Source organism: Dipodomys spectabilis, unplaced genomic scaffold, assembly GCF_019054845.1.
Source record: "Dipodomys spectabilis isolate Male_0828 unplaced genomic scaffold, ASM1905484v1 ptg000478l, whole genome shotgun sequence".
In the NCBI taxonomy this organism is placed as follows: Eukaryota; Metazoa; Chordata; class Mammalia; order Rodentia; family Heteromyidae; genus Dipodomys; species Dipodomys spectabilis.
The window spans coordinates 302,893-441,164 of NW_024871155.1; the positions used below are offsets into that span (position 1 = coordinate 302,893).

Below are 138,272 nucleotides of genomic sequence, written 5' to 3' on the forward strand. Positions count from 1 at the left end.
GGACTTTTCTGCCTGAGCTGGCTTTGAACTATGATCCTTAGATCTCAACCTCCTGAGTAGCATGAGCTACCAGCACCTTACTCCATGAGACTTTTTGGTCGGTCGTGGGTCTGGGCACTGTCCCTCAGTTCTTCAGCTCAAGGCTAGCACTCTACCACTTGAGCCACTGCGCCACTTCTGGTTTTGAGTGGTTTATTGGAGATGAGAGTCACAGACTTTCCTGCCTGGGCTGGCTTTGAACTGCCATCCTCAGATCTCAGCCTCGTGAGTAGCTAGGATTACAGGCCTGAGCCATCGGCACCCAGCTTCCATAAAACTCTTTATCTCCACTGAAGTACTAAAACTAGCAGTGGAGCTGTGGCTCAAGTGGTACAGTACTAGCCTTTAGCAAAAAAAGCCAAGGGACAGCATCTAAGCCCTGAGTTGAACTCCCAAGATTGGCACCCAAAAAAAGGAAAAAAGAAAAAATACTCAACTCCCCTCCCAAGCTAGAATGGACCGCCAAGCTCTTTCTTGTTGGCTGCAGAGTTGATTCCACCCCAAATTACACCAAGAAGTGGAGCAATGGGCAAAGGATGAGAGGTAGAAAGGAGGAGGGGCAGGGAGGGGGGCGAGGGGGTGACTGATGGAAGTTGCCTTTGTCTCCACTGCTCTAGCAGTCCCTCTGGTCAAACAGCATCATGAGCTAACTTACCTAGGGAAGATGGCTGACCAATACTACTTCATCAGGCCCTGGGCACAGTGCCTTTTGAGGACCTGGAGGTGGGCTTAATGGAGGTCAGCCTCTGTCATGGTCCTTGTCCACACCTACCCAGGGTGGGCTGAAGCTTAACCTCACATGCATAGACAAGGTTTGAGAAGTAGTGAAGGACCTCTTGAGAGAAGATACCCCCAGATAGGGTCTTCTCCTTTCCATCGGATCAGAGAGCCAACAGGCTTTCATAGCTGAAATAGTCCAGGGCTTAGCCAAAAATTTCAGAAATAAAATGGCAACTCCATAGGGCATACAGGCCTCAAAGCTCAAGGAAAGTGGAGCTCATGAATAGGACTCTCAAAACCATTTTAGCCAAGCTCTGCCAGGAGCTTGGGTCCCCTTGGGTGCTAATAGTGCTGCCATTGGCCCTGCTCAGAGCATGCTGTACCCCAAGACCTGGTTTCTCAGCCTTTGAGATTCTCTGTGGAAGACCCCTGCCCACAGTGGACAGGCTCAAGGGAGACCTCAGGCAGATCAAGGACTTAGAAAGATTCCATCACTACCAAGCTGTGGGAAATGTTGGAAAGGATCCCGTCTCTGTGGGTAACTGTGCTCACCCCACCAGCCAGGAGACACAGTAGGAGTAAAGAATTGGAAGAAGGAACTACACTGACCCATGTGGATGGGCCCAACGTGCTCATCTGGGCGGCTCCCTGCAGCTGGAGTTACAGGTGTCACTCCCTGGCTTACCACTGCTGAATAGAGAGGGTGACAGTTCCCGGAGGTGCTGATGATTGGCTGACAGCCTGGGACCCAGCAGCCCCCCAGGCACAGGAAAAGACTCCAGCCTTGCTCCAGCCACACCCCAGAAGCTGGTTGGTCAACACAGGGCAGAAGTTTGAGGATTCACCTACCAAGATGTGAACAAAGCCCCTCTGTCGCCCCCTCCTCCTGCCTGCTAATCACAACTATTGCTATATAGAGGAGACGGGAAGGCACTGTACCCCAAGATTAGAACATAGGCCAGAGGTTGCTGTTAGCATTCTTGTACCTCTTCATGGTATGAAGTTGAGCTGCTGTGAGTTGAGTGCTGTTGAGCGCCCCGGCTCCTCTTAGTTTTAAGATAAAACTCCAGACTCTGAGAACTACTGTGTGTTATACAGGGGGGCACCAGGTGCCCACGAGCCTCCTGCACTTGATGGTGTTTGGCTTCCCCACGTGGGGCACCCAGCTTGATAAGTATTCAAAGCCCTCCTGTTTATTTGAGGGGCGGAGCTACATAACTTTGCCACCACCAGAATGCTACAGTTGTAGCCCTGTCTCTCCTACCCTGACTCTAGGTCCCCCCCACCCTGATAACCAGAATCCTGGTCACCATGTTTGTATACCGATGCTATGATGGGAAAGAACCTTCACCATTACACAGATGGAGGAAAGCACCTGACTAGAAACACACAAACTAAATGCCCCAGCTGCCTCAGGAGACAGGTGATGCCTGCTGGATCCTGAACCCAGACTGGCCCCCATTGAGACTTCCTCTCCTGGCACAGCCTTCAGTGTAAATGAGTCAGAATCCCTAGCTCCCCAGACATGTGTCCCAAACAGCTCCTCACCTTGTCCAGGTGCCCAGCACAGAAGAGTGTGGGAAAGAGTTGCAAGGCCATTAAACCCCGGTGTTCCCGGAGCCCAGGTACTGCCTTTGTATGCAGAACCAAGGCTTGCCTGTGCTTGCTAGCCACTTGCACAGGCATTAGCACACTGTTCTATTTTAGTTTTTGTCAGTTGTGGGGCCTGAACTCTGGGCCTAGGCACTGTCCCTGAGCGCTTTAGCTCAAGGCTAGCGCTCTACCACTTAAGCCACAGTGCCACTTCCAGCTTTTTCTGCTCATGTAGTACTGAGGAATCGAACCCAGGGCCTCATGCATGCAAGGCAAGCACTCTACCACTGAGCCACCTTCCCAGCCCCTAGCATACAATTCTTTCTCACCCCTCTGATGGCCATACTAGCTAATGCCCAAACCTCCTCACACCATTGGCAGCCCACCTACATCATTCCACCACCCAGTGGGTTGGGCATGGTGGCCAGAGGAGGTGCAGGAATCGGAGGGATTGCCTCATCATCTTTCAGCAGTTGTCTGCAGATGTCACAGAAGATAGGAGCTGGGTGGCTGAGTCTATAACCACCCTACAAAACCAGATGGACTCCTTAGCGGCAGTGCTCCTATAGAACCTGAGGGGCCTGGACCTGCTCACTGCTGAGAAATAGGGTCCAACAACTAAAAGATTGAGTTGAGTGGGGAGAGACAGGAAATTAGCAAGCTCCTGGCTCCCCCCATTGGCCACCCTTCTCCTTGTGACTTCTAGCACTGCCCTTGGGTCCTTACATCTTCAGTGTCCTCACCGGCTCTGTCAGTTCACAGAGTCAGTCAAGCTAGAATGATCAGTAACTCAGTAGAGGCTCCTGGGCCAGGAGAAACTAATGTGAATAAGGTCAATGCTTAATCAATCACTGCAAAAGCATCAAAAGGAGAGAATGAACCCAAAAACTGCTCATAGCAGGCCTAGGCTGGTGGGACCCCCAAAATGAAAATTAGTTTGCACCAGAGGTAAGCTCAGGATTTGTACTGAAAACCCTGCCTGTACAAGAGAAAGCCAGCCACTTCTGAAAACATGCCCTAAGAGTTCACTGCCGCAACACTTCCCTCTTAGACCCCACCCCCCAATTTAAACTCACCTATCAGCAGCCAGCACAGCCCTTGTAACCTGACCTCCTGCACTGCCCTATAAACAACCTGTAACCCTGCAGTCTGTGGCTCAGAATTTTCAGTGTAAGCTCCTCTGGCTCCACCGGTATAAAAATAAACCTGTAGATTTTTATTTATTTGTCTGTCGTGGGGTTTGGACTCTGAGTCTGGGTGCTGTCCCTCAGCTCTTCAGCTCAAGGCTAGCACTCTACCACTTGAGCCACAGCGCCACTTCTGGTTTTCTGGTGGTTAATTGGACCTAAGAGTCTCATATCCATTCCTGCCCAGGCTGGCTTTGAAACACAATCCTCGCTCTCAATATTCTGAGTAACTAGGATTCAGGCATAAGCCACCAGTGCCTGGCTGGCCTTGTGCTCTTAACTTACCTTTTTAAATCAAGGCTGGTGCTCTACCGCTTGGGCCACACCCCACTTCCAGCTTTTTGCTAGTTAATTGGAGCTCAAATTTGGGATTTTTCTTCTGCCCAGGCTGGCTTTGAACCTTGATCCTCAGCTCTCAGCCTCCTGAGTAGCTGGAATTACAGGTGTGAGTCACCAGGACCCAACCACTGGCAGATCGTTTTTTCAAGTGGTCAGTCCCTGTTCACTTAAGAGCATGAGGTGAGGATCCCATGCTGTCTTCAACAGCACTTAAGCACTCACTCAATTTCCATCATTCTGGCTGGTATCCAACAGCAACTCCCTGTAGTTTCTGCTTGCATCTCCGGATGACCACAGGTCTACAGACATCTCTTTGGTGGAGTAGTTGTCTTTTTTCCTTAATCGTTCATTTTTTTTTCATGTGGACTCATGATATTATAGTGTGGTTAGGTTGTGTTTCTAAGGGTGACCCTCCGCTGTAGGTGGCATAGCTTTGTCCCAAACGCACAGACCCTCCTGGGTCTTGCTACAAGCTACCCAATACATCATGTCCTGTGTCCTACACAAATGTGTGTGCCTTCTTGGTAAGGGGACAGTTGGTGGCTGCATACATGGTAAATATAGTCTCCTCTGTGGCTTTGCCTTTTTGCTCTCTTAATGAAGAGTTCTTTTGATAAACAGTAGTTCATTTTAATAAAGTCAAATTATTGTTAAAATTACCAGTCTTACACTAGGAGCCCGTGGCTCACACCTGTAATCCTAGCTACTCAAGAGGCTGAGAGCTGAAGACTGTGGTTCAAAATCAGTCTGGGCAGGAAAGTCCTTAAGACTCTTAGCTCTAATAAACCACTCAGAAAAAGCTGCAAGTGGAGCTGCGGTTCAAGTGGTAGAGTGCCAGCTCTAAGCAAAAGAGACAGGAACAGCACCTAGACCCTGAGGTCAAGCCCCAAGACTGGCACCAAAAAAAAAAGCTAGAAGTGGAGGTATGGCTCAAGCAGTGGAGTGCCAGGTTTGAGCCAAAAGCTAAGGGAGTTCACATCCCAGTACCAGGTACAAAAACAATAAAATTAAGTCTGGCCTCTAATTTGGCCTTGTGAGTAGCTTAAAGGTACCTGTTGTTAAGCTAGTTCCCAAACAATGAACATTTAACTTGTTACTAATTTTTCCCATTGTCTTGTGTTTAAGTTCTTTCTGTTGTACTCTGCGGTCACAAGGGCCAATGTGCTCAATGATCCATGTTCCACAGGGTCATGTTCTAGTCATGAAGTTAGGGCTTGCCTGCATTTGTGGCCAAATTACAAAGCTAACACGCACCCATTATGGCCCTGTGGTTCACTACTGTAAAATATACATTGAAAAATAAACTCAAGTGGTGGCAGTCAAATATTTACACTGGTATGAGTAAAGCAGAGTGAGCTCACAGCATGAATGACAGCATCGCTGCGTCAGACCCCAGCTCTATCATCTCTAGCATAAATGAAACTTAAGCCAGTTTTCACTCACTTGAAAAGTAGGAATCATTGTGAAAATTTAAATGGTAACTAGGGGTTCATCATGTGAGACTATCCACTTAAAAAATACTGAGATGGGGGCTGGGAAGGTGGCTCAGTGGTAGAGCGCTTGCCTTGCATGCCTGAGGCCCTGGGTTCGATTCCTCAGCACCACATAAGCAAAAAGAAAAAAAAAAGCCGGAAGTGGCGCTGTGGCTCAAGTGATAGAGTGCTAGCATTGAGCTGAAGAGCTGAGGGACAGCGCCCAGGCCCAGAGTTCAGGCCCCATGACCGGACACAAAAACAAACAAACAAAAATACTGAGATGTAGTTTTCCCCTTAATTTGTTAAAAATATTTCCATAGCTGTACTGGGGCTTGAACTCAGGGCCTGAGTGCTGTCCTTTACTTTTTTTGCTCAAGTCTGGTGTTCTGCTACTTGAGCCACACCTCTATTTCTGGCTTTTTGTGTGTTAACTGGAAATAAGATTCTGATGGATTTTCCACCCTCGACGGGCCTCATACCATGATCCTCTTGGTCTCAGCCCCCAGAGTAGCTAGGATTACAGGCATGATTCACCGGCACCCAGCTGAAGCCCCAGATTATTATTATTATTATTGTTTTTTCCAGTCCTGGGGCTTGAACTCAGAGCCCAGGCACTGTCCCTGAGCCTCTCTGTGCTCAAGGCTAGCACTCTACCACTTGAGCCACAGCACCACTTCAGCTTTTTTTTTTTTTTTTTTCTGTGTATATGGTACTGAGGAATCAAACCCAGGGCTTCATGCATGCTTAAGCAAGCACGCTACACTGAGCCACATTTCCAGCCCTGAAGTCCCAAAGGTAAGGTTTCTGAATCAGATTCCCAAATGGGAGCTTGCATGGTGGCATACACCTGTAATCCCAGCCCCTCAGCTCTAGGCATCAATGACCAGGCACTGGCCTTTCACCAATGTTGGGTGGTTGCCTGACCACAGAAACCAAAAATGCCCTGTGGCCCTTAACTCCATCTCCCCTTCCCTCAACTTTCCCAGTGCAGGCATTAAAGAGGCTGACTACCATGCCCAACACCACCCCATTTGTCTGAATTTAAATCCAGACAGTTAGGTGAAGAGGGGATCCAGCAGGCAGATCCGTAGGATACCCCCTTGCAACAGGAAGATCAGTAAGGTAACAGATAACATTTCAAGGGTGTCCCCACCCCCCACCCCCACCCCATCACACAGGCCTCCCAAGGAACATGTTAACTTGACACACCTCCTTCAGCACAAGGTTCCTATTTTATACCAGTTACTCAGCAGAGGATTTACACGTGCAGATATAGACGCTCTGAGAATACCCCTGTAACTCAGGACAAGAAGAAACCCATGGGCTGGGAATGGGGATTAGGGGTGGAGTGCTTGCCTAGCATGCATGGAGCCCTGGGTTTGGTTCCTCAGTACCACATAAATAGAAAAGGCCAGTAGCAGCACTGTGGCTCAAATGGTAGAGTCCTCAGGGACGGTGCCCAGGCCCTGAGTTCAAGCCCCAGGACTGGCAAAAAAATGTAAAAGAAGAAGAAGCCCACACCATTGCTGGCTCAGAAGCTAATGCCTGCAATCCCAGCAACTCAGAGATAGAGACAGGGTGGACTGCGATTCAAGGCTAGCTCAGACAGAAAGTGAGCCCTCCCTCCATCTCAACAAACAAGCCAGCATGGTGGTACTGTCTGCAACTCCAGTTACTGGAATTGCAAGAGGTAGGTAGATTATAGATCCCAGCTGACAGTAGGAGAGAAAAAAAAGAAAACATTAAAGATCTCCTTATCTAAAAAAATAACCCCCAAAAAAGGCTGAAAGTGTGGTATATATGATAGAGTACCTGTCTTCCAAGCATGAAGCCCTGAGTTCAAACCCTAGTATCATCAAAAAGAAAGAAATTTAATGGGAGACCTTACAGTAACGTAATAAAACAAAGGCCAACTACATAAAGATAAATAATGAAGTCTTCCTTCTTCAGCAGCTCTGAGTATGAAATCAAAACCATCCCAGTGAATGAAAAGAAAAAAATCCCTGTATACTAGTTTTCTTCTTTTTTGTCAGTCCTGGGGCTTGAACTCTGGGCCTGGGTGCTGTCCCTCAGCTCTTCAGCTCAAAGCTAGCGCTTTACCACTTGAGCCTCAGCACCATTTCCTGTGTTGTGAGTGGTTCATTGGAGATGAGGCTCACAGACTTTTGTGCCCGGGCTGGCTTTGAACCTCGATCCTCAGATCTCAGCTTCCTGAGTAGCTAGGATTACAGGTGAGAGCCACCAGCGCTTGGCACCAGTTTTCTTTTATTGTAAAGAAGACCACTGGGTGCTGGTGGCTCACACCTATAATCCTAGCTACTCAGGAGACTGAGGCCTGAGGATTGTGGTTCAAAGCCAGCCCTGGCAGAAAAATCTGTGAGACTCTTATCTCCAATAAAGCACCAGAAAACCCAGAAGTGGCACTGTGGTTCAAGTGGTACAGAGCTCACCTTGAGCTTTCGTGCTGAGGGACAGCAGCCAGGCCCAGAGTTCCAGCCCCGCAACCAACAAAAAAAGAAAAGAAAACCATCTCAAAACTTACTGATGCTGAGTGTGGTTATTACACACTTGGAATCCTAGCACTCAGAGGAGATTGGAGGAGGCAGATAAGGAGTTTGCTCTTAATCTGAGCTATCTAGCAAGACCCTATCAACAACAAAGCACCCCTGCATGGCAATTCACACCTGTAATCCCTGCTACTCAGGAGCAGAGATCAGAAGGATTGTGGTTCAGGCAAAAAGTTAATAATACCCTTTCTCAACCAACAAGCCAGGCATGGTGGTGCACACTTGTCATTCTAGCTATGTAGGAGGCTTAGGTAAGAGAACTGAAGACTGAAGCTTGCCTCAGGATAAAGTACCAGACCTTATTTGAAAAATTAAAAAAAGGGCTGGAGGAATGGTTCAAGTGGTACAGCATCTGCCTAGCAACCACAAGGCCATGAACTTAAACCCCATTACCGCCTCAAAAAAAAAAAAAAAGGAAAGCACATACAAACAACGATAAGCCAAACATTTTTCATCATTTAGTGGGTTTGCAGGGGAGCTATAGTGTCAGCTCAGTAGAAATTGGATATTCTAGAAGGGTCTGATTCATATCTGATGACTGACAGGTTAATTGGTCTAAAAAGATCATACTCGTAATGCCTGGCAATTAGCTAGATGTCAAATGGCATAATGACCAAGCTAAAAACAAAAAAAGCAGCTTCAAACATTGGCAGGGGGGCTGGGAAGGTGGCTCAGTGGTAGAGCGCTTGCCTTGCATGCCAGAGACCCTGGGTTCGATTCCTCAGCACCACATAAGCAAAAAGAAAAAAGCCAGAAGTGGCGCTGTGGCTGAAGTGGTAGAGCGCTAGCCTTGAGCTGAAGAGCTAAGGGACAGCGCCCAGGCCCAGAGTTCAGGCCCCATGACCGGACCCAAAAAAAAAAAACATTGGCAGGAAGCATGGCTCAAACAGTAGGTTAGGGCACCTACTTAGCAAATACAAGATCTTAAATTCAAGTGCCAGTATCAGCAAGAAAAAGGGAGCTTTTTTTTTTTTTTGGTCAGTTGTGGTGCCTGAACTCTGGGCCTGGGCGCTGTCCCTCAGCTCTCTTCAGCTCAATGCTACCACTCTACAACTTGAGTCACAGCACCACTTCTGACTTTTTCTGCTTATATGGTGCTGAGGAATCGAACCCAGGGCCTCATGTATACAAGGCAAGCATTCTACTACTGAGCCACCTTCCCAGCCCTGGAAGGGCGATTTTATACAGTAAGATGGCTTAGCATTATAGCTGTTAGCCACCAGCACCCTGCTTCAAAGTTACTTTTTTTTTTTAAACTTTGGTCGGCTGTGGGGCTTGAACTCTGGGCCTGGGCGCTGTCCCTGAGCTCTTCAGCTCAAGGCAAGAATCTACCACTTGAGCCACAGCGCCACTTCCAGTTTTCTGGAGATAAAGAATCTCAGGGAGGGCTGGGAAGGTGGCTCAGTGGTAGAGCGCTTGCCTTGCATGCCTGAGGCCCTGGGTTCAATTCCTCAGCACCACATAAACAAAAAGAAAAAAGCCGGAAGTGGCGCTGTGGCTCAGGTGGTAGAGCGCTAACCTTGAGCTGAAGAGCTGAGGGACAGCGCCCAGGCCCAGAGTTCAGACCCCACGACCGGACCCAAAAAATAAAATAAAATAAAAATTAAAAAATAAGCATCTCAGGGACTTTCCTGCCCGGGCTGGCTTTGAATCATGATCCTCAGATCAGCCTCCTGAGTGGCTAGGATACAGGCGTGAGCCACAGGCTCCCATCAAAGCTACTCTTCTCTAAAATAAATTCTCTATAGTAAACAGAGGTTTTGGTGGTGATTGGCATCGTTGTTTCCCCTAAGGTCCCACATGCTTGGCCCCTTGGTACTGCTCCAATCTCATCTTCCAGCCCTATCCCATATACTCTGTGTTAACCGTAGGGATCTCCTTTCCATTCCTGCCTTGGGGAATTTAAATTTGGTCTCCTCAACGGAGACACTTTCTACTATCAAGTCATTCCCAGCCTCTGTTTGAAAGCTCCTTCCTTATCACAGAGTTCTCTAACATCTAAAAATATCTGCTACCCCATGCCTCAGGTCAATCCCCTCAATCCCCACCCTCCTTTGTTCTTCATGGGCATCCCTTACACTCATTTGTTTTCCTGTACCCCAAACTAGTAAAGATCCTTGAGGGCACTGGGTGCTGTCCCTCAGCTTTTCCATTCAAGGCTGATGTGCTAACATTTGACCCACACTTCCATTTCCACCCTTTTGCTGGTTAAGGGAGAAATCCTTTGCGCTTGCTTGCTTCAGCGGCCTACAAACCTGTGATCCTCAGATCTCAGCCTCCAGAATGGCTAAGATTACCACCAGGAGTCCCCACACCCAGCCTGCCCCAGTGAGTGCTGGGATTGCAGGCAGGTACTGTCAGGCCTGACTACAGGATCATTTTCTATGACAAGGTGCAAGTATGGAGAGATCTGTTGGTCCTTGTAGGGTTGGGGGGCTTAGTTAGAGACAAGGGGAGCGTTAGGGCATGAGTCCAAGTGGGATTATAATCAGAATTATGTATCCTTAAATGAGTGGGGGAGGTTAACAGAGAAAGTAGGGGCTCTGGCAGATTAGAGGTTCCGATAAGGTTGAAAGAATATTTACGGCCGCGTGCCGGTGGCCCAGGAGGCTGAGACCTGAGGATCAAGGTTCAAAGCCAGCCCGGGCAGAAATGTTCCCGTGAGACTCTAATCTCCAACCTCAAAGATGGGGGAGTGGTGCTGTGGCTCCAGCGCTAGCTAGAGCGTTAGCTCTGAGCACAAAGAGGATCAGGGACGGCGCCCAGGCTGAGCTCAAGCCTCGCAACCGATCAAAGAAAAGAGAAGTCGGCAGCGAAGCCCAGAGGATCTGCAGGCTGTGCGTGGCCGTACGAACCGATTCACGACGAGCCCGAGGTTCAGGTGACCAGGCCCGGGGTTTGGTCAGAGGCGAGGCCCGCCGTGGAATGGCTTCTCCACCCGAGCTCCGACACGGCCGGCACGGGCGGCAGGTGCACAGCCGCCAGCGGCCCTCACGTCTGCCAGGGGGCGCTGGGGACCCGATGGTCGGGACACAGATCCCGGGGGGGCCTGGGGTGAGGAGGGCGCGGCCTCCGAGGGGACGATCCGGGCTCGGCCCTAGACGCGCAGGCGTCCCGGGAAAAGCCGCCACGCCGGAGAAAGGTCGGCCTCCCCCGGGGAGGATCGCCAGCCCCGTCGGCGACCGCAAGTCCCCAGGACGCGCGACCGCGCGCGCGCACCCCGCCGAGCGCCTCCCGACTCCCCGCGCAGGAGCCCCCCCCCCGCCCCCGGAAGTCCTTTCTGTTCCGCCTCCCTACTGGCTGAGCCTTCCGCCCGCCTCAAGCCACTTCCGCTCTCCACTGGGTGGGCGGGGCCGTTCCTGGGCGGAGCTTCCGTCTCGCCCCGCCCCCCGCTCCATTTTTAGCGTCTTCCGGTACCGGGCCACACCCCTTCCTGGAGCCCCGCCCCGGGCCGGCGGCCCCTCAGGCCCCGCGGCGCCGCTTCCGGTGAGGGCCCCGCCCCGGCTGTGGCTCCCGGCTGCCGAGGAGTCGGCGACGTCGCTGAGGCGCCGGGGCCTGGGCGGCCGCCTCCTCCCCGCTAGCTGACCGGGCCCGGGGCGCCCCGCGCAGGTAAGCCGCGCGGAAACACCCTCCGCGCCGCCGGCGGGCACCGAGACGCGGCAGGTGGCGGGGACCGGGGAGGGCGGAGAGGGCAGGTGTGTCCCGGAGGCGCCGGTACCGCTGAGGAAAAGTGAGGCTGGCGAGGGGCGGGGGGGGGGGGAGGGCCCGGGGCGCGGGGAGGGACGGGGGAGGGTGGGAAAGGTGAGGGCCGCCGGGGCCGAGGAGTGGGGTGAGGGGAGGAGGGGGTGGGGGGCGTGAGGGACCCCCCCCCAAACCGAGGACAGGGTGGGAATGGGCCCTGGAGTAGGGGAGGGGGGGCTGGAGGATGGGAAGGGGGTCCTAGGAGAGGGGACTGGGGGATACGAAAGGGTCCTGGATGTTGGGAAGGGGGTCCTGGAGCATGAAAAGGGGGACTAGAGGATGAGAAGGGGGTCCTGGAGGGTGGGAAGGGGAGACCTGGAGGGTGGGGAGATGTGGCGGGACCCGGGAACCGAGGCTGGGAGGGGCCCCGGGCCTGAAGAGCTACCAAACTGCAAGCAGTAGAAAGCCCGGGGTTTACAGGTCCAGGAACTTGAGGAGGAATGAGGGGTGAAGTGGTTCAGATTTCCGAGAATTGCTGCAAAGGTAGTCAGGTGGTATTCTTGGGAACCCCCCCCCCCCCCCTTCCTGCCTGCTGCAGTACTTAGGCACTGAGTTGTAGGCTTGGGTCGTCCCGGCTTCACTGAAGCGGCCCTGGCCCATCTCCCCTCCGCGGGGGACAGCATGCTGAGCCGATGGTGTCACTGGAAAAGAAGCAGTTGTTCAGTGTGATTGGCAGGAATTCGTTGAAAAATTATTGCGATTGTGATTGATCAGCTGTAATCATTATAATTGACCACTGAATTGTTGGTATTGTTCTAATTTTCTTAGCCCCGTATCGTTTTGTTTTTTTTTTTCTTCCCTTTAAATGACCACTTTCACCAACTAGGTTTAATGTCAGTATGATTCTTTTTAGGCCTTGTTAAGCTCATACTTTCTAAACTGCGGGAATTGAAATTTGAATATTTAGCAGAATACAAAGGCACAACCAGGGCTGCTAAGATAAACAGAAAATGAGAATATACTTCCTCTCTACTTTTTTCTTTTTTTGCCTAGTGCTAGAAATTGAACTTTTTTAACACTAGAAAAAATTAATAAATCCAAGCTGTTTTTGTTGCTAGAGTAATGATTACTTCCCCCCCATGAAATTGTGAAAGGTGCTAAACACACTCACACACATACACACACACACACACACACACACTTCCAACCCATTCCTAAAACATTGGAATGATACAGTTATCAAGTCCGAACCTGTGAAATGCAGCTTCTTCTTTCATGTGATGACAAAAATTGCATACCAGGTTGCTAGCCTGTTCACCCTAAAATTTGCTTTGCATGGTAATCTATTCACTTGTGGAAAACTTGCAGAGAAAACAACTAAAGTTGGGGGGTGAGGGGGAGTGGCTAGAGAGGTGGTAGGAGGTGGAGAGGGTGTGAAAGGGGTAGGTGTTTGGAGACTGATGGGTAAGAATGCAGATAAACCTGCCCCCAGATTATTTTTGACCTGAAAAGCCGTTTTTGTATTCCTGGAAGAATATAAAGAAGTGAATCCTCAAGAAATGGGATGTGGGGAGATGTACTTAGTCATTTCTGTTTAAAAAGAAAAGAAGCATTAACTTGTTTAGACAGTGTTGATACCTGTTTCAAATTAATTAACTTTAAAATCTCTAGAGGAATTCCCCCCCTCTACCCCCATTTGTTTTTGAGCAAGGATTGCAATTTGAAACTCTGGCCTCCTTAAGTGTTTCTTTCATGTTGTTGAAATTGGATGCTTTTTTTTTTTTTGAGGCTATAATGTCCAGTTAGCCTGGTTCAGTCCACTCAGCAAACAGGCTGGCAATTTGATCTGGGAAATTTACAGAGTTTAAACCCAGGAGTCATTCACTCCATTTTGCTTTTCCTGTAAGAAGTCATTCTGGCCTCCGGTGGCTGTAGGTCTAGCTTGGGTGGTAAAATCTTTCTAATGGTCCTGGGAATAGAAACATTTTCCAGGCAGGCCCTTTTTTTCCTTTGTTAATGTGGTTTTCATAGGTACAATTCCTGTTGCAACACATAGTGCAGTCCCAGTTAACTTTTCAGTAACAAGCTTATGAATATTTGATAATGTAAAGGGAGAAAAAGAGATCGGCACATATGTCAGCAGAGTATCTAGATTTGCTTCTTCAAAAGGCATCCATAGTCTAGGCATCCATAGTCTACCGCTACTGAGGTTCTCCCTATTTTCCCCTCTTCAATCCTGTGCCTCTTCTTTGCATCTTTCCTTACTCACTTCCAACCCCTGCCAGCTCAGGATTAGAAGAGGTGTTCAGAATCCATAATCTTTACTGGAGAAAAGAAAGCTTTTTGTAACTGTTTTACCTAGTTGTGTATTTTCTTTTTAATTCCTCCTTCCTCCTTTGTAGTTGACTGATTGCTTCAATTAAGACCCAGTGTGCCTGCTAAGCTGTGCCCAGGTTCAGAGCCATGCCAGTCTGTGGGTGAAGCTTAAGGTAGTAATGGAGCCACTGCATCAGCAGCAGAAGCCACAGAAGCTGCCACACTCGGCTCCTTTGCAGATGGATGCCAGAGAGAAGCAGGGAACACAGATGAGAGAGGCCCCATTCCTGTATGCCCAAAAGCTAGCCACACAGCCACCTGTCCTTTCTGCCATGCCTGGAAGACCTCCTGGCAGTCCTGCCCTGGGTCCTTTAGCCAGAGTTCCACCAGTCACACCAGTGGCCCGAGGTTTTGAACAGAGCAGTGTGAACTCAGAGCCTGAGGAAGAAGAAGGTGGCTTGGAGGATGAGGATGGGGATGATGATGTGGCAGAGACGGCTGAAAAAGAGGCCCAGGCTGCTGCCAAGTATTTCCACGTGCAGAAAGCAACTCGCCAAGATCCCCGAGCACCCCCTGTGCTCAGTCTGCTTCCAGCGCCAGGGCTCCCAACACCGGTACCCCCAAGCTAAAGAAGACCCTACCAAAGATGCGTCCACGGCACCACCTTCCATCTCCACAGGTGGGCAGCCACGCTGGAGCCTGGATGAGCAGCTTAAGCAGGTCAGTCTGTGCGCTGTGGGAGGCTATCCTTTCTGAAGCATGTGCTATTCTGAGTCTTCTCACCCGACTTCACTCATCCACAGCCAAGATTTTCCTCAATATTTGTTTGCTTGGGCTAGAGGTGTGTATAGCTCAGTGGTGGTGATGCTCACTAGTAAGCATAGTATGCACAAGGCCTGGGTTCAGTCCTCAGCACCAAAAAGAATTTTTATCATTACAATCTTTTTTTTTTTTTTTGTGCCTGTACTAAGGAGTGAACTCAGGGCCTGGGCACTGTCCCTGAGCTTCTTTTGCTCAAGTCTAGTGCTCTGCCACTAGACTTTGTTTCTGGCTTTTTGCTGGTTCATTGGAGATAAGAGTCTCACACACTTTCCTGCCTGGGCTGGCTTCAAATCACAATCCTCAGATCTCAGCCTCCTTAGTAGCTAGGATTACAGGCATGAACCACAAGCTCTCAGCTCAAGATCATACTTTTAATGACAATTTGTTGTTTTGTAGCTGAGCATAACTGATCAGAAATACTCTTGTATTTCCTAAGAAAGTCTTGTAGACATGGGTCCATTTCACACTTACAGATACTGCTTAGAAAGAGGGAAGGACAGACCTAAAGATTCCCTTTTAAAAGCCAAGGAAAGCTGAGTGACTTTAAATATGGCATAGCGTTAGCATCAGCATTGGAGTTTTCTTTTGTCGTTTTGTGGTGCTAAGGGTCCAACCTCTCATGTATTCTAGAAGGGAATGCTATGGGGGAGATACTGGGGCTTGAACTCAGGGCTTTCTTTGCTCAAGGTTAGCTCTCTATCACTTGAGCCACAGCTCTACTTCTGGCTTTTTGCTGGTTAATTGGAGATAAGAGTCTCAAGAAATTTCCTGCCTGGGCTGGCTTCAAGCCATCATCCTCAGATCTCAGCCTCCTGAATAGATAGAATTACAGGTGTGAGCTACCAGTGCCCAGCTACTAGAGAGCTTTAACTACAAAGGCAGACTGTAGCCAGTCATGGTAGTACACACAGTGGTACTCGGGAGGTAGAATCTAAAGGATTATTGAGTTGGAAGTCAGTCTGAACTACATAGTGAGATCCTGTCTCAGAACAAAAAGACAGGCTGGGATGTAGTTCAGTGGCAAAGTACTTGCCTAGCAAGTGCAGCATCTTAGATCTAGTCCCAGTACCAAAAAAGACAACAACAACAACAAAAGTTTAAAAGGAAAAAAAAGAGGGGGCTGGGAAGGTGGCTCAGTGGTAGAGCGCTTGCCTTGCATGCCTGAGGCCCTGGGTTCAATTCCTCAGCACCACATAAGCAGAAAAAGCCAGAAGTGGTGCTGTGGCTCAAGTGGTAGAGCACTAGCCTTGAGCTGAAGAGCTCAGAAATAGCACCCAGGCCCAGAGTTCAGGCCCACGATCGACAAAAGAATAAAAAAGAGCCGGACGCCAGTGTCTCACGCCTGTAATCCTAGCTACTCAGGAGGCTGAGATCTGAGGATCGAGGTTCAAAGCCAGCCTGGGCAGGAAAGTCCATGAGACTCTTATCTCCAATAAACCACTAGAAAACCGGAGCCACCGGCGGTGTGGCTCAAGCGGTAGAGTGCTGGCCTTGAGCTGAAGAGCTGAGGGACAGTGGCCAAGCCCAGAGTTCAAGCCCCATGACCAACAACAACAACAAAAAAGAATAAAAAAGAAAGCAGACTGCAGAGCTGAAGAGTCCTAATGAATTATTTGGAGGAAGGAAGCCTAGGAAGCTGTTCTCAGCCAAGCCTTTGGCTCTTTTCTTTTCTCTCTCTTTCTCCCTTCCTTCCTTCCTTCCTTCCTTCCTTCTTTCTTCCTTTCTTCCTTTCTTCCTTTCTTCCTTTCTTTCTTTCTTTCTTTCTTTCTTTCTTTCTTTCTTTCTTTCTTTCTTTCTTTCTTTCTTTCTTTTCTCTCTTTCTTTGTCATGGGGCTTGAACGCAGGGTCTCAGTGCTGTCCCTGAGCTTTTTCACTCACCACTAGCATGTTACCACTTTGAGCCACAGTACCACTTCTGGTTTTCTGGTGGTTCATTGGAGATAAGAGTCTTACGGTCTTTCCTGCCCTGGCTGGCTTTGAACTACAATCTTCAGATCTGTCTCCTGAATAGCTAGGATTACAGATGTGAGCCACCAGTGCCAGGCTTGACTTCTCTTTTTTTAGTGACCTACAGTACAGTTTTTCCTTAGTGTGAGGACAGTAAGTTGACTTGTTATGGGTCAGTTGGTATTTCCAGCAGGGAATCCAAGGCAAGCCGTTCATGTGTGGGTACTCTGAATAACACACTCCCTGTGTGTGGTCCAATGATACGTAGAAACAAACCATTTGTGAAGAGCTATAGCCTTCACAGGCGACTGAGAAGCCATGAGATCTGAAGGTCGTGGTTTGAAGCTTGCTAGGGCGGGAGAGACCATCAGACTATTATATCCAGTTAACTACCGAAAAAACCTGAAGTAGAGCTGTGGCTCAAGTGGTAGAGCACTAGCCTTGAGCAGAAAAAGCTCAGTGACAGAGCCTAGGACCGGAGTTCAAGTTCCAGGTCCAACACCTTTTAGAACCTGAAAAGTGGAACATGTCTGCTGTTGGCTTAGTTTTCAACAGCAGAGTTTGTTGTAGGTGCTTCAGTGAGTGAACAATAGGGTTCAAACCCCACCCCTATGTGTCTTTCCTTTATGATCTTTTGGTAGCATTATGAATTGCCCTGAGCCCCTGCCTTCACTGCAGAACAAAATTTATGAAAGTTCCTCCCAGGACACGAGGGTTAAGAGCTAGTCTTGGGGCAGGAGCTGCCTGTGCCCACAGTATCATCCTTTGCTGCCTCTTCCTCTGAAGCAGGGCAAGTACTGAGATGGATGCTCAGAGGGTTCCCTGCCCTCGGTCACCAAGGGAGACTGTGGTGGAGGGAGGCCTGGAATAAGAATCTAGCTTCCAGGACCACAGCTCCTTGGCTGTCAGCCTGAACCCCACCTCCTGGCTGATTTCTTTGGTTTAGCAAAACATCTGTGAGCTGCTGGCAGCCCCCACCACGGCTGTGCAGCTGGCACAGTGCCACGTTGGTGGCTGAGTCAGCTCATAGCGGGATCCCGCCCTGCCGCCACTGGGAAAGTTCAGGCCTGAGGCAGCTGGGCTGCCCCCGCCTTGGCAGCTAGCCAGCCTCTGTGTGTGCATGTGCACACATGCGGTTGTTCCTAGAAAGTACAGCAGCACGCCCCAGAGCCCGTCTGTCTTCCGGAAGTGCAGCAGGTGTTGAGGTCAAGCCTTTAGAGATTTGAAAAAAAGACTTTGCAGAACTGGCGTGTGCGCTGTGGCAGGGCGCCCAGCCCCGACTGGCCTCCCTGCACTCTGTCCTCCGTGCTGTTGCTGGGCACTGTCTGTTGGCACCTGAAACCCTTTGAGTTCATTTAAGTTTTTGAGGTGTACTTGCTAATTATAGACTGCCTGGCAGAGCACCTGCCAGAATGTGTTCATAAATGTTAGAGTAACTGAGGCCTAATTCCTCACCCTGAATGTACCTTCCCCCCTCAATTTGGTGATCAAGAACCAGGCCAGGGAGGCAGTGCAAGACTTAAATCCTTCTCTGGGCATCCCCTGTTTCCTTGTGGATTTAAATTTTCAAAATAAATTTGATCTCTGTTTTTTCTCTTGCTTTGAAGGAGTAAATAATGTGGGGATTAAAGCTGTTTCATGTTTTTGTTTTATGTGTTGGTCCTGGGGCTTGAACTCAGGGCCTGAGGGCTGTCCCTGAGTGTTTTCACTCAAGGCTAGTATTCTACCACTTGAGCCACAGCTCCATTTCTACCTTTCTGGTGGTTAGTTGGAGATAAGAATTTCACAGACTTTCCTGACTGGGCTGGATTTGAACCCCAATTCTCAGATCTCAGCCTTTTGAGTAACTAGGATTTCAGGAATGATCCAGCTGGTGCCTAATAAAATGGTTTTTAGTTATGCTAAAACGAATCTTCCAGGAGAGCCTAGAAACCATCTAAACCATGAGATTTACTATTCAGTCCTTTGTTTCTTTATGGAACTGCCAGTGGGGGGTAGAAAGAATAGCCCTTGCTTCAAAGACTTCTACAGTTGACACAGACCCTACATACTTGGCTGGAGTCCTCTTTGTGCCAGGATTGTACTCAGTAGACTGGCTTCTCTCCCTCAAGGAGTGCAGGGCCCTGCAGAGGTACTATGGGAATCTCAAGGTGGGCTGGAGTTGGGAGTGCAATAACTAGGTTTGCTGATGCCCAGGCCCCAGTCTGCACTATGGTGCAGCTGTTTTAAAACATGGTTTATACCTGTAAGATCGGCCTATAGACATTATTATTGTTGTTGTTGTTGTTATTATTTCCTGCAATATAGTATAGCTTGGCAAGCCAACAAGAAAGTTGTTTTCAAGATTTGGTGTGGGGGCAGGGAGTAGGCGAACATCCACAAACTAAAAAGCAAAAGTGGGACTGCCTAAGGGCACCACAGATTAGACTTACGCGTCTGAAATCCCTTTCTTAGAACAAGTAATGTTGAAATTGTCTCATGGGTTTTCTCTGGAGAACTTCTTAGAAAATACTTGCTTCTCAAAGTGGAGACAATTGGAGTGTCATGTCACCTGCCTCTCTGGGGAAGGGAGTTAGTCCAGCACTGTAAAACCAATCCATGTGCAGGGGCACAGTAAACCATGATGAAGCTTAACAAAAGACCTGATGTCCTTTCTCTCAAAGGATATCACACAGCCAGCTTGGGCGGAGGGTTGCTGGCCTTTTAGGGTGGTCTTGGATAGAGGGTTGTTAAGCAATACAGGCTTTGTCTGTCTGGAGCCCATTAATGGAGCTAAGTCCCCCTGCATAGAAGAGGAAGATGAGTGATGGTGGATCGGCCCTTGGGGCCAGAGCGTGTGTGACTGGTCTTCTGCATACTTTACTGATCACTTTGGTTACTGTGTGTGGCTTTGCATAGCCAGCTCCCTGAAAAGCACTAGAGACATTGCTCAATAAATGTTGCTCCCCCCCCTCCCTCCCCCTCTTTTTCAACCCCTTTTCCCAGCAAGCTCTACGATTGCCTTCCAGCATGGAGGAGTCTTATTTCAGAAAACTTGTAATTAAAGAATTCCTAACATTTCCTAAAGCTAGCCAGCCACACGTGTTAATGAAGACAGGGTACTACCGATTGAGAACAGCTGGAAGCTGTTAGGCGCGCCCTCAGCTTCTGCCCACTGTGTGGCCTCTTTCTAAATTTGGGGTTCGGCACCTCTGCAGGATGAGAGCAGAGACTGCCTAGGCAGACAGGAAGAATCATCTATAGTTAGATGTGCACTAAGAGTCAAGGAACAAGATTTAACAAGAGGAAGTGCTTGTGTCTCCCCCCCCCCCCCCAAATGATTGTAATTAGTGAAGTTCCTATTAGCTGCATACAGAATAAAAATCATTCTCATCTTACTATGCAAAAATAATTGGGCAATTAACTGGGCAATTATCTAACTAAGAGGCTTGAACTCAGGGCCTCATGCTCTCACTTGGCCTTTTCCATCAAGGCTGGTGCTCTACCACTTAAGCGACACCTTGCACTTCTGCCTTTTTTTCTGGTTAATTAAAGATACGAGTCCCACAGATTTGTCTGCTTTGGTTTGTTTGGAACCTATATCTCAGCCTCCTGAGTAGCTGGGATTATAGGTGCTAGCCACCATCACCCTGTCCCCCCACTTTCTTTTTATGTCTGTCTTCCTGCAATCACAGGGGAGCCTGCCTTGATAAGTGGTTCTCAGTTGGAGGCCACCCTCCTCTCCTCTCCTTAGGGGTACGGTTGCCAATCAGGAGGCATTTTGAGTTGTGCCTGGGGCAGATGTTTTCTCCCAGCCCTTCGTGCTTCCCAGTGTCCTCCAGCATTCAGCGACCGTCTCCTCCCCCAACAAGGAATCCTCCAAAGTACCAACGTTGAGAAACCCCACTCTAGATGGTGTTTGGAGAGAGAACATATGCTGTGCTTTGTGTAGATGTGCACGTGTTCTAGGCTAGACACTGCCCAAACCTGTCCTCTGCAACCCTGAATTCTCTTCACTTGCTTTGTGTTTTTGCTTTGTTTTACTTTGTTGTATTGAGACAAGGTTCTCTCTATAAAGCGGGTCTCAAACTTGAGATTCTTCTGCCTTAGCTTTCTAAGTGCTGGAATTTCAGGCATGCACACCCAGGCCTGGCTTTCTGTTCTGTTTTCAGTGTCCATGTGGAGTTTGTAAGCCTCCATTTGTAATGATCTCAGTGGACACTCACCTAGGAGATGACTGGCACCTAGAACTTTGAGGTCTCTTAAATGGTCCATTATACAGATAGCTATGTGTGACCCAAGGTGGCCGTCCTTCTGGACACTTAACTCCAAAAGATGAAAAGACAGATACTTGGCAGCCTTGTTACTTAGTAACAGACTTAATCTGAACCAGCCTTGGATTGGGAGCTACCAGTGGGATTAGGTCCCAGCTCTACTACTGTTTTTCTGTAGTATTTTGCTGTGTCCTAACCGCCTCTCAACCCACACATATAGTAGTTCCAGAGCATGCAAATTCTCTTCCCCAACCTGAGGATAATGCAAAAGTGGAGGAAATATAGGAGGGTGGAAGGGGGAGATCATTGTAAAATGTGTACACTGTACAAATACTGTTTTTGAGGTGGGATCCTGGGGCTTGAACTCAGGGCCTGGGTGCTGTCCTTGAGCTTCTATGCTCAAGGCTCCACAGTGGCTCTTTGGTGGTTAATTGGAGATGAAAAGTCTCACAAACTTTTCTGCTGAGATTCTTAGATTTCAGCCTCCTGAGTAAGCTAGGATTACAGGTGTGAGCCACTGCCACCAAGTTCCCTAAACACTTCCTTTTTGTGTATGCTGATTCTGGGGCCTGGACTTGGGGCTGCATCGCTGTTCTTAAGCTTTTTTTTTTTTTCCTTAGGGCTGGTGCTTTACCACTTGGACTACAGCCACACTTTTGGCTTTTTTGGTGTAGTTGGAGATACAAGTCACACGGACTTTTGTGCCTGGGCTGGCTTCATTCCTCGATCCTCAGGTCTCAGCCTCCTGAGTAGCTAGGATGATAGGCATGAACCACCAGCATCCAGCTGCTACTTTTTTAAAACTCTGATTTTCCAATCTTCACTACTTTGTAGGAAGATGCTCCATAAATGCTAGACATGACCACAGAGCAGCTTCTCTTCAGTTTTCTAGAGCTGTACTCCAGAGTCCTCAGAAACTTTTCAGGATTTGTGGGAACAGAATCATGGCAATTTGGTAGCTTTCTATGTTAGCATAGAGTTATAAGCATGTTTTCTGTTCAGGTAGAAGTGAGCTTTATCAGTAGTCAGTCCTTATAGATGAGTGATCACTGACCTAGCTTGGTTTTATCTCTTTCACCAGACTAATCCCTCCACGAGATCCCACCCCCTCCTAGACCTTCAGGAACTTGCCCCACTCGTGAGCCTTTTCCTGATTCTTTGGTCTTACATTCTTCTAAAGCCCTCTCTATATTCACTCATCTTCCAGCTCACACACACACACAAAACAAACAAACACCTTTAGTCTTAAAATCTACCTTATTTGGTTGTTAAGAAGAAGAAGAGCTGTAGCTGGGCGCTGGTGGCTCACGCCTGTAATCCTAGCTGCTCCGGAGGCTGAGCTTTGAGGATTATGGTTCAAAGCCAGCCTGGGCAGGAAAGTCCCTGAGACTCTCATCTCCAATTAACCACCAGAAAACTGGAAGTAGTGCTGTGGCTCAAGTGGTAGAGCACTTGCCTTGATCTGAGTCCAGGCCCAGAGTTCAAGCCCCATGACCGACCAAAAAAACAAACTACAACAACAACAAAACAGAAGAGGAGCTGGGTACTAGTGGATCACTCTTGTAATCCCAGCAATTTGGGAGCCTGAGATGAATATCTTGATTTGAAGCCAGCCAGGCAGTAAAGTCCATGAGACTCATATCTCCAATTTACCACCAAAAAGCCAGAAATGGAGATGTAGCTTAAGTGGTAGAACCCAGCCTTGGGCACAAAAGTTCAGGGACACATCCAGGCCCTAAGTTCAAACCCCAGGATAGGCACAAAAGCCAAAAAAGAAGAAAAAGAGAAGTCATTTTAAAGAATTTTTCCTGGGTTATGCATTCCTTCCAGCTTTTCTTGTATTTCTAGCTGCTCCCCTCCCCCTAACAAGTGTCTTAGAATTGCTTATACTCATTACGTCCATTCTGTCACCTCCTGGGCTATCCTCCACATGCTCCATTCTGAACCCTGATCCTTTATGTTCTTGGTTTCCTCCTCCCCCGCTCCCCTCCCCCTGCTTTCCCCTCTCCCTCTCCCTTTCCCTCTCTTGGCTAGAGGAGTCTCATAGACTTCCTGCCCAGACTAGCTTTAAGCCTTGATCCTCAGATCTCAGGCTCCTGAGTAGCTAGGATGACAGGCATGAGCCACTGATGCTTGGCTTGGTAGGTTGTCTAATGACCACCGTGTTGTTGAGCCCAGGCTGGCCTGACCATTCCCTGTTTGAAACTTGCTCTTCTTACTTTTTATTTACCTTAATCTCTGTAACACTCTCTGCCAGCAGCCCCAAACACTTCTACTTTAGGTGCAGTCCTGAGCCTAGCACTACTGTCAAAGCTTTCTTTGCATAATCTCTACCTTCATATTTCATTTTATGATTTATTTTATTGCCAGTCCTGTGGCTTGAACTCAGGGCCCAGGCACTGTCCCTGAGCTGCTTTTTGCTCAAGGCTAGCACTCTACCACTTGAGCTGCACTTCTGGCTTTTCCTGTTTATGTGGTATTGAGGAATCGAACCCAGGGCCTCATGCATGCAAGGCAAGCACTCTACCACTGAGCCACCTTCCCAACCCCCTTGTATTTTAAATAAATAGTGTCTATAGGCCAGGGACTCATAGATACTATTTGAGCACATTTTTCTAGTGTGACCTCAGGGCTTTAATCCTCAACCACCTGCTGAGCATTTCCATTTAGACATCCCTCGTGACAAGTTTAATACATGCAAAACTGAACTTTTGATTTCTATCCAAGTCACATTTCCTCGTTCACTTTCCTTCTCAACTAATGGCATTTTCCTTCCCTTTAGAATCTTGGGGTTGGCTCATTACTACCTGTGTCCTTCCTCTGTTCTTCTCTCTCTTCTGCTGTACCATGTCTAGCCCTCACTAGGTCTTATCAATCCTTTCCTTTTTAGCCTCTCCTCTTGGCCATTACCCCCATTACCCCAGCAGCTTTCCAGCTCTAACAGGTTTCTGTGCTCCTCCCCTTGTAATCCATTTCTGCACAGCAGCTAGAATGATCTAAACACAAATCAGATGATGTCACTCCTGTAATGCCCTCTAAGTGTGATGCCAGTTACTGTAATTATAAAATACAAATCTGGGTGATCTGACACCCTGCCTGTTTCTCAAGCCTTACCCCTCTTCTAGGACCTGGACTCAGGGCTGCCCAGTCACTTGGTTTATTTGCTCATAGTTGGCACTCTACCACTTGAGCCATGCCTCCGGACTGCCTTTCTGATGGTTAATTGGGGATGAATTCTCCCAGATTTTTCTGCCCTGATTGGCTTCTAGCCATGATCCCTTAGATCTTACCCAAGTAGCTTGGGTTACAGGCCTGAGCCACTGCTGCATAGCTTAGCCTTACCTCTGACAGTTTCCTGGCCTTTGTATATTCTGGTCACTCAGTGCCCAACCATTATGTTTCCTGGTATCTGGAATACCGGCAAATGCCCATTCATGGATTCAGAAGTCTCATAACTTTTTATGCCTGGTTACCTTTGAACTCGAGCCACCATTCCTGGCTTGATCAGGCTGTGACCTTCAGTTCCTGTCTTACCTTAACCATCACTGCCTCAGAAACCTTGTCCTCATCCTCAGTGTGGATGAAGCTCTTGATTCTTTTTTTTTTTTGAGGGACACCTGTCCCTCAGCTCTTCAGCTCAAGGCTAGCGCTCTACCACTTGAACCACAGCACCACTTCTGGCTTATTTCTTTTTGCTTATGTGGTGCTGAGGAATTGAACCCAGGGCCTCAGGCATGCAAGGCAAGCGCTCTACCACTGAGCCACCTTCCCAGCCCCAGCTCTTGATTCTTTTTTGTGTGTGTGTGCTAATCATGGGACTTGAACTCAGGGCTTGGGCACTGTCCCTGAACTTCATGTGCTCAAGGCTAATGCTCTACCACTTGAGCCACTGCTCCACTTCTGGATTTTTGGTAGTTAATTGGAGATGAATCTCATAGACTTTTCCTGCCTGGGTTGGCTTTAAACCCCAATCCTTAGACCTCAGCCTCCTGAGTAGCTAGGATGACACTTGTGAGCCACCAGCCAAGTTCTGATTTCTTATGTGCTACCAGGCATTGTAACTTTTACAGTGTGAAAACTGGGATCCCATTCTTTCTTGTCCTGTTCTCCAGCCAACAGTACAGTGTTGTATGGGAGGCACTCCGTATTCTGTTTTCCCCATTTTCTCATGTACTCTGCCCCCTCTTTTTATGTGATAGCTCCATTTCTTTTATTATTATTGTTCCTTACCTGGATGGTGGCAGTGTAAGGCTAAAAGCCCAATTCCCAGATCCTGGCAGGAAAGACAGAAAATTCACTCTGGCCCTTCCCCCTAGTTTTAACTGATTCCAGGAGGTGATGAGGCATCCACAAGGGGGGAATGGGCAGGATTACGGAGAATCCTAAAGGGAGAGGAGAGCCCCAGGAAGTAAAACAGAGACTGTTAGGAGCCACACAGTTGGAACTACAAAAAAAAAACGTTCTGATAAGATCAGGATTACGGCTTTTAATCACTTAGGCCTCGGATGGACACACTGGAGTTATAATGATCAGATGCACACCTTCCGCTGTGGGGCCACTTTAGCAAGAACCAAAAAGAGTCTTCCTACCTCCCACCAGCCACAGAGATCAATTCAAACTCGCTGGCTTGGAAAAAGAGCTAAGGACACTTTTGTGAAGAAGCAGTAGAAAGGGGCCAGGCCAGGGAGGGGGAGAGGAAAGACCTTCCCACCTGGGTATAGGAAGACTTAGTGCAATCAAGAAGATGAGCCATAAAAGGGGTGTTCCTACTGAAGGAGGTAAAGAGACTAAAATGCAGTGTGGTGGTGAGGACACACAGGACACCATGGGATGAAATAGCAAGCTGGATCCAGTCAGAGCCAAGGAGGAAAGGCCCCAGGAGGAACCAGGATCTGGGCCTTGAACTCAGGGCCTGGGTGCTTTCCTGAGCTTGTCCTCAAGGGAAAGCACTGTACCACTCTACCACTTGAGCCACAGCACCACTTCTGGCTTTTAAGGATAGTTTTTAGTGAAGAAAAGAGTCTCACAGACTTTTATGCCTGGGTTGGCATGTAACTGTAATCTTTAGAACTCCACTTTCTGGGTAGCTAGGATTATAGTTATGAGCTATCAGTACCTGACTAATTTTATTTTTTATTTTTATTTTTTTATTTTCTCGGTCATGAGGCTTAAACTCAGGGCTCTGTCCTTGAGCTCTTTTGCTGAAGACTAACACTTACCACTATGAACCACAGTTCTATTTTCAATTTTCTGGTGGCTCATTGAAGATAAGAGTCTCACACACTTTCCTGCCCAGGCTGGCTCTGAACCACAATCCTTAGATCTCAGCCTCCTGAGTAACTAGGATTCCAGGCATGGCATGAGCCACTGGTAACCATGAGCCACTGGTATCCATATATATATATATATATATATATATTTTTTTTTTTTTTTTTTTTTTTAAGTAGTTTAAGGATTCTGGGAATTGGGCCTTTAGCAATACACGACCACCATCCAGATCCACTGTTGAGCAGTCAAATAATTGTTACATATGAAAATAGGAGGAGAGTGGTGGATCTGGCCAAAGATAAGGTAGATTATGTATTGTGTGGTTTTGGTTTTTGTTGGTTGTAGGGCCTGAACTCTGGGCCTGGGCGCTGTCCCTACCACTTGAGCCACAGCACCACTTCCGGCTTTTTCTGTTTATGTGGTGCTGAGGAATTAAACCTAGGGCCTCATGCATGTGAGGCAAGCTCTCTTACCACTGAGCTACCTTCCTAGCCCAGTGTTTTTTTTTTTAAGACAAGAAGCCCTGAGAGGGCTGGGAAGGTGGCTCAGTGGTAGAGCGCTTGCCTTTAATGCCTGAGGCCCTGGGTTCGATTCCTCAGCACCACATAAGCAAAAAGAAAAAAAGCCAGAAGTGGCGCTGTAGCTCAGGTGGTAGAGCGCTAGCCTTGAGCTGAAGAGCTGAGGGATAGTGCCCAGGCCCAGAGTTCAGGCTCCATGACCGGACCCAAAAAAAAAAAAAAAAAGAAGTACTGAGAACAAAAGCTGTTCTCAGCCTAAATACTTTTGTCAGGCTCCATATTGCAGAGCAATAAATTGATATCCAGGAGCCTGAGGATCAGCCCCTTTGAAGCCTAGTGATTTGGCTAATGACTACTTTGAGGTTCAGGTCCTAGGAATTTGCCTAGATCCTTGCCCTTGGGGCTCATATCTATTCGATTACAGAGAGCAAACGCAGGAAGAACGTTACCATCTGTGTCTTTGAAAATACTCCCTGTTTCCCTGAGAGCTTTCAGTTTCCTTAGTGGTATTTTAGGGCAGGACCATTTCTTGTAGGTGTCAGAGTGTGGGGAACCCCAGTGAAGTTGGTAGCTTCACCCCTAGGAAAGGGTTAACTTGAGTGTGGCATTGGGGGGGAGGTGAGAAATGGGAACTAAAATTGCTTTGGACATCTGAGCTGGGCTTTAATAAGATATTCCAGGTGGTCAAGAAGTAATCCTAAAATAGCCTAGATACTTAATTGCTTTTAAAGTCAGTCTCCTTCTCTGGGGAGGTACAGCCCTAAGGAATGCAGTGCTGGCTCCTAAGCTCTTAGAAGGGTGGTCTGGTCGGGTTGTTTCCCCCCTCCCCACCACCCAGTAAACAGAAAGGCCCAAGTAGCCTTCTTGGGTCAGGTGACATTTGCTAAATTTTCCCCTTCACAATAGAAGATTGGCCCTAAGCCTTTGGCTCCTGCCAGCTGCCATAACCTGGCTGGCTTTCTTCGTGCTGCATTATTGGTCTTGTCACCCTGTCCCCTCAACAGTAGCTTATTTTCATTAGTGCTCCCAGATTTCCTGCTTGACTCCCTCCCAGCTTCTGTTTGCACAGGAGCAGATTTTTCTCACTGTAGGAATTCAAAGCCATCCTTCTTTCTCTCTTTTACCCACAGTCCTGGTCCAGCTGACTTTCAATTTGGCTGCCTCTTCCAAAAGCCATTTCTCCCCAGCTCAGCTCCCCTCTCTCCCTAAACCTAGATTCTCTGCTACATAGTCAGCTACCCTGGCCAGGGCTGCCTTGCCCTATAAGACTTCAGAGCCTCTTACAAAAGCAGTAATGCAAATCTCCAGTGAGAGGTATCATGAAAGTATATTAAATAAAGAGGGTGACCAGTGTCTTATTTGAAAGATTAAATAAGCTGGACACATTTGGTTCATGCCTGTCATCTAATTACTTAAGAGACTGAAATCTGGGGGCTGGGAAGTTGGCTCAGTGGTAGAGCGCTTGCCTTGCATGCCTGAGGCCCTGGGTTCGATTCCTCAGCACCACGTAAGCAAAAAGAAAAAAGCCGGAAGTGGCACTGTGGATCAAGTTGTAGAGCGCTAGCCTTGAGCTGAAGAGCTGAGGGACAGCGCCCAGGCCCAGAGTTCAGGCCCCATGACCGGACCCCAAAAAAAAAAAAAACAAAATAAAAAAAAAAAAAAAAGAGACTGGAATCTGAGGATCGTAGTTCAAAGCCAACCCAGGCAGGAAAGTCTAAGACTCTGTCTCCAATGAACCACCAGAAAACAGAAGTGGAGCTGTGGCTCAAAGTGGTAGAGCCCTAGCTTTGAGCAAAAAAGCACAGGGACAGCATCCAGGTCCCTAGTTCAAACCCCACAACTGACCAAAAAAAAAAAAAGCTGAAAGTGGAGCTGTGAGTGGTAGAGCACCAGCCTTGAGCAAAAAAGCCGAGGGAGAGCATGATGAGGTCAAGCCCTCGTATTTGCACACACGTTAAAAAAAAAATCTAGAAAAAAATCTCAGCAATTAAAAAAAATTTAATGGACTAAATACAATTGTATTGGTGTTGTTTGCTTCTCCCCTATGGTACTGGATTTGAACCCAGATCCTTGAATGTCCTCCACTGAGCTACAACCCAGCCCCAGTAATTAGTTATGTGCATTCCATGAAGCTCTTCTCTGCCCTTTCCCCTTAGAACCTTCTGTAGTGTCTGATAGATCTCAGAATACATGCATTGTTATACATGCATGAACAAAAAACATTGAAATAGGAAACCTACCCATAGTGCCAACCCTGGTAGGTATCTACATACATTTACGTAAGTATATTTTTTCAACAAAAATGGGTTGTCAAAATCCAGAATGGTGCTGTAATCATTTGTTTTTCTGTTCATAAAACATCCACTCCTCCCCCCGTTCACAGTTCAGAGTTTAAATTTCCTCCTGGCATTCAAGGCATTTCACAGCCCGTTTCCCTCCCTGCTAAACCTCCCTGCCAAAACATGTCTTGTTTATCCCCCACTCAGTGCTCATTTAAACTGTAAATCTCCCCTAGCCCAGCCTGTGCATCTACCTTGGGGCACTTTTAGCCTGGTACTGTTAAATGTGTATGTGTGTGCTCAGCTTACTTTCCAACTGGGAAGTGAAGCATGTGGGAGAGCTGCTTGAACAGCGCGCCCTTTCTACCTGTGATGGCTTCTCTGGAAATCTATGCTTCTCAGGAGAGAATGGGCCCCTCGAGTCCCTGTGGTCCAACCTTTTCTCCTGTGGAATTCCCTATCCCTTACAGATGATCTTCCAAAGACAGAAAGCTGCCTAACCCCAGAGAAGGCTCACTCGATTATGAGTATTAAGACTGAACCCGAAGTCTTCCTCCTGACCAGTTCTTTCCAGTATCCTCAGTTTTTTGCCCACTTTAAAGAGAAGGGCTGCCCTGCTCCTCTTCCACAGGTACCCTTTCAGGGTTTCCATCATAGTGAACCTCTTCACTTCCCTTCCGCCTTGTTGCTCTTCCAGGGCTGTTAGATGTTAGTTTCTTTAGAGACGTTCTATGTACATGGCACGGTGCTAGATGCCAAGTTCCTTTGATTCCTCAGAGATATAATCCTCCTCTCTTTCTACCTCCATTTCCATCTCACTCTCCTGGTCCACTGTCCCTTGGGGGCTAACAATAGGGGCTCATCTAGTGTGGATGGCCTTGGAGACAGGAATGAAGGTTGCCCCTATCAGTAACCCCAGATAACTCTCCAGGGCAAATGTTTTCTGAGGGCTAGTTTGTGTGTGGCTCAGGGACCCAAATGAAGTTCATGAGATGAATCAAGGAATAAAAGAATCTTCCTGCTGGCTCACACTTGTTATCCTAGCTATTCAAGAGGCTGAGATCTGAGAATCAAAGTTCAAAGCCGGCCAAGTTAGGAAGACTCTTACCTCCAGTTAGTCACAGAGAGCTGTGGCTCAAGTGGTAGAGTTCTGGGTTTGAGTAAAAAAAAAAGTTAAGGGACAGTGCACAGGCCCAGAGTTCAGTTCTAGTTCTCTCTCTCTCTCTCTCTCTCTCTCTCTCTCTCTCTCCCCCATTGGTGGGAGCCACCCAAGGCCATAATGTGCATGTTCTGTGGACAGATTATTCTTGGCCTTTCTTTTTCCCTTCATAATCTCCCCACTGTGCTTTCAACCTTCAAGGAAGCATGGTGTCACAAAGCATGCTGGACAGTCCTGGGCTTGAGCTCTGGTGCAGGTTGCTTGAGTTTCCTGAGCCATCATTTCCCCAACTCCAAAATAACCACTTCTGCATTGTCGAATTAGTTGAGAGAGTTCTCTAAGGCTCCTGGCCCAGCCCTTGACATAAGGCAAACAGCAGCTTCCTTTCCTGCCCCCCTTTTTCCTCCCTACCCTCTCACTGCCATTTTGGAGGGATTTAAAGACAAAACACTTTAGCTTCCATGGTGAAAACTGGAGCTGGATGCGAGCATAGTTGCCAAAGCTCATCTTGGGTGGGTATTTGGGAACAAACTGTTGGTTTCCTGTGAGCTCCTGGTGAGATCAAAGGTTTAGAGAAGGCTGAGGAGGTGGTTAATGGCTATGTGAACCAGCTTTCCACACATCTCTGGGCTGTTTAATACTGTTGTCTTGTGCCTAGTAAGTGATCCTTTTGCATTAAAAGAAAAAAAAAAATAGGGCTGGAGGGCTGGGAATGTGGCTTAGTGGTAGAGTGCTTGCCTACATGCATGAAACCAGGGTTTAATTCCTCAGTATCACATAAACAGAAAAAGCCAGAAGTGGCACTGTGGCTCAAATGGTAGAGCACTTGCCTTGAGCAAAAGAAGCTCAGGGACAGTGCTCAGGCCCTAAGTTCAAGTCCCAGGACTGCCTCCCCCACCAAAAAAAAAAAAACATGTTAAGAGAAAGGTACTGCTGCTGCTCATAGGGTTACAAAGCTGGTCCCAGTAGGGGGCACTTTCCATACCACCATGCTTTCCTCATGGACCCCTCTTGATCCTGAAAGGCTGTATGTGTTTTGCCCCTGTTTACAATCTCTACCACTGTAGCCTCTTATTTGTTAGTCATACTCTGTGTGTGTGTGTGTGTGTGTGTGTGTGTGTGTGTGTACGCACATATGCGCTGTTACTAGGGCTGAGACTCAGGGTCTGAGTACTGTCTTTTAGTGTTTTTGCTTAAGCCTGGGGCTCCTGGGGCTCTACCACTTAGGCCACACCTCTACTTCTGTCTTTTTGCTGGTTTCCAATCAGATCTTTGGATCTCATCCTCCTGTGTAGCTAGGATTACAGGCCTGAGTCACCAGGACCCAACTGGGCCTGCTAAGTGTTGATAGGCAGAGACACCTGCTGAACTGCATAAGTGACATATGTTTGATTTTATTTGATTAGAGTTGAGAACCAACTAAATAACTTCTTAATCCTGTGAAAGAGAGAAGAGAGGCAGTGGATATAGAGGGTCCTGGGAGACATCCCTGTCTCTTGGCAGGTGTGTCTGAGCTGGGGTGTGTCAGTGCAGGAGCACAAATCATCAGAATATGACCAGGCGGCTGCATGAAGGAGCTAGTATTACAGATTGGCTCAGAAGGACTGGTGGGTTCAGGAATTCTAGTTTAACTGCCTCAGGCAAAGTAATGAGTCTTAGACATTTGCCCATCATCCCCACTGAATATTTTAAGTTAAATAATGCACAAAAAGAGCCAGGTAAGCCGAGCACCTGTAATCTTAGCTTAGGCCTGTAATCCTAGCTACTCAGGAGACTGAGATCTGAGAATCAAGGTTCAAAGCCATCTTGGGCAGGAAATGTCCGTGAGACTCTTTATCTCCAGTAAACCACTAGATAACTGGAAGTGGCACTGTGGCTCAAGTGGTAGAGTACTTGCCTTGAGCTGAAGAGCGCAAGGACAGCGCCCAAGCCCGGAGTTCAAGCCCCACCACTGGCAAAAAGAAAAAAAAAGAGCCAGGCACTGTTGGCTCAAACCTATAATCCTAGCTATTCAAGGGGCTGAGATCTGAAAATTGTGATTCTTTGTTTGTTTGTTTTTTTGGGTCCGGTCATGGGGCCTGAACTCTGGGCCTGGGCGCTGTCCCTCAGCTCTTCAGCTCAAGGCTAGCCCTCTACCACTTGAGCCACAGTGCCACTTCCGGCTTTTTTCTTTTTTCTTATGTAGTGCTGAGGAATCGAACCCAGGGCCTCTGGCATGCAAGGCATGCGCTCTACCACTGAGCCACCTTCCCAGCCCTGAAGATTGTGATTCTAAGCCAGCCCAGGCAGATAAGTTTGTGACATTCTTATTTCCGTTTGTGACACTCTTATTTCCAATGAACATCTGAAAAGTTGAAAGTGGAACTGTGGATCAAGTTAGTGCCAGCCTTTGAGCACAGAAGCTCAAGGACAGTGCCCAGGCCCTGAGTTCAAGCTCCAGGACCAGCACAAAAAGAAAGAGAGAGAGAGAGAGAAGATAGATGCTGGGACAACTTATTTTCTTTACATTTTCTTTGTTCTTTTCAAATTTCTTGTATGCCAGTACTAGAGCTTGAACTCAGAGCCTGGGTGCTGTCCTTGAGCTTTTTCACTCAAGGCTGGTGCTCTACCACTTGAGCCACAGCCTCACTTCCGGCTTTTGGGTGTTGAATTGGATAATTGGATATAAGAGTTTCATGGGGCTGGAAAGGTGGCTCAGTGGTAGAGCACTTGCCTTGCATGCTTGAGGCCCTGGGTTCGATTCCTCAGCACCACATAAGCAAAAAGAAAAAAGCCAGAAGTGGTGCTGTGGCTCAGGTGGTAGAGCACTAGCCTTGAGCTGAAGAGCTGAGGGACAGTGCCCAGGTCCAGAGTTCAGGCCCACTACCGGACCCCCCCCCCCAAAAAAAAAAAAAAAAAAAAGAGTTTCATGGACTTTTTTTCTTAGGCTGGCTTCAAACTGCAATCCTCAGAGCTCAGCCTCCTGAGTATCTAGGATTACAGGAATGAACTACTGGCACTCAGCTTCCAATTTTTTTTTTTTTTAAGCTGACAGTTCCTTTCTGTGGAATGGCTGAAATAGTGCAGTTTGTAGAACTCAGTGTTGTATTTCCATCATCTTCTAGCTGGCACCCTGACCTCTGTGGGAAACTGAGTCTGAGTTGTTAGGTTGTTAGTGATTAAAATCTGGTCCACAAGCAGATAGATTTCTAAGCCGAGTGCTTCTCAATTCCTGGCAACAACTGTGCTCTGAGCCTCCCCCAGCCCCCAGGCATTCTCTCCCTGGAGCCCAGCTCACACTTGGGTGTTTATTTTCACATACAGTCCCGTGGCTATACTGGCATTGGTGGCTTGTTCTCATCCCCTCCCCCTTGCTGGAAGAACCCTGGCCTGGCTGATTGGAGCTTGTGGATTTGTTTTCTCCACCTGAGTGTTGCATAGTTTCCAAGTGAGATTTCAGAATGCCTGCAAACCACTGTAATTAGTAAAACACACACACTTATACACACACATACACCTTGTTTTCATCTCTGAATGACAGAGAAAGGACCTTCTTGTGACCGGCATTGAGCTGCCACAGTAAAGAGCTGACAAAACAGAAGCTGTAGCACTGATCGCCCATTAAACAGGGCTCCAGGGTAATCGACTGTCCAGCAGGAATTACTGGCTCAAACAAAACCCCTGGGCATTAGGACCTACTGCAGTCTTTGTTGGGGGGAAGGGCAGGAGAATGGAACTCTGTCTGGTTTTGCTGACCCGACAGACATCATTCATCTTGATTATTCATTGTGCTACTTGCTGCCAGATGACACTAGATTTCTGGTGACTATAATTACATTGTAGGGTTGAACTGAACAAAACCCCACGCCCTTCCTCCTGCTTGGTTGTTTATTTCCCCGGGCTGATGGTTCCATAAGACAGGACATAAGGAGAGCCTGGTGTAGGCACTGTCAGATGGCATTTACAGAACAGAGTGCTTCCTTACACACTCGCTTCCTTACACACTCGCCTTGTACTAGATAAGCAGGGAAAACATTTGGTGGAGCTGTTTTATTTCAATTGACAGGACATCACTTCTCCCTCAGCCCTGCCTCGCTGTTGTGACTTGGTGCTGTGAGGAGGAGGGCCTGCCTCTCAGAGCCCGCTTTGAGTAATGGAAGCCAACTGTGGGTCCCCAACATAGCTGAATAATGTTGCAGTTGGGTGCTGGTGGCTCATGCCTATAATCCCAGCTACTGAGGAGGCTAAGATCTGAGAATTATGGTTCAAAGCCACAGTAGTCTGAGAAAGTCTGTGAGATTCTTACCTCAAATTAATAACCAGAATATCAGGAAATGGAGGTATAGCTCAAGTGGTAGAGCACTAGCCTTAAGTGAACAAACCAAGGAACAGCACCCAGGCCCTCACTGTAAGCTCTATGACTGGCACAAAATAAAAAAGAACAGAAGTATAGGCCTGTTTTTGCCCTCACCTTAGTCCATTGGACAGTTTTAATTAGACCTAACCAATTAAATAAAATCTAGGATTATATTATGATGAAAATGAACTCTTGGCTTAGGGGCCCCTAGTCTGTACCCCAGAAACAGTCTCAGGCTGTGGCAGCTCTTATAGCACTGAAGTGTTCATCGTGAAGCTTAGGGCTTCTGGTTGAGGCTTGGCTGAGACAGACCATGGCTTTGGAATCCTTGTCCCCTCTGTCCTCACTCAGTGTCACATGGGGAACCAGGTTTGCATCTTCATACCTGTTGCACAGTGCTCTTATTTTGTGATGGCTCTTGGAAAGTCAGCACCATGAGGGTCTTAGAACCCTGGGTTTTGGTGTCCTATGACCACAGCGTTATTAAGCAGGAGGGGTATCCTTACATTTCCTCAACAAAAGGACCCCCTGTTGTTTTGGAAACATTACTGACAGCAGCAATGTCTCTGGAATTAGAGGTAGTCAGCTGATGCCCAGGTATAGCACAAATGCTGAAGTCATTGCCTCCCCCGACGTGGAGCCCTGGCCTTCTACTCATTCTCTTCCCATGCCCCTCTCAGCATTGTGTTCTGTTCCCTTCAGAATGGTGGTTTGGCCTGGAGTGATGATGCTGACGGAGGCCGGGGAAGAGAGATCTCACGAGATTTTGCCAAGGTCTGTAACGAGCATCTTGTGGGGTAAAGATGGGGAGCATTTGTGCAGCGGGTTCTGTCTGGCACCCAGGGAGAGGACGTGAGTGGCCAGTGAGTCACATTCATAACTATTTGAATGGTTGTACAATCTCTGGTCTGAGCCTTTGTGCTGCAAGATGTAATGTTCACTGTGGTTTTGTTGTTGTTTTTATTTTTATCCCTGCTTGGGGTCTTGATTGCAGCTATATGAACTGGACAGTGATCCTGAAAGGAAAGAGTTCCTGGATGACCTCTTCATCTTCATGCAGAAGAGGGGTGAGTGTGCACTTTCCTCATGGTTCAGTTCCCTGGGTGTTTGAGTGCCTACTGCATGAGCTCCCCACCCACCCTGGTCCACCATGGCATGACTGCTGATTATCCAGATACTCGAGCACCAGACTGAAGAGGGCAGAGAGAATCTAGGCAAAACATAGATTTGGTCTTGCCTTATTTTTGCCTCTCTTCAAATTAATTGGCCTGTGGAGCCACTTCAATTTGAATACACTTATTAAATCTTAGCCATACAACTGCTTTGCGAATGACAGGACACAGGCCCTCAGGTAGTTTTGGAAAGTCTGAAATCCATAGAAAAGAAGGGAGTACTGGTGCTTAAACTCAGGACCTGGGCACTATTCCTGAGGTTTTGTGCTCAAGGCTGGTGCTCTACCACTTAACTCACACTTAAGTCGTCCACTTCTCACTTTTTGCTAGCTAATTGGAGATAAAGAGTCTCAAATCCCTGCCCAGGGATGGCTTCAAACCATGAACCTCAGTTCTCAGCCTCCTGAGTAGCTAGGATAACAGATGTGAGCCACCAGTGCCCAGCTCCAACTTTGTTTTCTTATCCACTAGCTCTTTGACTGTTGCATTCACTGACTTGTTTGGAACATTCTTGTAGTTTAAGTGTACGGTACTGGCCATCTGCTTTATCATGAACCTTCCCAGTTCTCCTCTTTTCCCCCACTTGACCCCCAATAGCCATCTCCATCCTAGACCATAGCATGACCAAAGTGAGCCCAGCAGCTCAGCTCCGTGGCCTTGGATACCGCTTAGCAGTGGGTCAGCCCTCAGGAAGCTTGGCCAGGTCCCCAGGCTCCCTACAAGGTCCAGTCCACATGGCTTCGCCTTCATTACCCCATGACACAGAGAGCTGTTCCCCCAGCTTTCTCCCCAATATGGAATTGAGTTTCAATAACTTGATTGAGAGACCTGGGAATGAAGTTCTCTTTCTTTCAGGCTCAGCTATATATGGCAGCTAAATATTTGGAGATCCCTCACTCTCTACATATTCTCACCCACCCCTACCCCCCCGCAGTGTCTTCTCCGCCCTCTCCCCCTTCCTTTTCTCCTACCCCCTACCCCTTTACCTTCCAAAGCCTTCTTGGTGGTGGGGCTATTACTGCCAGCTTGTGTTCCCCCTTATATCCCTCCCAGCCTCCAAGCCTGTCAAAACAGTTTAACTGGCCCTAATTAGTTTACTCCAATGGCTATCTGGAGCTGCATGTGTTAGTATAAAAGAAAACAAGAATAGAATCCTGAAAGATAATGTGACTGGCAGCAGAGAAACTCCCTGGTTGTCGGAGAGAGAGAAATCCACTTAATACCTTGGTCTCCCCTTCCAATTACCTTTTAATTATTTACAAGCTTCACCAGCCCAGCTGGTGCAAACTCAGGCGCTGATCCCTCTCAAAGGGACTTCCATAGCAATATAGATTTTAATCAGCAGTGGAGCTCCATTGCTTTACTTTCTGCTTTATTGTTTTCCTCCCTTCCCAGAAGGAGTTTTAAAGGAAAGTAGAAGTTAGATCAGCCTGGCCAGCAGTGAAGATCAGTAATTGTTTACTACTGCACGCCTGCTCTGAACCAGGAGCTCCTGGAGGAAAGCTGCTTGGTCCCCCACTGCTAGCACCTCCCCAGGCAGGGAGGTGCTCTGGTTGGTGTTCCTGACACTGTTTGCCAGGCAAGGAGGCCGAGCTGCTTTGAGCTTTGGGTACATCTGCCTCATTGCTCCAGTTCAAAGACCGGTGGCTCTGTTGAAAGACAGCCACCCTGGGCTTGGGAGTCAGCAGCAGAGAGCCTTCGTTGCATCCTGACCAGAATCCTGGAGCTTCCAGGTTGCCATCTAGTGTGTGCTCCCACACCCACACCAGTGCTGGGGCCTGAACTCAGTGCCTGGGCGCTACTTTATCTTTTTCTGCTTAAGGCTCATGCTCTACCACTTGAGCCACACCTCCACTTCCAGAGTTTTGCTGGTTAATTGGAGATCAGCGTCTCTTGGACTTTGCTGCAGGGACTGGCTTCTCACCATGATCCTCAGATCTCGTCTCCTTAGTAGCTAGGCTTATAGGTGTGAACACCAGCATCTGACTTTGTAGCATAGTGCTGAGTAAACCCAGAGCAGCAATAAGTGACTCCCTTGGGTTAAGTCAACTTACAGCACTCAAATCAGATATTTCACTGTTTGCTGGCATTGCCGAGGAGAGGGAGAGGTCATCTGCCGCCTCCTCCACTGCAAAGCTTCCTGCTCTTAGCACTCTGCTCGGCCCTTCCCTACAAGGTTTCCTGCTGTCAGCAGTCTGCTAGATACTCTGCTGTGTCCTCCCCTACAAGGCTTCCAGTTCTCAGCACTGTCAACATTGGGACTAGATGATCCTTTGTTCCGGCTGCACTCCTGTGCAAGGATGTTAGTGGTATCTTTGGCTTTCTCCACTAATTGTCAATAGTGATGCTCAGAAATACATAATGTAAACGGCCCCCGAGGGCCAAAATGCTGTCTGGGGAGAGGGTTAGAAAGGGGAACAAGAAACAAACTTTTGTCCTGAGGGGGAAAGAAAAATGCAAATCATTCTACCTCAGTTTAGAGTGGGCTTGTATGGAGAGAGGCGGTGGCTTCTGGCTCCCTCACTGGGACATGGGACTAAGTGCTAGGGGAGTTGGGGCTGGGCCCTGTGTGTCCGAGGCCTGAGATCACCTTCCTGGAACACTCTTACCTGCTAGTCTAAATTGGAGTGGTGGTTCAGGCCAACTGGGAGCAGATTATACTTTTAATTATGTGACTGTGCTCTCCTCACAGAATGATGAGGCCAGGGGCCCTCAGACAAGTGTGATTTGCCATTCCCAAAGTAGAGTGTCTGGACCCTTATTTTTGTGCCAGTACAGGGCATTGAACTCAGGGCCTAAGCACTGTCCCTTAGCCTTTTCACTCAAGGCTAGTACTCTGACTTCTGGCTTTTTGGCAGAGATAAGAATTTCCTGGACTTTCCTGCCCAGGCTGGCTTGGGATTACAAACCTCAGATCTCAGCCTCCTGGGTAGCCAGAATTACAGGTGTGAGTTTCAGCCAGCACATTGGTAAGATGAGCACCCAGCTTGTGGAAGATCTTGTTAGCAGAGACCAAGGAAAAGCCTCATAGACCTCAGAAGTAGATTGGGATTCTCAGTTCGAAAGGCCTGGTAATGCTGGCCTGGGCCGTGAGTGAGGCGAGGCAGGGCAGCTGTGACACTGAGATCAAGGAAGGCAGCACACAGCAGGCTGCCGGGATGACTGCAGCTGCAGGCGATAAAACAGCTGTGTGGTGGAGCCGGGCATAGGCAGTAACTGCTGCTTTGTGCATGCCTCTGGCTTGTTAACACATTTGGGTGAATTGAACAGATGGGCCTTTCAGCCTCTGCCCTGCTTTCCAGGCCTCCAGGGTGACCCTAGCCCAGCCCACAGTGCCGCCTACCAGCAGGGAAGCCTGAGAAGAATGAAGTGGGTGGAGGCAATGCCCGTTCTACCCGTCTCCTGCTGCCCTGGGGCTCAGGCTGCGGTAGGCTGGGTGTAGAGGCTTGTGTTAGACAGGGCTCTGAGCTGAAGGCAGACAGGCCCTTCTCCACAGTCTGTCTTTTCTTTTTTGCCAGTCCAGGGGCTTGAACTCAGGCCTAGTCACTGTTCCTGACCTTCTTTTGCTCAAAGCTAGCACTCTATCACTTGAGCCACAGCACCACTTCCGGCTTTTTGTATTTATGTGGTGCTGAGGAATCTAACCCAGGGCTTCAGGCATGCTAGGCAAACACGCTACCACTAAGCCACATTCCTAGCTCCCTCTCAACAATCTCAAGCATATCCTCCCATTCTGATGACTATACTCTCCTTGTCTACAAAAAGAGAAGGTAGCTGGGTATACCAGTGGCTCAAGCCTGTATCTGTATCCTCACTACTCAGGATGCTTGAGATCTGAGGATCATGGTTCAAAGCCAGTCTGGGCAGGGAAGTCCTTGGGACTCTTTATCTCCAATTAACTACCAAAAAGCTGGAAATGGAAAAAGCTAAGGGACAATGCGCCCGGCCCCCAGTTCCAGCCCCAGTAGCAGGAGAGAGAGAGAGAAGGCTCATCACTTAGAGCCAACTTGGAAGCTTTTGTGTTCTCTCGCATGCTCCTGATTGCCCTGTTCACGCAAACCACCCTAGAGGAGCAAGAAACAGAAGAAATGCTTCTTTACCAGCGCTCTATCAAAATAATCATGCGGAAATACCCCAAGACTCTAAAAGAAAATATTTCTTTTCTTACTTTGCCGAATAATGAATTTCCTCCTTCTGACTGAAGCCACATGGAGTCACATGGTGCCCCAGAGTCTCATTTCCCCCAGAGCCATGGGGGGCACTGGTAGATCCCAGTTTTCCTTCTCTCTCTGCTTACCTTTTGATGCTGCACTGTGGGTGGCTCCTAAGACCTCATTCCTTCTTAAATTTTCCATTTAGTTTTCCAGGGCCCAAAGGGGAGGGACTGCTCTCTTAAGTCTGATCAGCAAAGGCTATATATATAAACAGTGGCATTTTTCCTTCCTGGGTGAGAAAACAAAGTGAATCTCCCTGATACAGAAGAGTGATGATGGTGACTTTGTAGCTGTTTTTCACTTGCCAGTACTGGGGCTTGAAACCTCGTGCTCTCATTTGGCCTCTTTGCTCAAGGCTGCCACTCTATCCCTTGAGCCAAAGCTCCACTTCCAGCTTTTATGCTGGTTGGTTGGAGATAAAGAGTCTCCTGGACTTTGCTACCTAGCTAGCTTCGAAATGTGATCCTCTGTTCTCAGCTACCTGAGTAGTTGGGATGACAGGCAATGAGCCATCAGCTACTTGTAGTTATTTTTATCATTAACCCATACACTTTACAGGATAGAGCAAAGGTTATCACTGGCCATGAAGAGTCAGCCCTGAGGTTAAGGGACTTCCTAAAACCAGAGATTGGACTTAGCACAGGGGTCTCCTGACTCCCTCCCTGCTCTGTGCCTTGGAGAAGTCCCTGTGAAGCTCCCTTACTTCCTCTTGAGCAGTGCACAAGACCCTCCCGTCCCGTAACATTTCCTGCCCCTCCTGCAGCTTCTTTTGCCAGTTGTGGGGCCTGAACTCTGGGCCTGGGCACTGTCCCTCAGCTCTTCAACTTAAGGCTAACGCTCTACCACTTGAGCTACAGCGCCACTTCTGGCTTTTTCTGCTTATGTGGTGCTGAGGAATCAAACCCAGGACCTCATGCATGCACAGCAAGCACTCTACCACTCAGCCACCTTCCCAGACTGCCTTCTGCAGCTTCTGAGCCACGATGGTCTGGTTAAACTGCATCTAACTGATCAACTCAGGGTAGATCTACCTTGTCTGCAAGAGGAGTCCTCCCCTCAGAATCAGGATTATTTCATGAGAAGGGAGATGCGACAACTTACTGGGACAAGGAGACTGCCACCTGTCAAGGCAGGATGGCAAAGGGGACAAACTCAGAATTCCACAGCAAGGCTGTTTTCCTGCCTTTACCCCCACCTGGGACTAAGGAACTGAGGACAAGTTTTGTCAAGATGTGGATGGTAGTTCTTCCCTCCCACCCCCACCCCCACCCCCCACAGTTCTGGTCAAGGCTACACATGACCTTGGATTTCCCCAGTGGATTGTTGGATCTGTTTTTGATGTGTATATACAAAGAATTTACTGTGGGAAAAGGGCTTGGTCTCCTCACAGTGCCTTTTGAGTGTTTTTCCTTCTGTTGTGTGCTTATCTGTCCATCTCGGGCAAGGAAGTGTTTGGGACGGTACTGCTTGCCTCTTGGAGTGGGGGAGCAGGTTTCTTCTATATTCTTTTAATCTTCCAGTAAATAGCCCAGGGCCCTGGAATCCCTTCCTGATCCAATAAAATATGTTGTATTTGCCAGGTAAAGTAGATTTAGAGGCTTTATTTTCTAACTTTATCCATAAGTGAAAATCTAAAATGAAAAGTGTGTGTGTATTGGTCCTGGGGCTTGAACTGAGGGCCTGGGTACTGTTCCTGATCTTTTTGCTCAAGGTAGCATTCTATCACTTGAGCCGGTTTTACTTCAAACTTTTTTGGTGCTTAATTGGAGATAGGAGTCTCACAGACTTCCCTGCCCAGGCTGGCTTCTTTGAACCAGATCTCAGCCTCCTGACTATCTAGGATTACAGGTGTGAGCCATCTGCACCTGTGCGTGTGTGCGTGCGTGTGTGCGTGCGTGCGTGCGTGCCTGTGTGTGTGTTAGTCCTGGGGCTTGAACTAAAGGCCTGGGTAGGTACTAGAGCCCAAGACTAGGGCTCTACTATTTGAGCCACAGCTCCACTTTCTTACCTGGGCTGCCTTCAGACCTTGATCCTCAGATCTCAGCCTCCTGAGCAGCTAGGAATACAGGCTTAGGCCGCCAATACCAGGTTTAAAATTTAGATTTTTAAGATCAAGGATTAGCTCTTGGTCTGAAGCAGATCCTGACCCATCAGCTACTTCTTTTTTTTTTTTTTGGTCCGGTGGTGGGGCTTGAACTCTGGGCCTGGGCGCTGTCCTTCAGCTCTTCAGCTCAAGGCGAGCGCTCTACCACTTGAGCCACAGCGCCACTTCCGGTTTTCTGGTGGTTTATTGGAGATAGGAGTCTCACGGTCTCTCCTGCCCGGGCTGGCTCTGGACCGCGATCCTCAGATCTCAGCCTCCTGAGTAGCTAGGATTACAGGCGTGAGCCACCGGCGCCCGGCCCATCAGCTACTTCTAATGTTGTTCTTCCTTCCATCTTTGGTACCCATTTAATGCCCTATATGTATCCAATTATCCACAGTTATCCATTGGGAAGGGAGATGGGTTTTTGAAAGATACAATTAATTTGAGAGGCCCACTTTCAGTTCAGCTTCTTCCCTTCAAAATATTGTTTGTTTCTCTAGCATGTGGGAAAATTGAGTGATTTAAGAGTTACCTCGCTTTTCTTTTCTTCCCTCCCTCCCTCCCTCCCTCCCTCCCTTCCTTCCTTTCCTCCTTCCTAGACTGGGACTCGAACTCTGTACCTTATGATTTCTCTCATCAGCTAGCATTCTACCAACTGAACCATGCCTCTGACCCCATATTTTGCCTCTTTCATCCCAGTACGAGCCAGTATATAGTAAATTCCTCGAGGGCTAAGCTAAGGAAGAGTCAGAATGGGTTTGGGACACTGGCCCCGAGTCCAGTGGCAGGGGTGACAAGCAGAAGTTGAGACAGTTACGCAGGCATGCCCAGGCCACAGGTGCTCTCCGTGCCTTCTCACGGGCTGCCCTCCCTTTTCTGCAGAGGGCAGTGGGTGTGGTCAGGCCACGATGACTACAGGAGGCCACCTGTGGGTTTGTGCCTGTAATCCTACTCAGGAGGCTGAAATCGGAGGATTGAAGTTCAAGGCCAACCAGTGCAGAAAAGTTTGTGAAACACTTAACTCCAGTTAACCGGGGGGGGGGGGGGGGGGGGGGTCCTGAAGGTGTGTAGCTCACGTGGTTGAGTTCTGGCCTTGAGCAAAAGGACAGCACCCAAGCCCTGAGCTCAAACCCCCTAATACCAGCATACAAAAAAGTAATTTAAAACTAGCCTTTCTGGGTAGTCATAAGGAGTGTGTATGGAATAATAAATTTGTGGCCCAGTGCTGTAGAGCAGTACAAGAACAGACTGCTGCTGGGCATACCTGGGACAAATTCAGGCAAAAGCTAGCAAAAAAAGAGTCGGGCGCTGGTGGTTCATGCCAGTCATCCTAGCTACTAAGGAGGCTGAGATCTGAGGATCGAGGTTCAAAGCCAGCCTGGGCAGGAAAGTCTGAGACTCTTACCTCCAATAAACCACCAAAAAACTGGAAGTGGCACTGTGGCTCAAGTGGTAGAGCATGCACCTTGAGCTGAAGAGCTGAGGGACAGCACCCAGGTCCAGAGTTCAAGCCCCATGACTGACCAAAAAAAAAAAAAAAAGCTACAAACTTGAAGGAATATATGTCAGAATAAAGGTCACCTTCAGGACCAGTGGGCTAGGAGAATTGGTATGGACTGAGCAGGACCATGACCAAGCTGGGATGGTCTCTGAGATACCCCAGTGGCTCTGGTATGCCCTGGTCTCCACCCTGCCTGTGGACTAGGGCGGTTCAAACTGCTGTAGACCTCAGGACACTGACACCCAGCTTCCTAGTAGGACGCATTTTCTACATAAACAACTCAGGGGCCTCGCCAGTCACTTCTCTTCTTGTTCCTGGGTAGCAGGACCAGAGCAGGGTGAGAAATAATGTATAAGGAGTCAGCAAGCCTGTTCAACCTAGGCTTAATGCTTCCAAGTTCCTGGTTGGCTGTCTTGACAGTAGGCTATGGAAATGATTAATGACCTTTTTCAAAGCCAGAAAAAAAGCCGAAAGGGTTCCTGGCTGCCCTAGACTCTGGGTCCTCTCCCTTGGCCAGTAGGCAGGATTACTGCCAGCTTTGGCCTGATTGCTGCTCATCTTCACGACCATGGACTGTTCTCTGCCATGGGAAGTAGCTTTCCCTTCAGCACTCTGGCATCTCTCATCTCTTTCTTCTCTTGTCCTTGCTGTGTCATCAGAGTGTAGTGATTTTAGTTTTGCCGTACCTGCTGTGGACCACTAGTGCCAGTGCCCTGTGGCATTCCCACCAACAAGGGTTAAAGCCCAGGAGTCTGCAGGCTTCATGGGGTTCCTCCCTGGTGCTCATAAAAGCTTTTTACATCCGTCCCTGGACTGCTGCAGGCTCCCTGGCTGGAATCTGATAAGGGGCCTCTTTGTTGCAACTGTCAGTCTCCTTTATTGAGGAGGGAACTGGAGACCAGTGGCATTTCTTGGGGTGCAGATAAGGCCCTGGATCCCTGTCAAAGAGCGTGATTAATTACCCTCAGTCCTGGCTCAGGCTTTGATCGCAGTGACGGACAGTCTGCAGGCTTCCTCATTGGGGCTCCTGCACACACACCCGCCATGCTGGGGTGGAGATCCACTGCCTGTTGGCCAGCACCAGTGCCCCACTGAGAGCTGTCTTGGTGGGGCATTTGCTTCTGCTCTGCAGGTTGCTTTTGCACTGAGACACAGGGTTGTCCTTGTCAGGAGGAAACAGGAAGGCCTTGTTACAGCCTTTCTTCAAAAGGCTGGTAAGGAAGCCACTGTGGACTTGAACTCCATGCACTTCAGACCCTTCAGAGGTCTGTGCAGCCCCCGTGGGAGAAACTCCAGCTCATCCAGCGCTGCTTGGCAACAGTACTCCCTCATTCAGGCAGCTTTCTAAAACCAAGTCACCTTTTTATTTATTTTGGTGCTGGTTCTGGGGCTTAAACTCAGGGCCTGCCTCCTCGGAGCTTCTTTTTGCTCAAGGAGGTAAGAGTCTCCTAGACATTCCTGGCCAGGCTAGTTTGAACCACAGTCCTCAGATCCCAACCTCCTGAGTAATTAGGATGACAGGCATGAGCTGCCAGCACCTGACTAGCTCCCTTTGGTAATAATGACAGTTATATGTATTCTTTTTTTTTTTTAACTTACACGGTTTCATAGGTCACTTGAACTGAAAGTTGAGTCGTGCAAATTATGATTTCACAGATGGGGAGGCAGAGTCCCAGACCGCTTATCTCCCAGGTCCATCCCTACTCTAGGCAGCCCTGATCTATTATAGGTTCACTCTGTGTGGCTATCCAGAAATTCCTGCATCTGTGGCAGTATTGCCTCTGCACACCTGTGTGCCTTTAATGGGGCTTGAATTCAAAGTTTAGGCACTGTCCCTTAGCTCTTTCACTCGAGGCTGGTATTCTATCAGCTCCACTTCTGGCTTTCTGGTGGTTGATTGGAGATAGGAGTCTCATGGACTTTCTTGCCTGGGCTAGCTTCAAACTGAAATCCTCAGCTGTCAGCCTCCTGAGTAGCTAAGATGACAGGAGTGAGCCACCAGCACCCAGCTTGACAGTGTAGCCTCTGACCTAAGCCACATCTCTGCGGGACGTGGGAAGTTCCCCTCTGGAGAACTGCATCCTCACTGTTGGCTCAGTCATGGCTGTGCCCACACACCACCCGCAGTTAAGACAGTCCCTTCATCCTGTTCATCCAACTTGCCTCCAAACAGTGATCATTTCTCAATCCTAGCTACCCAAAAGGAAGGTTGCAGTTCAAAGCCAGCCTGAGCAGGAAAGCTTAGGGACTGCAGTGTGAGCAAGTCACCTGTGTGGACAGAAGCTGCCATGGGAGTCCAATGGGGAGCTCGTGAGAGCCTGGTCCTGGGTGGTGGCTGCAAGCCCCAGAGGAAGATGCCTGTGAGAGGTGAGGCACCTCTGGGAGCCTCCTCAACTTTAAAGGGGAGAAGGAGGAGGGAGGAGCCAGGGCTGACTCTGAGCTTCCTGCCTCACCTCCCAGAACTGTGGCCTCAGTAGGAAAAATGAGCGGGGAGCCATGCAGAGGGAGCCAGTTAGGGATGCAGTAAGGGCACATTCTGAACAGGTGGCACATTACGCTGTCCAGGGAGAGCATGATTCTTCAGGTGGTGCCTGGCAGGTATGGCCTCGCCATGCGTGTTTGCACTGAGACGGACAAACATCACGTTACCGTGTCCTGCCAGGGAGCAAGGGCCGCTGTCCACACACCACAGGAAGACACTGACCCAAATGTAAGCTCTGATAATTTACATAGGAATTTGGGGGGTTCATTTCCTTGAGCTCAAGGCCTTTCTGCCTGAGCTCCCCAGGTGCTAAGGTTACAGACATTCACCACAACCAACAGCTTATTTTAGGACTTCTTTCTTGGTACTGGGATTTGAACTCAGAGCTTCACCCTTGCTTGGGACTTGCTTACTAGCTAGTATAGTACTCTTACTACTTGAGCTATTTTTCCAGCCCTGTTAATTGCTGGTAGTTTTGGAAATGGAGGCTAGTGAATTTTTCTTCCTGAGCTGGCCTCTTAACTGCAGCCCATTGGATCTCAGCCTCTCCTGAGCAGCTAGGATTATAGGAGTGAGCCACCAGCACCCAGTTTACTTTCGGATTTTTTTTTTTTTTTTTTTGGTCTGTCTCATGGCTTGAACTCTGTGCTTGGGCGCTGTCCCTGGACTCTTCAGCTCAAGGCAAGTGCTCTACCACTTGAGCCACAGTGCTACTTCCGGTTTTCTAGTGGTTTGTTGGAGAGAAGAGTCTCACAGACTTTCCTGCCTGGACTGGCTTTGAACTATGATCCTCAGATCTCAGCCTCCTGAGTAGCTAAGATGGATTTTTTTTTTTTTTTTTGGTCGGTCATGGGGCTTGAACTCTGGGCCTGGGCGCTGTCCCTCAGCTATTCAGCTCAAGGCGAGTGCTCTACCACTTGAGCCACAGCGCCACTTCCGGTTTTCTGGTGGTTTATTGGAGATAGGAGTCTCATGGTCTCTCCTGCCCGGGCTGGCTTTGAACCGCGATCCTCAGATCTCAGCCTCCTGAGTAGCTAGGATTACAGGCATGAGCCACCAGCGCCCGGCCTAAGATGGATTTTTTAAGTCAAACTGGATGGCCTTTGTATCCTGACCCTCCAGACAGCAGCTGGTCAAGACAGGGGTAGGGGTCTTTGAAGTCTGCAGGACCCCTCTTAGAAAAGAGGCCTTGGCCTCGCCGTGTCACATTGCTGCCTTCTTAGAAATGTGGGGAGTGCTTTGCACCATTCTTTGACTTGAGTCACCCTGAAAAGTTGGTGAGCTCACCTGTGAAGGCCCATCATGGGAAGATGAGGCGGAAGGGGTGCACATTTGAGGCCAGCCTGGGATACATAGCAAGACCCTGTCTCAAAAAAAGCCAACAACAAGCCGGGCTCGGTGGCTCACGCCTGTAATCCTAGGTACTCAGGAGGCTGAGATCTGAGGATCATGGTTCAAAGCCAGCCCAGGCACAAAAGTCTGTGAGGCTCTTATTTCCAATAAAACCACTCAGAAAACTGGAAGTGGCACAGTGGTTCAAGTGGTAGAGCACTAGCCTTGAGCTGAAGAGCTGAGGGACAACATCCAGGCCCAGAGTTCAAGCCCCATGACCGACCCCCCTTCCCCCCCCCCCCAAAAAAAGCCAACAACAAAAAGAGCCAGCAAGGCTGATGTTGAGCTGAGAACACTGGCATCACTTTAGGAGAGAATCGGAAACAAGAGCTCAAGCTGGCCTAAACCCATCAGGCAGCTTAGAGAGCCAGAGCCCTAGTGAGGTGGGGGCGGGGCAGGGAGGAGGGAGGAGAGGATCAAATGGGCAGCCTGCGTACAGTAGGAGTTTCCATTAAAAGGCAACAAGTCTTCAGCCCTGCCCCGGACGGTGACCCTTCCCAGCGGAATTCTCCCCTCTGACCTCCAGATCATTAATCCCGAGGCTGCCAAATGACAGTCATCCATCACGCCTCCTGACGAGCCCTGCCCGCCCTCCCTGCCGTCCCCTGGTGCTCATTAGTAGCCCTTCCTGCCCGGTGCCAGGTTTCCTAATCAAGTCTCTGGCTCCTCTCACTTCCCCTGGGGCTGAGGGGCGGAAGCTGCTCTGACCCTCCCTCTTTTAGAGGCCAGTGCAGGGGGAGGGGCAAACGATTAGTGGGGAGAGAATTGTTGAGTGGCTTTTCATTCCCCTGGAGACCTGTGTGTCCAGCAGCGCCTTTGACATGGCAAGGCACAGGGGAGGGAGAGCAAAAAGCCCTATCTCCATACTGCAGAAAGCAGGCTGTAAGTGAAGGAGCACTCAGGTTGCCAGTTCATAGTGAAGTAATGTGGAATTATACTGCTCTCAAAACCCAAATCACAGCTGGGGCTGGTGGTTCACACCTGTCATCCTAGCTACTCAGGAGGCTGAGATCTAAGGATCATGGTTCAAAACTAGCCTGGGCAGGAAAGTCTGTGAGACTCCTATCTCCTGTTAACCATTAGAAAACCAGAAGTGGAGCTATGGCCCAAAGCAGTAGAGCCAAAGCTGGGCACTGGTGGCTCACACCTGTAACTACTCATGAGGCTGAGATCTGAAGATCGTGGTTCAAAGCTAGCCTGTGCAGAAAAGTCTTGAGACTCTTCTCTCCAATGAACCACCAGAAAACCAGAAGTGGCGCTGTGGCTCAAGTGGTAGAGTGCTTGCCTTGAACTGAAGGACAGTGCCCAGGCCCAGAGTTCAAGCCCCACTACCGACCAAAAAAAAAAAGAAAAGTGGTAGAGCCATAGGCTTGAACAAAAAAGCTCAGGGACAATGCCCAGGCCCTGAGTTCAAGCCCCATGAACAACAGAAAAAGGAAGGAAAGATTACACACACCTTAAGTTGGTCTGGGCCAAGCCCCGCTTCTATTTGTGGATAGTAAGCAGATCCAGAGAGTTTCTAGAAATTGGGCCTTGGTCATCCCAAAGAAAAGAACTGGTAGCTGGATGCTATTGGCTCATGCTTATAATCCTAGCTACTCAGGAGGCTGAGATCTGAGGATCATTCAAAGACAGCCTGGGCAGGAAAGTCCATGCAACTCTGATCTCCAATAAACCATCAGAAAACTGGAAGTGGCACTATAACTCAAGTGATAGAATACTTGCCTTGAGCTGAAGAGCTGGGGGACAGCTCCCAGGCCCAGAGTTCAAGCCCCACAACTGACCAAAAAAAAAGAAAGAACTGGAAGACAGTCTGGTAGCATTCAGGTTTGAGGAGTTCGAGTCAAATAACGCGAGGTAGATCCATGAGCACTATTCCTGACTTAACTAAAGGTAGCTGGGCACGAGTGGTTTAACTGTAACCCCACTTACTCGTGAGACTGAGATCTGACAATCACGTTCACAGACAGTTTGGGAAGCTAAAGTCTATTTTTTTTTTTTTTTTTTGGTCGGTCGTGGGACCTGAACTCTGGACCTGGGCGCTGTCCCTCAGCTCTTCAGCTCAAAGCTAGTGCTCTACCACTTGAGCCACAGCGCCACTTCCGGCTTTTTCTGCTTATGTAGTGCTGAAGAATTGAACCCAGGGCCTCATGCATGCAAGGCAAGCACTCTACCACTGAGCCACCTTCCCAGCCCTGGAAAGGAGAGTCTTATCTCTAGTTAGCCATCAAAAAGCTGTGAGTGTAACTGTGGCTCAAGTGGTAGAGCACCAGCCTTGAGTGAAAAAGCTCAGGGACAATGCACAGCGAAAGTGAAAATTTTAAAAAGTGAGCATGTGTGATGCCTTCTCTCTCAGACTGTTGATGACACGGCCCTCTGTCTCTCGTTGGACTACTACAGGGACCCCCATCAACCGGATCCCCATCATGGCCAAGCAGATCCTGGACCTGTACACACTCTATAAGCTGGTAACAGAGAAGGGGGGCCTGGTGGAGGTCATCAACAAGAAGATCTGGAGGGAGATCACCAAGGGCCTGAGCCTGCCCACCTCCATCACCAGTGCCGCCTTTACCCTCAGGACCCAGTGAGTACGCTGGGTGTTGGACCAGGATGTGGAAACACAGGGCCCATGAAGAGGAGGCCTTCGGCTCCCCCGGGTGCTTGTTTCACTTAGGCCTCACTCAGTCCTGGCAAAGAGACACATCCTGCATCCCCATTTTCTAGTTTCTAGTCAGGCACTGGTAGCTCACACCTGTAATCCTGGCTACTCAGGAGGCTGATATCTGAGAATCAAAGTTCAAAGCCAGCCTGGGCCAAAAAGTCTGTGAGTTTCCAGTTAACCAGCAAAAATCCAGAAGTGTAGCTGTGGCACAAGTGGCAGAGCACCAGCCTTGCCAGGCAACTGACACCCAGCTCCATCAGATGGCTGCCTTGTCTTAACCACCATTTGAGTCGGTCTGGAGGAAGGTATAGAAATAGTAAAGGCAAGTGTGGCACTAGAGCGCACAGGCCAGAGGGGCTTGTTCTTTTGGAATGTTCTAGAAAGTTGTTCATGAAGAACAGGGGAGTGAGCAGCTGACATATCAGGTAACATGCTGTGTGGTCTTGTTGAAAAGATCAAGGTTTTTATCTGCTGGGGCTGCCCTGCAGAAGCCCGGGGCTGAGCTGAGATGGATGGCAAGGTTCTTACAGGGGGAGAAACTGTCCTGGAACAGGTGTCAGACTTGCACAGGGCAGGGGCTTCGCCTGGTGCCTGATGAGAAGCTTTCCTATCTGAGCAGCCTGGCCCAGCGACCAGATCGAGGAGCTACAGGACATGGGTCCTCTAACCGTTAGCTAAGATGTTACTTAGCTCCCTATGTGAGCCACACTGCCCTTTGGAGCAGTATGTAGAGGTGGCAGAGGGACCTGGGGCCCTGAGGCCCCCAGTCAAGGGCACCAACCTCCCCCCCCCGCCCCAACCTCCCGACCCCAGCTCCTTGGTGAGCCCCGTCTTATGTCCATGTGGTGCTGTGTTGGAGATGTTTCTCCTGCCTTCTTCCCCTGCAGGTACATGAAGTACCTGTATGCCTACGAATGTGAGAAGAAAGCCCTGAGCTCCCCAGCCGAGCTCCAGGCAGCCATCGACGGCAACCGGCGGGAGGGCCGGCGGCCCAGCTATAGCTCCTCCCTCTTTGGCTACTCCACCACCGCCACTGCTGCCCCCAGCACCCCTGCCCTTCTCTCACCACCCAAGATCCGTTTCCCCCTCCTGGGGCTTGGCTCCAGCAGTGGCACCAGTGCCAGTAGCCCTCGGATGTCCCCAGCCACCACTCTCAGGAAAGGTGCGTGGGGGGCTGGGAGGGAGACCAGTTTGCCAGGGTCTGAGCTGAGATGGGGTTTCGGGTCGACTGTGTCTGGGGACTGGTCTAGCTCATCCTTCACAGGCGACGGAGTCCCAGTGACCACAGTACCCGTGCCAAATCGCCTGGCTGTGCCTGTGAGCATGGCAGGACAGCAGGCTGGCACCCGCACTGCCACGCTGGAGCAGCTGCGGGAGCGGCTCGAGTCGGGGGAGCCCGCTGAGAAGAAGGCATCCAGGCTGTCGGAAGAGGAGCAGCGGCTGGTCCAGCAGGCCTTCCAGCGCAACTTCCTAAGCATGGCCAGGCAGCTCCCCATGAAAGTCAGGATCAACGGCAGGGGTGAGCACCAGCTCGGGGCTCCACACTCCTCTCCTGGCCTCAAAGGGGTGGCCATGGCAGCATACCACCTGGAGGACTTCTAAGGGGCCAGGAGCTGCCTCAGGCAGAGCTTTGTTCCCTGGCTGAAAGGAAAAGCAGCTGTTAGAGAAGGGGCCCGGGCAGCTTCAGTGACCCTCCCTCCACCCGCCTTTGATCTGTCCAAATTACAGGGCAGGGCTTGCTACACCTTACCCCAGCTCCATGTTTGGGAGGAAGATGTGACAGCCTTGTCATGCTGGGGGCTCGGCCAGGGCAGGGAAGTGGCAGGGCTGCCGGCTGCTCTCAGCAATAAGAAGTAGGAAATAGGCTAGATGCTGGGGGCTGCTCACGCCTGTCATCCTGACTACTCAGGAGGCTGAGATCTGAGGATCGAAGTCCAGTGCCAGCCTGGGTAAAAGTCTGTAAGACTTATCTCCAGTTGGCCAGCAAAAAGCCAGAAATGGAGAGGCAGCTCAAGTGGTAGGGCACTATCCTTGAGTGAGAAAGATAAATGATAGTGCCCAGGCCCTGAGTTCAAGCCCCAGTACCAACACACACACACACACACACACACACACACTAAAGTAGGAAATACAAGGTTGCCAATGTAATTGCCAGATTTTCCTTTTCCCTCATTCTCTATACCACACATTCCATTTCCCTCCTCTTCCTCCTCTTCTCTCCTTATACAGCTTTTCAGTGCCGTTCTTTTTTCTTCTTCCTCTTTTTTGGTACTGGGGATCCTGCCCTAGAAGGGGAGGCAGGTGTGAGGTGAGTGACAGATGCCCGCACAGCCCCTCCCTGCCCACTGTTTCCTGAAGGAGATACAGGGAGAGCAGGAGCTTGCCCCGCTCAAGGCCAGGTGCCCTGGTGTGTCACCCAGGGCAGAATCTGGGGTGATTCAGGCCAGATTCTCTGTGCCATTTGCCCAGATGGCCCTGCGGTGCTGAGTGCTACAGACAACCCCCTCTTCATGAAGGAGGAGGTCCTCAGAGCCACAGCTTAATTTCTTGGGCCTAATAGTAGGCTCTCAGAAGGACAGGTGCCCAGCCTGGCCAGCCTGCTCCCCCAGCTGCTGTCCCTATGCTGAGAGCAGTTGGGGGAGAGAGTTGGCCCTCCAGAGAAAGCCAGCAACAGGAAGTTGGCAAAACAGGCCCTCCTGGCAGGCCCTGTGCCCAGGAGCTGGTGAGCAGATGCTTTCTACGTGAGGCCTCCATCCGAGGTGGCCACGGCAGCAGCCCGGAGAACAGCACGGGGCCTGAGCAGCCTGCTTTCTGTCTGTCCCCTGCAGAAGACAGAGCTGAGGCCTCAGCTGCAGCACTCAACCTGACCACAAGCAGCATCGGGAGCATTAACATGTCCGTGGACATCGATGGTACCACCTATGCAGGTAGGTGGGGCCCTGAGCTCCTGGGAGGACGGGAGGGGAAGCAGCCATGCCAGATTGGCTTGCCCATGCTGCATTTGCAGGCCACAATCCTTGGGCCTGGGGCCTTATGGGACTGTTGTGGCTTAAGATACTTGGAGGTGGGCCTGAGTCTGTCAGAGGGCTTGGTCTCTGTATCTTCTTGTCTTCTTCCCAGGAGAAGGGAGGGTGATGGAGAAGGTGAGGAGTTTAAGGCTCCCCACAACCCTGTAATCCTAGCTACAGGAGACAGATCTGAGGACATGGTAAAAAGCCAGGCCAGGGAGGCAAGTCCATAAAACTCTATCTCCAATTAAGCAGGGTGGGGTGGGGGGAGCTAAAAATGGAGCTGTGGCTCACATGGTAGAGTACCAGTTTTGGGCAAAAAAGCTAAGGTACAGTACCCAGACTTTGAGTTCAAGTCCCAGGACTAGCACAGAAAGAAAAGAGTGCCAGAGAGAGCCAGTTACCTGCCCCCCCTGCCTTAATCCTGTCCAGCCCAGGAGGCTGGAGGACATTGTGGAGAGCTTGCCGCCCATCACACCCACCCAGAGCTCCTCTCCTACCCATCCTTGCTGTAGCTGATGCAGCTCCCCCGCAGGCCCCTGCTCTCCTCTCTCCCCCCAGAGCATCCTGAGACCTATGAGCTCATGGTGTTCCTCCTAGGCTTCCAACTTCCAGGGCTTCACAGCCCCTACTGTCCATATGCAAGTATTCTACAAGATGTTCAGGGCCCCGCCTGGCACTGGAGTCAGTGTCAGGCACCCAGGCTTGTTGAAACGAACTGCACCTGTTCCCTCAGGTGTGCTGTTTGCCCAGAAACCTGTGGTGCACCTCATCGCAGGCTCTGCTCCCCAGAGCCTGGGCAGCGGCGCCAGCAGCAGCAGCAGCTCCCACTGCTCTCCAAGCCCTACCTCATCCAGGGGCACCCCCAGCGCAGAGCCCTCCACCAGCTGGTCCCTCTGACGGGCAGCACCCAGCACCAACTCCTCTTCTGCCTAGAGTGGAGGAAGCTGATGCACAGAATTTACCTCATCTCATGGAGCCACATGAGAGTCTGGATTTCTCCAGGCTCCATTCAGGTCCTGCTGTACTCTGGGGGCAGGGAGGGGCTGAAGGGGCGGGGCAGAGCAGCGTTGTCCAATCAGGGATCACCCTGGGGACTGGGCGGGGTCTGGGTGTCCAGCTTCCAAGAGGGTTCCCTGGCCACCTCCCACCCCAGGGCAGTGTATTGACAATCTGTAAGCTGACGCAGGGCTGGACGCCCTCTCATTTCCCTTCCTCCTTAATTTATTTCCCTCTTCCACCTCCTGTCCTGACCCCACGCCACTTCCTGACCCCACGCCCATTGGTCTCTGCCTCTGCCCAGTCCCACAACTCAAAATACCATGTGGGGCTGCCAAGAGCCAGGCACCTGCCTTCATGGCTTGTCTGCTGAGTGTGGGATGGTGCCCTCCCAGCCCTTCTCGCCTACTGTTTGATTTCTGGGGTGTGGGTCCCTCCTAGCCAAGTCTTGAATCAGCACTCGCGGGCAGGTTCCAGTTCAGGGTCCTGTTCTGACTCCCCCACACCTCAGGTCCCCCCTTCACCCTTGTTAGCCAGCTCTCCCCAGAAAGCTGCTTCTCCCTGGCCCCACCTCCCGGGGCTTTCCCGCCCCCAGCCCCGCCGAAGTCAGGCTCACTGAAATACCTCAGATTTGTAATTGCTGATGCATGATCCTTCAGGAAGTATTTGCATCTCTGAAAACCTTTTTTATAAGTGTTTTTGCTGACTTTTGTTTTTTTTTTATTTTTTAAATTGTTATTATTGCTGTTGTAGCACCAAAGAATTAAGAGCAGCTCGCCCCCCTGGGTGGGGTTGACAGCCAGCCTGCCACGCCCCGGCCAGCGGGCCGGGCCACTCAGGGATCGATGTGGTGGGAGGGATTATGGAGAGGCCCCAGCTTGCTGGTGGCTCCTGCCACCCCTAACCCCACTGCTAGGGTGGGCAGGTAGCTCCCCTCCCCGGCACTCCCACCTCAGGACACTGGAGGGCCTGCACCTGCCAGAGACCACACTGCCCAGGATGAAATGTTGGCCCAACTCGCCTGTGTGGCCAAGAAATGGTGATGCTTAACCAGACTCAGCCTACACCATTCTGTAGACCACCCCGTACTGTGACTCCTGGTTGCAGTGGCCGAAACCCTGGCCCGCCCCATTTAGTTCCAGGTGGGACAAGAAAGGGAAAGGGAAAACTTGTGCACAGACATACCTCAGCTCTGGGAGCAGCATATCTGCCAGCTGCCTCCTCCTTCCTCCCTGCTCCATCTCTGCCAGGGCAGCTGCTGGCTGCTGCCTCCATCTCTGCCAGGGCATGAAAGTACACACACGCGCACACACACACACACGCGCGCACGCGCGCGCGCACACACACACACACACACACAGCCCATTACCTTTTGGGGCCTGGAAGCCTTACGTACCAGGCGTGGGCAGGCAAGGGCAGGGAAGTTGCAAGGAGCACAGGACACAGCCCCAGGCCTGCCCGAGTCTCAGCCATTCCCCCAGTGTCTTTCTCAGGAGATGTCAGGAAGGATGGTCTCTTCCCACCCGGAGGACACGGGATGGTATACTGAGTGCTCATCTAACCCGCCTCCTTTCCCTGGGCCGCTTGCCCACCTCTCCCTTGCCCACCTTGCCCTTTGCTGCTCTCCAGGCCAGCAGGAGTTCATCCAACCCTGGCTTTCCCAAAGTTCTCCCCTGGAGGCCAGGAGGTGGGTAGCCATGCAGGGCAGCGGGGTCCTTTCTCCCTTCCCATCTTGTTCGTATTCTAACCAGGAAAAATGTGATAGCACATGGTAGCCTAGGCCGAGAATAAATAAATACCTCAGACATCCCCTTGCAGCAAGTGTCTGTATATGTTGTGATTTTCTATCTTACATGTTCTCGAATGTTTATATTCCAATAAACCTCTACCTCTTCACATGAGCAGGCCTCTCGAGTGTTTTGAGTGACTTCCACTGGCCAGAACGGATGGGGACCTCGAGAGCGCCTCCTATCTTCTGTGTGGACAGGGTCCTCTGGCATTGCCTGGTCACCAGGCTGACTCTTCTTCATGGGGTCACCGCCACATCGGGCAGGCCAGGGACCAAGAGAGTGCCCCCCTGGCTTAGCAAGCCCAGGCCTAGCTCCCACTGGGGCAGACAAGAGTGGAAAAGACATGGCTTCCAGATGCAGACCCAGCATCTTAGATACGAGGTAGCTGGGACTCCACATAGCAGTTGACCTGTGGGCAGGTAGAAGCTGAGCAGCTTACTTGGGAGCCTGGAACTCTCCTCAGAGGTGATGACAAAGCTGAGAGAGCCAGCTGAAGCTGGGAAGGAAGAGCCTGGCCAGCAGCAGGATTGGTCCACATGGAGACACATTGGCATCAAGGGCCTGCTGGGGGAGGGGGGGGTGGCTATGCCCAGCCGTAACGTGGGGTAGGGTTGCCACTGGGGCCAGGATGGACCCTAAGCCAAGGGACTTGGGTGCCATCTGTGCATTAGAGAACATGTTTGAACCAGGTCAGTTTCCCACAAGGGCAGCTTGGAACCAGGGGCTGTGTTGGCTGTAGACCGCCAGATGTTACCAGTGGAGCCCAAACCAGGCCCAGGATGCTGCCCACTCCTGTGGCACAACCTGAAGACACGTGTGGGGCCGTGGGGCCGAGGCCTGTCTGCATGGGCTGCAGGTAAGCTGCCAGAGACACCCCCCCCCCCCCAGATGAGGGACATTGGACCATCTTGAGCCACAGCACCACTTACGGTTTTCTAGTGGTTAATTGGAGATGAGAGTTTCACGGACTTTCCTGCTCAGGCTGGCTTTGAACTGGGATCCTCAGATCTCAGCCTCCTGAGTAGCTAGGATTACAGGTGTGAGCCACCAGTGCCTGGCTTCACTGATCTTTAAAACCTTTTGAAAAAGCCAGGTGCCATTGGTTTCTACCTGTAATCTTTCTAGGTACTCAAGAGGCTGGCTTCACTGATCTTTAAAACCTTTTGAAAAAGCTAGGTGCCATTGGTTTGTACCTGTAATCTTTCTAGGTACTCAAGAGGCTGAGATCTGAGGACGACAGTTCAAAACCAACCTGGAGAGAACTCTTATTTCCAATTAAACACCAAAAAGCCAGAAGTAGAGGTACAGCTTATGGAACAGGGTGCCAGCCTTGAGCTTTTAGAAAACTAACGGAGAAGACCCAGGCCCTGAGATCCAGCACAGTATGGACACAAACATACCTTTCAAACGAAATAGAACAGTGAATGCTTTCGTACATCAGTCACTGGTCATGGATCCTGAGCTGCAGCTCTTGACTTCCTGTGCCACCGGAAGACACCTCGTGGGCCTGGGGGTGGGCTAAGAGCTGAGAAGCAGGAGGGGTCTGAGTCTGCGGACATTTAAGGTGTTGCTTGTAGTGATTGCAGGATCGGTTAGGACAGCTGAGAAAGGGTCCCTGTTGCCAGGGCAGAATCTGAGGAGCAGAACAGCCTTGAGCTGCAGGGCCAGGCAGCTCCCAGCTGTCCCCAGTGCTGCTCTCCGCTGGGCTCCAGGGCCCTGAACTGTGATCTTCAGATCTCACCTCCTGAGTATCTAGGATGACAGGTATGAGCCACCCTGGCACCCAGCAACTGACTTCTTTGCACCTGACTCCCCCAAGCAATTGTGAGTGACCATCCTTCAGTGCTCCCGGGAGCCCCCAAGGGCAGATGCAGTCTCCAAATGGTCCTCTTATCTCCCCATCCTCCCTATTTCCCTGCATGGGTGCCTGGGCAGCAGGCTGGGCCCACACTGCCTTGGTCCCCCATGCATTTCGTTCATGGGCAGGGTAGTCTGCAGCCTCTGATAAAGCAAATTCGCAGCTAGGGGCCCAGCTGACTATACACCAGGACTCCCAGCCTTGCTTGTCCACAAGGACTGGTGCCTGCAGCTGTGGGGGAGGGGGAGGGGTCCTCTGCTGTTATCTATTAGTGCAGGCTCCAGTTGGGCCAATCTCCACCACCACCCACCACCCCAGCTGACCTGAGACACCGCCTTGTACAAAAGATGCTTTGTGGGGTGCAGGGGGGTAGAAAGGCACAAGGAGATGGTTGTCAACAGGGTCTTGAGGAGTTTCTCCAGGCTGGGCAGGGAGCGATACATCCCAGAGCGCTGATTACAGGCTGAGACACTGGATCACTTGAACGTTGGCTGGGCACTAGTGGCTCATGCCTGTAATCCTAGGAGGCTGAGATCTGAGGATCAGGATTCAAAACCAGCCTGGGTAGGAAAAGTCTGTGAGACTCTTATGTCCAATGAACCACCAAAAAGCTGTAAGTAGAGCTGTGGTTTAAGCAGTAAAGCACTAGCCTTGAGCCAGAAAGCTTAAGAACAGTGCCTAGGCTCTGAGTTCAAGTCCCACGTGAACTGTTGTGTGCAGGCGCGTGTGTATGTACACGCATGTGCACGCGCATGCGCGCGTGCGCACACACAGAGGAACTGAGGCTCTGGGGGGAAGTTGGATGGCCTGAGTCATGCCAGGAGTCCAGGGAGGCCCTGGGATCCCTGCCTAGCATTTCCCTGCACCGAAGCGCACCACCCCCACCTTCTCCCCCTCCCCCCCCCTCCCCCACGCTCCCAATGCGGGACTCTGGAATTGGCAGAAGCCACTATAGTGAGCTACTGTGTGCAGCCAGAAGTCTCACATGCTGTCACCTCGGGGTCCTGTTCCTTCAATTGTGGGATGGGGCCCTCACCCCAAAGGCCACCAACTTTGGTGAAGGAACTCATGCGGTAGACAGAGGTGCCACCCACTCCTCTCCACTACCCAGGTCTGGTTCTGGTCCTACCACTGCCCCCTCTACCCCCAATCCTGGGCTCCAACCCCTGCCCTGTCTGCTCCAGGAAGGCCCCAGAATCCTATATCCATCTAAGCAGAGGGGGGGGCATCTCCCCACACCCTTTACATGGCTAGATGGTCTCCCTCTATGAGCCGGTCTGTTCCCACACTGAAAACCAGAGCTCTGCCTGGAGTGCTTCGCAGAGGTCCAGGGGGTGGGTACGAGCAGGAAGGCAGGGCGTGGAAAAGTACCGAAGGGAGGGAGAACCCTAACTGGCCCAGGGAGGCTTTCAAGCGAGATCTAGGGTTTGAGGTTCAAAGGTAAACCGTTCCCGAGAAAACAAGGCTGGTAGCTGGGGCCTGTCATCCTAGCTACTCTGGAGGCTGAGATCTGAGGATTGTGGCTGGAAGCCAGCCCTAGGCAGGAAAGTCTCTCTCACCTCCAGTAAACCACTCAGCAAAAGCTGGAAGCAGCACTGCAGCTCAAGTGGCAGAGCGTTAGCCTTGAGCAAAAGAAGTCCAGGGACAGCGCCCAGGTCCGGAGGTCAAGCCCTAGGACTGGCAAAAAAAAAAAAAAAGCAAAGCTGGGCCAGGATTAGCCTGGAGGGTGGGAATTGGGAGGCCAGAAGGGATAAAAGGAAGGTTGGGGAAGAGAGGCTTTGGGGGTCTTTGGATGCAGGGCCGGCTTCTCCTGGAGGCCTCTGCATCCCCTGCAGACAGCTAAATGACTGGCAGGCAGCAGGGGTGGGGACCAAGGGCCTGGGGGTACAGTGGGCATGGAACAAGCTTCCTGGGGTGCTCCAGCGAGATCCCTTCAGCCTGGAGGATTGAGGTGGGGGTGGGAAGAGAGTTACCCCAACTTTCCTTTCCCAAGGGCCTGACAGATGTTTTTCTAGAAAGACACCAGGGAGGTGAGGTAGGGAGGTCCCCAAGCAGGGGTGGAAAGGGAGGGGCTGGCAGGGGGAGCCTCCACCTCGGGTGAAGGCTGCGTGTGCGTGTGCAAATCCTGGGTCTTGAACTGAGGGCCTGAGGGCTGTCCCTCAGCTTTTGTGCTCCAGGCTAGGGCTCCACTTCCGGCTATTTTGGTGGTTCATTAGAGATTAAGAGTCCCGGACTTTGTTTTCACACTTGGATCCTCAGACCTCAGCCTCCTGAGTAGCTGGGATCACACGTGTGCGCACCGGTGCCCCGCCCGGGCACAGCCTGGTGCCTAGCACCGAGCTGGAGACACCGTCTGCGCCAGGACCAGGTCCGAAGCTGCAGGTGCGTCCGGGTGGAAAGGCTGGGCCGGGCCCCTCACCTCCTCCCAGAGGCTGACGTCCCAAGGCGGGGCCCCCAGCGAGGCGAGGGGCGCGGGGCCCCCAGCGAGGCGAGGGGCGCGGGGCCCCCAGCGAGGCGAGGGGCGCGGGGCCCCCAGCGAGGCGAGGGGCGCCGGGCCCGCGTGTGGGGACAGGAACTCACCGCCCAGCTTCGGGGGGTGGAAGTCGGGGCCGAGTGGACGCGGTCACAGGCCCGGGGCGGGGCCTCCCCGGCCCTGGCGGGCACCCCGCGGCGCACCCCACCAAGCCGGTTCCGGGCCGAGACTGCAGGAGTGCCTGCCCAGCCCGCCACGCGGCGTGGGGTGATTAGAGGCTTCCCGACGCCCCGCCGCCCGCGGGGGAAGCAGCTGCCGGGTCGTGACCCCAATCCGGGGAGCGGGGCGCCCCGTCCCCGCTCCTCCCAGAACCCCGCAGACGCGGGGCGCCCCGATCCCGCTCCTCCCAGAACCCCGCACACGCGGGGCGCCCGTCCCCGCTCCTCCCAGAACCCCGCACACGCGGGGCGCCCGTCCCCGCTCCTCCCAGAACCCCGCACACTCGGGGCGCCCGTCCCCGCTCCTCCCAGAACCCCGCAGACGCGGGGCGCCCGTCCCCGCTCCTCCCAGAACCCCTCAGACGCGGGGCGCCCGTCCCCGCTCCTCCCAGAACCCCGCAGACGCGGGGCGCCCGTCCCCGCTCCTCCCAGAACCCCGCAGACGCGGGGCGCCCCGATCCCGGTCCTCCCCGCTCTAGATCTCCCGCGACGCCCGCACCCTCCGCGCGGGCCGGGACTCGGGACAACAAACGCCGGGCCTCCGCGGGCCGGCGCCTGCGAGCGCCGCTGGATGGAGGCGGCGGAGCGGGCACCATCCCTCGGCTCCCAGCGCCCGCGTTGGCTGGGGACGCGCCTCGGCCCGCTGCCAGGCCCCGGCGATGGCGGGCGGGGGCCGCGCACGTCCGCCCGGACCGCGGCGCGGCCTCCGGAGCGCCGCTCGGGCCGGTCCCCCAGAGCATTCGAGTCGCGGGCTAGAGCGGCGGGGCCTCGGGGCCCGGGCGAGCTGGGGCCACCGGCCGCTGCGTCACGCGAGGGGCGGGGCCGCCGCGGGCGGAGGCCGGAAGCGGAAGCGGCGCTCGGAGCGGGGAGCGGGGCCTAGCCGCAGCCGGAGCCTGGGCGACGGTGAGTGAGGCCGGGGCCCGCGGCGGCGGCGGCGGCGGCGCGGCGGCGGCGGCTGGGGTGAGTGGACGGGGCGGGCCGGCGGGCGCGGGAGCCCCGGTGTCCGGCCGGCTCTCGGGTTCCCCCGTTTCTTTCACTTCTTGGCCCAGGCCGCGGCCCCGACCTCTCACCCCTGACCCGCCGCTCGTCCGCCCGAGGGCGGCGGCCGCAGCCCCCGGCCCGGGTGGCGCCCGCGGGGTGGGAGGCGGAGCCGGGGCGGCGGGGGGCGCGGCGGGGCCGGGCCGGGGCCGGAAAGGCGTCCCGGGGCCCGGCTTCCTCGGGCCCGGCCCGCGCCGGGGCCTCGCGTGCCGCCTGGAGTTGGATTCCCGCCCGGGCGGCCTCTGCCCGGCGGGTCCGGCCTGGGCGCCGCCGGCGGCGGTTACGGGGAGCGGGGGGCTCCGGGGTCCGTGGCGGCGAGGCCCGCGGGCCCCTCGGGGGCCCGTGTTCCGCGGATGGAGCCGCCGGCGCCCGGGCGGCCCGGCCCGGCGCGGGCGTGTCGGGGCCCCCGGCGCGGGGCCGAGCGCCCGGCGAGGCGGCGTCAGCGGCCGGCCGCCCCCCGCTCGGTGCCCTTGCGCGGCGGCGGCCCGCGAGGTGGCAGGTCTGCGGGGTGGCGGTGGTTGGGGCTCGGCTCGCCAAAAATAACCGTGGGGCGCCGGGAATCCGGGAGGGCGGCCGCGGGCTCGGGTTGTCGCCAGAAACAGCCGCGGAGAAGCCGGCCAGGCCGGAGCTCACTGGAGAGCCGGGATCCCTGGCTCGATGGCGTTGCCTTCGCATTACCTCTTCTTTCTTTCTCGTCTTGCGTGTGTGTGCGCATGTGCACCCGGACTGGGGTCTTGAACTCAGCACCTTGGCGCCGTCCCTGAGCCTTTTTTTTTTAATTTTTTTTTTTCCTCCCCAAAAGCTGGCACCCTACCACCTGAGCCAAAGCCCCACTTGCAGCTTTCTGTTGGTTGATGAGAGAGAGAGAGAGTCTCACAGACTTTTCCGCCCGGAATGCTGGCTTTACACCCGGCTCTTCAGATCTTATTGGCCTCCTCAGCTAGGATGATGACAGGTGTGAGCCAGCGGCCGCAGGGGCCTTTTTCTTCACTGCGCAGAAAGAGAGCCTCCTGAAGTATAGTTAGGACTCTTAGCTTTAAACTATCTGTTGGGGTCTCAGGCAATCAGAAACAATTTGTGAGACCTACAGGAAACCCTTCAGCCCCGGATGAGAGGATTTCCCATGCTCTACCCCCCTGGCACGGGCTCTAGGATAGTGATCCTAATTGCTGTGTGGGAGAGGAGGTTGGGAGGGCACTTGATGGGTTGTATTCTTACCATCATCTATCACCTTGCCTAGCTGGTTTTCCAGGCATGTAACCAGAACCTAGAGTGACTTGAATAAAACCCAGTGGCAGGGGGCTGGGAACGTGGCTTAGCAGTAGAGTGCTTGCCTAGCATGCGTGAAGCCCTGGGTTCCATTCCTCAGTACCACATACAAGGAAAAAGACTGAAGTGGTGCTGTGGCTTAAGTGATACAGTGCTATCCTTGAGCAAAAGAAGCTCAGGGACAGTGCCCAGGCCCTGAGTTCAAGCCCCAGGACTGGCAAAAAACAACAACAGTGGCAGGGTCTGAGAATGTGGCTTAGTGGTAGAGTGCTTGCCTAGCATGCATGAAGCCATGGGTTCGATTCCTCAGTACCACGTTCATAGAAAAAGTCAGAAGTGGCACTGTGGCTCAAGTGGTAGAGCAAAAAGGAGCTCAGGGACAGTGTCCAGGCCCTGAGTTCAAGTCCCAGGAATGGCAGCACTGGGATTGGGCTCAGAGTTTGCTACCTTTAATAACCCATGTGGGCCCAGACGTGTGCTAAGCATGACTTAAGATGGCAGACATGTCTAATTCTCATAGAACCTTGAGATTCTCGTTTCCTAATTGTAAGGGGTTAAAGGTCAGAATAGTTTAATAACTTGTTCAGAGACAAACAGCTGTAGGTGACCTCTACTTACATTGAAACCTGACTCTGAACTGTGTCCACTCATGTAAACATGCGGACATCAGAATCTAGGTCCTAGAAAGGGGAGGGTCTTTGGCCTGGCATGAGCTGGACAATGCCTTCCAGATCTGGTGCTTTGTTTACACAGGGAGGAGGGGCAGGGCCACACTTAGATTGTGGGAAGGTGTATGCGCTGGCTTAGGAGGATGTGTTCTGGGCCAGTTAGTATATGGTGAGTTACAGCTTTCAGGCCATAGCGTGGGCACCTGAGCCAGAATAATTGCAGGAAAGCTGTGAAACATTAGTCAGCTGATCATCAAAACAAATGGAAGCTCCTGGGGAAGCTGTCACTGATTTTGCTTAGTGTTTATTTATCTCGAAGGATTGCTGGCAAGGAGGTGTCCCACGTCGGGGTCTGCTGGTGAGAGACGAGGGTATTTTTCCTGGGACCCTGAAGCTCCCCAGGGTGTGGGCAGCTCAGTCTCCCTAACCTGCTCTTCCTGGGGGCCATTTCTTCCTGCTGTGCTGGACTGGACCAATCTGAGGGGACAGTCTCTTTGGATTGTCTAAAATGTGCATGGTCAGGCAAGTCCAGGACTGTCCATAACTGAAGGTTGTCTCTGAACAAGGGAAGGCTTGGAGAGGCTAGGTGCCTGGCCTAGCACCCATGGAGGTGCTGTCAGGGGTTCTGATGTGGGAGGAAGAGGGAACAGGCCCTAGCTAATCTTGGTTGTTGCTTTTTGTTTTCCTTCAGCTCTGGGGCTTGAACTCAAAGCCTGGACCCTATCCCTGAGCTTTTTCACTCAAAGTTAGCACTCTACCACTTGAACCACAGCTCCACTTGTAGCATTTTAGTGGTTTGTTGGAGATAAGAGTCTCAAAGACTTTGCTGCCCAGGCTGGCTTCAAACCATAACCCTCAGATCTCAGCCTGCTAGGGTTACAGTTGTGAGCCATCAGCGCCTGGCTGGCCTTCACATCTCTTTCAGTGGATGGTTAAGCCAGCCTGGCAGTCTCCTCTGGTGACCTCAGTACCTGCTGGACAGCTCTGCAGTCACTGACCTGGCTACCTAAGATGGGGCACTGCAGAAGCTGGCGGCGGGCAGTGATGGTGCTTCTAGAGAAAGCATGGCCCTGACATGGCTCTTCAGATGGTCTGCGAGGTGCCAGAGGCAAGGCACTTAGATAGGCTGAGGATGCTGGCATCCTCCTGGTGGGCCCAGGGGCCCACTGGACTGTATCCCCAGGGATACAGCCAGGGAGCGTGGGCCAGGCCCTTGCAGCTCTCTCCAGGGGCTGGCTGCCTCGTGTCTGCTGCCACTCCACACGTGACTTCATGGGCCTGTCTTCTTTTCTGAGAGAGCCCAGTTCAGGGCTCTGCCAGGCATCGCTCAGCTTCTCCGCCAGCCTCTCTCTCCTGTGGCTTGCTCCAGGCCTCCCAGGGCTCCGAGGTCCTGGGACTCTGCAGACAGAGCCCTGTGACAGGGCTCACGCCACCCTGCATTTCCACCTTGACCCCTGAGCCTGACCCCCACTCCCAAGTGCCCGCTCACGGCCGTGCCGGGGAGCTGCTTGTTCACTGGAGAAAGGGGGTTACCATTGTCTTCTGTGGGGCCAGTGTGACCTCAGAGTTCTTCTCCACTTCACAAACCCCTGGGAGGGGCCACCCCCAACCAGAACAATGGGCCTCTTCTCCGGGGGGCCTGGCTACCCCCCGCGGCCCCGTGGCGGAGGGCCGGCGGTGTTGAGCGGGGCTGTCTCTCGTGTTCCAGATGCATCACTGTAAGCGCTACCGGTCCCCTGAGCCAGACCCCTACCTGAGCTACCGCTGGAAGAGGCGGCGGTCCTACAGCCGGGAGCACGAGGGCCGCCTGCGGTACCCGTCCCGACGGGAGCCTCCGCCTCGGAGGTCCAGGTCCAGAAGGTGAGTGGGTGCTACGGGGGAGGAAGCACCTCTTCCCCACCTTCTGCTTCTGCCTGGAGTGCCCTTCTCTTCCCCTTCCGAGGGGCTGCATTTTCTGGGCCGGGGAGAATTAGAAAGCTGGCCTCCACTTGCAAGATCCGTCAGTGCCTGGGCCTGTCTCAGGCCCCAGGCCAAAGTTCCAGTAGCAGCTGGCACCCTGGGAGGCCCTGCAGTGCTAAGGCTCACGGTCCCCGTCTTCCCCCCCCCCCAGTGGTAGTGGAGGGGTGCTGTCACCAAACTGGGTTCTGGAGGACCGGTGTGCCGTCGCATCTTCCTTCCCCTGCTGCTGGGCTCTCCCCAGGGCCTCTTGCCCCTGGGACCAGGCTGGTCCCCCTAACCAGTGTCCCATCCTCCTCTTGGCAGCCATGACCGCCTGCCCTACCAGAGGAGATACCGGGAGCATCGGGACAGCGCCACGTACCGGTGTGAGGAGCGGAGCTCGTCCTTTGGGGAGGACTGCTACGGGACTTCTCGGTCTCGGCATCGGCGGCGTTCGCGGGAGAGGGCCCCGTACCGGACTCGCAAGCACGCGCATCACTGCCACAAACGGCGCACCAGGTCTTGTAGCAGCGCCTCCTCGGTGAGTGGCAGCCAGAGTGTGCCGGCTGGGGCCCAAAGGCCTCGCCTCTCCCTGTGATCTCAGGCTGGCTGGTCCCAGTGAGTGTGCCAGCCCTGTCCACACTGTGCATGCGCACTGGTGTGCGTGTGTGTGCGTGTGTGCGTGTGCGTGCCGTCCGTGCAGGGGGCTTGGCCCCCTGGCTTCTGGCCCTGTGCCTGTGGCAGGCACAGGGGCTTTGGCGCCGGCGCTGGCTGGTCCCCAGCCTGTCTATGTCTGATGCTTGCTTGAGGCACAGAGCGTGTGGCCCACACGGCCAGGAAGGGCCCCCATGTGTCTCGGGCTGGCTGTGTGGCCGGGCCCATCCGTGCGAGATCCCCGCACTCAGGCTGAGAGCTTCTCACGTGCCACTTACCTGCCGGGCAGCTTAGGTTCTTTTTCTTTTAAAAGTTGTTTGTTTTTTTTCCCTGCTGCTTTGCCTGGGAATCCAACCCAGGGCCTCATGTACACTAGGCGTACCTCCGACCTGAGTCCCCAAGACAAGGTCTTATCATGCGATCCAGGCTGACCTTGAACTCATGATCCTGCTGCCTGAGCCTCCTGAGTGCCGGGTACCACCGCTGGATTCTCCAGCCCTCCCTTGTGTTTGGTATGGAGTTTTACTGTACTGTCCAAAGTGGTCTTGAACTCCTGGGCTCATCCTTCCAAGTATAGCTGTGTGCCCTCACGCCCAATCAGTCAGCTCAGGTCGGAACTGCCTCTTGTGACGTCCTCAGCCTCGCTGCTTTATAGAAGGGTCAGCTGCCTGTGTACCGGCTCACCAGAGGAAATGGCACAAGGGGCCTCGTCTTGTTGCAGGCCCTGTGTGAAGCGAGGCCTGGCCGGTGTTGTAGTGCGGAGAGCCCTGGAGCCCATGCTGCACTCGGCCCCCAGGGGGAGAGGCAGAGGGTGTTTCTGAGGTTAGATGCTGTGTTCTTTTCTCCTGGCCCTTGTCCTGCCCAAAGCCGCGGAGGGTCCAGCTGGGTCTCTGCCCAGCTCTGTCTGTGACTTCTTGGGCCACGGCTAGCAGGTTGACTTGTGTGGGTGAGCGTACAGTACCACGCTTGGCCACAGGGTGGCAGTATAAGTCTGTGACTCTGCAGCTGCTTTATGGTGCCCTCTGTCGCCGTGGGATGGGCCTGGCCTGTGAGCAGCGTGGCCAGGAGCTGGCCCGGGGCCTGTGTGGGCCATCGTGGTAGGAGGCCTGGAAAGAACCTGGCCAGGTTGGTGTCCTGCGAGACTGGTGGCAGGAGGGCCACTGCTGGTGGCCGTTTGTGGAAGTTAGTGGCAATCTGGCCAGGGGTGCCATCTGGGGCAGGTGGCAGTTTGGCAGCTGTCAGGCAAGTGCCAGGCCATGTGGGCAAGCGGAAGCGGGCAGGGACAGGCTGGATGGGCTGCTGCCGAGCTGGGAGGAGCTGCGACCGCTCTGCGCCGGCCGCTGGCCCGGGTGCTGGGCCCGGCGGAGCCAGCTGCCTTCTTGCGCCGTTTCCTCTCTCTCACTGTGTCTTCGGTGCTGGCCCTGGGCTCCAGGAGAGGGCCCGGGGTGGGGACATACGGGAGAGAGGAGAGCAGAGAGCCGAGCAGAGCAGAGAGGCAGGGCTGCGGCCGTTCTGAGGACCTGGCCCCTCGGCTGCAGAGGCCAGACATCTTTCTGAGCACTTGCGACGTTCCTCTTATAGCTAATGTCCGAGTTTTCTTTACATACCTGTAGCTGTTTTTACTTTTCTGTTTTGAAGTCAGTTTGTGTCTTGACGTGTCCCTTGCAATATCCCTATCGTTATATATGCTGTGTGCCTTATGAAATGCTGGGATCTGGAAAATCCAACCAACCAACCCACCGGCTCCTCACCGTCTCCACCTCTGCCTTTGACTGACACCTCATTCTGTCAATCGGAACCGCCCACCATGCGATTGGTCGGATGGCGTTTCGGGGGGCGGTGCATGCAGAGAAGCCAACAGAGCAGTAAGCGCAGCAGCCGGAGTGTTGAAGATGACAAGGAGGGCCACCTGGTGTGCCGGATCGGCGACTGGCTCCAGGAGCGATGTACAGCCACCTTTCGTAAACTTTACCTCTACTTCCTACCCCTTGCTAGACGGGCCGCTCCCGCGTGGAGGGCCCTGTGCGCGTGCTGCCCTAGGGGGGCCACCAGTAATTGCCTGAATGGCTCAGACGCTAGCAACTGCTGTTTAAGAGTGTAGCAGGGAGAGAGAAACCTTAATTTGTGTTTGAGAACTTGAATGCTGTGAACTTGCAGGAGCCGCCAGCCTCCCGCCCTCCGGACGCTCACGCCCAGCCTCTTCTCTCTTGTAGATGAGATCGTGGGGAACCTGGGCGAAGGCACCTTTGGCAAGGTGGTGGAGTGCCTGGACCACGCCAGGTGAGCGAGCCGGCCAGCGCGCCGGCTGCAGTGCGGTCCTTCTGGGAAGCGCCAGCGGGAGGCTCTCAGTGGAGACGGCTGTCGGAGCTCTCCCTCTCGGGAGCGTAGCATAGCGCCTGTGCACCCTGCCAGGCCCGGGCTCGCGTGGGCTCCTGAAATATGGAGGAAACCAAGGGGTTCCGCAGGCCTGGGGCCTCCGCACCCTCCACGCCGGCCCACACCTCTGCCCAGCTCCCCTTCGCCAGCCCAGGCCCCGGCCCTCTGTGCCCAGGAGCCGATTGCTGGGAGCTCCTCAGGGTCTTGGCTGGGCAGGGTTGGGCGCGCTGCTAGCCCCAGCCTGCCCGAGGCCGAGCAGGTCCAGCCCAGAAGCCTTCGGCCATTCCACTGCCGCCTTCCAGTCCCAGGGCTTGAACTCATGGTCTGGGCACTTGTCCCTGAGCTCTTTTGCTCCAGGCTGGTGTTGTGCCACTTGAGCCACAGCTCCACTTCCATCTTTGTGTGTGTGGTTCATTGGACATAAGAGTCTCACAGACATTTCTGCCTTGGCTGCTTAGAGCCACCATCCTCAGATCTCAGCCTCCCCAGTAGCTAGGATTCCAGGCGTGCGCCGCTGGTGCCTGGTTCTGTGTGATCCCTTCTGAGTGCGCGGAGAGGCTGCGCACTGTGCCCACGCCCACCCCTCCCGAGTCCTGGCTCCCCGTGTTCAGCCTCTCTGTGCCCACGCCCGCCCCTCCCGAGTCCTGGCTCCCCGTGTTCAGCCTCTCGTTGCGGTAGCTCTGCAGCTCTGTCGCTGGGCGTCCTGTGCGCCCCTGCTTGCCCTCAGCCCTCTCGAGCTTCCTGCCTGGCCTCAGTGGCAGAGCCGGCCCGCCAGTGCGGCTGGCACAGCCCATTCACTGATAGACTTCCCAGACGGACGGACACTTCCTCCAGGCTCCCGCCTAAGCCCCACTCCTCAGGTCCCCAGTGGCAGGGAGGGGTGGATCTGGCAGCGGCCACAGAGCAGCCACACGATCCCAGCTGAGCCCCCAGAGCCGCTCCCGGGCAGACACAGGGTCAGCAAAGTGGGGGACGTGCGCGGGAGGCCCTTGTCCGGAGGAGGTTAGAGTAGAGGCTCCCCAGAAGCCTGTGGCTGCCCTGAGAACGGGGCAGGGGAGGGTGCCATCTCCCCACGCCCTGCCGGCGTCTGGACGAGCGCTGTGGGAAGGTGGGCCTGCGGGCGAGCTTCAAGCGTGCCCTTTACGATTCTGCGTGCAGGCTGCTGGCATGGGGTACAGAGTTACTGGGCCCCAATAATCTTAACTGGAGGCTGTGGTGCGGGGGGGGGGGGGGGGTGTAGCCTGGCCTCCGTGAGCACCCCCTGCTGAGGCCTTGCCCCAGGGGCCGCAGCTGCCGCAGCGGGTTTGTGCGGGGCGTGTGCTCGGTGCCAGCGCCACACTCCGCCAGCGCTGGAAGTTGCAAGCAGCCCAGAACACAAGGCGGCCAAGGCTTGCGTTGCAGGGTTTACGGGGGGACTGCACATAGGTGGCCTGGGACGTGGTGCAGGCAGGAGTTTGGGGGGACCCATGCGGCTGCTAACGGGTGTTCCCTTCTGCCCCAGAGGGAAGTCCCAGGTCGCCCTGAAGATCATCCGCAATGTGGGCAAGTACCGCGAGGCCGCGCGCCTGGAGATCAACGTGCTCAAGAAGATCAAGGAGAAGGACAAGGAGAACAAGTTGTGAGTGTGGCCTCCGGCCGGGAGGCTGGCGGAGCAGCTCCGCACCCCTGCGCCCTGCGCCCCGCGCCGCCCTGCCCTGGGCCTTGTGACCCGCGCCCGGTCCGCGATGCTGGGTCGGCGGCCGGGTGTCTGCGTGGGAGCCCTCAGTGGGCGCCCGGTTCTCTTCAGAGCACACTCGGGGACGGCAGCTGGGGAGCCCCGCACAGAGCCTGAGTCCCCCGTGCTCTCCTAGCCTGTGCGTCCTCATGTCGGACTGGTTCAACTTCCACGGCCACATGTGCATCGCCTTCGAGCTCCTGGGCAAGAACACCTTCGAGTTCCTGAAGGAGAACAACTTCCAGCCCTACCCGCTGCCCCACGTGCGCCACATGGCCTACCAGCTGTGCCACGCCCTGCGCTGTGAGTGCGGGCCGCAAGCCGGGGCGGGGTCCTTCAGGTCCTGCTGGGAACTGGCCAGCGGCCATCCCGCCTCCTTCCCCGAGGGAGGAGGTAGAAGGCGACTGCACAGTGCGCCTGTCCGGACAGGGGGAGGGGAGGGGAGGTGGCGGATCGGGCGGCCAGCAGGGCGGCTCAGCGACGGTCTGGTGGGCCTGGCTGAGTCCTGAGCTCGGTGCCACCTTTGCCAGGCCGACAAGGGGGATTGGCGGTCGCAGCCAAGGATGCCAAATGACCGCCACAGCTCCCCTGCCCGCGGGACGCTCCGTGCTTGGTGCAGGCCTTGCGGCTGTCCGTCAGCCTCTCGGCAGGCCACCGCGGTCTCCACGCCATGGGCCTTGCCAAGGCGGTGCTGGGGGCCAGGATAAGAGTGGGCGGGATACCCTGGGAAGAGGGGACCCAGGTCTCAGTGCCCGCCCTCCGCACCCCTCTGCAGTTCTGCACGAGAACCAGCTGACACACACGGACCTGAAGCCGGAGAACATCCTGTTTGTGAACTCAGAGTTTGAAACGCTCTACAACGAGCACAAGGTGCGGCGCAGGGGCAGGTGGGAGGGGCGTGGCGCCGGTGGCAGGGGGCGTGGCGCCGGTGGCAGGGGGCGTGGCGCCGGTGGCAGGGGCGTGGCACTGACTGGCTGTCACCGCAGAGCTGCGAGGAGAAGTCTGTGAAGAACACCAGCATCCGCGTGGCCGACTTTGGCAGTGCCACCTTTGACCATGAGCACCACACCACCATTGTAGCCACCCGCCACTACCGGCCACCCGAGGTGATCCTTGGTGAGTGACAGGATGGCGTGCCTGGGCGTCTGCAGCCCGCGCCGGGCAGCACCACGTCACCAGGCACAGGCGGCTGCCCTGCCCTTGCGGTCGGGTCCGCCTCGGCCAGAGCCCTGCCAGCCGCGCCGCACCCAGGCCCCGGGGCCCGCTAGCCACGCCCCGTGTCCACTTGCAGAGCTGGGGTGGTCGCAGCCCTGTGACGTGTGGAGCATCGGCTGCATCCTCTTCGAGTACTACCGCGGCTTCACGCTCTTCCAGGTGCGTCCCCCGGCGGGGAGGGGCGGGGGGGAGGGGGCCGGAGGCTGAAGGCCAGACGCTGGGGTTGGAGGACTGGGCAAGGCCGGGAGATGGGCAGGCAGACCCCTCACCCCTGCGCGCTGTCTCCACTGCAGACCCACGAGAACCGCGAGCACCTGGTGATGATGGAGAAGATCCTGGGGCCCATCCCCTCGCACATGATCCACCGCACCAGGTATCTAGGCTGCAGGGAGGGGGAGCCCTTGCCGCACACCGTGGTGGTCTCAGGGGCTCCTGCCCAAGCCCCCCCTGACCCATGCGGCACTTGCTGGCAGGAAGCAGAAGTACTTCTACAAGGGCGGCCTGGTGTGGGACGAGGACAGCTCGGACGGGCGCTACGTGAAGGAGAACTGCAAGCCGCTCAAGGTCAGTGTTGGCTGTGGACACAGAGGGGCCACAGGGAGAGCCCCCCCTCCTCCCTCCTGTAAAGAGGAACCGGGCAGGACTGAGGGGAGACCGGGCGCCCAGACACACAGGCTTCAGGGTTGCTCTGCTCAGCCGTGGGCCTGCACGGACCGAGGATCTGCTGCCCGTGTGCTGAGGTGCTGCCTTTGCCTGCAGAGCTACATGCTGCAGGACTCCCCGGAACACGTGCTGCTGTTCGACCTCATGCGGCGCATGCTCGAGTTCGACCCTGCCCAGCGCATCACCCTGGCCGAGGCCCTGCTGCACCCCTTCTTCGCCGGCCTGACCCCCGAGGAGCGATCCTTACACAGTAGCCGCAACCCCAGCAGATGACAGGCGCGGGCCGGTGCTGACACGGAGCGGGACTGCGGCCTTCCTCCAGCCTCCCCCTAGGTCTCGGCTGGTGCTGCAATGGGCAGCGGCCACCGCAGGACACCACGGCGGGACAGCGCGGGCTGAGGGGGCCCGTGGGGGCGGGGCCAGCGGCCAGAAAGCACAGATTTGACCCCAGCTATTTATATGTTGTAAAGTTATAATAAAGTGTTTCTTACTGTTTGTAACTTTGGCACATGCATCCATCTCAAGGCTCGCGGGGGGCCCCCCCCCCCCATAAAGACACATAGCAGCTCAGCCTGTGGAAACCCAAGTGAGCCTGTGGGCGGGGCAGCTTGGCTAAGGAGCGGGTGGCGCTGGCCCCGGGACTGGCCGGCGGAATCTACCTTACGCGCCCCACCAGCCGCCGTCTATGGAGCGGGGCTTGGGCCAGGGAGTCTGGACACCGCGGCCTACTGAGCACACACACACACACAGGTCCTGATCACAGCTTTATTGGGGTGCTAGTTATGGTTCCCCAAGAGCTACAGGGCTTCACCACCTGATCTGGACCCCAGGGGGCCTTCTCCAGGCAGGGCAAATATGGGCACAAATCCCCGCAGCTATGCACTGACAGCAGGTTCCAGTTCTGGTTTTTTCCCTGGCCCCAGTGTGGCAGGCAGTGCCCAGGGGCATGTGCCCCGCTTCTCCCCCCGCCGCCCCCACGCTGGGGCCGTGAGGCGCTGATTCTAAACAGAGGCCCTCCCTCGCTGACACCCTCGGGTGGAGACCAGCCCTTGCCCCACCAACTCCTGCAAGTCCAGGGTGCCAGTCCACCCCCGTGCCTGCACCCCTCAAGAAGCCGGCCTGTCCTTCATGGGCACAGCACAAGGACACCTGAGTCCTGAATAAGGCTTTAAGCACAAGCCCCAGGTCCTTTGCAGGGTGGGGCCGGAACAGCTGGCGCTTCCGGCACAGCTGGGTGGGCCGGGGCCCCTCGGTGACCCCACAGGCAAGCTGGGTGGAGCCAGCCACCTTTTGGCATCTGCCTGATGACCGAAGTTCAGATGCTGGTGAGAACTGGAGCAGCCCGGGTGACGGCAGCGCGGATGGGCGGGAGTGGGGTGCGACCACAGGGGCAGTGGGCAAAAGCACCAGGCTCCCCTGGGCCCCCCCAAGACTGCTATATAAAAGCTGCACCCCGAGCATCTGGGCCCAGCCCAGCGGAAGCTGCAGGCAAGCGCACACTGGCTCGACCACAGAGTTGATGTCACCTGCTGCAGTCCTCTCTCCTGCCCCAGCGCCAGCTGCCCGCGCGGCCTCTGATGGAATGCAAAGACGAGAATGCCAGTCCTGCAGAGGCGAGGCCAAGCGCCAGTCCAGCGATGGAGGGGCCAGGGCAGTGCCCTCTGGTGGCCAGTCAAGTGTCTGGGGTTCAAGGAGGGGTGGGGGGAGGGGGACACAGAGTCACCACTGAGGCGTGGGCCATGTCACCAGGCCCCAAAGGCGCGAGCTGGAGCCGGGGCTGTAAACCTGAAACAGTCTGAGCTGCCTGTTCTGTAAACAAAGCCCCGCAAGTGCGGGCACAGAGCACGGTGGGGCCCGGGGCCTAGGCCGAGTGTAGCGGGATGACGAACTTGCAGCCGAAGGGCGAGTGGTAGCTGATGCCCGCCTCCTGGAACACCTGCTGCGGGATGCCGATGTCGCACAGGTAGACGCGGCCGGCGCGCTCCCCCAGCGGCAGCGGCAGCCCCAGCGCCAGGGACCACTTGGCGTCGATGCCCTGCTCCAGCTCGTGCACCGGCGGGTCAATGCTCAGCACCGGAGCCCGGTTCTGGTTGGCCCAGGCCACAGCCGCCTTGTACCAGGGCTGGTCCCGCAGGAAGGCGTTCTCGGGGCAGTCCAGGCAGTTGATGACCAGGTCCACGGGGCTGGTGGGCAGATCTGGGGGTGCAGAGAGAGCATGGGAAAGGAGCCAGAACAGAGCTCCACCAGGGCGGAGCCAGTGGTCCGAGCAGGGGAGCGGGGGGAAGAAGGGGGTCACTCCATGGCCCCTGACTCAGTGTCTTGGGGCCCTGTGCTCCCAGCACACGGAAGATGAGATCAGCCTCTCCTGACTCCCAAGGGCCTCTCCCCTTCTCAAGCCCAGACCTGTGACCCACAAACACCGTGAACGCCCCATCTCCTGACCCCTCCCAGTGTAAGCACCACAGAAAGCCAAGCCACAACTGAACCTAGCGCAGCAGCAGCCGTCCCAGAGGCAGGGAAAGGTGAGGCTCAGGGAGGAGGCGGCCAAGGGACTTGCAAGCACATTTGCTTTCCTGCCTGTCACCACTGGGGGCGCTGCTGGACAGGAAGCATGGCCTGCACCCAGGCCTCCCGAAGGGGCGCCAGCCCCGGCGCTCACCTTTGAGGCTGGACACCTGCTGGCCTTGGGTCTTGCTGAAGAGGGACAGCTCGTTGGTGATGGACTCCAGCATCTTGACGAAGTTGGGCAGGAAGAGGATGACCTGCACGTCGTGGTTGGCGAGGTGCCGCCCGCAGCTGATGCCCTGAGCGCCCTTCACATGCGGCCCACACAGCACGGCCACCGCCGGCCTCTGGTGCACATTCTTAGGATTCAACCTGGAGGGGGGACAGAGGCCATGACTGGCTGGGCACTGGAGGCTCAGATCTGAGGTCAAGGTTCAAAGCCAGCCTGGGCAGAAAAGTCCATGAGACATTTTTTTTTCCTGTGTCAGTCCTGAGCTTTTTTGCTCAAGACAAATGCTTGACCACTTGAGCCACAGCACCACTTCCAGCTTTTTTGAGTAGTTTACTAGACATAAGAGTCAGGCTGGGAAGGTGGTTCAGTGGTAGAGCACTTGCCTTGCATGCATGAAGCCCTGAGTTCAATTCCTCAGCAACACATAAGCAAAAAGAAAAAAAAAGCCGGAAGTGGCGCTGTGACTCAAGTGGTAGAGCGCTAGCTTTGAGGTGAGCTGAGGGACAGCGCCCAGGCCCAGAGTTCAGGCCCCACGACCAGACAAAGTCTCAGGGACTTTCCTGCCCATCTGGCTTCAAACCATGATCCTCAGATCTCAGCCTCCTGAGTAAACTAGATAATAGGCATGAGCCACCAGCGCCCAGCTGCATGAGACTATTATCTCCAATAAATCAGCAAAAAGCCAGAAGTAGAGCTATACAAGTTGTAGAACACCAGCCCTTAGCAGAAAAATGCAGGGACAGTGCCCAGATACTGAGTTCAAGCTCCAGAATAGGCAGCAGAAAGAGTGAAAAGAAAATAAAGCAGGGGCTGGGAAGGTGGCTCAGTGGTAGAGCGCTTGCCTTGCATGCATGAGGCCCTGGGTTCGATTCCTCAGCACCACATAAGAAAAAAGCCGGAAGTGGCGCTGTGGCTCAAGTGGTAGAGTGCTAGCCTTGAGCTGAAGAGCTGAGGGACAGCCCCAGGCCCAGAGTTCAGGGCCCACGACCGGACCCAAAAAAAAAGAAAAGAAAGCAGCAGGCGCCTGTGCTTCTCCCAGGACACTCAGCTGCGCACTGGAACTGGGTTGTAGGAGGCCTCGGGCCGCAACTCCCCATCCACTCAAGGCCGCTTCCGAGCCAGCGCTCCGGGGACCGCAGCAGGGACTGTGTGAAGGCCACGGGAAAAGCTGCCCGGCCTGCGGCACGCTCCAAGCCGCAAGATTCGCACTGGGTTCCATTCACGCGGTGAGGAGCCCGTGGCGAGCTGCGGCACGCGCACGGGAGGGCTCACCTGTTGGGGCCCCCGAGGAGGGTGAGCGCCATCTGGCTGGCGCACACGCCGGTCATCTCCAGCCTCCGCTCCAGCGTCAGCCCGTGCTTCTCAGCCACTGATAGCAGCTTCTTGTGCAGCTCGTACGAGACGCTGGGCACCACCAGGCCCGAGTCTGTGGCGAGAGAGCAGCAAGGCATGGGCGCGTGGCCATGTACACTGCACCCCAACACCACCACCCTCGCCGCCGGCCCTCATGAAGGCGCTGCCCCACCCGTCCCTCCACACCTCAGCCTGAGCGTGGCTGGGATGGCAGGCGGAGCCGCTGGCGCCCGGCTGGCAGAATCACCATGTGAGCATGAGCGACTGCAGCGGCCGCTGTGGCGGGTGGCGCCCGGCCGGGCACCGGCTCTGTTTAGGGCAGTGCATGGGGCACGAGGGCTCCTCACACTTTCCAAACCACCAATCACGGCCGGCTGCATACTGAGCTGCTGCTGCTGCACGTTGTGCGGCAGCAACTGATATCGGCCGACCCTGCGACCTGCCCCAGCCACCGACACCCCCAGACCCACACACATGCCCACATACACCCCCAGAAGCACGCCCAGAGTGCTTCCTAGATGTGCACATTCATCCCCAGATCCACCCGAACTCTCTCTCTCTGGGCCAGTACGGGGCTTGGATCGAGGGCTTTGCCTGGCTCAGCCTGCTTGCTCTGCTGGCGCTCTACCCCTGGAGCCATGCCGCCAGTCTAGCTTTTTTGTTGCTTCATTGGAAATGGAGTCTCACCTTCCTGTAGCGCTTAAGGTTGAGCCCACAGCTTGATGCACACTAGCCAAGCATGCCACCACCACGCCACGCTGCCGCACCACCATGCAGGCCACCACCCACGCCACACGCCAGTCGCGCGTCACACAGACGCAGCAGCACCGCCCCGCCCCGAGCTGTCCCTAAGCACTGCGTTTGGAATTTGAAGTAATGAGTGGAAAGTCTTTGGAAGCTTCCCGCCCCCCTGTGTTCTCTGGGCCCCTCACTGAGTGCACAGCGCTCACACTGAGGACACACACGTGTGCACACGCACATCTGTCCCCACAGAATTTCGAGGTCCAAGTCCGGATCCTGGGAGCCTGATCGGTAGGGGGAGCGCACAGGGGAACCAGACACTGTCCGCCGGAGAGGCGCGCAGAGCGGCCGCGGCCCGTGCCTGCGGAAACAGCCGCCCCGTCCAAGGACCCAAGAGCGTTGCACAGATCCGCATCTGCCTCCGGAGCGTCCTGCACCGGCAGCCAGCACCGCGCGGAGCAGCCTCCACGGGCCACTTCTGGAGGACGAGATGCGATCAGAACCACGCAGCTCCGCCCCGGAGCCCAGCCTGCCCTGGACGCACCCACAGCGGCCAGGGAAAGCCTTGGCCACCGCAGGCTTCACAGCCGCATCAGGAAAAATGGAGAATGGCGCTTGAGCCACAGCGCCTCATCTGGCTCTTTTGTGCTTGGTTAGAGATGAGTCCCACAGACTTTCCTATCAGGGCTGGCTTTGAACTGTGATCCTCAGCTCTCAGCTCCTGAGGAGCTGTGGTTTTATCTTCTATTGTAACTTGCCGAGGCTGGAGCCTGCAGCTGGGCAGCCATGCACGCCATGCACGGAAGGAATCAGTGGGAAAGACAGAAGTCGCTCCATCCACTCCAAGCAGTGCAGGAAGGGCCTCGGGCGTCAGCCTCTCCACTGGGGACACAGAGGAAACCACACTGCCCAGCGCTGCTGGCCGTCCCTACGCGTGTCACAGGCCACACACAAGGGCCAAGGACAAGACCACCGCATGTGCTGAGCTGTGTCAGCAGCCGTTACAGGACAGGAGTCCCGTGAGAAGAGAACTTCCACTTCCATCATGAAAATCCAGCCAGGCAGGGTGGCTCACGCCTGTAATCCTACTCAAAAGAGCCCAAGATCAAGAGAAGCATGTTTGATGTGAACCTGGTCAAAAGTGCATGAGAGCCGGGCGCCGGTGGCTCACGCCTGTCATCCTAGCTACTCAGGAGACTAGACTTGAAGATGGGAGTTCAAAGCCAGCCTGGGCAGGAAAGTCCACGAGACTCTTCTCTCCAATAAAGCATTAGAAAACCAGAAGTGGCGCTGTGGCTCAAGTGGTAGAGCGCTCACCTTGAGCTGAAGAGCTGAGGGACAGCGCCCAGGCCCAGAGTTCAAGCCCCATGACCAAAAAAAAAAAAAAATGCATGAGACCCCGTGTCAACGGGCAGTGGTATGTGCCTGTCGGCCCAGCTAAAAACGCCAAGTATAAATAAGAGGACTGCAGTCCAGGCTGACCTGAGCACACAGCTAGATCCTATCTCAAAAATAAGCAAAGGAAAAAGGGCTGGGGCTGGAAGCATAGCTCAACTGAAAGACGCCTATCCAGCAGAAGAGGCTCTGGGTTCAAACCTAGTACCACACTCACACTCAAAACAGCAGTATGGCTACGCACTGGCTCCCACCTGTCATCCCAGCTACTCAGGCAACTGAGACCTGAGGACGATGGTTTGAAGCCAGCCCGGGCAGCAAAGTCCATGAGGCTATCTCCAATTAACTAGCAAAAAGCCAGAAGTGGAGGTGTGGCTCCAGTGGCAGAGCACTGGCCTTGAACACAAAAGTTCAGGAACAGGGCCCAGGCCCTGAGCTCTAGCCTAGGACTGACCCACAAACACACAAAGCACGGAGGAAACAGAAGTCAACCATTGTTACACTCCCAGGCCTCCGTGACTACCAACACACTACCTTGCCACCTCGTGACTCGAGCCAGCCAAACGCTCGGCCATCCTGCGAGGCCTCAAGGAGACCAGGACAAGCGGGGAAACCGAGCCTCCATCTCCGTCATCACTTCTGGGTACCACGCAGAGGCGGCAGCAGGAAGGCGGCGTGAGAGCCCATCCAACGGCCTGACCTGGGCGTCCGTGCTCCCCACAGATCCGACCACCTGATCGAGGCGTCCACCATCCCTACGGATCCCATACCGGATCTGGGAGTGTGTGTGTCTACTCCTCGCAACTGGGCAAACGCTAAGCACGCAAAGGCCGGCGGGCCGGCGCTCACCGGTGCAGAACTCCCTGCCGCCGCGGTGGGGCACAGTGATGCGGCGGTAGACGATGGGCTCGGCCTCCAGGATGTTCTCGTCGTGCCGGTACCGCGTGGGCCTCTCGCTCGGGACGCCCCGGGAGCGGGTGCCCCCCCGCCTCTCGTACGTGTCGATCTCCTCGAACACAGCCGCCTTGTCGAAGAGGGCCAGGTTCCCCTCGAAGTCGAAGTCCGTGTCCGGGATCTCGTCGATGTCGTCCCCGAAGCACTCATCGTCCTTGCTCTTCATCTGGCCATTCTTCAGGCCGCTTTTCTTTGGCGTGGCCTGGCTCGGGTGTCGGCTACTAGATGACCCTGGAGGAGGATCCCGTGGGTCAGTGCCAGATACAAGTGGGAAATGGGGACAGTGCAGTAATAATCACGGGAAGGGAAGCGGTTCTGAAACCTGCAAGTAGCAAAAACCAGCACAAACCCCGTAAGATAGCCCATGTCAGACATCGTCCAACCACCGCCAAGGAACACAGAATGGACAGCCCATGGCCCTGGCTGGGCACCATGGCTCATCCCTGTAATCCTCGCTGCTCAAGAGGATAAGACCTGGAGATCAGCTCAAAGCCAGCCTAGCCAGACAAGTCTGTGGCTCTTCTCCAACCAACTAGCAAAATGCTGAATGGGAGGCATGGCTCAGATGGTAGAATGTCAGCCTCAACTGGCAGTGTCAGCCATGAGCAATCAACTAAGGGAGAGGGAATGAGAGGCCCTGAGTTCAAGCCTCAATACCAGCACATAAGACAAAAAAACTACTGTTTCCTAGCAAGGGAGCATCTTCTCATCGTATGACGGAGCTCTCCAGATCCCTCTCTCTCTGTGGCTGCACAGATGATAGATTACACCACAGGAATGTGTGCGCACGCCTCAGCCTCCTGATGCACGTTTCCGCCTCACACTGGCACAGCCACCAGCACGTGCCTCTCACCACACTGCCCTGTTGAGGAAGCCAAGTTCTTGTTCTCACCCTAAGGAGCTTCTATACCCACAGATGGCAGAGTCCACGCCATTCACACCTCTCACCCACGTCTAGCCTGGTAGACCACAAGTCTCTGCTAAATTTGGAGATCCAAACAGATGCATCAAAACACAAGATGAGGGGCTGGGAAGGTGGCTCCGTGGTAGAGTGCTTGCCTTGCACGCATGAGGCCCTGGGTTCGATTCCTCAGCACCACATAAGCTGAAAAAGCTGGAAGTGGCGCTGTGGCTCAAGTGGTAGAGCTCTAGCCTTGAGCTGAAGAGCTGAGGGACAGCGCCCAGGCCCAGAGTTCAGGCCCCAGACCAACAACAACAACAAAAAAAGAAATGCAAGCCGGGCGCTGGTGGCTCAAGCCTGTAATCCTAGCTACTCAGGAGGCTGAGATCTGAGGATCGCGGTTCAAAGCCAGCCCGGGCAGGAGAGACCGTGAGACTCCTATCTCCAGTAAACCACCAGAAAACCGGAAGTGGCGCTGTAGCTCAAGTAGTAGAGCGCTCGCCTTGAGCTGAAGAGCTGAGGGACAGCGCCCAGGCCCAGAGTTCAAGCCCCAGGACCGACCAAAAAAAAAAAAAAAGAAATGCCAGCAAGCTGCAAAGCACTGGTGCTCACGCCTGTAATCCTAGCTACTCAGGAGGCTGAGATCTGAGGATCACAGTCCAAAGCCAGCCCAGGCAGAAAAGTCCGTGAGACACTTATCTCCAATAAACCACTGGAAAACCGGAAGTGATGGTGTGGCTCAAGCGGTAGAGCGCTCGCCTTGAGCTGAAGAACAGTGCCCAAGCCCAGAGTTCAAGCCCCATGATCACCAAAAAAAAAAAAAAAAAAAGGGCAGCAGGAAAAAGTGGAGAACAACAATGCAGGTGGACACTGGGTGCCAATGGCTCACGCCTGAGATCCTAGCTACTCAGGAGACTGAGATCTGAGTATCGTGGTTCAAAGCCAGTCCAGGCAGGAACGTCCATGACACTCTCATCTAATTAGCCACCAGAAAACCAGAAGTGGTGCTGTGGCTCAGGTGGTAGAGGGCTCACCTTGAGTAGAAGAGCTCAGGGACAATGCCTAAGGCTCAGAATTCAAGCCCCACAACCAACAAAAAAAGAATGCAGGTGGGCATTGGGGGCTAGGGTTTCAAGGCAGGTGCAGACATGCACAACACCAACACACATGAAGTAAACACAACTACATGGGGAGACGAAACACATAACCACTGCACACCACCACACACAGAAGAAAGGGCCGGGGGAGAAGCGATGGCTCACAGGAAACCCAGCTCCACAGGCCAGGAGACAGATCCACAAGGACGCTCACGTCTGTCAGTGCAGCTACTTGGGGGGGCTGAGATCTGAGGGTGATGGTTCAAAGCCAGCCTGGGCAAGAAAGTCCATGAGACTCTTACCTCCAATAAGCTAGCAAAAACAAAAAGCCAAAAACGGAGCTGTGGCTCAAGTGGTGGAGCACTAGCCTTGAGCAAGAGTAGCTCAGAACAAGCACACAGGCCCTGAGTTCAAAAAAAAATACAAATAAAGAAAGATCCCAGAATAAAGAGCCGAGCACCGCAGGCCCTGAGTTCCAGCTCTCCCCGGTCTCCTGGCATCCGCCCTGCCACACCGCCACCCGCTCTGGCAAGCTCACAGCTGTCAGCAGCAGGCCGATGGCAATGTGCAGCATTGATTGCTGGAGAGAACGTGAATGCACGGTGCACGACTCCTGAAGGTGGAAGAAGAAAAGCGGGTAGCTGGTGACCCCTTTGCGCCACGCCATACAAACCAACGGCTACTGGGGGGAAAGAGGGAAAAAAAACACTCCTTGGGAATTTCAAGTGCAGAGAAAAGCAGAGGAGACATGCACCAGGGCAGGGAAAGATGGAGGACAGCAGGCTAGACGCTCGGCTGTGCTGATCCACTTGCGCGCGCGCACACGCACACACGCACACACGCACACACACACACACACACACACACACACACACACACACACACACACACACACAGAGCCGAGTGAGCAAGCTGGCTGTGGCCGTTGGAGGGCGAAGGCTCTGGGGATGACAGGGAGCCAGCATGCAGCCACGGGAGGGGGCTAGGCGCATCCTGTGCCACTTTCCTGCCAGCCTCTGGCACAGAGGCTTTGGAGCAGGCAGGGCGTCTGGTACTAGCCCATCGTTGTGCAACCCTCATGTGCTTATTCATGGATTTGCCACACGTGTTGTAACGGAGACCTCCGTCCTGCACTCTGCACGTGACAGGGCGCACTGCACACGTGTCCCACACAGTCTAGCGACCCCAGGCCTCCAGAAGGCACCTGTGCACACAACACTCGGTGATGACCTCCCACGTTCCAGGAAGCACACCCAGAGAAACAAAGTCAGGAGGGTCACGGAACCTGGGCAGAACAGGACATGACATTAGATGGGGGATCCCCAAAGCCAGGCACGCTCACTCTGCCCCTTCCGCCATGAAGGCAGAACTGCACCCCATTCCATCTCCTGGAGGAGCAGCGGCAGGGAAATCCGTGGAATCCGGACAAGGTCGTGGACAGAACCCTGCCTACATCCAAATGTGTTCCACGCCAGCCTCCACCTTCCATGTTCTTCAGGGCAGTTCACAGCAACTCCAGTCACACATCTTAGTCACGTGATTCCAGAGGGATCACCTCTCAGCTGCCCCTGACACCAGGTTTAGCTCTGACACAGGATTTAAGCCTGCTTTGCCCTTATACAGAGATCTATGCTCTTTTCTGACTTTTTGGTGGCACCAAGGGTTTGACCACACCTCCAGTCCTCTTCTGCACTTGGTATTTAAAACAGGGTCTTGCTTTCTGCACAGGTCTTTGCCTGGATTACGATCCTCCTATTTTATACTTCTAGCTGCAGCTGGGATGGCAAAGCATGTGCCACCATGCCCAGCTTCTTCCATTGAGATGGGAGTCTCAAAAACATTTTTGCCTAGACCTAAAATTGCAATCCTTTTGATCTCAGCCTCCTGTATAGCAGCGGGATTATCTGTGTGAGCCACCGTGCCCAAGTCACAAACCCATAGTCTTTGTTAGTCCTGGGTTTTGAACACAAGACACTGTTCTTTTACTCTACCACTTGAGCCACCACACCACACCACTTGCGGCTTTTTCTGTTTATGTGGTACTGACAAGCCGTGGCTTCATGCATGCTAAGCAAGCACTCTACCACTAAGCCCCATCCCCAGGCCCAACAGTCTTTTTGTTGGGGGAATGCCTCTGCTTTTTCACCCAAGGCTAGCACTCTACCACTTGAGCCACAGCTGAACTTCCAGCTTTTGGGTAGTTAACTGGAGATAAGAGTCTCAGATGTTCCTACCTGGGCTGGCTTTGAACCGTGATCCTCAGATCTCAAGTCTCCTGCGCGGCTAGGATTATAACTGAGAGCCACCAGTGTCTGGTAGGTGGTACTGGGTTTTGAACTTGGAGCCTTGTGCTTACTGGCAGGTGCTCTACCATCTGAGCCATGCCGAGCTAGCAATAACTTTTTCCTTTCCCACTGGTTGTTCATTAGGTGCTATCAGTTCTGGAAGGGGCAGATTTCACAGTTACCTTTCCATATATTTACAATGTATTTTAAGGAATGTCACCTCCTCTATCACTCTCCCCGCTCCCTTCGACTAAGAATTTTTTCAAAGTACAATCCTATTCATTTAAGGAGCACAACGGCAAGTCTGTCCTGCTTCACAACGAGCACACAACCAAACACGTCACAAAGATCACCAAGCCTAGCCAGTCCTGGCGGACCCCTGATGACTCCAAGTGGGCACACAGCAATCAGCAAGCCATGACGCTTGCGTGGGGACAGCACTGCACACCACCTCGCGGCCTACTGAAGAAGGAAACACAGGACACTGGAACGAAAGCCAATTCCTCCCCAGGCACTTGCTCTCTGAAGGATGGGGTCAGGTAACAGGCAAAAGACACTCAAGAGTTCCCTGAAGAACTCCAGTGCACGCTCAGCCACACAGCACTGCCATCACTGGTTAGACTTAAACAACACTATAGTGGGTGATGAGTCAATGAACATTAGATAGCTGACATTTCCTGAAGAAGAGAGGGGAGGGTCCGGGCATGCTCGTGTGACCTCCACCAGCCCAGCATCCCGAGGATGCCCTGGAGTGACTGAACCATGCTATCTTTGTACCCTTTTACTTTCTTTCTTTTCTTTTTGGCAGTCCTGGGGCTTGAACTCTGGGCCTAGGCACTGTCCCCGAGCTGCTTCTGCTCAAGTCTAGTGCTCTATCACTTATGTCACAGCGCCACTTCCGGCCTTTTCTGAGTTTATTGGAGATCATAGTTTCCTGGACTTTCCTGCCCGGGCTGCCTTCAAACTGCAAACTTCAGTCCTTAAATCTCAGCCTCCTGAATCGCTAGGATGACAGACATGAGCCACCAGAGCCGGGCTCCTTGTCCCCTTTTTATAACTCGAGTGCTAGTGGTAAAGGATGTGCAGCCCGAGAGGTGAGATGAAGCAAGGAGTGGCTCACACGAGTTGTGCCGGCGGCGGAAGCTCTTGGCCTGGCTCAGGGACTCCACGTGCCGGTCCACGTAGCTCCTGGAGCACTGCTGCTGAGGGGAGATGGCCACGTCCTGGCTCCTGGCGTCTGTCCTCTTTGGGATGTTCTGGGGCGCACTGCTGGAAGAGGCTGGCTTCTTGACCAACTTGCCTGGGCCATTCTGGCTGATACCCATTTGGTATCCAACACCAGAGAGGCCTGATTCTGTCTGATGAAGGTCCCCAAAATGGTGGTTGTCTCCAGGACCCGGTATCTCCAAGATTTTTAGTTCTGTAATGTCACCTGCCCTAAAATACACAAAAGAGTCCAAGTCTCCAAATAGTGATAAAAAGAAAGCCATTGGGGCCAGTGACACACGGCCGCCCCTTAGCAGAACAGCATTCCAGCGATACCACAAGCAGAACTCAGAGAAAGTGGCAGAGCTCGTAGAGACACCAACATTCAATTCGTACAGCATGGACTTGTTTTCAAGAGTCTGCTGTTCATTATGATCACATTATCCCCTCAGACTTCCAGAATGTGTTCTGGCTTCTGCTTTTTGTTGTTGTTGCTGCACCAGTCCTGGGGCTTGAATTCAACGCCTGGACACTGTCCCTGAGCTTCTTTTGCTCAAGGCTAGCGCTCTACCACTTGAGCCACAGCGTCACATCTGGCTTTTTTGTTTATGTGGTACTGACGAGTGGAACCCAGGGGCTCATGCATGCTAGGCAATCACATCACTGAGCTACACTCCCAGCCTGGCTTCTGCTTTATTCATTTATTCTCTCAGTCGCTCAGTCAACAAACTGTGAACATACTATGTCTGCCTAGGCCAGGACAGCCATGCAAAGAGACAAAAGGCTGCCGGTGCCCACAGACCCATAAACACGAATACACAATCTGTGCAATGGCAGAAGGATGCACAGGTCACTAGAAAATCTAAAAGCAGCCAGGCACCGGTAGCTCACACCTGTCATCCTAGCTACTCAGGAGGCTGAGATCTGAGGATCACAATTCAAAGCCAGCCCATTCAGGAAAGGCCATGAGACTCTTATCTCCAATAAACCACTAGAAAATCGGAAGTGGCACTGTGGCTCAAATGGTAGAGCACTAGCCTTGAGCTGAAGAGCCGAAGGACAGCCCAGGCCCAGAGCTCAAGCCTCATGACCGACAAAAAAATAAAAAAAGAAAAGAAAAGAAAACTTAAAAGCAGTGGGGCATGGGTAGCTCAGGAAGCTGTGACCTGAAGACTGGTTTGAAGCCAACTCCCAGGCAGAAATAGTCTATGAGTTGTTGTTGCTGTTTTTATTTTTTGGGGGGTGGGGGTCATGGGGCTCAAACTCAGGGCCTGGGTGCTAGCTAGGATTACCGGCATGAGCCACCAGCACCCAGCAATCCCTGAGTTTTTTTGCTGAAGGCTAGCACTCTACCATTTTGAGCCTCAGCTCCATTTCCAATTTCTGGTGGTTAATTGGAGATAAGAGTCCCATGGCCTTTCCTGCCTGGGCTGGCTTTGAACCGTGATCCTCAAATTGCAGCCTTCTGAGTAGCTAGGATTACAGGCATGAGGCACCACGAGACTCTTATCTCTCAATTAGCCACCAAAAATGCTGCAAGTAGAGCTGTGCCTCAACTGATAAGAGCACTAGCCTTCAGCAAAAAAAATTCAGGGATTGCTGGGTGCAGGTGGCTGATGTCCATAATCCTAGCTACTCAGGAGGCTGAGGCTGAGGATCTAAGGATCACAGTTCAAAGCCAACTAGGGTATGAAAGTTTAGGAGATTTATCTTCAATAAATTACCAAAAAAGCCAGACTGTGACTCAAGTGGTAAAGCACTACTCTTAAGCCTAGGCCCTGAGTTCAAACTCCAGGAACAGCAAAAAAAAAAAAAAAAAAAGAGTTTATGGACAGCGACCAAGTCATGATTTTAAATCCAGTACTGGCATGCAAGCATGCTTATGTATACACACTACACACACACACACACACACACACACACACAGAGGCACACATAAACTATTATACCATTCTACAAAGAGACACTTTTATGCTGGGGAAGAAAATTGATAAGGATGTTTGATGTGAGAAAAATAATGCAAAATTTAGACTAAAAAACAAAAACTCTGAAAGCATGAAACCAAGGTTATGCTGAATTTAAATAACATCAGGTTGGGCTGGGAAGGTGGCTCAGTGGTAGAGCGCTTGCCTTGCATGCCTGAGGCCCTGGGTTCGATTCCTCAGCACCACATAAGCAAAAAGAAAAAAGCCGGAAGTGGTGCTGTGGCTCAAGTGGTAGAGCACTAGCCTTGAGCTGAAGAGCTGAGGGACAGCGCCCAGGCCCAGAGTTCAGGTCCCACAACTGGACCCCCCCCCAAAAAAATAAACAAATAAATAGTAACATAAGGTTGCGTGCCAGTCGGAGACGAGAGTGAGGAAATAAAAACAAGGGTGAGGACATCCTGGCTGCTCAGCTGAGCTGGTGATCAGCTGGTGTCCGTATCAGGTGTCCATGGGAGACAGCAGCTGAGCTCACACCCGTGCCTCCAGAGCTCACTGTTAACTACTCCTGCCAACCAGCCCCACCACACAGCCCCGGAGCGGAGGTCAGGCTGCCCCCACCACATGCAGGGACTCCATGGGGACTCACCTGAAGGTGACTTCTGGCACCAGACACTTTACTCCATTGTGGAAAGGCCTGGTGAGGGAAATGGTCTGGCTGACCTGGTCCACCGCTGACACTCTGCCCTGATAGACGCCCAAGCTGTCCCCGCAGTTGATGGACACGATACTGCCCAGCCAGTCTGTAGCCATGGTTCCCATGAGACCACGGAGAGGACAAGGAACCACTCCTGACACCTGGGGGAACAGACGCATCCCTGGTTAAATGAACAAATATTACATCAGGCTCTGGACCATCAGCTCCTGCACATCATTAGGTTATGAAGCATAAAAACCACAAAAATTTTTGGCAAGAATATGTACATTAATATTGCTAAACATAGCTGGGCGCCGGTGGCTCAATCCTAGCTACAAAGGAGGCTAAGATCTGAGGATCGAGGTTCAAAGCCAGCCCGGGCAGGAAAGTCCGTGAGACTCTTATCTCCAATAAACCACTAGAAAACCGGAAATGGCGTTGTGGCTCAAGTGGTAGAGCGCTCGCCTTGAGCTGAAGAGCGCAAGGACAGCGCCCAGGCCCAGAGTTCAAGCCACACGACCACCACCACCAACAACAAATATATATATATATATATATATATATATGTTACTAAATGTGTTCAAAAATGCAGTAATTGCTTTAAAGTGCATGCACGAAAGATAATATTGACCAGACAGCATTTCACTGAGACTATACTGAGACTATAACCCACTTGTATTTCAAAAAAACCTATTATCAAAATACTTTCGGGCTGGGAAGGTGGCTCAGTGGTAGAGCGCTTGCCTTGCATGCCTGAGGCCCTGGGTTCGATTCCTCAGCACCACATTAGCAAAAAGAAAAAAGCCAGAAGTGGCATTGTGGTTCAAGTGGTAGAACGCTAGCCTTGAGCTGAGGGACAGCACCCAGGCCCAGAGTTCAGGCCCCACGACCGGACCCCCCCCTCCAAAAAAAAAAACTTTCAAAGAGCCAGTGGCTATATATCTTAGCTACTCAAAAGGCTGAAATCTGAGAGTCATAGTTCGAAGCCAGCTGGACAGATAAAACTACAAGACTCAGCTGCTGGTTGCTAGTAACTCACACCTGTCATCCTAGCTACTTAGAAGGCTGAGATCTGAGGACAACGGTTTGAAGCTAGCCCAGGAAAGCCTATGAGGCTTCTTATCTCCACATCAAAAACCTCGGCAGAGGAGCTGTGGCTCAAGTGGTAGAGCACCAGCATTGACCAACAAAACTTAATGACAGCACTCTGGCCCTGACTTCAAGCCCCAAGACCAGCACCAAAAATAAATAAATGCTAAAGAATCACAACCATACACAGTATATTTTCTGTCTACAACAGAAACTTAGCTGACAGTAAGATGTTTATAAAATATTCTCAAATATCTGGATAAAATTAAGCAAGATATAATTGCTAACCATGCCTCTCTGGTGGCTGGGATTCAAATACAGGGTGTTGTGCAAGCTAGACATGCACTCTACAAGTAAGCTAAAACCCATATGCAGCAAGACATATGTAGTGGGGCTTGAACTCTGGGCCTGGACGCTGTCCCTCAGCTCTTCAGCTCAAGGCTAGCACACTACTACTCGAGCAACAGAGCCACTTCTGGTTTTCTGGTGGTTAACTGGAGATAAGAGAGTCTCAAGGACATTCCTGCCCAGTCTGGCTTTGAACTGCGATCCTCAGATCTCAGCCTCCTGAGTAACTAGGATCACAGACATGAGCCACTGGCACCTGGCTCCTTTAGCTTTTTTACTCAAGGCTGGAACTCTGCCACTTGAAGCACAACTCCATGTAAGGCTCTTCAGTGGTAAACTGGAGATACGTCTCATAGATATTTCATGCCCATGATGACTTCATACTGTAATCCTCAGATCTCAGCATTCTGAGTAGTTGGGACTACAGGCATGAGCACCAGCACCTGGTAACAGCCACTCAAACAAACTGGCATATACATGCCATGGGAGAAAAAAAGTACAAAGACCTTCCAATGATCAGACTGTATATAATGACATTTGTGTAATTTTCTTGTAATTTCTTAAAACAGTATGTGAGGGGGCTGAGAATGTGGCTTACTGGCAGAGTGCTTGCCTAGCATGCATGAAACCCTGGGTTCGATTCCTCAGTACCACATAAACAGAAAAAGGCAGAAGTGGTACTGTAGCTGAAGTAGTAGAGTGCTGGCCTTGAACAAAAGAAGCTCAGAGGCAGGGACTGGGTAGGTGGCTCAGTGGTAAAGTGCTTGCCTTGCATGCATGAGGCCCTGGGTTCGATTCCTCAGCACCACATAAGCAAAAGGAAAAAAGCCGGAAGTGGCGCTGTGGCTCAAGCGGTACAGCGCTAGCCTCGAGCTGAAGAGCTTAGGGACAGCACCCAGGCCTAGAGTTCGGCCCCCTGACCGGACCCCCCCCCAAAAAAAAAAAACACAAAAAAAAAGCTCAGAGACAGTGCCCAGACCCTGAATTCAAGCCCTAGGACTGGAGGGACAAAAACAAAACAAAAACTGCATATGATCTACAACTAACCTGAAATAAAAGTTTAAAACAAGTATGCCAAACAGGATGTTGGTGGCTAATACTTGTAATCCTACCAACTCAAGAGACTGAGATGTGAGGATTGTGCTTCAAAGCCAGCCTGGACAGGAAACCACCAAAAGCTGGGAGAGTTCAGCTGCGGCTCAAGTGGTGGTAACATTAGCATTGAGAAAAAAAAAAAAAAAACTTGGGGGATAGGGCCAGGCCCGAAGTGAAGCCCCAGGTTCATTACCAATAAAGAAAGAAAAGTGGAAGATATGAGAGGGTTTCATTAGTAGACACTACTGTCTACAGGGTTTCATTAGTAGACACTACTGTCTACAAACCATGGTGAGAAGCCACCAGTGCCTGGTTGTGCGTCTGTGTGCACACACACACACATGCACGGGCCAGTCCTAGAACTGGTGCTCTACCGCTTGGGCCACAGCTCTACTTCCTCCATTTCTAATAAGTAGCCAATCATCAATACCTCACAAAAGGTTCTGACGATAAGAACTAGCAGACCTGCAAGGGCGCCGAGATGCATCAAAGGGAAGTGGCCGGGATTCCACAGCTGTGCCCTGGCAGGTGATTTCTCGGCCACCTCCCCGTCTCCCCCTCACACCCCCCAGCTCACCCCCCTCCTCCGGCTTCGTGGCTGTCCGCGCTCTTCCCAGACACTGTGCAGCACTCAAAAGGGAAAGGCAAACGGAGAGCCGGGCGCCGGTGCTCACACCTGTAATCCTAGCTACCTGAGATCTGAGGATTGAGACTCGATGACAGCCGGGGCAGGAAAACCCGCCAGACTCCCCTTTCCAATTAGCCAAAAGGGGGCCGGGGGTGGGGAGGGGGGAAGGCTGGAAATGGAGCTGCGGCCCAAGTGGTGCGCTAGAGCAGCTCCGAACGAAAACGCTCAGCCAGACAGCCACGCCCGGAGCCCAAGTCCCAGCAGAGGCACCAAAACGAGGGGAAACTGAGGCAGGGAACGACGTCAGTCCCCCCCCCCCCACACTGGTGTGCGAGGACCCGGGGGCCGCCTCCGCTCCCAGGGCCCCGGGACCCCGGCTCAGTACCCCAATACCAGGTCCCCGGTAGCAGGCCCGGGACCCGCGCGCTCCGAGGCCCTCGGCTGCCGTCAAGGCCCACCAGGCCCGGCCTCCCCAGACGGCGGGACGCGAGCCCGCGGGAGCCCGGAAGCCCGCAGGGCCGCCGCCGCCGCGCTGGGCGTCCCGCTCGGCGCCGCCCGGCCCGGGGCTCCCCCGCGCACCTCACCGAGCCGACCTTGACGCGCGAAAACACCCACGGAGGGGCTCTGCGCACCTCGCCCACGGACGACGCCGCCGGAAACGCCCCCGCGCCCCACGCCGGCGCGCTCGCCGTCTGAGGTCACTTCCGCTGCGATTCGAGGGGCGGGGCGCGTGAGCGGAGGCAGGAGGGGGCGTGGCTACGTGGGAGGGGGCGAGGCTCAAAGGAGAGCGGGGCGGGGGAGTGGGCGGGACACGCTCTTGTGGGCGGGGCCGTGACTGGGCGGGGCGCGTCGTGGGGGCGGAGCTTTCCCAGGGGCGGGGCGCAAGATGGGGCGGAGGTGGGCGGGGCACGCGGGACATTTGAGCGGCGGGAAGCAGGCGGCGAGGGCGGGGCGCCGGAAGCCCACCAAGACCGCTCGGGTCCCTAGGTCCTGAGCTTGCTCCACGGAGTCTGCGCAGTAGGTCGCGTCCCATCTGGCATCCTGTCCTGCAAATCCGGGACAAACCTGCTTTCTGAGCCTGAGGACGTGACTCACGCCTGTCATCCCAGCTACTCGGGAGGCTGAGGTCTGAGGATCGCAGTTCAAAGCCAACTCGGGCAGGAAAGTCCCTGAGATGCTTAGTTCCCAGGAACCAGCAAAAAGCCAGCAGTGGAGCTTGTGGTTCAAGTGGTAGAGCACCAAGCCATGAGCAAAAAGAGCTCAGGGACAGCCCCAGGTCCTGAGAGCCACCCGCCAGTCATTTTCCTTTGCGTCTTTATATGCCTTCATAGTTAAAGTACTTGTTTGCTTGTTGGGTGGTTGGTGCCACTACTGGGGTTTGAACTCAGGGCCTGGTTTAGTCTATCCTGAACCCTAAGAGCTACTGCGCAGCAGCCACTGGTGGAATCAGACTCGCAGTTCAACTAAAGAAGAAGAGGTTCATTCTGGTTCAGGGGATGCTACCTCAATCAGTTCCATGTTGGCATCTGTGAAAGCTGGAATAAAATGGATGCATGTCCTCAGCCCTAACCTGATCCTTGCTCAGAAAGTGAACGGAGGAAGATCTGTGGTCACAGCGAATCAGACCATGTATGTCCAGATCCGAGGCTGTGATTCCCTTCCTCTCTGCGGACAGCAGTGTGGGAAGAAGGGGCAGCAGTGAAGTGACATTACCTGTCCTCCAGACTCACTGCCAGACAGCAAGGACCTCACCTCTTGATTGACAGCTCTCTTCCTTCTCCCCACTAGGAAGCCCCGCCCAAGACTGGACCACCCCCCTTCTGCCCCCAGGTACACACACAGATGAGCAATGAGTTCATTTAAGATTCAAAAACTCCAGTTTTTGCAGTTTCCAGATAATGTTTTTATTTAGCTTATGTAAAAGTTTCCTGCACATTTTTGTTTTCTTTTCCTTTTCTCTGTGTGTGTGTGTGTGTGTGTGTGTGTGTGTGTGTGTGTGTGTGCGTGCGTGCCAGTCCTGGGCTTGAACTCAGAACCTAGATGCTGTCCCTGACCTTTCCTGCAAATGCCTTCATGATTGGGTTAGAGTTCACTATTGCACTAAGGAAGTGGTTTCAAAGCACTTAGGCAGGATATATGAAAGCATGCAAACACACTACAGATCAGAATTCTAAAAGCCAACCCTGTGTACAAACTTTTTTTTTAAGTATAGACATTTTAGCTGGGTGCCAATGGCTCACACTTATAATCCTAGTTACTTAAGAGGTTGAGATCTGAGAATCACAATTCAAAGCCAGCCCAGGCAAGAAAGCCCACCAGACTCTTATCTCCAATGAACCACCGGAAAACTGGAAGTGGTGCTGTGGCACAAAGTGATAGAACTCTAGCCTTGAGTGAAAAAGCTCAGAGACAGCTCCCAGGCCCTGAGTTCAAGCCCCCATGACTGACAAAATTTGTTTTTAAAAATGCTATCCTTGTGGGGGTGCAGGGGGAGACTGGGAAGGGATGGGAAAGGGAAACAAAGGAGGAGGCTACAATGCTTGATAGAAATGTACTCATTATCTTGCCCATGTAATTGTAACCCCTCTGTACAGTATTTTCACAATAAAAAAAATAAAATAAAATAAAATGCCATCCTTGAGTGAAAAAGTTAAGGGGGAACACCCAGGCCCAGTGTTCAAGGCCCAAGACAGGTACACAAAATAAAATGAAGACTTTTTTTGTGGGGGGGGGGGGTCCGGTCATGGGGCCTGAACTCTGGGCCTGAGCGCTGTCCCTCAGCTCTTCAGCTCAAGGCTAGCCCTCTACCACTTGAGCCACAGCGCCACTTCTGGCTTTTTTTCTTTTTTCTTATATGGTGCTGAGGAATCGAACCCAGGGCCTCAGACATGCAAGGCAAGTGCTCTACCACTGAGCCACCTTCCCAGCCCCAAAACGAAAACATTTTATATGGACATTTTATATAGATTACTTCATTCCAGCCTTGGACCTAGTGCCTCTTCTCACCTCTTCCTGAGCAAGAACCGGGGGACTTACAAAAGTCAGGACATAGCCCTGTTGGGTCTGTCTGGAATTAGGGCAGGGAGAGGTGGTCCCCCATACCCAAACATGGCATCCCAGACCCGTGGGGCCAGGGACTCAGCCTTCTAGAAGTGACATGGTAAGGCCTCCTCAGTGCCAGTATCCTGGGCTGTCTCTTCCTTTGGAGCCTGCCAGCTCATGCACTACTCCAGAAGTTTCTGTCCGTTTCAGGGAGCAGGGAGGAATGTCTCCGCTCTGTTCACTATCTGTGCTCAGCTTGCAGAAGGTTTAGTCAGAAGAGAAGCCAGATCTAGGCTCTCCGTGTGTGTCAGTTTCAGGCTGAAGTTAAACCAGTCTGAACCAGTCTCTTGGGCTTCCCAGACTGGCCAGGTGGACAAGAGTCTAGGCATCGGGGCTCCCGGACCCAGAAGAGCGCAGCTGTATTTGGAAATGCTCGCAGCGACGATGTTTCATGGTCAGCCCATAGATGGGGGTCATGTCTACCTTCTTCCCAGGTGACACGCTGAATTCCACCTGCTGGACCAGGATGGCCAGAAAGAGGAAGACCTCCCAGCGGCCGATGACCTCCCCAAGGCATTTCCGTTTGCCCAGGCCAAAGAGGATGACCTTGTCACTCAGGACCTTGTCCACAGTGCCATCAGGGGAAAGGAACCGCTCAGGCCTGAACTCAGACGGATCACCCCACAGCTTCCTGTAACCAGAGGGAGGAGGCAGGTGAATAATAACAGCATTGGGAGTTCAAGAGGATCGAGTAAACCAACTAGATGCTGGTGGCTCACGCCTGTCATCCCAGCTCCTCAGGAGCCTGAGATCTGAGGATCAAGGTTCAAAGCCAGTCCATGCATGCCTAGCATGCATGAAGCCCTGGGTTCAATTCTTCAGTACCACATAAACAGAAAAAGCTAGAAATTGTGCTGTGGCTCAAGTGGGAGAGTGCTAGCCTTGAGCAAAAGAAACTCAAGGACAGTGCTCAGACCCTGAGTTCAAGCCCCAGGACTGGCAAAAAAAAAAAAAAAAAAAAAAAAAAATTCATGCCAGGTACTAGTGGCTCATGTCTATCATCTTAGCAACTCAGGAGGCTGAGATCTGAGTTCAAACCCAGCCAGCCTGGGCAGAAAGTACATGAAGTGGAACTATAACTCAAGTAGTAACATATTAGCCTTGAGCAGAAAATCTTAGGGACAGCACCCAGGCTCTGAGTTCAAGTCTCAGGACCAGCACCAAGAAAAAGAAAAAAAAAAAAAAAATAGGTTAATCTCCCTTTCCCTCGAGGACAGAAAGTTCTGAAACCCAAGGAAGGTAGGCCCAGCTCCAGAAGTTTCCATTACCCCTTTCAACTTACTGGTCGTGGTTGATCTGCCATTGGTTCACAAAGATGCATCGCCCCTTGGGGATGTAAAAGCCATTCAGACTTGTGTGTTTTGTGGTGCTAAGAAGAAAGGAAGCTCAGTCAGGCTGCTGGTCACAGAGGAATCTCCTTGCTTCCTTCTGCCAGCCCTGGTGGCATGTGTGGGTTAGAGTGAGGTGCCACCCACCCACTCATGCCGAGACTACAGGAGGTCTCACCTGTGGGGGATGGTGAAGGGGACGAAGGAGCTGTGTCTGAACGTCTCCAGGATGAAGGCCTCCAGGTAGGGCAGCTGGGGTCGGTCAGAGAGCCGGGGACGCCGCTCCCTGCCGACCACTGCGTCTGCAAATCACAAAGCCCCAAATGGACTCAACAGGGCTGCCCTGACTTCCCGAAGACCCCTGCCTAGGGCACTGAATACGGCCACCACCTACCCAGCTCCTTCTGGATCTTTCTCTGGATCCCTGGGTTCTTCACCAAGTACATGAGGCACCAGGAGATGGCAGTTGTGATAGTGTCAAATCCTAGGCCAGAAGAAAAGTAAATAAATAATAAAGGAGAAGTCGCACAGGTGCCAAAGGGCAGAAGGTTGAGGCGCCGGAGGGGCACAGGGAGCAAGCACAAACCTGCTCCAAAGAGGTCCACCACAATGGCGATTATTTTCTCGTCTGACAGTTGAATATTGGCATTCTCATCCAGCTTCTTATCCTGACAGTGCTCGATGAGGCTGTCTGTGATGTCCCGGATATGGCCCTGGAAAAAGTAGGGTGAGGGACATAGCGCTGAGCCAGACCCCAAAGCCACGCAGCCACCTCTCCTCCCCTGCCCAAGCCTGGCCCCTCACTATTTGTTTAAGAAGTGAGCACCTGTGGGGGCCTGCCATCCCAGCTACTCAGGGGGCGGAGAGCTATGGATCACAGTTCAAAGCCAGCCCAGGGAGGAAAAGTCCCCGCAAGACTCTGATCACCAATGAACCGCTAGAAAATGGGGAGTGGCATTGTGGTTCAAGTGGTAAAGCACCAACCTTGAGCAAAAAGAGCTCAGGGACAGCGCCCCAGCCCTGAGTTCAAGTCCCACGACTGACCAAAACAAAATATGAGGCTCTCCCTCCACTACTGATTTCAAGCTTGTTTCTGGGAATCTGGCTCTCCTGCATGCTGCCAGTCTCTACCTTCTGGAATGTTCTATAGTGTTCCTGGACCAGGGTTTGCATGAAGACGTAGAACTTCTTATTCAGCTCCTTGAAGACCCTGAGGGTGCGGCTGGGCAGGTAGCGGAGGATGGGGATGAAGTCCACGGGGTGTCCTGAGGCTAACACCTCTCCAAATTCATTATTCAGGTTCACCAGACTCAGCAGCAGCTCATCATCGTGATTGTAGCGCCGGCCAAAGCACATGGCGCAGATGACATTGGCCACGGACATTACCACATACCTATAGGCATCGAAGTGCCCAACTTCCGCCATGAGCTCCTGGAACTTGTGGATGAGGTACTCGGCCTCTTTGCTCACATGTTCTTCCAGGTAACAGGAAGAGGCAGAGGTGGGGTCAGTGGCCAAGGAGAAATTTTTCAGGGCATTCTGAGCCAGGCGCCGGCGGGCAGCCCAAGTGGGGCCAGAGTCTGAGTTGAAGGTCATGCTTTGACCATTATTGATGAATGCAAAGCTGTGGAAATCTGGCCGGCCCTTGAAATCATCACCTTGCTTCACCAGCGCCTGGCGGATGGTGTCCAGGCCGCTCAGCACCACCACGGGGGTGGACCCGAGGCGGATCTGCAGGACGTCCCCGTACTGCTGGCTCAGCCTGGTCAGCGCCAGGTGGGGGTTCTTCCCCAGGGTCAGCACATGGCCGATCAGGGGCCACCCCCAGGGCCCTGGTGGACTCTTCAGGCCTTTAGGGACCTGGGATTTTGATATCTTGACCAGCCAGAAGACCAGGCAGAAGGTAGTGGCCACTGGAAGCAGCCCAGAGGCTGAGATGGGGACCAGGGAGCCACACACAGAAAGCATGGTCAGTGTGGAGATCGCTGATACCAGCTGCTGAGAAACAGCAAGAAGAAAAAGTCAATAAATGAGCTAGACTGGCAGGGGCGGTGGAGGGGGAATAGGAGAGGGTGGGGGGGGTCGGGGTGGGCAGGGAGCGAGGGGGGAGCCAATATCCTAAAGTGTCAGCCTGCTACTCAAAATTTCCAGCCCTGTACCAGTAGCTCACACCTGTAATCCCTACTAGCTACTCAGGAGGCTGAGATCTGAGGATAACAGTTTGAAGCCAACCTAGGCAGGAAAGCCCATGGGACGCTTATCTCCCATTAACTACCTCCCAAAAAAGTTGGAAGTGGAGCTGCAGCTCGTGATAGAGCGCTAGTCTTGAGCAAAAGAAGCTCAAAGACAGTGCCCAGGTCCTGAGTTCAGGTCCCAGAACTTCCTCCCCACCCTACCCCACCCCCCAAAAAGGAAAAGAACCCAGATCAGGCTTTTCATTGAGCTCAGTTTTTGTTTTTGTCAGTCCAGGGGCACTGTCCCTGAGCTTTTTTTTGCTCAAGGCTAGCAGTCTACCACTTGAGCCTACAGCACCACTTCTGGCTTTTTCTGTGTATGTGGTGCTGAGGAATCGAACCCAGGGCTTCATGCGTGCTAGGCAAGCACTCTACCACTGATCACTTTCACAGCCCTGAGCTTAATTCTTAATGAATGAATAGCTAGGGCCTCCTTTCCCTTTCACTGATCTTCAGAAAGCAGAGAATAAATGAAAGATTTCACACACACACACACACACACACACACACACACACACACACACACACACAAGAAGTCAGGATTGTAAGAAAACTCCAGTCTGGAATCAGGGAAATTAGGAATGGATCTGAATTGAACAGCCGCTGAGCAAAGACTTTCTAGGGTTGGTCAAAAAAATCAAATAATCAGATTATCATGAGCACTGTCAGGAGCATCTCCTGAATGCACTAGAAATCAAGAGAACCTGTTTCTGGTCCAAGTGACCTTGGATTGCTTATTTTAGACTTCTGGGCTCCAGTGAATAATCTAAGAAGGAGTGGGGCACAGTCACCCAGTACTTCTCTCAGAAGAACCACACAAGACAAGCTATATGGTTCATGGTGGCTTAGAGTGCTTGCCTAGCATGCATGAAGCCCTGGGTTCCATTCCTCAGCACCACATACACAGAAAAGGCCAGAAGTGGCACTGTGGCTCAAGTGGTAGCATGCTAGCCTTGAGCAAAAGAAGCTCAGGAACAGTGCCCAGGCACTGAATTCAAGCCCCAGACCTGGCAGGAAAACAAAAAAGGAAGAAAGCTTCCTGGAAAAGCTGAATCCCAAAACATACTAGATCCAGTAGTATCCTGGGTCAGCCTCAGTGTCCCTTTCCACACAATGGGTGCCACTCCCTGCAGGAGCACTAGTCTGTGCAAGATGGTAGGAGGTCCAGGGAAAGGTGCTTGGAGAATTTCCAGTTGTCAGTGTTTCTAGCTCTGTGCAGCTAGCAATCTGTCATACCAACTTATCCCAGTGATGAAGAAGTCTGCGGTAGAAACATCTCTGGGGGTGCTGGGTGCAGGTAGCTCACACCTGTCATCCTAGCTACTCAAGAGGCTGAGATCTGAGGATCATGGTTCCAAGCCAGTCCTGACAAAAAATGTCCCCGAGAGATTCTTATCTCCAACGAACCACTCAAAAACCGGAAGTGGTAGAGGGCAAACCTTGAGCACAAAGAACTTTGGGTCAGTGCCCAGGCTCTGAGTTCAAGCCTCACAATCAAGAAAAAGAAAAGAAAAGTCTGGGGAGTGTTGAAGCTCCTGCCCACATTAGCTTGTGTGCATGTGCATGTGCGTGTGTGTGTGTGTGTGTGTGTGTGTGTGTGTGTGTGTGTGTGTCTGAGACCAGAACCTGAACTCCATACATGATGTGTTCACTCATTGGTTGGTGCCCTACCAACTGAACCACACTGCTAGCCTCCGATAAGCTCCTTTTATTCCAGCCAGGACCTTGAAACGCCGACAAGCTACTCTTTGGGAAGGCAGAGGTCATAAGAAACAGTTTTGATTTTTTTGTGTGTGCCAGTACTGGGGCTTGAACTCAGGGTCTGAGCACACTCCCCTTTAGCTTTTTTACTCAAGGCTAGCCACTCTACCACTTGAGCCATAGCTCCATGTTCATCTTTTTGTTGACTAATTGGAGAGAAGAGTCTCATGGCCAGGTACCGGTGGCTCACACCTGTCATCCTAGCTACTCAGGAGGCTGAGATCTCAGGATCTCAGTTTGAAGCCAGCCCAGGCAGAAAAGTCCCCGAGACTCTCCAATGAGCCACTCAAAAAATGGAAATGGTACTATGGCTCAAGTGGTAGAATGCTAGCCTTGAGCACAAAGAGTCTCAGGGATAGCACTCAGGCCCTGAGTTCAAGCCCCACAACTGGAAGAAAAAGTAAAAAGAAAAAAGAGTCTCGTGGATTTTTCCTGTCCCACGCTGCCTTCAAATCTCAATCTTCAGATCTCAGCCTCCTGAGTAGCTAGGATGTCAGGTGTGAGCCACCAGTGCCTGGCTCAGGAGCAGCTTTTAGATAGAAAAGAATACAGCTAATACACCCAGAGTTAGCCCCCCACCCATCAGCCAGAGGGAGATGCTGTGCCCCCTCCCCACCTCACATGTGGCTCTGAGAGGGAACCCCAAGTGTCTGGAGGTTGGAGGTGGAGCCTGAGCCCCAAAAGAGTGGCTGTGGGGCTTCTATATGTAGAGCTATGAGCAATGTCGGGCAAATTCTGCTCTTCCTCTGGCCTCAGTTTCCCCACTGTGCTGGCTGGTCATTAAAGATGCTCCCAGGCTTTTTCTCTTTTCTTTTTCCTTCTTTCTTCTTTTAAGAGTTGCTAGACCAATGAGTGACTACCCTAAGGAAACCTAGAGGCACCCAATTCCAGAGAGTGGAAGGGGAGGATCACTAGGAAGCCCCCAGCACTCACCTCTGTCTGTGAGGAGCCGCTGAGCTGTGGACACAGGTCTCTGGGGCCAGGGACGTCCCCCAAGGATGGCCAAGGAAGGTCCTGAGGAATTGTCACCTTCAGATGGAGGAGGGCAAAGCCACCTTTATACAGGCCATGTGTGGGGCCACGCCCCCTTCCCTGGAGCTGGGAAGGAGAGGGAAGGGGGGGGCAGCCTGGCTGAGGGCTGGGGGGGGGGGGGGGCTTCTGCTCTTCCAGGAAGGAGAAGGGGCATTTGGTAAGAACCCACCATAGGGTCACCTTACTTAGGTGCTAGTGGGTAAAAGGGTGGGGGCAGGGACACTGGGACCCCCTCACTTCAGAGAGAAGTCCCCAGACAGCCAGGAGACAGGGTATGGGGGTCCTCACCCCAGAGCACTTATTTTTTTTGTGCCCACCAGAACTTAACAGGTACCTCCCTCCCCCCCCCCCCCCCCCCCCCGCCCCACTACAAGGCAGTGGGCCCAGGCTCAAGCAAGCTTGCCGACAGTGACCTCCTGACTCCTGACCCTCCCCCACCTTGCGTGCAAAGCCCAGCAACCCTGGGACCAGGGTCACAGCCTGTCCGGAAGGTGCCGCCTGGTCCCACGTCCCAGGGCAGGAACGGGGTGGGGGAGGGGGCAGGCAGAGGAGGGGGGAGAGGGTGTTGGTGCTGCTCCTGGGGTCTCTTGGACTGGCTGCTGCCCGGGAGACCCTCCAGACACCCCCCCAGTTCCCTTGGGGGGCTGCCAGCATTCTAAGGGGTGGGAGACATGCAGCCTGGCTGGGCACTGGTGCTCACACCTGTAATCTCAGCCACCCAGGAAGCTGAGATCTGAGGATCGAGGTTCAAAACCAGCCTGGGCAGGACAATGTGAGACTCATCTCCAATGAACCACCAAAAAGCCTCACGTGGAGCTGTGGCTCAAGCAGGAGAGCACCATCCTTGAGTATAAAAACCCACGTTCAAAAGCACTGAGTTTGACCCCCAGCACCTGGACACCCCCTCCAAACAAATCAGGCGTGGGACTGGAGTGTGGGTAGCTGTGGGGGGGGAGAGGGGATGAGGTCCTGGGAGGGGGGAGGTCGAGGCAGGGGAGGGGTGAGGGGGATGGGGAGGCCTTAGGGGGGAGGTTGAAAAGGGAGGGGGGAGGTTCAGGACCAGCTTGCGTGTGGCCAATCTCCATTCTGGCAGGGGCAGAGGTCAGTGCCCATCCCCGCCCTGCCTGGCCAGGGTGCGGTACCCACGGTTGCGTGAGAACAGGCCAAGAGGCCCACGCCAACCCAGCTACCCAGCACAGCCCAGGGCGGTGGTGGGTCAGGTTCGGTCACGCAAAGGGGAGGGGGCGAGGAGGGAAGAGAGAGGAGGGTGGGGAGAGAAGGGGAGGAGGAGGGTCAGGCACTTAAAGAGCCAGGTTCCCCTGGCCTGGGGTGAGGGTGGAGACAGGATGGTGGCCCCCCCTCCCCGTTTGGTTTGCGTGCCAGGACATTTCCGGTGCCCACGGTTTTGACCCCCCGCCTGTCCCGCCTGGCCGGCTGCCCCCAAGCTGTCTCTTCCCTGGAGTTGGCAAGGTCCAGAGAGAAAAGGTGACTTTGCTTGTCTAGTTCAACCCAGTTCCCCTCATCATCCACCCCCTCCTCTCCTCCAGCTCCTGAACTCAGCACACAGCACCTGGCAAGGCACAGCCCCAGCAGAAAACAACTCTGCCCCTACTCAGAACCCGGCAAGCCCGGGCATTGTGCTGCTGCTCAAGGGCATCTTGACCCCAGAGAAATATATTAGCTAATTAAACCAAGTCTACTTTTCAGCTAGAGAGATGGAGGTCAGAAAGGAAATGCAACCCCCCCCCCCACCCCCCACAACCCTCACCCCATGACAGGTAAGCAATGGAAGCAGAGCCTGGCTGGACAGGTGGCTCACGCCTGGCATCCTAGCCACTCAGGAGGCAGAGCTCTGAGGATCATGGCTCAAAGCCAAACTGGGCAGACAAATCCAAGAGACTCTTCTCTCCAACTAACCAGGAAAAACCTAGAAGCGGGAGGTGTGATTCAAATGGTAGAGCATCAGCCTTGAACAACGACAAAAAAACTAAGCAAGAATGCGAGACCAAGCTGGGTGCCAATGGTTCACACCTATCATCCTAGCTACAAAAAAAAAAAAAAGCCCAAGGACGGCACCCAGGCCCTGAGTTCAAGCCCCAGGACTGACAGAGAAAAAAAAAAAAAGAGATCTAAGCACCTCAGTTTGAAGCCAGCCCAAGCAGGAAAATCTGTGAAACTCTTTTTTTTTTTTTCAGTAATGAGATTTGAACTCAAGGTCTGGGCACTGTCCCTGAGCTTCTTTTGCTTAAGGCTAGCACTCTACCACTTGAGCAACAGTGTCACTTGGGTTTTTGAGTGGTTAACTGGAGATAAGAGCCTCACGAAGATTTTTCTGTCTGTCTGGCTTCAAACTACAATCCTCAGATCTCAGCCTCCTGAGTAGTTGGAATTACAGGCATGAGCAACTGGCATCTAGCTTGTGAAACTCCCTTCCTTCCTTCCTTCCTTTCTTTCTTTTTCTTTTTTTCTTTCTTTCTTTCTTTGCTAGTTCCAGGGCTTGAACTCAGGGCCTGGGCACACTGTCTCTGAGCTTCTTTTACTCAAGGCTAGCACTCTACCACTAAGCCACAATGTCATTTCTGGCTTTTTCTGTTTATGTGGCACTGAGGAATTGAACCCAAGGCTACAAGTACTAGGCAAGCGCTCTACCACTAAGCCACATTCCCAGCCTGTAAGACTCTTTTTTTTTTTTTTGGCTGGTCATGGGGCCTGAACTCTGGGCCTGGGTGCTGTCCCTCAGCTCTTCAGCTCAAGGCTAGCGCTCTATCACTGGAGCCACAGCGCCACTTCTGGCTTTTTCTGTTTATGTGGCGCTGAGGAATCAAACCCAGGGCCTCATGCATGCAAGGCAAGTGCTCTACCCCTGAGCCATCTTCCCAGCCCATATGCAAGGAATTCTCCCCCCACCCCCCCCCTCGGCATGGGGCTTGAACTCTGGGCCTGGACGCTGTCCCTCAGCTCTTCTGCTGAAGGCTAGCACTCTACCACTTGAACCATGGTGCAACTTCTGGCTTTTTCTGCTTATGGTGTGCGTGAGGCAAGCACTCTACTACTAAGCCACCTATCCAGCCCTGCCTACTTCTGATTTTCTGAGTGGTTTATTGGAGATAAGAGTCTCACAGACTTTCCTGAGCTAGCTGGCTTTGAACCGTGATCCTCAGATCTCAGCCTCCTCAGTAGCTAGGATTACAGGCATGAGCCACCATGCCCAGCTCCTGTGAAACTTTTTTGTTTTGTTTTTTTGTCGGTCGTGGGGCCTGAACTCTGGACCTGGGCGCTGTCCCTCAGCTCTTCAGCTCAAGGCTAGTACTCTACCACTTGAGCCACAGTGCCACTTCCGGCTTTTTCCGCTTATGTGGTTCTGAGGAATCAAACCCAGGGCCTCATGCATGCAAGGCAAACATTCTACCACTGAGCCACCTTCCCAGCCCCTCCTGTGAGACTTTTATCTCCAATAAACTAGTCCAAAAACCCACCAGACACGGAAGTACAATTCAAATGGTAGGCCATCAGCCTGGAACAGCGCCCAGACCCTTAGTTTAAGCTCCAAGATCTGCACACACACACACACACACACACACAAACACAGCAGAAGAAATCAAGCATGTTGCTTGGTTTGCTGTCCACAATGGAAGGAAGGTACCAGAGGACAGACAACAGCTTGGGCCTCTGTCTCCAGCCTCTAGGACAAAAGGCAGGAACACTGGGATTACTCATCACCAACTATGCTGGGCTGATAGCCACACAACTTCAAGGGTCCAGGGACTCACTGATCTCAGGGCAGAGAAGGAAGCTGACAGGCTCACGAGGTTTGAGGACCTTGGCCTGGAGTTGAACACTCAATCCTGGGTCAAAGTTTGCATGCCTTTGCGTGAGAAACTCTTTGGCTAGGATTCCTTTAGTGATCCTGATCAATACCAGGAGCTCAAGGACAGGGACACAGAGCAGAGGGGAGGGGAGAGGGCTCAGGGGCCAGGGTCACAGGGGAGGGGTTTCTTACTTGGAAGATGATGGCTCACACCTGTCATCCTAGCTACTCCGGAGGCTAAGATCTGAGGATCAGAGTTCAGAGCCAGTCTAGGTAGGAAAGTCTAGGAGACTATTATCTCCACAACAAAGCAAGAACAAAAGCCCCCAGGACTGGCACAAAACAAAAAGAAAAGAAAGCCAGAGGTGGAGCTATAGACCAAGGGGTAGAGTGCCAGCTTTGAGTGAAAAAGCAAAGAGACAGATCCCAGGTGCTGAGTTCAAGTCCCAGGGCCTGCGCACACACACACACACACACAATTTTTTTTTTTTTTGTCTGTCTGGAGCCTGAATTCTGGGCCTGGGCGCTGTCCCTCAGCTCTTCAACTCAAGGCCAACGCTCTACCACCTGAGCTACAGCGCCACTTCTGGTTTTCTGGTGGTTTACTGGAGATAAGAGTTTCAAGGACTTTCTTGCCCAGGCTGGATTTGAACCGAGATCCTCAGATCTCAGCCTCCTGAGTAGCTAGGATTATAGGCCTGAGCCACAGGTGCCTGGCTTTTTTTTTTTTTTTTGGTCGGCTGTTGGGCTTGAACTCTGGGCTTGGGCGCTGTCCCTCAGCTATTCAGCTCAAGGCGAGCGCTCTACCACTTGAGTTACAGTGCCACTTCCGGTTTTCTGGTGGTTTATTGGAGATAGGAGTCTCATGGTCTCTCCTGCCCGGGCTGGCTTTGAACCGCGATCCTCAGATCTCAGCCTCCTGAGTAGCTAGGATTACAGGCGTGAGCCACCAGCACCCGGCGGCTTTTTTTTTTTTTTAACCTGGATTTTCCTCGGACCACAATCCCCCGATCTGCACCAATCAAAGAGCTAGGATAGTGGGCTTCAGATGACAAGCCCAGCTTGCCCTGCGCTTAATTTTTTATTTTATTTTACTGATGGGTCATAGTTACATAAGTAAAGTAGTGATTACATTTCTTGTCTAACTTCTTACCCCCTCTCATTTTTCTCCCTCTTTCTCTCCTTCCCCAATCCCAACCTCCAAGTTGTACAGATCATTTCCAGCATATTTTCTCGTGAGTATCACTGTTTGCACTGCACTTTTATTTTTTAATAGAACCCCATGGAAGGAGGTCACAGGCCTTTTAAACGAAACCTCACCCCAAAATAACAGCACTAATCCTTTAAGAACAAAAATCCATGCCCACATATATATATAATGATAGGTAATATTGTTCACAGTTCAAGAATGTCACTTAATCTCGTCACATTCAAATCTACTTACCTAACCAGACATCTCTTCAACATTAAAAAGATTTGTACTTATTGTTGTTGTTAAATCCAGGATCCAATCAAATTCACATATTGCATATCCCTTTTTTGGGGGGAGGGGAGGGTTAATGTGGGGTTTCTAAGGCTTGAACTCAGGGTCCTGGGCTCTTGCTTAAATTTTCTTATTCTGGGCTGGCACTCTATCACTCGAACCACAACTCTATTTCCGGCTTTTTGGTGGTTCATTGAAGCTAAGAGTCTCACAGACCGGCTGGGAAGGTGGCTCAGTGGTAGAGTACTTGCCTTGCATGCATGAGGCCCTGGGTTCGATTCCTCAGCACCATATAAGCAGAAAAAGCTAGAAATGGCCTTGAGGTTCAAGCAGTAGCGTGCTAGCCTTGACCTGAAAACCTGAGGAACAGCGCCCAGACCCAGAGTTCAGGCCTCATGACAGACAAAAACAAAAACAAAAAAATTCAGTCTCACAGGCTTTCCTGCCCAGGTTGCCTTTGAACTGCAATCCTCAGATCTCAGCCTCCTGAGTAGCTAGGATAAGAGGCATGAGCCAATAGCGCATGGCTACAGCTCCAGTCTTTTTTTTTTTTTCTTTTGTCGGTTGTGGGCCCTGAATTCTGGGCTGGGCACTGTCCCTCAGCTCTTCAGCTCAAGGCTAGCACTCTACCACTTGAGCCACAGTGCCACTTCCAGCTTTTTCAGTTTATGTGGCACTGAGGAATTGAACCCAGGGCCTCATGCATGCAAGGCAAGCGCTCTACCACTGAGCCACCTTCCCAGCCCCAGAGAGCAACAATCTTGAATGAAAAAGTCCAAGAGAGGGCAAGGTGCTGAGTACCATCACACATGTGCATGAGTGCACATGCAGGCATACACACACATATATGAATCCGACCAGCCTAACTTAGACCCTCAGCACCCTGTCCTGACACCTAGCCTGGTCCCTGAGAAACCGGACATTCATCCCCAGGGACCCACAGTGCCCTCTGGACCTCTTCGCAAGGAGCTGAGGGTAGCTGAGGTACAGCTGAGAGAGGATGGCCCAAAGCCAAGGATTGACCCTTGCAACCTTGATGTCAGCTGACCACAGAGCAGGGCCAAACAAAAAGGGGGCGGGATCTATAATAGGCTTCTGCATCCAAGAGCCAAAAGAGCCAGACCAACCCGCAGCCCTGCTGATCTCGGTGCACCTGTTTTCCACAGGTACCTTTCTAGGCCTGCTCTTCTGTCCCTGGGATTTCCTGCTTATATCCTGGGAACTAAGAAGAATGGAAGTATTAGAGGAGGAGGGGGAGGGAGAGGTGCTCGATTTCTCATTATTTGTCAGCATCTCTAGCTTTAGTTGAGCAGTTTTAACTATGTAGGTTTCCCCCACCCCACCTCTCGCTTTTTTTTGGGGGGGGGGGGGGAGGGCCAGACCAGGGGCTTGAACTCACGGCCATGGCCCAATCCTTCAGCATTTATACTGAAGGCATGCACTCTACCACCAGAGTCACAGGTCCACTTCTGGCTTCTGGGTGGTTCACTGAAAAGAAGAATCACTTGGATCAGCTGGCTTTGAACCCCAATCCTTAGACCTCAGCCTCTTGAGTAGCTGGGATGTTAGGCATGAGCCAGCCACCAGCACCTGGCTCAAGCAGGTGTGTTTCTAAGACCCAGAGTGGAGAGAGGGGGAGAAAGACCTACCTGGAGCTAGAAAAATCCATAACTGGGCTGGGAATGTGACTTAGTGGTAGATTGCTTGAAAAATCCCTGGCCCTGGGCATGTGCTACTTCAGCTTCCAAGACTCAGAGAACCAGGCACTGGTGGTGGCTCCCGCCTGTCACCCCAGCTACTCAGGAGGCTGAGATCTGAGGATCATGGTTTGAAGCCAGCTGGAGCAAGGAAGTCCATGTGGCAACAACAACCACGAAAATAATTTCTTTCCACTCCAGCTTCAGAATTAGAAACTGAGGAGGAGTTCTGAACGGGTGTCCGTGTCTCGTGAATGAATGAATGAATGCACAAATGAGTGATGACCCCCCCTCCTTCTCTGCCTCTCTCCTTGCCCCCTGCACTCAGCAACCATGGCGCAGGTGCTGGGCATCTCCTTCACAGCCACTGAGCTGTTGCTGGTGACCGCCATCTTCAGCCTGGTCTTCTGGGCCATCAGATCCTCCACATCTCGGGTGCCCAAAGGCCTGAAGAGTCCGCCAGGGCCCTGGGGGTGGCCAGTGCTGGGGCACATTTTCACCCTGGGGAAGAACCCCCACCTGGCGCTGACCAGGCTGAGCCAGCAGTACGGGGACGTCCTGCAGATCCGCCTCGGGTCCACCCCCGTGGTGGTGCTGAGCGGCCTGGACACCATCCGCCAGGCCCTGGTGAAGCAAGGTGATGATTTCAAAGGCCGGCCTGACCTGTACAGCTCCTCTCTAGTGACCAATGGCCAGAGCTTGTCCTTTAACCCTGACTCTGGGCCCGTGTGGGCTGCCCGCCGGCGCCTGGCCCAAGATGCCCTGAAGAGCTTTTCCATAGCCTTGGACCCGGCCTCGACATCTTGCTATCTGGAGGAGCACGCGAGCAGACAGGCCAAGAACCTCGCAGACACTTTCCAGAAGCTCACGGCAGAGTCCAGGTGCTTCGATCCCTATGAGCATCTGGTGCTGTCGGTGGCCCAGGTCATCGGTGGCATGTGCTTCGGGGGGAACTTCCCCCAGAACAGCGAGATGGTCACTGTGGTGACCACCAGCCAGGACTTCGTGGAGGTAGCCTCTTCTGGGAATGCGGTGGATTTCTTCCCCATCCTCCGCTACCTGCCCAACCCCTCCCTGAAGAGGTTTAAAGACTTCAACCAGAAGTTCATCACGTTTCTGGAGAAAACAGTCCAAGAGCATTACCAGGACTTTGACAAGGTGAGCCAGGGATGCAGGTGATAAAGGAAGCAGCCACAGAGCCCGATGTGTGTGGGGAGGATGGTGGGGGGCTGGGGCGAGGAAGCCCTGAGGCCTTTCTCCAAGACAGTGCTCACAGTTCATGTTCTATACACATCTAGGAAGAGCTGGGTGCCTGTGGCTCACGTCTGGCATCCTAGCTACTCAGGAGGCTGATTCTGAGTCCTGGAGTTCAAAGCCAGCCTGGGCAGAAAAGTCTGTGAGACTCTTCTCTCCAATGAACCAACAAAAAGCTCTTGTAGAGCTGTGGTTCAAGTGGCAGAATGCCAGCCTTGAGCACTAAAGCTCAAAGACAGCACCTAGGTCCTGAGTTCAAGTCCCAGGACCAGCTAATACATACACACACTGGGGACTCACACCCGTCATTCTAGCTACTCGGGTGGCTGAGATCTGAACATCATGGTTCAAAGCCAGCCCAAGCAGGAAAGTCTGTGAGACTACTTATTATATGTAATTAAGCACACAGAAGAGGCGCTGTGGCTCAACTTGTAGAGCGCTTGCCTTGAGCTGAAGAGCTGAGGGACAGTGCCCAGGCCAAGAGTTCAAGTCCCAGAACAAACAAAAAATAAAAAAAATAAAGATAGTGTAATTAAGCATGCAAAAACCAGAAATGGTACTGTGGCTCAAAGTGATAGAGCACTAGCCTTGAGTAAAAGAGCCAAGGCCCCAACTTCAAGCCTCATGACTGACAAAAAAAAAAAAAAAAAAAAGACAGAAAAGGAAAAGAAAGGCCTATAAATGAGAAGATGGCATATTTTGGCCATGGAGGGAGGGGGTGGCTTCATTGTGAATGAAAAGGTCTTTATCCTGCCAGAACCTGAGCCTCAGCATGGGGCTAATCCCCAGGTCACCTTTCCTTCCTGGATCCAGGCAGGAACTCTTCCTCCTAGGGAAACTGGACTTCTGGGGTCTGGGCTGGGGGGCGAGGTCAATGGGATAAGACATGAAAGGCCATGCCCTCCTTACCTGAGGCTATGGTACCAGCCAGGCTTGCCAGACTCTGCAGGCGGGGGTGGGCGGGGGGTACTGAAGGTGCCAAGCCGGGTGGGCTGGGTCAAGGACCTGGCATGGGTGCCCTGAAGCTCGTCCTTCTCAGAACAACGTGCGGGACATCACGAGCGCACTGTTCATGCACGCGGAGAAGGAGTCCACGGCCAAGGGCGTCCCGATCCCCCGGGAGAAGATCATCAACATCATCAATGACATCTTTGGAGCCGGTAGGACTCAATTTCCCCCCCCCTCCACAAACATCACACACACCCCTCCAACCACAGCAGTCACCCCTTCCCCCGTACCCCCTTTCCCAGTCCCTGATCCACAAGGAACCTGCTGATTGCATGCAAGGTGCAACCAAAGGGGACTCAGAGGCCCTCTCTTCTGGGCCTCAACTTCCCCATCCAAACCCTGGCAAGCTCTCAGACCTGTAAATCCAGGTGCTATATCACACCAGCAGCTAAGGAAGAAACGGGCATCTCAGTGGCTCACGCATGTCATTGTAGCAACTTAGGAGGTCCAGATCTGAGGAACACAGTTCAAAGCCAGCCCAGGCAGGAAAGTCCATCAGACTCCTATCTCCAATGAACTGCCCAAAGTGCCACAAGTGGCCCTGTGGCTCAAAGTGGCTGAATACTAGCCTTGAGGGGAAAAAAAGGCTCAGGGACAGGGCCCAGGTCCTGAGCTCAAGCCCCAGGATCCCCAAAAGAAAAAAGAAACAGACATTTTGCCTAGCCTCCATGGTTCACATCTGTGATCCTAACCCACTCAGGAGGCTGAGAGATCTGAGGATCATGGTTCAAAGCCAGCACCAGCAGCCGAAGTTGAGAGATTCTTCTCTCCAATTAGCCGGCAAAAAGCTGGAAGAGCAGTGGCTTAAGGGGTAGAGAGCCAGCCTTGAGTAGAAAATGCTAAGAAGAGTATGAGGCTCTGAGTTCAAGCTCCAGTATTGACACCCCCCAGAGAGAGACACAGAGAAAGAGACACACACAGAGAGAGAGAGACAGACAGACAGACAGAGACAGAGAGACAGAGGGAGAGAGAATTGGCTCCATTCATGGCTGTGCTCTTGCCAATGATGGCATCTTTGCTGCTGTCTCTCTTTCTCCTCCTCCCCATCCACACCAACCAGGGTTTGACACCATCACCACGGCCATTTCCTGGGCCCTCATGTACCTGGTGACCAGGCCTGACGTCCAGAGGAAGATCCACAAGGAGCTGGGTATGTGGCGGCTCCGGTTCTCCAACCAGGAAAGGGGAGACCTGGAGCCCCGGGTCATGGTTCAATCCATGAACACCTGTCATGTGTTTCTGGGACCCACCACCCTTGGATGCTTGGTGTTCCCCCTCACCTAGAAGATGGAAGGGAAAGGCTGTTATTGTTTTGGTTTTGGTGTTGATCCTGGGGTTTGAACGCAGGGCCTGGGTGCTGTCCCTGAGCTCTTTCACTCAAGGCTAGTGCTTTACCACTTTGCACCATAGCACCACTTCCGGTTTGCTGGAGGTTCATTGGAGAGAAGAGTCTCATGAAGCCAGGTGCCAGTGGCTCACCACTGTCATCCTAGCTACTCAGGAGGCTGAGATCTGAGAATCATGATTTGAAGGAAGCCCAGGCAGAAGAGCCCCCATGAGACTTTTATCTCCAATGAACCACTCAAAAACTGGAAGTGGGGCTGTTGTAGAACACTAGCCTTGAGTAAAAAGAGATCAGAGACATCACCCAGGTCCTGAGTTCAAGCCCCACCACCAACAAAAACAAGAAGAAAAAAATAGAGTCTCATGGACTTTTCCTGCATGGGTTGGCTTTGAACCGTGATGCTCAGATCTCAGCCTCCTGAGTAGCGAGGATGACAGGCGTGAGCCACATTGCTCAGCCTGGCTTTTTGTTGGTTTTGCTTTGAAGGAGCGGGTTGGTACATGTGAGCACATGGGCCCACAGAGAGTCAGGTGAGGAGACACAGGTGTGGGGAGCATAGAGACACCCGCAAAACTGTCCTGTGTGCTTGCAGACGCAGTGGTCGGCAGGGAGCGGCGTCCCCGGCTCTCTGACCGACCTCAGCTGCCCTACCTGGAGGCCTTCATCCTGGAGACGTTCAGACACAGCTCCTTCGTCCCCTTCACCATTCCCCACAGGTGCCTCCTCTGCCCTCTTTGTGTTGTGTGTGTGTGTGTTGGGTGTGTGTGTGTGTGTATGCGTGCTCACGCGCACATTGGTGCTTGTGCATACCCATGTCTGGGGCTTGAACTCAGGGCCTGGGTGCTGTCTCTGAGCTTTTTTACTCAAGGCTAGCGCTCTACCACTTGAGTCCCAGGTTCACTTCTGGCTTTTTATAGATTCATTGAAATTAAGAGTCTCAGAGGAATTTTCTGCCCAAGCTGGCCTCCAAAAGATGATCCTCAGATCCTAGCCTCCTGAGTAGAAAAGATTACAAGAATGAGCACTGGTGCCCAGCTTTGCTGTTGAATCTTCTACCTAGAATTTGTAGGCCCTCAGAATCGAACCCTTGTCCAAATAAATCCTGGCACACTCCATTCCCTCAGAAGTTTTTTGTTTTTGTAGCCGGGCGCTGGTGGCTCACACCTGTAATCCTAGCTACTCAGGAGGCTGAGATCTGAGGATCGCGGTTCAAAGCCAGCCCAGACAGGAGAGACCGTGAGACTCCAATCTCCAGTAAACCACCAGAAAACTGGAAGTGGCGCTGTAGCTCAAGGGGTAGAGCGCTTGCCTTGAGCTGAAGAGCTGAGGGACAGCGCCCAGGCCCAGAGTTCAAGCCCCACAACCGACAAAAAAAAAAAGAAGTTTTTTGTTTTTGTTTATCCACCTGGCAGAGCTTACCCGTCAATATTTTCTAGAATTTGAAGCCCTGAGACCTTGATTTTGAGTTAGTCAACATTTACTTAATCCTGCATGTTGATCTAGTAATTCCTAGAATAAAAAGCTTCAAACTCCCAGTGGCTCCAAGTATCAGCACAAAACAAAAACAAGCCAGGTCCCATGATACTGGTGGCTCACACCTGTAATCACTGCTGCTCAGGAAGCTGAAATCTGAGCACTGTACCTCTGAGGCAGTCCTGGCAAGATAGTCTATGAGACTCTTTTTTTTTTTTTTTTTTTTTTTGGGTCCGGTCGTGGGGCCTGAACTCTGGGCCTGGGCGCTGTCCCTCAGCTCTTCAGCTCAAGGCTAGCACTCTACCACTTGAGCCACAGCGCCACTTCCGGCTTTTTTCTTTTTGCTTATGTGGTGCTGAGGAATCGAACCCAGGGCCTCAGGTATGCAAGGCAAGTGCTCTACCACTGAGCCACCTTCCCAGCTCTCTATGAGACTCTTATCTCCAATGAACCACCACAAAAGCTGGAAGTGGAGCTGTAGTTCACATAGTAGAGCCCTAGCCTTGAACACAAAAGCCCAGGAGCAGTCAGGAGTCAGTGGCTCACGCCTGTCATCCTAACAACTCAGGAGGCTGAGCTCTGAGGATCATGGCTCAAAGCCAGCCAGGCAGAAAAGTCTCCATGAGACTCTTATCACCAGTGGACCACTCAAAAACCAGAAGTGGTGCTGTGGCTCCATTGGTAGAGCGCTAGCCTTGAGCACAAAGAGGCTCGGGGACAGCACTCTGAGGTCTAGCCCCAGGACCAGCACAAAAATAAATAAATAAGTAACTGCAAGGCTGGTCTGGCCCTGGCCACCCACCTGCTCCTTGCCTGCACAGCAGGGCCCAGTGCCCAGCTGGGCACCCAGCAGAGTGGGCACATGCTGACACTGAGGACCAGGGGCTGAGGAAAGGGCTCCCCTGTTGCCCCTCCTCCCAGCTCCCATCTCCCCACTCAGGTGGTGGGAAGGTACTGGGGTGTGGCAGTGAGTGGAGCAGGTGCACCCAGCTCTTCCAGCCCCCGAGGCTGACAGATCCTCCTCCTTCCCCCAGCACAACGAAGGACACCACGCTGAACGGATTCTACATTCCCAAAGAGCGGTGCGTCTTCATCAACCAGTGGCAGGTCAACCATGACCCGTGAGTACGCAGCGCGCATGCGCTGTCAGGCCTGCCCTGTGGCTCACACGGGTGGCTCACACCTGTCATCTCTGCTGCTCTGGGGGCTGAGGTCTGAGGATCCGGATTTGAAGCCAGCGCGGGCAGGAAAGTCTGTGGGACCCTTATCTCCAATCAAATCACAGAAAAAGCTGGAAGTGGTGCTGTGGCTCAAGTGGTAGAGCAGTAGCCTTGAACAAAAGCAGCTCAGGGACAGTGCCCAGGCCGTGAGGGAACACCGCAGTACTGGGGAGAAAAAAAAAAAAAAAAAGAGGTGAACGTTGAGCTGTGAATCAAATGGTAATTCACTAGTCTTAAGTAAATAAAGCAAATGTGAAGCCCTGAGTTCAAGCCCTAGTGCCAACACAGAATATAGAACTTAAAATATGCAATATATTATATATGATTATGGCACATAACAATAAAATAGATTACACATGATTATGATATATAATACATGGTAAAGTATCAGCCTTGAGCAAAAGAAGCTCAGGGGCAGTGTCCAGAACACACAAAATATTGTGCCTGGGCACTGGTTGCTCACACCTGTCATCCTAGCTATCAGGAAACTGAGATCTGGGGATCATAGTTCAAAGCCAGCCCAGGCAGGAAAGTCCATAAGACTCTTATCTCCAATAAATCATCAAAGAGGAGCCAGAAGTGGCACTGTGGCTCAAGTGGTAGAGTGCCAGCCTTCAGTGAAAAGCTCTGGGACAGTGCACAGGCCGAGTTCAAGCTCCAGGATTGGCACGCATGCACACACACACATGCACACACACACACACACACACACACAGAGGCACATGCACACACATACACACACTGTATATGACATCTGTATATAGTATGTACATATGATATCTGACGATAGAGGACATTGATAATATAATGCATATCCATACGTGTTCTAACCCTTGGGTTCTCAGTAAAAATCCATGTCAGCATCTTCCCTCAGCTGGGATTCTCCATCTCCTCTTCCCTTGCAGGGAGACATGGGGGGACCCCTTTGAGTTCCGCCCAGAGCGCTTCCTCACCGATGGGGAGACCACCTTGAACAAGCCCCTGAGCGAGAAGGTCTTGCTGTTTGGCCTGGGCAAGCGCCGGTGCATTGGGGAGATTCCAGCCAAATGGGAGCTGTTCCTCTTCCTGTCCACGCTCCTGCACCAGCTGGAGTTCAGCCTGACACCCGGCGTGGAGCCCGACCTCACCCCCACCTATGGGCTCACCATGAAATATGCCCGCTGCCCGCATTTCCGTGCACATCCCCACTCGGCCAAATGAACAAGGCCCTGCGGTGCCAGGGAAAAGGGGGCACCTGTGGGGCTTGGGTTTGATTGCTTTCCACTTGTTGATTTTATGGGGATATGCTTTTCCCATAGGTCACATCGCCTGTAGGATACTCACAGAGTGATGTAACCATCTCCCTGTACGCCCAGCACCCCCAGGATCATTTGCATGTCATGACTGTCCCCACTGATCTTGCCACCCCATGCCCTCCACCCCCAGCTACGAATCTACTTCCTGTCCCTACTGCCTTGTGTTGCCTGGGGTAAAGAATTCATGTCCACAGAATGGGACAGCACATAGTCTGCACCTGGCTAGTTTCCCTCAGCGTACTTGTTTCAAAGTTTTTTCCATTGGTAGCTGGTGTCACAATGTCCTGGTCTTAGATTTTACTTGGTTTTTTTTGGGGGGGGGCAGGATTTGAACTCAGGGCCTACTCATAGCCAGGTGCTGGTGGTCACACCTGTCATCCAGATATCCAGGAGGATGAAATTTGAGGATCACAGTTCAAAGCCAGCCTGGGCAGGAAAGTTCATGAGACTCTTATCTCCAATGACCACCAGAAAACCAGAAGTGTTCTATGGCTCAAAGTGGTAGAGTGCTAGCCTCGAGCAAAAGAGCTCAGGGACAGTGCGCAGGCCCTGAGTTCAAGCCTCAGGTCTGGTATCACACACACACACACACACACACACACACACACTAAACTTGTAGCTCACACCTGTAATCCTAGTTACTCAGGAAGCTGAGATCCAGAGAATCACAGTTCAAGGCCAGATCAGCCAGCAAAGTTCACCAAACTCCATCTCTAAAACTAGCTACTCAGCAGGCTGAGATTTGAGGATCACGTTTCAAAGCCAGCATGGCATGAAAATCTAGGAGAATCTTATCTCCAATGAACTACCGATAAGCTAGAAATAGAGCTGTGGCTCAAATGGTAGAGTACCAGCCTTGAGGAAAATAAAAAAGCCAAAGGAGAGTTCAAGGCTCTGAGTTTAAGCTCCAATACACACACACACACACACACACACACACACACACACACAATTCTGGGAAAGGTGTTCCCAGGTTCTCAAGGCCTGGACAAAGCTACCGTGCGTGCAACTGTTTGCAAACATACCAGGCCGAGCCTGCGCCCACTTCCTCTCATTCCTTCCCCCACCCAAAGCTGGGTAGGGTGTGGGGGTGCTAGCGTGCCAGGGAACAATGAGAAGCTCTCAGAAGGAAATTCTCCTGGTGGACTGGCCACTGCTACCCTCCCCCCCTCCACCAACACCAGGCCTGGACAGCTAGTGTTCAGACCTCTGTCTGTCTGTCTGTGTCCTCCAGCAACTCCACTGTCATACTGGTGGTTCATACCTGTAATCCTAACTACTCAGGAGGCTGAGATCTGAGGATCATGGTTCAAAGCCAACCTGGGCAGGAAAGTCTTTGAGACTCTTTGGGGTTTATTTTTTTTTGTCACTCGTGGGGCTTGAACTCTGGGCCTGGGCGCTGTCCCTCAGCTCTTCATCTCAAGGCTAGCACCCTACTACTTGAGCCACAGTGCCACTTGCAGCTTTTCTGCTTATGTGGTGCAGGGCCTCATGCATGGGAAGCAAGCACTCTACCAAAAGCCTTCTGGATTTTTGGCTGGTTTATTGGAGAAATACATCTCAGACTTTCCTGCCCCAGGATGGCTTCAAATCTTGTCCTCAGATCTCTGCCTCCTGAGAAGCTAGGATTACAGGCAGGAGCCACCAGTGCCCTGCCAGTTTAACCTGTTAAACTTTGTCAAATTTACTGTGATTTTAATGCATCTATATCCTACTAGATGGATCCTTGAATGGTACAGGGATAACTCATTCATTTCCTCAATATGCAAAGAGTTCCCACTAATACACACACACACACACACACACACACACACACAATGTAAACATGCAAATAAATATGCAGGGCTAAGGATGTGTCTCAGTGGTAGAATTCTTATCTAGTATGCACAATCCCCAGCCTTGCAAAAATAAATAATAGATATGTCTATCTAGGATAGTCCTAGAAGAGGATCACAATAGCTTAATAGCTATGTACATATGACCATATAAGATGATGCTAAGCAAAATAAACTCTAAGATATGGAAATTTAAAACAAACTGGATATGTCATTACAAATAGCAGTAAATGCTATTGAGAAGGAGCAAGGCTGGTATGAGACAGGTCTGGGCTGGGCACCAGCTGGGCAGAGTCTGGCATCTGTTATCCAGCCACATGGGAGGTGGAGACTTGATAGGATGGCAGCTGGATACCAGACCATGGCAAAAAAAAGTAAGAGATTCTATCCAAAACATAACTAAAGGAGGTTGGGTGCCGGGGGCTCATGCCTGTCATCCTAGCTACTCAGGAGGCTGAGGTTTAAGGGCTGGGAATGTGGCTTAGTGGTAGAGTGCTTGCCTAGAATGCATGAAGCCTTGGATTCAATTCCTCAGTACCACATACACAGAAAAAGCCAGAAGAGGTACTATGGCTCAAGTGTAGAGCGCTAGCATTGAGCAAAAAAAGTTCAGGGGACAGTGCACAGGCCACGTTCGAGCCCCTAAAGTGCCTCCCCCCCCCCAAAAAAAAGTCTCACAGACGTACATTCCTGCTGGGCTGGCTTCAAATCATGACCCTCAGGAGTAGCTAGGATTACAAAAGTGAGCCACCAGTGCCTGGCTTGAATTTTGTTTTGTTTTCTTTTTTGTAGGGTGGGGAAGGGTACAGAAAGGAGGAAGAATGAACAAATGCAACCATGCTATTTAGTAGGCACTATGTGGAAAGTGAACCCTGTAACTTATAAGGACAAGAGGGGAAAACAAAGAGAGGGGTGACATTGTCCCTGCAAAAAGAAATGTATTTATGGGGTTGGGAAGGTGGCTCAGTGGTAGAGCGCTTGCCTTGCATGCCTGAGGCCCTGGGTTCGATTCCTCAGCACCACATAAAGAAAAAAGCCAGAAGTGGCACTGTGGCTCAAGTGGTAGAGCATTGGCCTTGAGCTGAAGAGCTGAGGGACAGCGCCCAGGCTCAGAGTTCAGGCCCCAGGACCGGACCCAAAAAAAAAGAAAAAAGAAATGTATTCATTACCTGACTTATGAAATGGTAACCCCCCTCTATACAACACCTTAATAACAACAATAAAATGACATCAAAAAATAAAATAGGTAATTTACAGCATCTTGAAGGTGCCCAGACTCTAGCTACTTATTGGATTCCACTTGAAAATGAGCTACAGTTCCTTGAGCAGGTGCTCAGGGTTTCTTGGTGTTTGGTCCAGCTTGGTCCACACGGGCCTGGCTTGTGCTTCCGGGGTGGGCGGGGTCGGGATAGACTAGGCGGGCTGCTTACAGGATGACAGACAACCCCTGTTATTTTAAGATTGGGATCTGACCTCAGGCCTGCTAGCAGTGTGCATGTGCCTGTGCGTGTGTGTGTGCGTGCGTGCGTGTGTGTGTGTGTACACATGCCAGTTTGGGGGCTTGATCTCAAGATTGGATGTTGCCTCTTAGCTTTTTCCATTCTAGACTGTGCTCTAGCGTCTGAGCTATACCTCCACTTCTGGCTTTGTCTTTGGTTGTTTCCCTTTTTTTCTGGTAAAATGAAGATTAGACTCTCTCAGATTTATTGGCCTGGACTGGCTTTGAGCCACAATCCTCCCATCTCAGCCTCCAGAGTAGCTAGGATGACAAGCATGAGCCACCAACATCTGGCTGAAGGCAGAAGTTTTGAGTTCCCTCCTAGCCTTCCTTCCTGGCCCTAACTCCCCTCCATCCCTTCCCCATCCAACCAGACCCTGCTGCCTTGATCCAGCCGAATGCCCTGCACCTGCAGTTCCCAAATGCCAGATGGAGGGTGGACAGGCAGAGGGCAAATCTCCCTTGCTCCAAACTTCACAGCCCTTTTCTGCCCACCAAACCCAGCGCCTGGGACCCTGGCTGCAACTCAAGTACCAGCACAAGAGAGACAGCTCTTTTGGGGGGGATGTTTGCAAATCAGCCTTAATGAACAGATAAGATCTAGAAGCTTCTGTCTTCTTTGCAGGGTAATGATCAAATGTGAGCTCCTGTAGACACACCCTCCACATGCTCAGGGTAGCCCTGGGCCCCACAAAAGCGGCCTTCCTGCCCTCCTCGCCCATCCAGTGCCAGCATGGTGGTGGCCTGCCAATCAGAACAGCTTGGCGGCCACGTGCCTAGCTGCCTGCTGCTCCCCGGGGCAGGAAAGCCCGTCAGACTCTCTTTTCCAATTAGCCAAAAGGGAAAAAAAAAGGCTGGAAATGGAGCTGTGGTGCGGTAGCAGCTTCGAACGAAAACGCTCAGCCAGAGAGCCACGCCCGGAGCCCAAGTCCCAGCAGAGGCATCAAAACCAGGGGAAACTGAGGCAGGGAACGACGTCAGTCCATCTCCCCCCCCCCCAACCACTGGTGTGCGAGGACCTGGGAGCCGCCTCCACTCCCAGGACCCCAGTACCAGGACCCCGGCCACAGTACCCCACACTAGGCCCCAGCAGCACCAGGGACCCCGGCTCAGTACCCCACACTAAGCCCCAGCAGCACCAGGGACCCCGGCTCAGTACCCCACACTAAGCCCCAGCAGCACTAGGACCCCGGCTCAGTACCCCACACTAGGCCCCAGTACCAGGACCCCGGCTCAGTACCCCACACTAGGCCCCGCCAGCACCAGGGACCCTGACTCAGTACCCCACACTAGGCCCCAGCAGCACCAGGACCCCGGCTCAGTACCCCACACTAGACCCCAGCAGCACCAGGACCCCGGCTCAGTACCCCACACTAGACCCAGTACCAGGACCCCGGCTCAGTACCCCACACTAGGCCCCGCCAGCACCAGGACCCCGGCTCAGTACCCCACACTAGGCCCCAGCAGCACCAGGACCCCGGCTCAGTACCCCACACTAGACCCAGCACCAGGACCCCGGCTCAGTACCCCACACTAGGCCCCGCCAGCACCAGGCCCCCCGGCTCAGTACCCCACACTAGGCCCCGCCAGCACCAGGCCCCCCGGCTCAGTACCCCACACTAGGCCCCGCCAGCACCAGGACCCCGGCTCAGTACCCCACACTAGGCCCCGCCAGCACCAGGCCCCCCGGCTCAGTACCCCACACTAGGCCCCGCCAGCACCAGGCCCCCCGGCTCAGTACCCCACACTAGGCCCCGCCAGCACCAGGACCCCGGCTCAGTACCCCACACTAGGCCCCGCCAGCACCAGGACCCCGGCTCAGTACCCCACACTAGGCCCCAGCAGCACCAGGACCCCGGCTCAGTACCCCACACTAGGCCCCAGCAGCACCAGGCCCCCCGGCTCAGTACCCCACACTAGGCCCCAGCACCAGGACCCCGGCTCAGTACCCCACACTAGGCCCCAGCAGCACCAGGACCCCGGCTCAGTACCCCACGCTAGGCCCCAGCACCAGGACCCCGGCTCAGTACCCCACACTAGACCCCAGCAGCACCAGGACCCCGGCTCAGTACCCCACACTAGGCCCCGCCAGCACCAGGACCCCGGCTCAGTACCCCACACTAGGCCCCGCCAGCACCAGGCCCCCTGGCTCAGTACCCCACACTAGGCCCCGCCAGCACCAGGCCCCCCGGCTCAGTACCCCACACTAGGCCCCGCCAGCACCAGGCCCCCTGGCTCAGTACCCCACACTAGGCCCCGCCAGCACCAGGCCCCCCGGCCAGGGACGCGGCCCCGCGCGCTCCGAGTCCCCACCAGGCCCGGAATCTCCAGGCAGCCGAACGCGAGCCCGCAGGCTGCTCCCGCGAGGCCCACACAGCCGCCTGCTCGGCGCCGCCCGGCCGGGGGCTCCTCCGCGCACCAAGCCGAGCGGACCCCGACGCGCGAAAACCCCCAGCGAGAGCTCTTCGCGCCCAGCCCACGGACGACGCCTGCGCGCTCGCCCTCTGAGGTCACTTCCGCTGCGATTCGAGGGGCGGGGCTATGTCGGAGGAGGCGAGGCTCAAGCGCGATCGGGGCGGGGCCAGCTATGATGGGTGGGGCTCTCGGCCAGGGGGTGGGGCTCTCCGTCGGGAGGCGTGGCGCGTCGTGAGGGGCGGAGCTTTCCTGGGGGCGGGGCGCGAGGTGGGGCGGAGGGGGGCGGAGCACGAGGGACATTTGAGCGGCGGGAAGCAGGCGGCGAGGGCGGGGCGCCGGAAGCCCACCAAGACCGCTGGGGTCGCTAGGTCCTGAGCTTGCTCCACGGAGTCTGCGCAGTAGGTCGCGTCCCATCTGGCATCCTGTCCTGCAAATCCGGGACAAACCTGCTTTCTGAGCCTGAGGACGTGACTCACGCCTGTCATCCCAGCTACTCGGGAGGCTGAGGTCTGAGGATCGCAGTTCAAAGCCAACTCGGGCAGGAAAGTCCCTGAGATGCTTAGTTCCCAGGAACCAGCAAAAAGCCAGCAGTGGAGCTTGTGGTTCAAGTGGTAGAGCACCAAGCCTTGAGCAAAAAGAGCTTAGTGACAGCCCCAGGTCCTGAGAGCCACCCGCCAGTCATTTTCCTTTGCGTCTTTATATGCCTTCATAGTTAAAGTACTTGTTTGCTTGTTGGGTGGTTGGTGCCACTACTGGGGTTTGAACTCAGGGCCTGGTTTAGTCTATCCTGAACCCTAAGAGCTACTGCGCAGCAGCCACTGGTGGAATCAGACTCGCAGTTCAACTAAAGAAGAAGAGGTTCGTTCTGGTTCAGGGGATGCTACCTCAATCAGTCCCATGTTGGCATCTGTGAAAGCTGGAATAAAATGGATGCATGTCCTCAGCCCTAACCTGATCCTTGCTCAGAAAGTGAACTGAGGAAGATCTGCGATCACAGCGAATCAGACGATGTATGTCCAGATCCGAGGCTGTGATTCCCTTCCTCTCTGCGGACAGCAGTGTGGGAAGAAGGGGCAGCAGTGAAGTGACATTACCTGTCCTCCAGACTCACTGCCAGACAGCAAGGACCTCACCCCTTGATTGACAGCTCTCTTCTCCCCACCAGGAAGCCCCGCCCAAAACTGGACACCCCTTTCCCCCAGGTACACACACAGATGAGCGATGAGTTCATTTAAGATTCAAAAACTCCAGTTTTTGCACAGTTTCCAGATAATGTTTTTACTTAACTTATGTAAAAGTTTTCTGCACATTTCTGTTTTCTTTTTCTTTTCTTTTTTTTTTTTTTTGCATGCAAGGCAAGCGCTCTACCACTGAGCCACCTTCCCAGCCCCTCTCTTTCTTTTCTGGCTTTTCTTTTCTGTGTGTGTGTGTGTGAGAGTCTTGGGGCTGGGGCTTGAAATCAGGACCTGGATACTGTCCCTGAGCTTTCCTACAAATGTCTTGATGATTGGGTCAGAGTTTTCTCTACTGCACTAAGGAAGTGGTCTCAAAGTACTTAGGCAGGATATATGAAAGCATGCAAACACACTACACACCAAAATTTTTTAAACAGTCGCGTGTATAATTTTTTTAAAATAGAAATTGTAGCTGGGTGCCAATGGCTCACAGTTATAAACCTAGCTCCTTAAGAGGTTGAGATCTGAGAACCACAGTTCAAAGCCAGCCCAGCGTTTTATCTCCATTGAACCACCAGAAAACTGGAAGTGGTGCTGTGGCTTAAAGTGGTAGAGCGCTAGTCTTGAGTGAAAAAGCTCAGAGAAAGGGCCTAGGCCCTGAGTTCAAGCCATATGTCTGACAAAAGAAAGAAGAAATAAAGATTTCCATCCGTGAGTGGAAAAGGGGAAACAAAGCCCAGGATATGTGCGCAAAATAAAATATTATTATAATATATAATGTATTATATATTTTTATAATAATATTTTATTTTTATTTATTTATTATTTTGCCAGTACTGGGCTGTCCCTGAGCATCTCTGCGCTTAAGGATAGCACTCTACCACTTGAGCCACAGCACCACTTCCAGCTTTTCCTGCTAATGTGGTGCTGAGGCATCAAACCCAGGGCCTAATGCATGCAAAGCAAGCACTCTACCACTGAGCCTCCCTCCCAGCCTCCCCCCACTTTTTTTTAAGAGTTGCTAGGGCAGTGAGTGACTACCCTAAGGAAACCTAGAGGCACCCCACAATTCCAGAGAGTGGAAAGGGAGGAGCACTAGGAAGCCCCCAGCACTCACCTCTGTCTGTGAGGAGGCGCTGAGCTGTGGACACAGGTCTCTGGGGCCAGGGACCCCCCCCCTCCCCTTCCAGGGAAGGTCCTGAGGAATTGTCACCTTCAGGTGGAGGAGGGCAAAGCCACCTTTATACAGGCCATGTGGGGGCCATGCCCCCTTCCCTGGAGCTGGGGAGGGCAGAGGAGGGGAAGCAGGGGTGGGGGGGTGGGGGGTGGCCTGGCTGGAAGGAGCAGGGGCTTTTGGTAAGAACCCACCATGGGGTCGCCTTACTTATGTGCTGGTGGGTAAAAGGGTTGGGACAGGGACACTGGGACCCCCCCCACCCCACTTCAGAGAGAATTCCCCAGGACAGCCAAGAGAGAGAGTATGGAAGCCCCAATCCAGGGCAGGAGACCCCCATTTTTATGCTAGGAGAGGTATCGGGGGGCCAGCCCAGAGCCCAGGGGCCATTTTTGTGCCCACCAGAACTCAACAGGTACCTGTCCCCCACCCCCACCCCACTACAAGGCAGTGAGTCCAGGATGGAGCAAGTTTGCTGGCTGTGACCTTCTGAACCCCCCACTCACCCCACCCCTACCTATCTAGCCTTGCGTGCGAAGCCGAGTCACCCTAGGACCAGGGTCACAGCCTGTCCAGAAGCTTCTGCCTGGCCCCATGTCCCAGGGCAGGAAAGGGACGAGGTGGGGGGGGATTGTGGGGAAGGGTGTTGGTGCTGCTCCTGGGTTCTCTTAGACTGGCTACAACCCAGGAGACCCTGCAGGGCCCCCACCCACCCAGTTCCCTTGGGGGACTGCCAGCGATCTAGCTGGCTGGGCCCCTGTGCTAATACCTGTAACAACAGCCACCCAGGAAGCTGAGATCTGAGGATCGAGGTTCAATACCAGCCTGGGCAGGAAAATGTGAGACTCATCTCCAATGAACCACCAAAGAGCCTCACGTGGAGCTGTGGCTCAAGCAGGAGAGCTCCATCCTTGAGTACAAAAGCCCAAGAACAGCACTGAATTTGAACCCCAGGACCTGGACACCCCCTCCAAACAAATCAGGCCTGGGACTGGGCTGGGTGGGTAGCTGTGGGGGAGGGGGATAAGCTCCTGGGAGCAGGGAGGTTGAGGCAGGGGGGAGAAAGGGGCAGGGGAAAGCCCTAGGAGGGAAGTCAAGGTGTGTGTGTGGGGGGGGGGGGGGTTGTTCAGGACCAGCTTGCATGTGGCCAGTCTCCATCCTGTGAGGGGCAAAGGTCAGTGGCCATCCTTGCCCTCCCTGGCCGCGGTGCCCATGGTTGGGTGAGAACAGGCCCAGAGGCCCATGCCAACCCAGATGCCCAGCACAGCCCAGGGCAGTGGGTCAGGTTCAGTCAACACAAGGGGTGGAGGAGGGGGGAGGAAAGGGAGGGAGGGAGGGCAGAATAGGGAGAGCAGAGAAGGGGAGGGGGAGGGTCAGGCTCTCAAAGAGACAGGCTCCCCTGGCCTTGGGTCTGGGGCTGAAGGGGGATGGAGGGCCCTACCCCGCCCCCTTCGGTTTGCATGCCAGAACATTTCCTGTGCCCACAGTTTTGACCCATACCTGCAGCTGGACACCCATGAGCCACACCTGACCCGCCTGGACAGCTGCCCTTCCAAGCTGGGTCCAGAGAGAAAGGTGAATTTGCATGTCTAGTTCAACCTAGTTCCCCTCCCCATTCGCCCTCTCCTCTCCTCCTGGCTCCTGAACCCAGCACTCAGCACTCCACAAGGCCATGGCTCCCAGGGTCCCATCCAGAAAACATCTCTGCCCCAACTCAGAGCCAGGCAATTCCTGGCATTGTGCTGCTCAAGGGCCTCTTGACTCCGAGAGAAATATATTCGCTAATTAAACCAATTCTGCTCCTTAGCTAGAAAGACTGAGGACAGAAAGGAAATGCCACACACACCCCCAACCCCCATCCCAGCACAGGTAACAAATGGAAGCAGAGCCTGGCTGGACAGGTGGCTCAAGCCTGTCATCCTAGCTACTCAGGAGGCAGAGATCTGAGGATCATGGTTCAAAGCCAAGCTGGGCAGACAGATCCAAGAGGGCTAGAAATAGAGGTGTGATTCAAGTAGTAGAGCATCAACCTTGAACAACAACAACAAAAAAAAAAACTAAGCAAGAATGCAAGGCCAGGCATGGTGCCAGTGGTTCACAACTGTCATCCTAGCTAAAACAAAGCCGAAGAACAAAGCCCAGGCCCTGAGTTCAAGCCCCAGGACTGAAACAAACAAACAAACAAACAAGCTAAGATCTAAGGATCTCAGTTCAAAGCCAGCCCAAGCAGGAAAATCTAGGAGACTTTTTTTTTTTTTTTCCAGTCATGGGGCTTGAACTCGGGGCTTGGGCGCTGACCCTGAGCTCTTTTGCTCAAGAGTAGCACTCTACCACTTTGAGCCACAGTGACACTTTGGGATTTTGAGTGAGTAACTGAAGGGAAGAGTCTTGCAAGCTTAGTGCTGGTGGCTCACGCCTGTAATCCTAGCGACTCAGGAGGCTGAGATCTGAGGATCATGGTTCAAAGCCAGCCAGGGAAGGAAAAGCCGTGAGACCCAGTTCTGGGGCTTAAACTCAGGGCCTGGGTGAAGAACTTGCCTCTCCTCTCTTGGCCCAATCAGTTTATGTATCTAAAGATGGAATAGGAAGGATTGACCCCCGGCCCATCCAGAAGCCAGGCAAAATCCCAGGGCTGTGGGAACTTGTCTGAGATGCAGGCAGGGAAAGCCACCTAAGCCCAGCTGTAAACATCCCATTGTGGCCCTACTGAAAGTCCCCCACCTTCCTTGACCTAGGGGCTTTTTCATGAACCCTCTTGCTTGGACCTCCTATAAAAACCCAGCTCCTGTCCCAACTCTTGGGCACAACCTCCAAACCCGTGGGAAGGTCTGCGCCCCTGCTGTTCCTCAATGAACAGTCCTGGCAAGTCCGGCCTATTCCTTCTCCCTTCTCCTCCATTTTCCTAACACTGGGCACTGTCCCTGAGCTTCTTTTGCTCAAGGCAAGCACCCTACCACTAAGCCACATTCCCAGCCTATGAGACTCATCTCTAAAAACTAATCCAAAGAAACTGGCCAGACATGGAAGTACAATTCAAATGGTAGGCTACCAGCCTGGGACAGCACCCAGACTCTTAGTTTAAGCTTAAGATCTGCACACACACACACACACACACACATACACACACACACAGAGCAGAAGAAATCAAGCATGTTGCTTGGTTTGCTGTCCACAATGGAAGGAAGGTACCAGAGGACAGACAACAGCTTGGGCCTCTGTCTCCAGCCTCTAGGACAGAAGGCAGGAATACTGGATTACTCATCACCAACTATGCTGGGCTGATAGCCACACAACTTCAAGGGTCCAGGGACTCACTGATCTCAGGGCAGAGAAGGAAGCTGACAGGCTCACGAGGTTTGAGGACCTTGGCCTGGAGTTGAACACTCAATCCTGGGTCAAAGTTTGCATGCCTTTGCGTGAGAAACTCTTTGGCTAGGATTCCTTTAGTGATCCTGATCAATACCAGGAGCTCAAGGACAGGGACACAGAGCAGAGGGGAGGGGAGAGGGCTGAGGGGCCAGGGGCAGGGGGAAGGGGCTTCTTAGTTGAGAGCTGGTGACTCACATCTGTCATCCTAGCTACTCAGGAGGCTAAGATCTGAGGACCAGAGTTCAGAGCCAGCCCAGGTAGGAAAGTCTCCACAAAACAAGTGTGTCTCAAGTTGTAAACCGCTAGGCTTGAACACAAGATCTCAGAGACAGCACTCAGGCCCTGAGTTCAAGCCCCAGGACCTACACACACACACACACTGAGCCACCTTCCCAGCCCTCTATTTTTTTTTTAACCAGGATTTTTCCCTAAACACAATACCCCGATCTCCACCAATCAAAGAGCTAGGGTTGTGGGCTTCAGATGACAAGCCCAGCTTGCATTGCACTTATTTATTTTATTGTCAAGGTGATGTGCAGAGGGGTCACAGTTACATTAGTTAGGTAGTGATTACATTTCATTTCTTGTCTAACTTGTTACCCCCTCCCTCCCTCATTTTTCTCTCCATTTCCCACCTTCCCCAATCGCCCCCCCCCCCCAGCTGTACAGATCATTTCCATTTGTGATTATCAATATCTGCATTGCACTTTTTTTTTTGATCACTCGTGGGGCTTGAACTCTGGGCCTGGGCTCTGTCCTTCAGCTCTTCATCTCAAGGCTAGCACTCTACCACTTGAGCCACAGTGTCACTTGCAGCTTTTTCTGCTTATGTGGTGCTAAGAAATCGAACCCAGGGCCTCATGCATACAAGGCAAGCACTCTACCACTGAACCATCTTCCCAGCCCCAGAGAGCAACAATCTTGAATGAAAAACAAAAACAAAAACAAGAGAGGGCAAGGTGCTGAGTACCATCACACATGTGCATGTGTGCACACGCAGGCATACATGCACATATCTGGATCAGCCCACAGGCCTAACTCACACACCCTCAGCACCCTGTCCTGACACCTAGCCTGGTCCCTGAGAAACTGGACATTCATCCTCAGGGACCCACAGTGCCCTCTGGACCTTTTCCCGAGGAGCTGAAGGTAGCTGCGGTACAGCTGAAAGAGGATGGCCCAAAGCCAAGGCCTGACCTTGCAACGTTGATGTCAGCTGACCACAGAGCTGGGCCAAATCAAAAGGGGGCGGGATCTATAAAAGGCTTCTGCATGCGAGACCCAGAAGAGCCAGACCAACCTGCAGCCCTGCTGATCTCGGTGCACCTGTTTTCCACAGGTACCTTTCTAGGCCTGCTCTTCTGTCCCTGGGATTTCCTGCTTATATCCTAAGAACTAAGGAAGATGGAAGGCTTGGGGAGTGAGGTGGGATGCTGATTTCTCATTCCTTGTCAGCATCTCTAGCTTTAGTTGAGCAGTTTCAACTAGGTAGGTTTTACTTTTAGCCTCTCTCTCTCTCTCTCTCTCTCTCTCTCTCTCTCTCTCTCTGTCAGTCATGGGGCCTGAACTCTGGGCCTGGGCACTGTCCCTCAGCTCTTCAGCTCAAGGCTAGTGCTCTACCACTCAAGCCACAGCGCCACTTCCTGCATTTTCTGCTTATGTGGTGCTGAGGAATCCAACACAGGGTTTCATGCATGTGAGGCAAGCACTCTACCACTAAGCTACCTTCTCAGCCTTTTTTTTTTTATTTTTGCCTGTCCTGGGGCTCCAACTCAGAGCCAGAGACTTGTCCCTAAGCCTTGATGCTCAAGGTTAACACTCTTCCACATTGAGCACAGTTCTACTTTTGGTTCACTGGAGCCCAGACGTTCTTGGCTGGGCTGTCTGTGAACCTCTATCCTCAGTTCTCAGCCTCCTGAGTAGCTGGGCCACCAGCACCTGGCTCAAGCAGGTGTGTTTCTAGGACCCAGAGTGGAGAGAGGGGGAGAAAGGCCTACCTGGAACTCGAAAAATCCTTGACCAGGCTGGGAATGTGGCTTAGTGGTATATTGCTTGAAAAATCCCTGGCCCTGGGCACATGCTACTTCAGCTTCCAAGACTCAGAGAACCAGGCACTGGTGGTGGCTCCCGCCTGTCACCCCAGCTACTCAGGAGGCTGAGATCTGAGGATCATGGTTTGAAGCCAGCTGGAGCAAGGAAGTCCATGTGGCAACAACAACCACAAAATTCATTTCTTTCCACTCCAGCTTCAGAATTAGAAACTGAGGAGGAGTTCTGAACGGGTGTCCGTGTCTCGTGAATGAATGAATGAATGCACAAATGAGTGATGACCCCCCCCTCCTTCTCTGCCTCTCTCCTTGCCCCTTGCACTCAGCACCAATGGCGCAGGTGCTGGGCATCTCCTTCACAGCCACTGAGCTGTTGCTGGTGACCGCCATCTTCAGCCTGGTCTTCTGGGCCATCAGATCCTCCACATCTCGGGTGCCCAAAGGCCTGAAGAGTCCGCCAGGGCCCTGGGGGTGGCCAGTGCTGGGGCACATTTTCACCCTGGGGAAGAACCCCCACCTGGCGCTGACCAGGCTGAGCCAGCAGTACGGGGACGTCCTGCAGATCCGCCTCGGGTCCACCCCCGTGGTGGTGCTGAGCGGCCTGGACACCATCCGCCAGGCCCTGGTGAAGCAAGGTGATGATTTCAAAGGCCGGCCTGACCTGTACAGCTCCTCTCTAGTGACCAATGGCCAGAGCTTGTCCTTTAACCCTGACTCTGGGCCCGTGTGGGCTGCCCGCCGGCGCCTGGCCCAAGATGCCCTGAAGAGCTTTTCCATAGCCTTGGACCCGGCCTCGACATCTTGCTATCTGGAGGAGCACGCGAGCAGACAGGCCAAGAACCTCGCAGACACTTTCCAGAAGCTCACAGCAGAGTCCGGGTGCTTCGATCCCTATGAGCATCTGGTGCTGTCGGTGGCCCAGGTCATCGGTGGCATGTGCTTCGGGGGGAACTTTCCCCAGAACAGCGAGATGGTCACTGTGGTGACCACCAGCCAGGACTTCCAGGAGGGAGCCTCTTCTGGGAATGCGGTGGATTTCTTCCCCATCCTCCGCTACCTGCCCAACCCCTCCCTGAAGAGGTTTAAAGACTTCAACCAGAAGTTCATCACGTTTCTGGAGAAAACAGTCCAAGAGCATTACCAGGACTTTGACAAGGTGAGCCAGGGATGCAGGTGATAAAGGAAGCAGCCACAGAGCCCGATGTGTGTGGGGAGGATGGTGGGGGGCTGGGGCGAGGAAGCCCTGAGGCCTTTCTCCAAGACAGTGCTCACAGTTCATGTTCTATACACATCTAGGAAGAGCTGGGTGCCTGTGGCTCACGTCTGGCATCCTAGCTACTCAGGAGGCTGATTCTGAGTCCTGGAGTTCAAAGCCAGCCTGGGCAGAAAAGTCTGTGAGACTCTTCTCTCCAATGAACCAACAAAAAGCTCTTGTAGAGCTGTGGTTCAAGTGGCAGAATGCCAGCCTTGAGCACTAAAGCTCAAAGACAGCACCTAGGTCCTGAGTTCAAGTCCCAGGACCAGCTAACACATACACACAAAGTTTAGGAAGGTTCTAGGATACTCGGAGAAGCTGTATGCTACCCCCCACACACACTTTCCTGGGCCTCAGTTTCCTCATCCTTACCCCCTTTCGCTCTCAAGATTACTCAAAATCTGAGAAAGGAAAGGCCTATCAGCTGGGCACTGGGGACTCACACCTGTCATTCTAGCTACTGGGGTGGCTGAGATCTGAACATCATGGTTCGAAGCCAGCCCAAGCAGGAAAGTCTGTGAGACTATTTATTATATATAATTAAGCACACAGAAGAGGCGCTGTGGCTCAAGTTGTAGAGCGCTTGCCCTGAGCTGAAGAGCTGAGGTACAGTGCCCAGGCCAAGAGTTCAAGTCCCAGGACCAACAAAAAATAAAAATGTTGTAATTAAGCACACAAAAACCAGAAATGGTGCTGTGGCACAAAGTGGTAGAGCACTAGCCTTGAGCAAAAGAGCTCAAGCTCAGAGCCCAGGCCCCAAGTTCAAGCCTCATGACTGACAAAAAAAAAAGAAAAAAAGAAAAGGAAAAGAAAGGCCTATAAAGGAGAGGATGGCATATTTCTGCCATGGGGGGGGGGGGCTTCATTGTGAATGAAAAGGCCTTTATCAACTGGGCGCTGGTGGCTCACGCCTGTAATCCTAGCTACTCAGGAGGCTGAGATCTGAGGATTGCGGTTCAAAGCCAGCCCGGGCAGGAGAGACCGTGAGACTCCTATCTCCAATAAACCACCAGAAAACCGGAAGTGGCGCTGTAGCTCAAGTGGTAGAGCGCTCGCCTTGAGCTGAAGAGCTGAGGGACAGCGCCCAGGCCCAGAGTTCAAGTCCCACAACCGACAAAAAAAAAAAAAAAAAGAAAAGGCCTTTATCCTGCCAGAACCTGAGCCCCAGCATGGGGCTAATCCCCAGGTCACCTTTCCTTCCTGGATCCAGGCAGGAACTCTTCCTCCTAGGGAAACTGGACTTCTGGGGTCTGGGCTGGGGGGGGAGGTCAATGGGATAAGGCATGAAGGCCATGCACTCCTTACCTGAGGCTATGGTACCAGCCAGGCTTGCCAGACTCTGCAGGCGGGGGTGGGCGGTGGGTACTGAAGGTGCCAAGCCGGGTGGGCTGGGTCAAGGACCTGGCATGGGTGCCCTGAAGCTTGTCCTTCTCAGAACAACGTGCGGGACATCACGAGCGCACTGTTCATGCACGCGGAGAAGGAGTCCACGGCCAAGGGGGTCCCGATCCCCCGGGAGAAGATCATCAACATCATCAACGACATCTTTGGAGCCGGTAGGACTCAATTCCCCCCTCCCCCCCCCCCCGTCCCTCCCTTCCCCCCGCGCCACACACACACACACACACACACTCACACACACACACACACACACACACACACATACACACCTCAAAGGCTGAATGCTAGCCTTGAGGGGAAAAAAAGCTCAGGGACAGAGCCCAGGCCCTTTCAAGATCTCCAAAAGAAAAAAGAAACAGACATTTTGCCCAGTCTCCATGGCTCACATCTGTGATCCTAACCCACTCAGGAGGCTGAGAGATCTGAGGATCATGGTTCAAAGCCAGCACCAGCAGCCGAAGTTGAGAGATTCTTCTCTCCAATTAGCCGGCAAAAAGCTGGAAGAGCAGTGGCTTAAGGGGTAGAGAGCCAGCCTTGAGTAGAAAATGCTAAGAAGAGTATGAGGCTCTGAGTTCAAGCTCCAGTATTGACACCCCCCAGAGAGAGACACAGAGAAAGAGACACACACAGAGAGAGAGAGACAGACAGACAGACAGAGACAGAGAGACAGAGAGACAGAGACAGAGAGACAGAGGGAGAGAGAATTGGCTCCATTCATGGCTGTGCTCTTGCCAATGATGGCATCTTTGCTGCTGTCTCTCTTTCTCCTCCTCCCCATCCACACCAACCAGGGTTTGACACCATCACCACGGCCATTTCCTGGGCCCTCATGTACCTGGTGACCAGGCCTGACGTCCAGAGGAAGATCCACAAGGAGCTGGGTATGTGGCGGCTCCGGTTCTCCAACCAGGAAAGGGGAGACCTGGAGCCCCGGGTCATGGTTCAATCCATGAACACCTGTCATGTGTTTCTGGGACCCACCACCCTTGGATGCTTGGTGTTCCCCCTCACCTAGAAGATGGAAGGGAAAGGCTGTTATTGTTTTGGTTTTGGTGTTGATCCTGGGGTTTGAACGCAGGGCCTGGGTGCTGTCCCTGAGCTCTTTCACTCAAGGCTAGTGCTTTACCACTTTGCACCATAGCACCACTTCCGGTTTGCTGGAGGTTCATTGGAGAGAAGAGTCTCATGAAGCCAGGTGCCAGTGGCTCACCACTGTCATCCTAGCTACTCAGGAGGCTGAGATCTGAGAATCATGATTTGAAGGAAGCCCAGGCAGAAGAGCCCCCATGAGACTTTTATCTCCAATGAACCACTCAAAAACTGGAAGTGGGGCTGTTGTAGAACACTAGCCTTGAGTAAAAAGAGATCAGAGACATCACCCAGGTCCTGAGTTCAAGCCCCACCACCAACAAAACAAGAAGAAAAAAATAGAGTCTCATGGACTTTTCCTGCATGGGCTGGCTTTGAACTGCGATCCTCAGATCTCAGCCTCCTGATAGCTAGGATGACAGGCGTGAGCCACATTGCTCAGCCTGGCTTTTTGTTGGTTTTGCTTTGAAGGAGCGGGTTGGTACATGTGAGCACATGGGCCCACAGAGAGTCAGGTGAGGAGACACGGGTGTGGGGAGCATAGAGACACCCGCAAAACTGTCCTGTGTGCTTGCAGACGCAGTGGTCGGCAGGGAGCGGCGTCCCCGGCTCTCTGACCGACCTCAGCTGCCCTACCTGGAGGCCTTCATCCTGGAGACGTTCAGACACAGCTCCTTCGCCCCCTTCACCATTCCCCACAGGTGCCTCCTCTGCCCTCTTTGTGTTCTTGTGTGTGTGTGTGTGTGTGTGTGTGTACATGTGCTCATGCATGCATTAGTGCGTGTGCATGCATGCATTCGTGCATGCACATGCCCATGTCTGGGGCTTGAACTCAGGGTCTTGGAGCTGTCCCTGAGCTTTTTTACTCAAGGCTATCGCTCTACCACTTGAGTCCCAGGTTCACTTCCGGCTTTTTATAGATTCATTGAAATTAAGAGTCTCAGAGGAATTTTCTGCCCAACCTGGCCTCCAAAGGATGATCCTCAGATCCTAGTCTCCTGAGTAGAAAAGATTACAAGAGTGAGCATTAGTGCCCGGCTATGCTGTTGAATCTTCTACCTAGAATTTGTAGGCCCTCAGAATCTAACCCTTGTCCAAATAAATCCTGGCACACTCCATTCCCTCAGGAGTATTTTGTTTTTCTTTTATCCAACTAGCACAGCTTCAGCCTTGAATGTGTTCTAGAATTTGAAGCCCTCAGACCTTGATTTTGAGAGTTAGTCAACATTTACTTCCTCCCGACTGTTGATCTAGTAATTCCTAGAATAAGCTTCAAACTCCCAGTGGCTCATGCCCTTCATCCCAGCTGCTCAGGAGGCTGAGATCTGAGGGTTCTAGTTTGAAGTCAGCCTGGGCAGACAAATCCCAGAGACTCTTACCTCCAATTAACTAGCAAAAAGCTGGAAGTGGAACTGTGGTTCAAGTGACAGAGCACCAATCTTGAGTGGAAAAGTGAAAGGCCTTGAGTCCAAGCCCGAGTATCAGCACAAAACCAAAAACAAGCCAGGTCCCACAATACTGGTGGCTCACACCTGTAATCCCTGCTGCTCAGGAAGCTGAAATCTGAGCACTGTACCTCTGAGGCAGTCCTGGCAAGAAAGTCCATGAGACTCTTATCACTAGTGGACCACTCAAAAACCAGAAGTGGTGCTGTGGCTCCATTGGTAGAGCGCTAGCCTTGAGCACAAAGAGGCTCGGGGACAGCACTCTGAGGTCTAGCCCCAGGACCAGCACAAAAATAAATAAATAAGTAACTGCAAGGCTGGTCTGGCCCTGGCCACCCACCTGCTCCTTGCCTGCACAGCAGGGCCCAGTGCCCAGCTGGGCACCCAGCAGAGTGGGCACATGCTGACACTGAGGACCAGGGGCTGAGGAAAGGGCTCCCCTGTTGCCCCTCCTCCCAGCTCCCATCTCCCCACTCAGGTGGTGGGAAGGTACTGGGGTGTGGCAGTGAGTGGAGCAGGTGCACCCAGCTCTTCCAGCCCCCGAGGCTGACAGATCCTCCTCCTTCCCCCAGCACAACGAAGGACACCACGCTGAACGGATTCTACATTCCCAAAGAGCGGTGCGTCTTCATCAACCAGTGGCAGGTCAACCATGACCCGTGAGTACGCAGCGCGCATGCGCTGTCAGGCCTGCCCTGTGGCTCACACGGGTGGCTCACACCTGTCATCTCTGCTGCTCAGGGGGCTGAGGTCTGAGGATCCGGATTTGAAGCCAGCGCAGGCAGGAAAGTTCGTGGGACTCTTATCCCCAATTAAATCACAGAAAAAGCCAGAAGTGGCACTGTGACTCAAGTTGTAAGGCAATAGCCTTGAACAAAAGCAGCTCAGGGACAGTGCCCAGGCCATGAGTTATAGCTTCAGGACCCGGAAAACAAACAAACAGACAAACAGAACACTTGAAAGCGGAGCTGTGACTCAACACTAATCTTAAGTAAAAAAACACTAGTCTTAAGTAAAAAAAAAGCAAAAATGAAGCCGGGCGCTGGTGGCTCACGCCTGTAATCCTAGCTACTCAGGAGGCTGAGATCTGAGAATCGCGGTTCAAAGCCAGCCCGGGCAAGAAAGACCCTGAGACTCCTATCTCCAATAAACCACCAGAAAACCGGAAGTGGCGCTGTAGCTCAAGTGGTAGAGCGCTCGCCTTGAGCTGAAGAGCTGAGGGACAGCACCCAGGCCCAGAGGTCAAGCCCCACGACCGACAAAAAAAAAAAAAAAAAAAAAGCAAAAATGTAGCCGGGTGCCTGGGGTTCACGCCTGTCATCTTAGCTACTCAGGAGGCTGAGATCTGAGGATTATGGTTCAAAGCCAGCGCAGGCAGGAATGTCTGTGAGATTTATCTACAATAAAATATATCAGAAAACCAGAAATGGATCCATGGCTCAAGTGGTAGAACACTCACCTTGAGCTGAAGAGCTGAGGGACAGTGCCCAGGCCCAGAGGTCAAGCCCCACAAGGGACAAAAAAAATAAATAAAAGTGTGAGGTCCTGAATTCAAGCCCTAGTGCCCACACAAAATATGTAACTTAAAATATACAATATAAATTACACAATATATGATTATGACACATAATATAATATTTATGATATATAATACATAGTAAAGTGCTAGCCTTGAGCAAAAGAAGCTCAGGGACAGTGTCTAGATCCTGAGTTCAAGCCCCAGGACTGGCACACACATACACAAAATATTGTGTCTGGGCACTGGTGCTCATACCTGTCATCCTAGCTATCAGGAAACTGAGATTGAAGGATCACAGTTCAAAGCTAGCCTGGGCAGGAAAGTCCATAAGACTCTCATCTCCAATAAACCACCAAAGAGCTAAAAGTGGAGTTGTGGCTCAAGTGGTAGAGCACCAGCCTTCAGTGAAAAAGCTCTGGGACAGTGCACAGGCCCTATGTTCACACACACAAACACAAACATACAAATATACTGTATATTATATAACATTTATATTTAATATGTACATATGCTATTTGATATAGGACATCGATAATATAATGCATATCCATACGTGTTCTAACCCTTGGGTTCTCAGCAGAAATCCATGTCAGCATCTTCCCTCAGCTGGGATTCTCCATCTCCTCTTCCCTTGCAGGAAGACATGGGGGGACCCCTTTGAGTTCCGCCCAGAGCGCTTCCTCACCGATGGGGAGACCACCTTGAACAAGCCCCTGAGCGAGAAGGTCTTGCTGTTTGGCCTGGGCAAGCGCCGGTGCATTGGGGAGATTCCTGCCAAATGGGAGGTGTTCCTCTTCCTGTCCACGCTCCTGCACCAGCTGGAGTTCAGCCTGACGCCCGGCGTGGAGCCCGACCTCACCCCTATCTATGGGCTCACCATGAACTATGCCCGCTGCCCGCATTTCCGAGCGCATCCCCGCTCGGACAAATAAACAAGGCCCTGCGGTGCCAGGGAAAAGGGGGCACCTGTGGGGCTTGGGTTTGATTGCTTTGCACTTGTTGATTTTATGGAGATATAATGCTTTTCCCATAGGTCACATCGCCTGTAGGATACTCACAGAGTGATGTAACCATCTCCCTGTACGCCCAGCACCCCCAGGATCATTTGCATGTCACGACTGTCCCCACTGATCTGCCATCCCCGCCCCCCACCCCCAGCTATGAATCTACTTCCTGTCTCTATTGCCAAGCTTTTGAAGCAGGGAAGAAATGATCTAGACCAAACCCAGACGCCTCAATAAACAACAAGCAGACACTGCCGTGTTTGTCAATCTACATTGCACCAAGGCCATCTCCTTGGGGACTGGAACTCAGGGCCCGGGCACTGCCTCTGAACTTCTTTTGCTCAAGGCTAGCACTCTACCACTTGAGCCACAGCACATCTTCCGGCTTTTTCTGTGTATGTGGTACTGAAGAATCGAACCTGGGGACTTGGTGCATGCTAGGCAAGCACTTTACCACTAAGCCACCTTCCCAGCCCACTTTGTTGTTCAGGACCTGGGACTTGAACTCAGGGCCTGGGCACTGTCCCTGAGCTTTTTCTTTTTCTCAGCACCAGTGCTCTACCATTTGAGCCACAGCCATATTCCTGGCTTTTTGCTAGTTCTTTGGAGGTAAGAGTCTCCCAGGGCTGGGAAGGTGGCTCAGTGGTAGAGTGCTTGCCTTGTATGCATGAGGTCCTGGGTTCGATTCCTCAGCACCACATAAGCAGAACAAGCCGGAAGTGGTGCTGTGGCTCAAGTGGTAGAGCACCAGCCTTGAGCTGAAGAGCTGAGGGACAGCGCCCAAGCCCAGAGTTCAGGCCCCACGACCGACAAAACAAAAGTCTCCCAAACTATTCTGCCGGGCCTGCCTTTGAACCATGTCCCTCAACTCTCTGCCTCCTGGGTAGCTAGGATTTCAGGCATGAGCCACTGCCTCCTACCTCCCTAGAAGGGCAGGATAGTCCTCAGGGGGTTCCCCAAACTGACCTTGCAGGAACCAGAGGCGGCCATTGGTTCTCGCGCATGCCCAGGTGGCTCGGGGGTGCCAGAATTGGACACATACCTTGTTCCTCTGCACACCCATTCTGTTCCCTACAGCAAGCTAGAGGTAGACCAGGCCAGTTCTGCCATTCCCAATCACCCAGAATGTTCTCCCAGTTCTAGGAGACAGTCACCATTATATTCACTTGAGCCGGGTGCTGGTAGCTCTCTCCTGTTGTCCTAAAGACTCAGGAGGCTGAGCTCCTGGGATCCTCCGTCAAAACCAGCCTGGGCAGGAAAGTCTGTGAGACTCTGATCTCCAATGAACCACCAGAAAACCGGAAGTGGCGCTGTGGCTCAAAGTGGTAGAGTACTAGCCTTGAGCAAAAGAGCTCAGGGACAGTGCCCAGACCCTGAGTTCAAGCCTCAGGTCTGGCATCACACACACACACACACACACACACACACACACACACACACACACACACACACACGCCAAACTTGTAGCTCACACCTGTAATCCTAGTTACTCAGGAAGCTGAGATCCAGAGAATCTGAATCTCAGTTCAAGGCCAAATCAGCCAGCGAAGTCCACCAATCTCCATCTCCAAAACTAGCTACTCAGGAGATTGAGATCTGAGGATCACGTTCCAAAGTCAGCCTGGGCAGGAAAGTCCAGAAGAGCCTTTTGTTGTTATTGTTGTTGTTTTGTCCATTGTGGGGCCTGAACTCTGGGCCTGGGCACTGTCCCTCAGCTCTTCAGCTCAAGGCTAGGACTCTACCACTTGAGCCACAGCCCCACTTCTGGCTTTTTCTGTGTATGTGGTACTGAGGAATCGAACCCAGGGCTTCATGCATGCAAGGCAAGCACTCTACCACTAAGCCACCTTCCCAGCCCCAGGAGAGTTTTATCTCCGATGAACTACGGATAAGCTAGAAGTGGAGCTGTGGCTCAAGTGGTAGAGTATCAGACTTGGCGGGGGGGGGGGGGGGGGGGGGAGCCAAAGGAGCGTTCAAGGCTCTGAGTTTAAGCTCCAGTACACACACACACACACACACACACACACACACACACACACACACACAATTCTGGGAAAGGTGTTCCCAGGTTCTCCAGGCCTGGACAAAGCTACCATGCGTGCAACTATTTGCAAACATACCAGGCCGAGCCTGCGCCCACTTCCTCTCATTCCTTCCCCCACCCAAAGCTGGGTAGGGTGTGGGGGGTGCTAGCGTGCCAGGGAACAATGAGAAGCTCTCAGAAGGAAATTCTCCTGGTGACTGGCCACTGCTATCCCCCCTTCCACCAACACCGGCCTGAACTGCTAGTGTTCAGACCACTGTCTCTCTCTGTCTCTCTGTCTCTCTCTCTTTCTTTCCTCCAGCAACTCCACCATCAGACTAGTGGCTCACACCTGTAATCCTAGCTCTTCAGGAGGCTGAGATATAAGGATCACGGTTCAAAGCCAGCCTGGGCAGGAAAGTTCTGAGACTCTTATCTCCAATGACTCACTCAAAAAGCAGAAGTGGAGCTGTGCCTCAAACGTGGTAGAGGAGTAGCCTTGAGTGGAAAGAGCCCAGGGACAGCACCCAGGTCCTGAGTTCAAGCCCTAGGACCGCGCCTCCACCCCCAATGTTTGTGAATTGAGCTGCTCATTTTCCTTACTATGTACCCCAAAACCTCTGGGCCCAGGCTCAGCCCTCTCCA

The 138,272-nt window shown here is 52.9% G+C and overlaps 6 protein-coding genes across 12 annotated transcripts; 4 read left to right on the forward strand and 2 right to left on the reverse strand.

Annotated features, from left to right (window-relative positions):
* Positions 1 to 11,421: 11,421 nt before the first annotated feature.
* On the forward strand, positions 11,422 to 55,916 carry Arid3b (AT-rich interaction domain 3B). The gene is given in 10 exon segments (XM_042668894.1): positions 11,422 to 11,529; positions 14,004 to 14,522; positions 14,524 to 14,637; positions 35,202 to 35,273; positions 35,494 to 35,566; positions 49,747 to 49,930; positions 50,896 to 51,170; positions 51,273 to 51,527; positions 52,837 to 52,935; positions 53,753 to 55,916. Coding segments are annotated over 9 exon segments (1,662 nt in total). The 5' UTR covers positions 11,422 to 11,529; positions 14,004 to 14,096; the 3' UTR covers positions 53,917 to 55,916.
* Positions 55,917 to 60,021: 4,105 nt separating this feature from the next.
* Clk3 (CDC like kinase 3) lies at positions 60,022 to 72,389 on the forward strand. 3 transcript variants are annotated; one of them, XM_042668862.1, is made up of 13 exons: positions 60,022 to 60,045; positions 65,038 to 65,189; positions 65,592 to 65,808; positions 67,771 to 67,867; positions 68,135 to 68,201; positions 69,799 to 69,915; positions 70,148 to 70,314; positions 70,787 to 70,881; positions 70,998 to 71,127; positions 71,303 to 71,385; positions 71,520 to 71,599; positions 71,700 to 71,790; positions 71,986 to 72,389. In XM_042668862.1, exons 2-13 carry the CDS (start codon positions 65,038 to 65,040, stop codon positions 72,160 to 72,162), a joined length of 1,473 nt encoding a protein of 490 aa, XP_042524796.1. In that variant the 5' UTR covers positions 60,022 to 60,045; the 3' UTR covers positions 72,163 to 72,389. The 3 variants fall into 3 exon arrangements, with proteins under 3 accessions (XP_042524796.1, XP_042524794.1, XP_042524795.1); XM_042668860.1 differs by lacking the exon at positions 60,022 to 60,045 and adding an exon at positions 61,205 to 61,257; XM_042668861.1 differs by lacking the exon at positions 60,022 to 60,045 and adding an exon at positions 61,230 to 61,314.
* Positions 72,390 to 72,640: 251 nt separating this feature from the next.
* On the reverse strand, positions 72,641 to 90,994 carry Edc3 (enhancer of mRNA decapping 3). Of its 4 annotated transcripts, none has more exons than XM_042668855.1 (7): positions 90,917 to 90,994; positions 87,130 to 87,338; positions 84,473 to 84,789; positions 78,965 to 79,300; positions 75,899 to 76,052; positions 74,549 to 74,766; positions 72,641 to 74,085 (listed from the first exon to the last, which is right to left on the reverse strand). In XM_042668855.1, the coding sequence occupies exons 2-7, from the start codon at positions 87,300 to 87,302 to the stop codon at positions 73,751 to 73,753; spliced, it is 1,533 nt and encodes a 510-aa protein (XP_042524789.1). In that variant the 5' UTR covers positions 87,303 to 87,338; positions 90,917 to 90,994; the 3' UTR covers positions 72,641 to 73,750. The 4 variants fall into 4 exon arrangements, with proteins under 4 accessions (XP_042524789.1, XP_042524790.1, XP_042524791.1 ...); XM_042668856.1 differs by having other exon boundaries at positions 90,931 to 90,968; XM_042668857.1 differs by having other exon boundaries at positions 90,922 to 90,968.
* A 2,766-nt stretch (positions 90,995 to 93,760) lies between these two features.
* Positions 93,761 to 96,787, reverse strand: LOC122098438 (cytochrome P450 1A1). Its single transcript, XM_042668858.1, has 6 exons — positions 95,899 to 96,787; positions 95,354 to 95,480; positions 95,162 to 95,251; positions 94,946 to 95,069; positions 94,722 to 94,808; positions 93,761 to 94,070 (listed from the first exon to the last, which is right to left on the reverse strand). Exons 1-6 carry the CDS (start codon positions 96,733 to 96,735, stop codon positions 93,761 to 93,763), a joined length of 1,575 nt encoding a protein of 524 aa, XP_042524792.1. The 5' UTR covers positions 96,736 to 96,787.
* A 9,423-nt stretch (positions 96,788 to 106,210) lies between these two features.
* Positions 106,211 to 114,643, forward strand: LOC122098439 (cytochrome P450 1A2-like). Its single transcript, XM_042668859.1, has 7 exons — positions 106,211 to 106,251; positions 107,111 to 107,940; positions 109,076 to 109,196; positions 110,105 to 110,194; positions 110,982 to 111,105; positions 112,897 to 112,983; positions 113,988 to 114,643. Exons 2-7 carry the CDS (start codon positions 107,116 to 107,118, stop codon positions 114,280 to 114,282), a joined length of 1,542 nt encoding a protein of 513 aa, XP_042524793.1. The 5' UTR covers positions 106,211 to 106,251; positions 107,111 to 107,115; the 3' UTR covers positions 114,283 to 114,643.
* A 12,486-nt stretch (positions 114,644 to 127,129) lies between these two features.
* On the forward strand, positions 127,130 to 135,877 carry LOC122098436 (cytochrome P450 1A2-like). Of its 2 annotated transcripts, none has more exons than XM_042668852.1 (7): positions 127,130 to 127,182; positions 128,218 to 129,047; positions 130,582 to 130,702; positions 131,339 to 131,428; positions 132,214 to 132,337; positions 133,654 to 133,740; positions 135,238 to 135,877. In XM_042668852.1, exons 2-7 carry the CDS (start codon positions 128,223 to 128,225, stop codon positions 135,530 to 135,532), a joined length of 1,542 nt encoding a protein of 513 aa, XP_042524786.1. In that variant the 5' UTR covers positions 127,130 to 127,182; positions 128,218 to 128,222; the 3' UTR covers positions 135,533 to 135,877. The 2 variants fall into 2 exon arrangements, with proteins under 2 accessions (XP_042524786.1, XP_042524785.1); XM_042668851.1 differs by lacking the exon at positions 127,130 to 127,182 and adding an exon at positions 127,253 to 127,331.
* Positions 135,878 to 138,272: the final 2,395 nt, after the last annotated feature.

Excerpts from the sequence above, each read along its gene's own strand:
- Clk3 (XM_042668862.1), top strand. The coding sequence starts at position 65,038 with ATGCATCACTGTAAGCGCTACCGGTCCCCTGAGCCAGACCCCTACCTG. Across the intron at positions 68,202-69,798 it reads GAGTGCCTGGACCACGCCAG|AGGGAAGTCCCAGGTCGCCC; the intron begins GTGAGCGAGCCG and ends CTTCTGCCCCAG. Across the intron at positions 71,128-71,302 it reads GCCACCCGAGGTGATCCTTG|AGCTGGGGTGGTCGCAGCCC; the intron begins GTGAGTGACAGG and ends GTCCACTTGCAG.
- Edc3 (XM_042668853.1), bottom strand. The coding sequence starts at position 87,356 with ATGCGTCTGTTCCCCCAGGTGTCAGGAGTGGTTCCTTGTCCTCTCCGT. Across the intron at positions 84,790-87,129 it reads GTGCCAGAAGTCACCTTCAG|GGCAGGTGACATTACAGAAC; the intron begins GTGAGTCCCCAT and ends TGTGTATTTTAG. Across the intron at positions 79,301-84,472 it reads CCGCCGCCGGCACAACTCGT|GGTCATCTAGTAGCCGACAC; the intron begins GTGAGCCACTCC and ends ATCCTCCTCCAG.
- LOC122098438 (XM_042668858.1), bottom strand. The coding sequence starts at position 96,735 with ATGCTTTCTGTGTGTGGCTCCCTGGTCCCCATCTCAGCCTCTGGGCTG. Across the intron at positions 95,481-95,898 it reads ACTATAGAACATTCCAGAAG|GGCCATATCCGGGACATCAC; the intron begins GTAGAGACTGGC and ends TACTTTTTCCAG. Across the intron at positions 95,252-95,353 it reads GGTGGACCTCTTTGGAGCAG|GATTTGACACTATCACAACT; the intron begins GTTTGTGCTTGC and ends CTTCTGGCCTAG.
- LOC122098439 (XM_042668859.1), top strand. The coding sequence starts at position 107,116 with ATGGCGCAGGTGCTGGGCATCTCCTTCACAGCCACTGAGCTGTTGCTG. Across the intron at positions 110,195-110,981 it reads GAAGATCCACAAGGAGCTGG|ACGCAGTGGTCGGCAGGGAG; the intron begins GTATGTGGCGGC and ends GTGTGCTTGCAG. Across the intron at positions 112,984-113,987 it reads TGGCAGGTCAACCATGACCC|GGAGACATGGGGGGACCCCT; the intron begins GTGAGTACGCAG and ends CTTCCCTTGCAG.
- LOC122098436 (XM_042668851.1), top strand. The coding sequence starts at position 127,274 with ATGCTGATTTCTCATTCCTTGTCAGCATCTCTAGCTTTAGTTGAGCAG. Across the intron at positions 129,048-130,581 it reads ATTACCAGGACTTTGACAAG|AACAACGTGCGGGACATCAC; the intron begins GTGAGCCAGGGA and ends TGTCCTTCTCAG. Across the intron at positions 130,703-131,338 it reads CAACGACATCTTTGGAGCCG|GGTTTGACACCATCACCACG; the intron begins GTAGGACTCAAT and ends CACACCAACCAG.